The 144,179-nt window shown below is 40.9% G+C and overlaps 1 protein-coding gene across 2 annotated transcripts; it reads right to left on the bottom strand.

Annotated features, from left to right (window-relative positions):
• Nucleotides 1-3,144: 3,144 nt before the first annotated feature.
• On the bottom strand, nt 3,145-118,594 carry TMEM108 (transmembrane protein 108; the record flags this gene model as incomplete). Of its 2 annotated transcripts, XM_084231379.1 has the most annotated exons (4): nt 3,145-3,267; nt 5,734-5,888; nt 14,645-16,072; nt 118,555-118,594. In XM_084231379.1, 4 exons carry the CDS (start codon nt 118,592-118,594, stop codon nt 3,145-3,147), a joined length of 1,746 nt encoding a protein of 581 aa, XP_084087505.1. The 2 variants fall into 2 exon arrangements, with proteins under 2 accessions (XP_084087505.1, XP_084087506.1); XM_084231380.1 differs by lacking the exon at nt 14,645-16,072.
• Between the last annotated feature and the right edge of the window lie 25,585 nt (nt 118,595-144,179).

Below are 144,179 nucleotides of genomic sequence, written 5' to 3' on the forward strand. Positions count from 1 at the left end.
AGCATCTGCCATGGTATGTGGTCATGGCCAGTCACATCTCCAGGCCCAGAAAGGATCTTCCAGCCCAAGGGGTGACACAATGGACCTAAAAACCTCTGCACGCAAGTTTTACCTAGAGAAACCAAATAACTAAACCTAGAGCTGAGTTTTTAATCTCTGATTCTGAAAGGTGGGAATATACCTCGAGTGAGTGGGGAAGGGAGTCACCTTCTGTATACTTTATTTTTCCATGCTTTGTTTCGGTGAATTCTTCATTCACCCTTAAGAGCAGGTACAGGGTTGACAGGACTGCCACGAGGGCTCCACACTGCACAACTCCGGCAGTATCACCATGGGTCTTATGATTGGCTCTTATCCTTTCTGTGATAAAGACCCTGGGAGCTGCATGACTTACCCAAGTCCCCAAGAAAGGAGCAGAGCTGGGGTGAAAAGGCCTCTTTTGACTCCTAGTCCAGTGACTTATCTAGGGCTGTCTCGGTCTCACACCAGAGAGCAGGTACCTAATCGAATACACAGGCAGAGTTATAAACTGGCCAGTCACATCTCCAGGTCCAGAAAGGATCTTCCAGCCCAGGGACTGACACAATGAACCTAAAAACCTCTGCAATTAAGTTTTACCTAGAAAAACCAAATAATTAAACCTTGGGCAAATCCAGGTCTCATAAGTGGAACGTAAGTTGATTACTAGAACATTCGATGTGCTCTTCCTTCCACATAGGATACCACAGCCCCTTTCTCCTTGTCTACTTTGTCTATATGAGATGACATGGAAGATACTTTATAAATATTAAGGTAAGTTATATGATTGACAGATTAAGGAATCATCCATCAAGTAAAGGCTGGAAGATGCCTTATTTGGATGTGGCGATCTTCCTGTACCACCACTTTTGGTGCACCTTGCAGTGCCACTACACCCAGGAGACTGTGTTATGATATAACATCCTAATATAGGCCATGCTGACTGGGTTCCATGGAGAGGGAAGAATATCAGAATAGTTCAAGGCTACACGAAGGGTTCAAGCGATTGAGTTGTGTGCAGTATTACATTTAGGCAACATTATTATTCTCTCTAGAATGGTAACACTCAGTGGCCATGGTAAGTGCAAATTTCTCAGTCACAAATATATTTACAAGAAAGTCCTGACCCCAGGAGAAAAGAATGGGGGATGCACCCTAATTGATACAAATGCCTCCAAAGACCTGAAGAGAAATAATTCTTTAGAGGAATTATAAACATGTTCTCAAGGATTTGTTCTATCAAATGATAAACTCTTAATCCGATTAGCTCATCATGGTCATGAAACCCAACTTACTGTTCAAATAGATTAAGAAGCACAGATTGACATAAGGTGGTGTTGGTACGAAAGGAAGACAAAAGTTAGTTGAAAATGAAAAGAACGCAAAATGTATTAGCAACTTAATCCTCTGGCTAATAAAATAAGTTTATTTATATATACACGATAGCTGAATTCTGTGGATAAGGAAAAATAAGTCATACATCCACATATGTATATATAACATATGTATCTTTGACTACATATATTATATATAGATTTTACTTTACAGATTTCTTTCTGTATATACACACACACATTTATATATTAAATGCAATACAATAGCTAACAGAAATATTTTGTTAAGGTTAAAAGTCAGACAGCAGCACACCGGAAAGTGAATCTCAGAGCAACAGTTAACCTGCTTCTTTGTGGGTTGAAGTCTTCGAAGAGAGACAACCATGAAATGCATATTAAATAGGTTCATACAACATGGAGAACACACATTTTTGAAGGCCATCCTTTTTTTAAAGAAAATGCAGGAAGAAAGGAAAAAGTCATGATAAAAAGACTACAGCAACAACACGAACATATGAACAGACATTCAATTTCAACTCTCGATCTGACTATAAGAACATCTATATTCAAAATATACTATCAAACTATTTCTTTTAGAGAAAGGAAGTGTCAAAGCAGTCATCTTCTCTCCCAGCCACTATCTATTAGGAAAAAAATAGAGAAACAGCCATTGCTGGGAGCCCCTGCTGGTCTCTGAGGGCCTGACGCCCACTGGCGTACTGGGTACAGCAGTGAGCCGGGGGTGCAGAGGACCCTGCCAATGGAGGGAGCGATGCAGGGAGATAAGGAATCGAGGCCTGGGTGGCAAGTTCACCTGCTGACCCCCAGGCAGTTCTGAGGAGGGGCATCAAGACAACTTCTCCAGAGTGACCCCACCCTGGCACTCTGGTTGTCTGATGATGGCAGGAAAAGGACAGTTCCATACTCATGGCTTCTTAAACATGTTCCTCAGGGGCTCAATGCGATGGCCATTCGAGAACACAAAGCTGAACCCCAGTAAACACTGGATCTCCGCAGGGCAAGCATTCTAAAGCTTCAGGGCTGGGGTCGGCATCTAAACCCTCTCCAGAGAAAGGCACGGCGTGTTAATGCAGATGTGGGTGGAGAGGACGCAGGAATGTGCTCCAAGGGTAGCCTCTGTTCCACCAGGGAAGGCAGTCCTGTTAGCACAGTGGAAACTCCCTGCCCGGTGCTGTCTGGGGGACGGGGCCCTGGACGCCTGATGTCCTCTGAGGGTTCCTGAGGCGGCGAGCTCCTGCCTGTGTCCGTAACACGGGACGGCCCACGGTGCCATCGCCAGGGCCCGGGCACTCGTCCTCGAGGTGGTGAGGTGCTCCCTTCCTGCTGCCGCCACAAGTTCACTGCTCCTTTCACGGGTGTCACAGGAGAGGGGAGGAGGTGGGGCCACACAGAATCAAGAGGAACCAGTTTTAAGAAGCACTCAGAGGGCCACGCACTTGACCGTGCTAGCGTCCAGGTCTACAGGTCTGTCTCCTCCCTCACCTGCCCCTGGCTGCTGGGGCCTCCACGTGCTCATGGGCAGTTATTAAGAGACGCAATCAATGCAACTGCTTTGCTTAGAAATATCTTTATTTTATAAAGCCACGGATCGTTCTGTAAAGTTTTTTTAAACCACACTTATAAAAAAGATGTTGACAATTCTTAGGGGAAAAAAAAAGCAGAAAATGTGTCTCATTAAGTCAGGGTTACACAAAGATTACATTTATAATATCTATTTGTATAGTTATAATTTAGAGATGAAAAGTAGAGACCGACAAGGCGAGGGGTGCAGTTAGATCTCCGACACTTGATCATTCCCCACAAACAGTGTTTCTTGGCAGAAGGGGTTAACGAGGACCATCCCAGTGTCTCTGTAATCCCCATTGGCTGGGGAGCGGGGCTCTGAGAGCTGGTCCTGGGGAGAGAGGGGGACATGGCATGAGCAGGGGAGGGTTCCACTCACAGGAGGAGGGGCCTTTCATGGGGCGTTTGTGCCTGCATGAGGATTGCTGGGTAAACATTTTTTTTCCCCTTTTTTTGGGTAAACATTTTTAACCATCCTCACTGCCAGTGACTTCTCTGCTCTTCTTTTAGGTATTTTAGCAGTTTCTGAAAAGGTTTCCTGCTTCCAGAATCATCCCACCCCAGGTTGTCAGAGATGGTGTTTCCTTGTCCAAGTCTGAGGGGGTTCACCATGCTCAAAGCACTCTCATGTGCTCAGCGCCTTGTGGACAAAGGTGCCACACACTCTTTCCTGCCGCTCTCTTGCAGGCCTCTGGGAGAGTCCTCTGCTTTTTGCAGACCTCTTTCCTCTCCTGCTTCCCACCTGTCAGGTGCTCTAGGGCTAATTCCTCCCCTTCTGATCCTCCCAAAGCCCAGCTGGAACTGTTGTTCCATTTCTTGTAACACCAGGTGCTGCGTAACATGTTTAGTCTGTTTATAAGTCCCAGGAGTGGAAAAGCCTAGAAATAGGCAATCACAGCTCAGGCTACCTGAGTGGCTTCAGTCATGTCAAGGACACAGCACTTGCAGATCACTAAATGGCTGTGTTCAGGCTCAGGCCCAGTTACTAATTTAGGGGGGGAAAGTCACAGCTTGTTCCATTCTAAACAAGTCAAGTCTTGGAACCTGCAGCTCATTTCAGGGCTGAATCAGCTACAGGCCCAGGTAAAACTGGCTGAAGCCAGAAGGACTTAGAAATGTTCTCACTTTCAGAAGCCACGAGTAATTCCTTGAAGTTTCTTTTCAAACAAACCACAAAATATACATTTTTTTTTGGGGGGGGAGGGGGAAATACCCATGGCTCTATGGATAAGTGGAGAGAAAGGAAGAAAACTATTTGTTGACAAAACATCCTTTCAGAGGACAAAAACATTCCTTCAAGGCTGGAATTAGTTGAATGGGGCCTGACACCAGCTTCTAAATAAGGGAAACAGGGCGGTGTGTCAATGAGGGGTCAGAAATTCTTCCCCTAGCTTTTGGGTTGAGCTATGGGGAATTTTGGAGGCTGAGATCTGGCTTGTTTTATATAGTTCACAAACCGAGTGTACACTAAAGGCGAATTGCATGAAAGAATTATTTAGGAAATAACTGAGGCAAGAAAGAACAGAGAAAAGAGGTGGTGGGGAGGGCAGAAAGGAGAGGAGATTGGAGAGGAGGAGGAGGGAAAAAGAAGAGAAAACATGGAGCTTTTCCAAATTCTTTTAGGCTCACAGTTTACCTGTGAGGGCTGGATCTGTGTTTGGCTGCTTCCATCAAGCTGGAAGGGGAGCCATGCATGCATGCATGCATCCATGCATGCATGCATGCATGCATCCATGCATGCATCCATGCATGCATCCATCCACCCATGCATCCACCCATGCATGCATCCATCCATGCATCCATCCATGCATCCATCCATCCATGCATCCATCCATGCATCCATCTATGCATCCATCCATCCATCCATGCACCCATCCATGCATCCATCTATCTATCCATGCATCCGTCCATCCATCCATCCATCCATGCATCCACCCATCCATCCTTCTTTCCCTTCCGATCCATTCGAGGGTCACGTAGACAGAGCTGCACCAGGCCATTGGCACAAGCTTCCTAAGACTAGACCACCGAAGTCTCTACACCTTCAAGGACCCTTCCCTGCCCACAACTAACACAGAAACTCCTATTTGAGGCTGTGCCTAATGCATCTCCCTTTCCTGCCTCAGGCTGCCCTCTGCCTTGCCCTGTGAGACCGGACAGAACACAGGCTCTGTGGTCAGAAAGACCTGGGTTCAAAGGTGTCTTGGGCAAATTCTTCTTGACCCATGGGTCTTTTCTCTGGTGATAGGTCACATCCTGCACATACCCTAACTTTGCTTAGGCTACTTCCTTTGTTGGAATACCTGTCGACATCTATCCATTCTTCCTAGCACCTCCATTGTGAAGGCTTTTCTCTCCTTGGTTTCCACTCATCTTCTCTCTCCTCTAATTTGTTCATTTTGGAGTGTTGCTTGGGGTCTGTACCTTGACCACATCTCAGAATCTGGGCCCCTTGAAAGCAAGTGCTCACTTTCACACTCCCCAGAGGATGGCTGCCACAAGACAAGTCTTCAACAAATATTTATAATTTAGTTTCAGTCCCCACATGCCAAGAACAGTGTTTCCTGAACACCAGCATGTGTGGAGAGCACCTGTGGGATTCCTGCTCATACCCTGACTCAGTCAGCTGGGCCAGGCCTGCAGCTTCCCGCATGCTCCTAGTGCTGGTGTACGGACTATATTTTGAGGAAAGAGCTAAGAAATCAGCAGGTTTTCTGTGGCTCCTCTGGACCCCATGCTCTCCCTGGGGGGTAGGGGCAGCACTTCCAGGGGGACCCCTTGGTGTGGTGCTCATTACCTCAGAGGTTTCAAGGGACTGGATCTCCCTTGGTAACTCCACAGCGTGCCTGTTGAAGTAGTCCATGGTGATGGCGTTGTTCCAGTAGCTCAGGTTGTTCTCTGGGTTTGCTGTCTTCTTCTTTCTCCTCAGGCAGCACACTGTCAGCAAGACAGCTGCAGGGAGAGTCCAAGTCAGAGAGCGGGAGGGGTGGCAAGGCGGAGCCAGCATGTCCAGGTGACAGATGCCAGTCTCCCAGTAGGCTATGACAGTCATACATTTGGTACTTACACCACTCATCCATCCGTCCATCCACCCACCCATCCATCCACCCATCCATCCGCCCACCCATCCATCCACCCACCCACCCATCTGTCCATCCACCCACCCAACCATCATCCATCCACCCACCCACCCATCTGTCCATCCACCCACCCAACCATCATCCATCCACCCACCCACCCATCCATCCACCCATCCACCCACCCACCCATCCACCCATCTACCCATCCATCCATCCATCCATCCATCCATCCATCCATCCACCCACCCACCCATCCATCCATCCAACAAATATCTATACCCTGACAACAGATGGTGGTTATAACAGGAGATAGAGCGGGGAGGGAACAGGTAAAGGGGGCTGTTTGGTTAGTGATTAGACATTTGGTGGCTGAGAAACTATATACCTGAAACCTATAATATAAACTAATGTTACCTCAATAAAAATAATACAAGAAACTCAAATATCTATATATGTTGGGTGCTTCCTTTGTGCCAGGTGTCAGTGAGATAAGGAGTGAAAAAAAAAGGATAAGGAAGCCTTGCTTTCCTGAGCTTCCTCCTTGTAAGTGTAAGGGTGGGTGCAGAGGCGGCAGACAATACGTAAGTAATGAACAAAATGAATAAATACAGTAAATGTGTCAGCAGTAATTGTTTAAAGATTATAAAGCAGGGTGAAGGAAGAGACAGTGGTGGGGGGAGGGAGTTGAGACTATAGACTCATCCTCATTTAGTTTAAATTCTAGAGCTGGGTCTAGACTGTCTAGAAGGGGGGAAAGGAGTTAGCCATCTGCAGAGAGAGAACCAGTGAGAGAGAAGAGTACAGGCAGAGGGCCTGGGGTGGGGACAGCATGATGTGTGAGAAGACAAGAGCGACGAGGCTGGAGAGGCGTGCATGTAGGGCAGGGGGTAGGAGATGAGGCCGGAGTGGTGTGTACAGCATCCACAGGGCTCAGGGGCAAGAGACCGAGACGTAACTGGAGTATCTGTGGATCTGCAGAGCCATTCCTTGAGTTTCTCCAAGAAAAGGCCTGTGTGCTCTGAGCTGCACTCCCGGGCTGGTGAGGAGCGCTCCAGTGAGAGGGAAATACAATGGAGGGTGAGGCAGAACCCAGGGAACTTTATCCCACGACTTCCACAGATGCCCTTGATGGCAGAGGCGCACACAGCAAAATCACTGTGCAGGGGTTTGGACCCCAAGTAAATAACTGCTTTGACATCATAATCATAGTTTAGAAAAAAGAAGCTGCTAACAGTTACATAGCTTGGCGGGGTTCCAAGCACTTCAGAAATATTAATTCAGTTAATCCTCCACTTAACCCCACAGGGTCACTACCATTAGGGTCTCCATTTTATAGACAGGAAGACAGAGGTGTTGCCACTTGCCCAAGAGCAAACCCAGACACCTGGACTCCGAAGTCTGTGCTCTTAACTGTCCATGGTTCTGCCTCATGATGACCCGCACAGACTGACATGGAGGCCTGATAGGGCTCTACACGGCTTGACAAATGAGTCTGCTGCTCAATCTCAGAGACTTGCAGTGCCCCAGGAAAAAGGAGTGTGTCTGGGTGTTGCTGATAAGGCAGATGTTAACAGAGTGGCTTGGGCATGCAGACAGGAAAGGCTTCCTTTCTGTGTAAGGGGTGATGCAGTGTACAGGAGTGACAGGAGTCTTCTTGGGGAGAAGGCAGCAAATGAAGACTGGGTATCTCTGCCCAGACTTGCCATCAGCAGAGCCAGTGGGGTGGCTAAAACTCTGATTCCTGTCTGTGCAGGGGAGCGGGGCAGAAGCTGAGCTGTCCACAGACGCGCGCAGCATGGTGGTAATGGCCACCAGGGGGCAGAGGAGGGCCATCTCTCTACTCAGCAGCCTGAGGGTTTGGCCAGCATTAGGGGGTCTGTGGGAGCCCTGGTGTGGAGTAGCTGTAGGACCTGGCTCTCACACAAGCTGAGATCTCAGGACCCTGTAAGATGAATTCTGTATCTCTTCCAGTAGCTGGCCTTGCTGGCAGCTCAACCTGAAAAGGCCTCTGGCCAAGGTCAAGAGAGAAGACGGTTTCTACTCCATGCAATCTGCTTTCATCAAAAAGACTTCTAATTTGCCTATCATTCTTCCAGGTTCCTTAAAAAGTTTAAAAAAATATACAGATTCTGAATGTTTTAGCTACAACTATTTTTAGACTGGCAGGCACAGATTTTTTTCAAATTGTAGGTCTCCTCTCTTTCCCACTCTTTCCTTCCCAGCTGGTTGAAAGAAGAACAGAGGTGAGGAAGGAGGCTGGGTCCCTTAGCCTGAAAATGTGCTAATTTAGGGCACCTCCTTGTTCTACAGGTGAGAAAACAGTGGTCCAAAGAATCCTGACTTGCCCCAGGTCTCTGCTCCCTTTTTCTGATGTTTTCACCTGTTACTGTTACTACTTTTCACTGGAACTGGGATGGTGAGTTTAGGGGGCAACAGAGGCCATAAGGGGAGGTTCAGGTCCTCTGCTCCCTCTCAGGCCACACTGCCCCTGGCTCAGAAGCCTGCCGGCAGGAAGGGCGGGTGCTGTTGTGGCCTGGCCTGGGTTGGGGCTGGGCGTTCTGTTCCTAGCTCTCTCCTCCTCACAAGCTGACAGCATTGCCAGTGCCTCTCAAGTGTCAGTTTATTTACACACTAGCAGCCTCCTGGGTATAGAAAACGTACGGGCTTGGTGTCTGAAACACCTGGCCTCGAGTCTGGCACTGCGCCTTTGACACTAGGACAGTAACTCCATCACAGTAATTACTGTGGAACTCAGGGTTGGAATAAGAACTAAAAAGAGCATGAATGCAAAGTGCCAAGTACACTGCCTGACACATAATTGGTGCTTAATTAATGAGTGTTTTCTCCTTGTCCTCCCAGCATCTTCCATAAAGTGAGCTCTAGAAAGAAAAACTGGACTACATGACTGTTAGTGGTTCAAGGCCAAGGCTCTGTCTGTGGTTTAGAACTTTTCATTATTTCAGTAATCTGACCTTTAAGCCAAGAAGAAAAGTACAATTTAGCCTTATACATATTGGCTGAGCTGATCTATGTGCTTTACAGTCTGATGAAACCCGCAAAATAACTGTCTGAAGAAGGTAGTTACTCTTCTCATTGAGAGAAGATAGAGATGAAGTGCATGAAAATGAAAAAAAAAAATGCTCCTATCACCCAGATAACTCCTGGCACTTGAACCCAGGTTCCCTGTGACCCTCAGGTTTCATCTCACCATCCTATATTGTCCCCAGCACGAGGGAACGACAACAGGCCAGGTGGCACTCTGTACACCGCACAGTCCTGTGCAAACACAGTTTGCTACCCTCTTTCTGATTTAATTGAAATTTTGTTGCACTGTCTCTCCAAAGATAACCACAGTCAAGGCACTAGAGATCAATGGGATCCCTATTTCCTCAAGTTTTCAAACCAAAGTGAATTAAGCAAGCTCTGCCAACTTCCCAGAAATGTCAATGGGGAATCATCCAAGACCTGTCAGAAGTACGACAGGAAGCAGGAAGGTCACTGACTTTGAGATGGAATCCTGGGCCCTGTGTTGACATTTTTGGGAGGGGAATTTCAGTTTGCGACCAGCTGTGAGATGGGAAATGGAAATTCCTACAAGCCTTCGGTAGAACAAACCTTTTCAAACACTGGAGGAAGTGCTTTCTCTGTGGCCTTTCTCTGTTTGAGAATGCACAGAAAATCCTAACAATAAGAGGAATAACCACTAAATGACCACTGCCATTCATCGAGCCCCCTCCTGAAGGCAGACACCACGACAGGTCTTTGCGTGCATCAGCTCTGATTTATACAACATGCTGGGGGTGGGGGTGTGTGTGTGGCAGCCATGAGAATGCTGGACTCAAGCCTGCAGCTGCAGGGGGCAAAAGCTGAGGGGCAGCCTCAGCTGCATTCCCTTTGGATCTGCCTCTGGATCCCCCACCACACATGTGTTGAGACCAGGCTTCCTGGGAAGCCCCCAGGCAGGACCGACTATGGCATGGGGACTAGGGCAAGCGTGTTCCTGCAGGACAGGGGACCCCCATGTCTGGTAACTCCCATCTGCATAGTAGAAACTTCCTTAGCCAGCACTGGAGCCCAAGGCTCCTCCTATCCAGTCCTCCTTCTTTTGCCTTCCCCTTTCATAAGTATCAATCCTGGATTGCAATCTGAGGTTCTTCCTGCCTGCTCCAGTTTCTGCTTTTGTACTTCACAGGAGTTTCCCTCAATAAATCCCTGTATGCTTAATCCCATCACAGTATCTACCTCCTGAAGGCCCTGAACTAATACATTCAGAGCATAACACACACATGGGCATTATTCCTATTTTGTAGAAGTGAGAAAACATCAGGTCGATGATTACTTAGTCCAAAGTCTGATAGGTGATAAGTGGGAGAGCTGAGTTTGTGTCCAGGTGTTTAGCTCCACAAGGCAAGTCTCTCTAGCACACCAGGCCTCTACTCTGGGAATGCAGTGACTCTTGCAGGCTTAAACTTAGAAAAGAGAGTGGGGGTGGGGAGCTCTTACATATTTCACTTTGTAGGTGAGAGACTTGAGACCCTCCGAGGAAAAGCCTGGTCCAGTGGTGCCAGCAAGGGGTGGAGGAGGGCTGTGGACAATCATTTCCCTCCTTTAGAGATTGGGGGATCAGTCCTGGTTAGACATGAGGCCACAGCCTGCGGAAACCAGATTTGGGGCCTGCCTAGCCGACTCACCATCCTGGCAGGTGGGAATATACCTGATGAGGCCCAAGAGGGATGGGGGGGTGTCCCCAGCAGGGAGTGCAGGTTGAGAAACAGGGAGAAGAGCTGAGAGAATATGGGCATGATGTCAGGTTGAGTGAAGAGATGCCATTCCCTGGACAACCCTGCCTTGCCCTAAGGCTGCTCCCCATCCAACTCTTTCAATTGGTTCAGAAATCCCAACGAGTCAAATCACCTGGTCAGTTCTTCTGGTTCCAACTGCTTCTACTCTTTTCACTAGAAAGAGTAAGTCTGAGCCAGGTTATCTTATATAGTAATTATGAAGTCATTTTGGGCCTGATTTGACTAATATTCAGAGAACATCTAATATGGCCAAGGAGCACAAAGATACGTTATTCCTTTGGATGCCGCACTGCTACCCTTTTGGCAGTTACCATACATCTAGAAGGAAGCCAGGCTGTGCTGAGGCAAGGTGCGCACACACCACATGTATGTGGAGTCAGCTTAGAGGTGCTACTCGGTTCTGGCCAGGTTTAACTTGAGTAGGTGATGAGAAGTACCTGCAGCTGGCCTTGCTTCCTGTCCTCAGCCTCCATAAAGCCCCGTCTTTTTCTGGGGAGGCTGGGTGAAAACATGCTCAAGAATGGATGGGACTTATTCAGCACAGGCCAGGGAGCATGACCTCCGCTGATGGAAATGAAGGCGCAATTCAGGTTCGGGGTCCAGAGGCTTCTAGCAGAAGGTATGGATCCCTGTATCCTGAAGGTGGCAGTAGAGACCAGCTCAGGAGCCACCGGCTCCCTTGCCCCAGCCTTAAGTGGCTGGATCTAATCAATTTCAGGCCTCAGCATATCTGAAAATGTGTGTGGCCATCTGGCATGGCTCGGGAGACAAAGCATTTCTCAGTCCCCACACACATATATCTGCCCAGGTGTTGGTGGGGGGCTCATGATCCAGAAGGACAGGTGGACTGATCACATCCTTTGGTGGGCAGACCTGAGGTTTGCTATGGTCACCCCTTGCTTCCACTAGAAGCAGGGGACTCACCCATTCACCCAGCAGCCCTGGTCAGCTGAAGTAACAGAAAAAAGCAGAGTCAGGACTAGCGTGGGCCTGAGAAGTCAGACTGAGGAAAGCAGAGCATGCACCTTTTACCAATCGATTGTCTGAAACAGCCTGCAAACTGACATGAGGAAACCCATCTATGAGGGTGGTAGCATGAGTTTTAGGGTAAACACAGCCATGGGGAAGGCACATCCTAGACTTGGAAGAGTTCTCCTAGACTGATGACTAGAGTGGGGTTGAAAACAGCTCAGGTAGTTACTCATCTATGATTTCAAAGAGCACAGCACTCTGAAGCTGGACAATCATTCCCATATGAATGACAGCTATGGTCGCACAGGAGTCAGGGCTATCACAAGGACAGGAGCTGTATGTGGATATGCTTAGTGAGGCCTTACGGGCCCCTCCTATGCAGTGGAGATGCAAGACAGAAGCCCAAGGGAGTGGGGTCTGTAGTTCCAAAGGGCTACATGTGACCAATCTGTACAAAGGTTCATGTCAAAATATTATGTTCTATCCTTAGCACCTGCAAGCTCCTATCAGAGTGCCAGAAGCATTCTTGAGGGGCACTTCCAGCTGTGTCTGCTTCTGTCGTGGCTGACATTATGCATGGCCTACGCAGTCTATGGGTTTTCCTGCTTTGCAGTAAATCTGATCTAATTTCAAACTCATACATAGCAAACAGGCTGGGTAAGTAGTATTAGGAGTGCAAACCTAGGTGGGTGTGAAGACTAGATCTATTTGCTGTCCAGCCCAGGCAAAGCGGGAGGCCTCATTGGGGTGAGGGCTCTGGGAGTTGGGAGGGAGCCGAGTCACACCTCTCTGGTTCCCTAGAATTGCCCTGGCACATGCTGGGTGCTTGGGCAATATTGTGTTGAACCTGACAGATTCTACCAGATCTGAGCTGACTCATGCACTTGGGAATCTGGGCAAGTAGATTCACCTGGTGACTCACTCCTCGCCTGTGAGTTGTGTTCCTTGGGCAACGTGTTTGTTTTAATTTTATCCCTCTCATTAATCTGCTTTAAGGACAGTATGATAAAAAATAATGGGAACTCACTTTGTAAACTAAAGCCTCTGGAGATGTAAAGAATGGAAAATGGATAAGTTGCCCCTAATATGGTTATTTTTCAAATATGACCATTATTAACAATTTATTGACTAGCAGTGCTACCTTTTCTCACTGCAATTCTTTTGCTTCAGAAGTGGGAAGTCAGTTTCAAGAATGTATGCATGCTCCCAGAAGAGGAAGTAAAGATGCCTAATGAAAGTATGAAATATGCGACCTGCAAACCTTTTCATTTTCCTAAAATGGGTCCTTGAGCAGTAGTAGGCCACCCCCTCCCTCACCCCCCAACATGAAAAGTTTGCTTTGCATATCAACTTGAAGGAGTCAGAAAGCCGGTCTCCTGGGAAGAACTAGATTACAAAGATCTTGCTGAATACAATGCAGAGCACAAATCGTGTTCATGTTGGAGGCATCCTCTCCTGCACTGGTGTTCAAGTGGCCCAAGGGATGAGGAAAAGCTAGGAGAAAGGTTCTGTAGAAAGTTTCTGGGGCTTCATTCCTCTTGAGGTCAGGGTGAGCCCACTGACACTGTATGTGAAAGGTGGTACAGCCAACAGCTGACTCTAGCGCTGGCTGCCCGCATGCCACCTAAGAGGCCTGCACAAAGGCACTGCCATCCCTTCTCCTTTGACAGGGCCCGGTATGTGTACAATGCTGCGATCCCTTCTGGGGAGGCAGTGCCATCAAGAGGGGCCAGTGGGAGGGGCAAAGCCAGGGCCAGGGCTATGTGGCCCTATGAGGAGACTCAGAAGCAGGCAGAAGCTTGGAAAACGAGAAGACTGTATATTGAGAGTCATTTCAAAATCTCAAGGGATTGGTATGGGTTAAGTGGGCATGGTTTAGGACCAAAGAGTAGAAATTAAACGGTGGTAAATATCAGGTCCCCAAGGGGAACAACCTGAGGGTTAAGGAGAATAGACTTCCAATGACTGTGGAGCAATGGGTGCTTCTCAGGTGGAAAGGTTCATGGGAGGCTGAAAGACAATTACTTGGGGTGGGGCGGGGCTGAGCATGGTGAAGACACCTGTGAGGTTATCAGAGAAACTAAAAATCTAGGATCAAGTATATGGGGCAGAGGTGAAGAAAGCACTAAGTTCCTGAGCAATTAGGTCAGGCTCTTTATGGAGACTCTTGAGGAAAGACTGAAAGGAATGACAGGCAGGAGCAGGAGATGCCCAGGAAGAAATAAAGCTGGGGCAGGAGGGGCAGAATAATTAAATTCACATATAACCCTCAAGTCTCAATTTAGTAAAAAGAACTGTATTTTTGTCAAGCTGACAGAACTTCCAGCAAAGTCAGGGCTTCATCTTTTCTTTCTGAGGGGTGGCAGGAGGAGGGGGGCGGGGGAGAGCAAAGAGGAGGAGAACCCACGAGGGAGGAGAGGAAAACCATGAAGGCAGATGGAAGGGAAGTAGGACAGGAAGAAGGCAATGGCGTGACTACCTGCAGGTTCTAGTTTTGGAAGTAGCCCTTTCACCTATGATGTCTGTGCCTTGTTGCTGCAGGCATCGGCAGGCTGCCCAGAGGGGCGTGCGGCAGGGAGGTATCATGTCAAGAGCCTGAAGACAGGGGCTTCTCCCCAGCTCCTGGGAGCTGTGCTTGTCTGCTCAGTGGGTGTCTGAGTCACTGTCTGGCAGAGCTGAGGGTAGGGGGCAGGGATACCCTATGCTTCTTGTCCTGCTACCTTGTTTCCCGAGATTCTGGAAGCTCTCCAGCTTTTGGTGGGAACTGCCCAACTCCGGGCAAATGAATTCTACAGACAGACAAGGTTGTAGAGGGAGAAGGGGAGGAGGAGTGGAGAGAGGTCGAGGCACTTACAGCATGAGGAGATGGGCACACTGATGGCCAGAATCACCCAGATGATGTCCATCTTGCTCAGGCAGATGGTGGCTCTGTGTTGGGGTTTGTCCCCTTCAGCCACATGGGAGATGTTCCCTGCTGTTCCAGGCTTCCAGGTTCCTGCAGGGACCAGGCGGTTGAGGAAGTTTCCTGTGGCTGTGGACACTGTTGTGGAGAAAGGGCTGGGTACCCTGTCAGACATGGTGGGGGTGGCCGCAGTCTCCTCCTCAGCTTGGGAAACAGTGCTTTCTGAGACCCCGGTGGGGTGGGCTGGGACCTGTGGGGTTGTGGAAGTTCCCTGAGGAATGCCCGTGGAAGGGGCAGAGACACTGGCATCGAAGGCAGCCTGGGTGGGCCCATCGGAGGCCTTGAAGACCCCAGAGCTGGCAGATGGAGGTCTTCTGGTGACAGCAGGGGTGTCACCAGGGGTGACAGTAGGCCAGGAGTCACTGTGGCTGGGGCCATCCTGTGGGTCACCACGGTGGTGCTGAGAAGGCACTGTGGCAGCTTGTGGACTGCTAGGGGCACCTGAGGCTGCAGTGGTGTCCGGCTTCCCTCCTTGGCTGGTGAAGGTAGAACCACCCCCCTGGTCTGCTCTGCCAGGTCCTGTCTTGTCCTCTGTAGGCACCAGGGGGTTGGTGGGAGGTGCCCATGAGGTCCTACTGGGCACCATGGTTGCAGCCACTGTCTGGGGCTGTGGTGGGGAGGAGCCGCTCCGGAGCGGATTCCTGGAGGTGAGGGCAGGCGGGTCAGACTCCACAGACCCTGTGAAGTTTCCTTTGTAGATCTGAAAGATTTTGCCCAGGGGCCGCTTCTGCCCTAGGTGCGTGGAACTCTGATTTCGGCTGCGCTGGCCTTCCTTCCTCCCAGCGTGGCCAGTGGATGCAGGCTGGACAGGGCGTGATGAACTACCAGCCCCCTTTCGGGAAGAGCCTGGGGGCCTGGGGGGCCTGCGTGTGGCCCCTCGGCTAGGTGCTGAGGTGGGGTGACTGGTGGCTCCTGTTGGCTTCGTCAGCAGAATGGTGGGCACAGCCTCCCCTGGGGGGCGGCTCTCAGAGTGAGGGGGTGTGGTTGCCATGGCAGCAGGAAGGGGCCCCATGGGCAGGGAGCCTTCGGAGTAGGGAGTGGTTGCTGCCATCAGGGTGGAGATGGCATTGGTAGGAGGGTGATCGTCTGGGTGGGACGTTGTTGTTATCACGGGAGCTGCAGCCTGTGAGGGGGGTCCATCAGGGTGGCGGGTCAGTGTCAGCATGGAGGAAGGGGCAGCCGCCATGGATGAGTGTCTGCTAGAGTCGAGGGGTGCTGTCACCATGGTGCCTGAGGGGAGGACCTGAAGAGATTCCCTGGGAGACGGTTCTTGGGTGGCAAGTACTGGTGCTTCTGTCAGTGCCAAGATCAGGAGGAAGCCTTGGGAGAGAGACAGAGAGAAGAGGTGAAATATCTGGGGAGGAGTTCAGAGGGCATTCCTTACCTATGAACTGGTAAAGCTCCAAGATCCCGAGGGCAACATGAGGAGCGTTCCTGAGGCCTGCAGCGCTGCCTGACACTCACCAGACACTCCTGTGAAGTTGGGCCAGGTCTGTTAGGAAGATGCCACCCCGCATATTAGTTCTCCACCCAAGGGTGGCTTCTTTGAGCAGACTGGGACTGGGAATGTGGAAGAAGGCTTATGGGCTCTGGGTGCCTACTGCACCCCTGCAGCCAGGGAGTGACAACAGCCTGAGCACAGGGCAGCCGGCAGCTCTGTGACACATCTCAGTCCAATGAGGAAGGCAGAGCGAACCAACTCCTGTGCTTTTTCTCAATCTCCCACTTAGGAACTTGACAAAGGTCTAATCACACAGGCATCTGTTCATTCCGAGCCACTCACCAAACAATTAAGGAGGGTCTAATCTTCCACCACTTTGGGGAACACAAAAATGAACAGGGTAGTTTCTGGCCCTGGGTGAGCTCACACAAATCCATAAGCAATCCTAAAATAAGGCAAAGATGTCACAGCACCATGCATAAGAGACAGGGGTACAGAAGAGGGTGACCAGATCCAGCAGAGTCTGGAAGAGAAGATGTGTTCCAGAAAAGGTTGCTGGTTTTATAGTTGTCATCAGTGTTAAGTGTGTTTCCAAAGGCAGTCATGGCGCGGAACTCAGGAGAATCATTGGTGGTTACCAGCCTTTGCATAGAAGGAGGTGCCCTTACCTCTAAGTATTGAAAGAGCATAGACATTGCATGATGGCCAGTGCAAGCTTTCAGTTCACTGAGAAAATGCACAAGGTCAAAAATGTATAAATTTAGAAACATGTCTAAATATGAGCAGATTTTATTAACCACAGCATGTGCCTATCTTTAAAAACAATATAAATGTGAGATGGAGGGCATATTTAGATTATAGACTGTCAGACTGACTAGCCCATAAAACACTTGGCTTGGGAAGAGCTGGTCGCTGCTGCAGGGGGGCAGACTGACAGTCCCTAAGGCCTGATTCTCACTTGTGAACCTCTTTTTCTTGACATGAAGCCTTCTGGGTCACTCTCATGCTCTTCCTTCAGTCCTGCTGGCCACCCACACAGTGGGTAGAGATCTGGCACTATCTAGTAATGCTCTGGGGTTTCCCTACACCATAAGATTCCAGGAGGATGAAGAGCCAAAGGAGGGGTGCTGGTGGTGATTCCCGGGACTCCTGGACAGGCAGGGAAGCTGCTGCAGGGGAAGGGAGAAGGCTTGGTGAATTCCTGTTGGCAAGAGGGGGAGATAGTTTCCTGGCAAATTTTTGGCAAAAGGTCCAGGATCACTATCAAGGCCATCTCCAATTTAGGTGAGGACCAGTGTTCTCCGTACCCTGCAGCTCTAAATTAATGGGTGAGAGGGGATTCAGGGACTATAGAGGAACAGAGACTATAGCACTGAGATCTAGGACTAAGAATTTGCCTGAGCAACCCATTTTTTTCCTCAACTTTCATTTGTGATCTGGACCCAACATCAACAGGATGCTCTGCTTATTCAAATCAATCCTAAAAACTGTTTACTGAGCATCCACTCCTGCCCAGTCTCTCATCCTCAATTAAGCCTCACAACTACTCAGGGGGAGAAGTGATACTTCACAGTTCCTCAGAAGTATATGGAACTCGGGCAGCATTCAAAATGCTTGCTCTTCCTGGTCAACCACCAGTTTGCACAACGAGGAGGACAAGGGCAGTACATTGAGCCCACAGAAGAAGCAACAGTGCTGGTCTATGCTGGCCATTCAGGGTTCCTCCGGTCTTGCCCTGCAGCTTAACTCCCAGCACAATCTACTTGTAGAACTGGCGAGTGTGACCTCTGCTATCACAAGCCTCTGTTTGGCTCTCAAAGAACTCGGTTCAACACAAGCATTGTTACATACTGGATTCTACTCCCCCAACCTTCATCCACTGAAGTAGTAACTCCCAGCAACCTGGAATGCGACTGTAGTTGGGACAGGGTCTTTAAAATGGGGTGATTAAGGAAACAAACCAACAGGGTGGGTCCTAACCCAATGTGACCCATGTTCTTACAAGAAGAGGAGATTGGGACACAGACACATCACACACACACACACACACACACACACACCCACACACACACACCAGAATGTTTGTGAAAAAAGGCTGTGAGAGGTCTTGGTGAAGGTGGCTCTCTACAAGTCAGGGAGAAGGGTATTAACAGATACCAACCCTGTCAGCATCTTCATGTTGTCTGTACAGCTTTCAGAGCTATGAGAAAACAAATTTCTGTTGTTGAAGCTATCCGTCATGTGGTACTTCACTATGGTGGTGCCAGCAGACTGACAGAAGTGCCTTCAATTAGAGAACTCCAAGAGGAGAGGCAGAGACCTGGCTTTGTGTGCAGGTAGTTTATTTTGGGAAGTGATCTGAGAGGACAGTCATGCATGGGGTGGGGGAGGTCTTGACAGCGAAGCAAGGAAAATCAATCCCAGGACAGGTTATGAGTTGATCAAGGTGGGCAACTCAAATTCACTGGGGACCTCTGAAGAACTGAGTAGACAGAACCTCAAATTGTTGGTGTGTGAGGAGCACTATTTAGCCAGAAGCTCCCATCCCCACTGGTCAATGACTGCTCCATGGTGCTCAGTCTACTGCAAGTTCCTGCTCATGCAGGAGGCCCATGTGGCTGAGTCACAGAAGCCCTGCCAGAGGGACTGTCAGGCTATGTCTGCATCCAGCTGGTAGCTGCAGTGACAGCTGGAGTTAAAATTAAGGACCCAGAGGATTCCTGGGGTGGAGAAACAGATGTTTTGACTGGACCAGAGATGAAGGGTACAGTCCTTTGGCAGCAGCATCAAGGGTAGCACAAGCCTTTCAGAGAGACCCCATCTTACTCAAGTGATGGGCTGGGAGTGGGTGGGTGCAGGGAAAGGAGCCCCTGTGTCTCTAGAAGAATTTTTGCAGCACCTCAGAGGCAGAGGGGTAACACATCCTGGTCTTTAAAATACTCAGAGAAAGAAATTCTCTTAACTTTCCCACCATGAACACACCAGGGGCTAAACCCACCCCCTCCAAGTTGGGAAGTGTATGACTGGAATCCTTCTTGCTGTAATACTCAGTGTGAGTAGATATGTTGCTGCTGGTGGTTTTTTTTTTTTTTTTTGAAGTTGCCAACATCCTCTGAAATGATTTTTCTCTCTAGTACAACTATTAAATTACCTCTTGGCTTTTTATTTTTTTAGACTTTAATCTCTGGTGCAATGACTGGACACTGCCATCTTGGTCACAAAGGATCTTTGCCTGGAGGATGACATATAACTGTCACAGTTAAAGGGACCCTAGAAATAACTTAAGCCATTACTGTCATTTCACAGAGGGTGCAATGGAAGGAGTGACTTATCCAGGAACACGTAGCTTGTTGGGGACATAGTCTGGAACACTGCTATTTTTTCAAAGCAACTTTTCATTTCTTAGCATTAAAAACTGCTATAATATTGGACTGTCCAACACCTCCAACTGCATGTCACCCTTAATATGGAAGACAGGAAAGAATAGCTCTCCACTTCGCATCAAAGGTTAACTGCTGAATGGAACTCACACACTGTCACAATAACTGTGCAAGGCCTTCAACTCAGGGCTTCCCTAACAGATGCAAATTTTCATTCAAGGCCCTTTGTGCTGGTCTGCACACTCCCCTCCCCACAATCTGGGGCTACCGTCTCTTTGCATATCATCTGCATAGATTTGCATAATGGCCTCTGGAGGCTCTAATTCCAAATATATATAAGAGGAACTAAAACTAAAATCTAACTTGATGTGCTTTAAATGTATAACTGATCTTGAAAACTTGTAAGAATAAGGACAAGTGTAGGGAGTAAAAACTTAACAGATTGCTGGGTGCCCAGATGTGGCAGGAAGACCTCCTCCTACCTAGAATTCCAATACATACATGATGCCAGGGCCCCAGGGGAGGAAAGGCTGCCTTCCTTTTGCTGCCCAAAGTCCCTATTGGGCATCATATCTGCATCTTGCCTAGTAGGGGACTTGGTAAAGAGAAAAATGGCTAGTACACACGGAGAGTTTCTTGAACCATGGACTCAAAGCTAAACTTGTACTTACATCTTTAATCCTAATGACCAGACGAGGTAGGTGCTATTAATAGTTTATGATTATTAATTGCAAATGAGGAAACGAAGCACAAGGGGGTACAGGAACACACCTAATTTCACATAGCTTGGGGAAATGATGGGCTTCATTTTGAACCTGGCAACTTGGCTCCAGTCACTTTCACTCAGTTCTCTCTGCTCTGCCCACACCTTTCCTCTTCTAGGTTGCTCTGCACATGCAAAAGCAATGATCCATAATCTTTTGGGAACTGATTTTCTATTTATTGGTCTTTAGACTTTTCTTATCATCTGTTTTCTTCTATTTACAATTCAGGGCTCTGTATGACCCACTGGTGTTCTGTTAACAATCCAATTCACTATTATGCAAGTAACTGGGGGGGGACTTGTAGTATAGTATAATGTATAATAAAAGTGCTGGAAATCCCTGCTTTAATTCCCTCCTATTTCCCAATACTGGCAACTCAGGCACATTGCAGAAAATTTTATGATTTTTCTTTTAAAGTTGGTAGCACACACACAAGATGTATATGTTACAAGTGAATAAATGTTCCCTTACATATGCAAACATAATTCTATATAATTTTTCCTTGTAATTTTTAATATCTTCTAAGTAGAGCTTCCCTCCCCATTAAAACTAGATTTACTGCCAGATATTTCCTCTATTGCTGCTAAACCCTTATGATAGAATCACAAGAGTCTGAGAAGGCTTTTAAGCCATCCTCCCTTGTTAAGCAAGATGGCAGCTCGCCATCCCAGGTACTTGGTGTGGTAATTGAAAATTTTGTCTGCAAGTTCATTGATGCTCTTTCTGCCAAGAATTGGAGTCTGTTTCCCTCTCATAGAACATAAATGGGGCAGAAATGACATCACATGACCTCCCAAGGACAGGGTAGAGAAGGTCAGGCGACTTCCATGGGTTTCTCTTGTAGGAAACCCCGTGACCTGGAGGCCAACAGAGACCACGATGGTCAGAGAGTACAAGTTCCCGGGGACAGAGAAAGCATGAAGGACCATGTAGAAAGTGAGAGGAAGGCCTGACAAGTCCCAGCCAAGCATCAGAAGTGAGAGTGAAGGAGTAAGAAACTCCCAAACAGGAGATATTTTGAGATAAGAAAGACATTTTGCATTCAAGTTCTCCTATTATCGCCATTAGATGGGAGGGACCCATGTATTTAAGTCAGCAGTAACAGGATTTAAACTCAGGATTCTTTGATCCTAGCTGCTCAAGACCCCAGGAACTGAGAAATTTTTGATCCAGGAAATGTCCTACATGATCAGAAAATACTTTATGAAGACAGGTAAAGACATAACAATAGTAACATCTGTGATGACCAGAATTATGAAGCAAAACTTTCCCTAATGGCAGAAGATACTAGGGGCAATTATGCTGCCTTTTATCTTCATCTTTAGCTTTTTTGCATTCAGTTAAACTTGGAATAAATATTTTCTGCATAGGCCTTCTCTGGGATGGCTTCCTGGGCTTTGAAGACTTTGTTAGGAATCCCTCCTTGCTGCCTATAACCTCTCTTATTCCAGCCCCCATCTCTTTGAGTGGAAATAGCCAGTGTCTTATCTGTTTCCCTGTCTGATAACTAAACTGCCAGAGGGCAGAGACTATTTCAGATTCAATGTTAATAGCTCATATCTAAGTCTGCCCTTGGCTACAACAAATATTTGATGAAGAATAAGAAACTCTCCTAAATATTCAAAATATATAAGGAACCCATGTAACTCAATAGAGCAACAAAACAAAAAACAAATCTGACTGAAAAATGGGCAGAAGAACAGAATAGGCATTTTTTCAGAGAAGATACACAGATGGCCAAAAGGCTCCTAAAAAGATGAGCAACCTTATTAATCTGCAGGGAAATTCAAATCAAAAGCACAATGAGATATCACCTCACAACTGTTAGAATGGTTAATATAAAAAAGACAAAATAACAAATATTGGTAAGAATGTAGAGAAAATGGAACACTTGTGCACTGCTGGTAGTCATGCAAATGTACAGCCTCTAAGGAAAATAGTATTGAGATATCTCAAAAAATTAAAAATAGATCTACCATATGACCCAGCAATTTAACTCTGGGTATTTATCTGAAGTAAGTGAATTACTTGAAGAGATAGCCACATACACATGTTCATTGCAGCATTATTTGCAATAGCCAAGATACAGAATCAGTGTACCTACAGATGGATAAACCAATAAAGAAAATGTGATACACAGAGAAGAATATTATTCAGTCATAAAAAGGAAGAAAGTCTTGCATTTGTGACAATATGGATAGACTTTGCGGCCATTATGCAAAGTGAAGTAAGTTGGACAGAGAAAAATTAATACTGTATGGTCTCAATTAGAAGTGAAATCTAGAGAGGGCGGAGCAACATGGTGGCGAGGAGACGCTGCGAGTAAGATCTCCCATTAAAAAAAGTTAATAGGGAGGAAAAGCGGCAGGTCCCAGTGAGAACTGGGACACGGAAGATAAACAGGTGACGCCAGCAAACTGCCCGAAGAACAAAGTGGCCATAAAAGAGGACCAGAAGGGAGGAAAGCGCAGAACCCTGCTCCCCTCCCCCGCCCACAGAGGCGGCACTCTCCGACCCGCAGAGAGGAGGAAAACAACAAACTAAAATGACCAACAAGAACAAACGACGCAGCAAGCGGGACTGTGAGTGGAAAGGAACTATTGCAGCCACCACACCCCGTGAACGGGAGCTGTGGAGAACCCTGCAGGATTCGCCACGGCAGTGAGCGAACGGCTCCGGGCGCCATTAGAGAAGAACAAAGACCCAGGGAGACCCGCACTCAGCCCCGGGCCGGCCGGTAAGCTTGCGCGGAAAAGCGGAGCGCTTGGCGCGCTTGAAAAGCAAACGCGGATCGGGATCGCGGCTGCCCAGGTCCCCGCGCCTGTGACCTAGGCTTGCGGGGAGACACGCGGAGGCCCTCACTGGGGTGAAAGTCCCTCACTGAGTAAGCAGGAACCAGGCGCCCAGGCACGGGAGTGGGGTGCAAAAGGCGCCATTCCCGCGCCACTGAACTGGGCTACAGCCCGCATCCTGGACCTGAGGCCTTTGGAACTGAGACCTGGGGCATGAAATTCAGGGCGTGGGTTCTCCACGAAGGTGGGGCACAAGGCAGACAGGGCACCCCAAAGCCGTTGAGGTTTACCCTACCATTCCTGGTCTGTTCCCTGTCCCACGGGGTGGGGGGAGGCGAAATCCAGCCCCCCCAAGGACAATAGGCGAGATCTCTGGCGCCACCTAGCGACCAGGAAAAAAAAAAGTCACTAACACCCCATAGAACAGGGAAATTTCTTAAGACTGCTTGAAAAGGGCAGAAGGCTCCCGGAGGAGACAGTGGCCAGCTGGGAAGTTAGCCCACGCCAGGCCCCTTCCGACCAGCAGTCTGAGCCCACAGAGGGAACAGGCACCCACGGCCGGGGCAGACCGGGCGCGCAGAAGAGTGTACCTGAGACCGGAAGCGCAGGGACTGAGTCCCGCGTCGCCATTTTAGAACAGAGACATTTCTTCAGTAAAGACTGCCTGAAACCAGCAGAAAGCTCCCTCAGAAGCCAGAGATGGCTCCTGGAGGAGCCAGAGGGGAGCGGAGAAGTTCTCCCAAGATGCCGGCCAGTCCGAGCAACACAGTGTCCCAATGCATACGACAAATTAGAAAACAGACAGTAGGGAGTAGAAGAACCACACACAACCTAACAACTCCTCAGGAAAAAAGCACACCACAAAAAGAAAACCACCCACCAGATTACAACGACAGTAACTTGGAAGAACTTCTGAGACTTCCAGAAAGAGAATTTAAAATTGCTGTGATTAAAAAACTGACAGAAGTTATCAAGGAAAACAATGAAATGAGAAAAATAATCAACGATCAGAAGAATGAAATTGAGTCCGTAAAGAGGGAAGCAAAAGAAATGCAGGAGATCAAAGAATTAATGGAGGAACTAAAGAACTCTGGGAAAAGCAATGAAAGCAGAATAGATGAAATGGAAGAACGAATAAGTACTCTTGAAGACACAGAAATAAAAAGAACCAAAACAGAAAAGGAAAGAGAAGTATGAAGGAAAAAGAACGAAGAAAGACTTCGGGAACTATCTGACTCCATGAGGAAAGGAAATATAAGAGCTATAGGAATTCCAGAAGGAGAGGAGAGAGATGTAGGAACAGAGAAAATATTCCAGGAGATAATTGAAGAGAACTTCCCAAATGTGAAGAAGGAGCTGAAAATTGATATACAAGAAGCAAGAAGAACACCAAACTTCCACGACGAAAGGAAAAATACAGCAAGACACATAATAGTAAAGCTCCCAAGAATCCAGGACAAGGAAAAAAATAATGAAGCTAACAAGAGGGAAGAAACAGATAACATTCAAAGGAAAACCAATCAGGCTGAGATCGGACTTCTCTGAAGAAACACTATGGGCAAGGACAGAGTGGAGGGACATAGTCAACACACTCCAAGAAAACAGATGCCAACCAAGAATACTCTATCCAGCAAAGCTCTCCTTCCTCTATGAAGAAAGAATAAGGACCTTCCCAGACAAACAGAAACTCTGGAATTTCATTACGACAAAACCCCCACTCCAAAACATACTACAAGGAATCCTAAAGCCAGAACCTCAGAGGGACGAATAACAACGAAAGAAGGCCAAAAAAAAAAAAGTTATTAAAAGAATAAATCAAAGGAAAGACAAACACAATGGCAAATACAGATGCTAACATATCAATATTAACTCTAAATGTAAATGGACTAAACTCTTCAATAAAAAGACACAGAGTTGCAGCCTGGATTAAGAAACAAAACCCAACCGTTTGCTGTCTCCAGGAAACACATTTAGCTACAAAAGATAAAAATAGGCTCAAAGTTAAAGGATGGAAAACAATCCTACAAGCAAATGGACCCAAAAAGAAAGCAGGAACAGCTATACTTATATCAGATAAAATAGACTTCAAACTCAAAAAAATAAAAAGAGACCCCAATATCATTACATTATGATCAAGGGGACAATACTTCAAGAAGAAATAACACTCATTAACATACACTCACCAAACGAAGGAGCACCAAAATATATCAGACAACTGTTGTCCTCTCTGAAAACAGACATCAGAGAAAACACATACGTAGTGGGAGACTTCAACACACCACTATCAACAATGGATAGATCAACAAGACAAAAAATAAGTAAAGAAACTAAAGCTCTAAATAAGGACCTAGAGCATTTGGGCTTAACAGACATCTATAGAACACTAAACCCCCAAAAAACGGAGTACACATTTTTCTCAAGTGCACACGGATCATTCTCCAGGATCGATCACATACTGGGGCACAAGACAAACATCAACAGATACACAAAGATTGAAATCATACCAACCATCTTTTCTGACCATGAAGGCATCAAACTAGAAATAAACCATAAAAGGAAGGAAAGGAACTTTCCTACCTCATGGAGATTAAAAACCACACTACTGGAAGACCACTGGACTAATGAGGAGATCAAAGAAGAAATTAAAAAATTCTTTGAATTGAATGACAAGGAGGACACCAATATCCTAAATGTATAGGATGCAGCAAAAGCAATATACAGATTCAATGCTATTCCAATCAAAATTTCAATGTCATTCTTCAAAGAAATAGAACAATTATTGATGAAATTCATATGGAATCACAAAAAACCCCGAATAGCCAAAGCTCTCCTGAAAAAAAAAAGTTTGTTCAATAAATGGTGCTGGGAAAACTGGGTCACTACATGCAAAAGAATGAAGCTTGACCACTACCTCACACCATACACAAAAATCAACTCAAAATGGATTAAAGAACTAGACATAAGACCTGGCACCATAAAATATATAGAAGGAAATATAGGCGAAACACTACGTGATTTGCACATCAAAGACATCTTTACAGACACTTCACCCAAAGCAGTGATAGTGAAGGCAAAGATAAACAGCTGGGACTACATCAAATTAAAGAGCTTCTGCACAGCAAAAGAGACAATAACAAAAACAAAGAGAAACCCCACCAACTGGGAGAACATTTTTGCACCCAACACTAATGATAAAGGACTGATCACAAAAATCTGCAAAGAGCTGATGAGACTCAACAACAACAAAGAAAATTATCCAGTCAAAAAATGGGCAGAAGAGCTAAAAAGAGACTTCTCTGAAGAGGAAATGCAAATGGCCAACAGGCATATGAAAAAATGTTCAACATCACTTGTCATCAGGGAAATGCAAATCAAAACTACCATGAGATACCATCTTACACCAGTGAGAATGGCACATATTAAAAAAACTAGCAACAACAAATGTTGGCGAGGGTGTGGAGAAAAAGGAACTCTTCTGCACTGCTGGTGGGAGTGCAAACTGGTCCAACCACTGTGGAGAGCTGTGTGGAGATTTCTGGACCTACTAAACATAGAGCTTCCATATGATCCAGCAATTCCACTCCTAGGTATTTACCCAAAGGACACAGAAACATCAATTCCAAAGAACACCTGCACCCCTATGTTTATAGCAGCACTGTTTACAATAGCTAAGCTTTGGAAACAACCCAAATGCCCAAAAATAGATGACTGGATCAAGAAGATGTGGTACATATACACCATGGAATATTACTCAGCATTCCAAAAAGATAAACACATGCAATTTGCAGCAACATGGATGGCGCTGGAAGGGATCATGCTCAGTGAAATAAGCCAGAAAGAAAAAGAAAAATACCGGATGGTCTCACTCATAGCAGGAATCTAGAAAACTTAAATAAGGGACCAGGGAAATGAATAACTATAAGAAAGTGAAAATCAAAATCAACAAAAAACTATGAACCAGAGACACTTTTAGGAGTGCGGGGGCGGGAGTGGAGGGATTGGGGTCAGAATGGGGGGGGATGCAATTGTATGGGGAATATAAATATAAAATTTATTATTTAAAAAATAAATAAATAAATAAATGTACTGAAAAAAAAAAAACAAAGAAAACTATAAAACACTGTTAAAAGAAATAGAAGAAGACACAAAGAAATGGAAAGACATCCCCTGCTCATGGATGGGAAGAATAAACATTATTAAAATGGCCATCCTACCAAAAGCAATATACCGATTCAATGCTATTCCAATCAAAATTTCAATGTCATTCTTCAAAGAAATAGAACAATTATTGATGAAATTCATATGGAATCACAAAAAACCCCGAATAGCCAAAGCTCTCCTGAAAAAAAAAGAAGGGAATGGAGGCATCACACTCCCAGACTTCAAACTATACTACAAAGCCATAATCATCAAAACTGCCTGGTATTGGAACAAGAACAGACATACAGACCAATGGAATCGAGTAGAAAATCCAGAAATAAACCCACAGATTTATGGTCAGCTAATCTTTGACAAAGGAGCAAAGACTATGCATTGGAGCAAAGAAAGTTTGTTCAATAAATGGTGCTGGGAAAACTGGGTCACTACATGCAAAAGTATGAAGCTTGACCACTACCTCACACCATACACAAAAATCAACTCAAAATGGATTAAAGAACTAGACATAAGACCTGACACCATAAAATATATAGAAGGGAATATAGGTGAAACACTACGTGATTTGCACATCAAAGACATCTTTACAGACACTTCACCCAAAGCAGTGATAGTGAAGGCAAAGATAAACAGCTGGGACTACATCAAATTAAAAGAGCTTCTGCACAGCAAAAGAGACAATAACAAAAACAAAGAGAAACCCCACCAACTGGGAGAACATTTTTGCACCCAACACTAATGATAAAGGACTGATCACAAAAATCTGCAAAGAGCTGATGAGACTCAACAACAACAAAGAAAATTATCCAGTCAAAAAATGGGCAGAAGAGCTAAAAAGAAACTTCTCTGAAGAGGAAATGCAAATGGCCAACAGGCATATGAAAAAATGTTCATCATCACTTGTCATCAGGGAAATGCAAATCAAAACTACCATGCGATACCATCTCACACCAGTGAGAATGGCACATATTAAAAAAACTAGCAACAACAAATGTTGGCGAGGGTGTGGAGAAAAAGGAACTCTTCTGCACTGTTGGTGGGAGTGCAAACTGGTCCAACCACTATGGAGAGCTGTGTGGAGATTTCTGGACCTACAAAACATAGAGCTTCATATGATCCAGCAATTCCACTCCTAGGTATTTACCCAAAGGACACAGAAACATCAATTCCAAAGAACACCTGCACCCCTATGTTTATAGCAGCACTGTTTACAATAGCTAAGCTTTGGAAACAACCCAAATGCCCAAAAATAAATGACTGGATCAAGAAGATGTGGTACATATACACCATGGAATATTACTCAGCATTCAAAAAAGATAAACACATGCAATTTGCAGCAACATGGATGGCGCTGGAAGGGATCATGCTCAGCGAAATAAGCCAGAAAGAAAAAGAAAAATACCGGATGGTCTCACTCATAGCAGGAATCTAGAGAACTTAAATAAGGGACCAGGAAAATGAATAACTATAAGAAAGTGAAAATCAGAATCAACAAAAAACTATGAAACAGAGACACTTTTGGGGGGCGTGGGGGGCGGGAGGGGAGGGTGGGATCAGAATGGGGGGGTTGCAATTGTATGGGGAATATAAAAATAAAATTTATTATTTAAAAAAAAAAAGAAGTGAAATCTAAAAAAAAAAAAAAGAACTTATAGAAACAGAACACATTGGTGTTTGCCCGAGATGGGGTGTGGAGTGGTGGAGAAAACGGGTGAAGTTGGCTAAAAGGTAGAAACTTCCTGTTATAAATAAAATAAGTCTCGGGATTAATGTACAGCATGGTGCCTGTAGTTCACAAAACTATATTGTAAATTTGGGCCTCCCCGGTGGCGCAGTGGTTAAGTGCCGGGCCACGAACTGCCAACCCGCCCCTGCAGCGCCGGTTCGATCCCCAGCTGCTGGCGAGGGTCCCACATGGCATGCAGACCTCTCCTGCCGCCCAGACCTCTCCTGCCGCCCAGACCTCTCCTGCCGCCCAGACCTCTCCTGCCTCCCGCTGCTCCCCTCAGCAGTGTACTTCATCAGTCTGCCTGTTCTGTTCCCTGCTTTGGCTCTGGTGAATCCTCTCGCCCTCCCGTGCTTCTAACTGTACCCAGTATAAATAAATAAATAAAATCTTAAAAACAAAACAAAAACAACTATATTGTAAATTTAAAAGTTGCTAAAAAAAGGAGATCTTAAAATTTCTTATCAGGAGAAAAAACTTCCTAACTATGGGAGGTGACTGATGTTAACTAAACTTAATCATGGTGATCATTTCACAAGGTATAGAGGTCTCATATCATTATGTTAAATATCTTAAACTAATAGTATATGTCAATTGTATCTCAATAGAAACTGGGGAAAAAAAGAGGAAACACTTCCAAATTACTGGTTAGCTGAGGCACCTTGTATTTTCCATTGTGAGCTATCCCAACCCACTTTCTCTTCCTAAATGTGACTGTCACTTCTTTTGAGAGGTAAGGTCTGAATGCCTTTTCCTCAGATCTGGGTGTGTGTGTGCTGTGGGTGAAGTGATGTTATGTGACTTCTGAGGCCAGGCCCAGCTTCTTCTGAGTACTTGGGTGCCAGCCCCCTGCCATGAGGAAGTTTTGGCAGTCCCATCCACATGGAAGGAAATGAGGCTCCTGTCTTTCAGTCTAAGCTGGACTTCTAGATGACAGCCAGAATTCGCGAGCCATGGGAATGAGTCATCTTGACCTCCCCTGCCAGTGATGGGGTGGAGCAGAGACAAGTGATCCCGCCAAACAAAGGTTTTATGAGCAATGTGAATGATTATTGTTTTAAGCCACTAACTTTTGGGATTGCTTCTCAGGCAGCAATAGTAACTTGGATACCACCTGTGTAGAAGTAAAATTACAGCTCTTTCAGTGACCATTCTAGATTTAAAGATCAGGGTTTTTTTTTTTTTTTGGTGCTGGAACTGAACAGACTGATTTTGACCTGAGTTGCCTTACTGTCCTCATTTCCTGCCCAGACTCAAGGAAAGGGAAACATTCCAATTCTGGGCTCTTTGTATAGCATCATGATTTCTCATCTACAGCTACAAGTTCACCCAAGAGAAAAAGGAATAAATGCATAAGAGGAGTGTCATAAAGCATTCTGGCATCCTGGTATAAATGTGCTTTGTGGGCTGGGAGGATGCTTGGAATAAAGCTGGGGGCTGGTGTATAGTACCCACATATTGAAGGCCACCATCTCCTTACAGGAGCTGCTATTCTATCAATAAAAGGGAAGGTCATCACATATGACAGGAAACAAACTCACATCAAAGATTTCTCTCAGACTTTCCAACAACAACAACAACAACAACAAGAAAATGAGAATCAAAATTAGATGGATAAAAAGGTCAACTCAGACTCAAATAAAATATCAGGATCATTAATATTCGGAGAACAGCACACTGACATCATGAGAAAGAACAAAACACACCAGTCCAGACTGCTTTGTATTCTCCTAAAAGGAGAAGGCTCATAAAAAATGTCCCATGCTTTATATTGTTAGGACCTAGTAAACACTACCTCAGCCAGGTAGTCAAGGTCAACAAGAATGGAAGTCATGGAAATAGTATGTACTCTTGTTAGATACCATATCTTGGTAGTTTTTGTTTCTTAGACCCATAACCCCAGTCTAATCATAAGAAAAACATCTAAAAATGCTACTTAAGAGATATTCTACAAAATATTTGACCAATATTGCCTGAAAACTGTCAAGGACAACAAAAACTAGGGAAGTCTGAGAAATGTCACTGCCAAAAGGTATCTAAGGAGACTTGACTATTTAATGTAATGTGGTAACTTGGATGAGATCCTGGGACAGAAAAAGACAGTAGGGGAAAATGAAGGAGCTTGGAATTAAAGTATGGACATTATGAGCAATCTATCAATATTGGCTTATTAATTGTGACAATGTATATAGTAACACAAGGTGCTAATAACAGGAAACTGGGTACAGGGTGTACAGGAACTCTGGTCTATCCTTGTAACTTTTCTGTAAGCTTAAAGCTATTCTAACTTTTAAAAAAGTGTTCCCTAGAGGTCAGAGAGCAGGAACAGTGTGAGGACGGTCCCAGGGGTGGGTTCCAGAAAGGGACATGGCTGCAGGGAGGTGTGCAGGCAACTTTCTCAGCAACCTGGTGTGGGATCATGTGTCACATAAAGATGGGGGTGGGGGAGATACTTAGCCCCTCCTCTCCTAATGTCAGCTTCTGGCTCCTCAAATCTTCCAAAATTTAGTGACTAAATTATGATCTAACTTATCTACTAATATGTATTGGAGTCTGCTCTTAGAAAGAGAAAGGGGAAAATATTCCATAACTGTCGCTTCTGTCTTAAGACTATTGCCTACCTGAATTCCCTTTGATTCTCATCTTTTAAAATGTTGTCATCCAGGGTCAAAGAGCAGTTTGGAGGTAAGAGTCTCAGGGAGATGAACATACAGTTTCTTAACCTGTTCAAATTCCAACTGAGGGGTCAGGGTAAATGCCACCGTCATAATACAAACAGTCAGAGCTTTTTTTTTTACCGAGGAAGCAGGCTGCACAAAATTGAAAGCTGATTTATCATCACCATGGAGTTAGAGTGCCCTGTTGTTTAAACATGGCAGCTGTGTAAAGTGTTGGACATGGATATATTTACCTTCATTCAAAATTCTGCCCATATCCCTTTCCTGCTAGGTGATGATGCATCCATCTTCAAAAGCCCAACTTGACTGTCACCTTTTCTTGATAAGGTCAAGGGCCCTTCACTGTCCTGGGAAGAAATAGTGGCTCCCTACCTAGTCATTCCAGGGCATTCCATTCCCTTCATTTTGTGGCTCTTCTCCCCACAGAGCCTTTCAGTTGAGGGCATAGTAGGAAGGCAAGGGTCTAGGGTCAGAAGGATTTAGGTTCAATTCTGACTCAAATTTCCTAGTGGGGGGACCTCAGGTGAATTAGCCATTTTATTTTTCTCAGCTATACAATAAAGATGACAATATCTAACTTTAGGGTGCTTTCAGGAGTGGGGCCTCAGAGGCCCACACAGTGCCTGGCATTCAACAGGTCATAACTGTGATTAGGGTCGTGAGCTTTTTGGGCATCTGGAGCCCAGGAACTAAGTTTATGGCCAGATTTGCACTAGGCATGCCATTATGATTTCTTTAAAAATAAGTGAGAATAAAGGAATACTCAATTCCATACATTTGAGTTATATACAGCTGTTGGCCACAAATTTAGAGATGCTTCTATCTTTGAAAACAATGTCAACAAAAAGAAAGCAGTAAGTAAAGTGGGTCCTGTGATGTGACAGGCTGGGGTATGGGTGCATGTGTATTAATTCATTTTTACGTTGCTTGTTTTGGTGATTAACATTGACCCATTCAAATGAACACACACATCCCATGGCAGAGTGAGGCATCCAATCTCACACATCAGTAGGCTGAGATTGGAACCCACTTCCAGCAGATCTATTTCCAAGACCCTCTCTCTCAAATGCACTTACTACTGCAAGTTCCAGTCCTAATTACATAACCAAACAAACATTCATTTCTTTCTAAATTCTAAAGAGAGTATTTGCTAGAATTTAGATTTTACAAAGAGAAAGTCCCAGCTTTAGCTTCCAGATTCTAATACCCTCAGAGGTTTTGATGAGAGTTGCAAGGAAGTAGAACAAAAGGGAAGACTTACTTTTGGTGGGGGGAAGGGCAGCTGACAGGGCAGACCCACAAGAGCCTTCTCTAGGGATGGAGACTCCAAAATTTTGGAGACTCCAAAATTCTTGGCTCCATTAAACCCAATAAAATGATCCCCCCAGAGCCTGCATAGCTTGGGTCTGGTTCAGCAGGCACCTCAGCAGCATGATAGAATCTTTGGGACTTCTGAGAAAACCCTTGGACACCTGGGACATGCCCAAAGAGACTGATGCAGACCTGACCTGTGCATCTATCTACCCTTAGCTTCAAATGTACAAAAGTTAGAAGAAAAGGTAGTTTGATATGATCGTGCCTAAGAGTCCCTTACCTAAAAAGAACATTGGGGTTTTTAGCCTGACACCCTCTTGGGCTGGCTGACAGTATGAAGCAGCATCTTCCAGCGCCCCTCCTCAAAAAAGAGCTTGCGAAGGGGAGATGGGGGGAGAGGAGTGGCAAGGAGTGGAGAGGAGAGGAGAGGAAAGAAAGCTAGCAGGGAGTGTGACTAAGTGTCTGGGAAGAGGGGATTAGGCAAGGTGGAGGCTGACTGTAGAGAGGCTGATGTCAAAGGTGTCTGCTCTCTCTGGCATGCTGGCTTGCCTGCTCCAGAGTCTCCTGAAGCTTCTCCCTGACTGTCGTTCAAAGCTGCTTGATATTCCCGCTCAGTTCCCCAGTGGTGCTGGCTGCAAGGCTGTCTGCTTCTGTTCTGCTCAGTTGCCAAAGGTTCACTGCCTGCTTCAGTTTGCCGGGAACAAAACGGAGCAGGCAGCACAGCTGTGAATGCTTATGAAATTGCCTGATTTCCCATTTCAAGGCAGGATGCCCATACTCCAAGATATAATTTAGGTTTTGGGCATGAATTTGATTTCACAATTGAATTCTGACACTTAGTTCTCTAGGCCGTGCATGCTTGGGGATTAAAACTTTCCTCCTTCATACCAATACTGGACCTCTCACAAATTCTTAATTTCCAGTTATTGAGTACCTCAAGACTGGTTTCTACTGAAGAACTATACAGGAAAGATGAAAAAACTAAACAAGAAAGTCGACATAACAAAACCATTACATAAAGGATATCATACGTTTTATAATCACTTAACAAACAGGATAAATTTGGAAAATTTGAATAAAATTGGCTGTTTCATTTTAAAAAATGTTTGGTTAGCCTGGCACTCTACCAAGAAATTTTTATATACCATTTAACTCAATCTTCACAAAATTCAATGAGGTAGAAAAGAACAAATTTTAAGCCATGTTCTGTAAGATTATAAGGGTATCCACTCTCCACCTCTTTATTACCCTCTTTTGGGAAATAAATCTGTGGACTCAGTTATCAGAATAATTCAATATGGACTTAGAGTTGACTTTCTGGAGGAAATACTAATATTATCTTATCCATATCATGCCTGGGAGATAAGAACAAAACGTACAGAACAGGGCGCGAACAATGGATATGCTCTGCAGTTCAGGTCTATGTTGGATGTAGCAGATTTATAGGCAGCTGTTTGCTAGACAACCCATGAAAGCATGAACTCAGAAAGACTTCTTGGAAGAGGAGAAACCTGAGACCTCATGTTCATTTCCTCATTCACACACTCAAGAAATATTTATTGAGGGCTAAGCTGAGAGTGGCTTTGTGATTCCCATATAAACTGGCATCTTGATCTCAGCTGTTTTGTTCCAGGCAAGATGCATGCTATTACCATAGTCCCTGTCCAGGGGTAATAAAATGCATATTGTATTGGGAAAGAAAAGGAGAAAATTCTGAAAAGGTGAGTTTATCCATTGGTGGAAAATACTTTGAACTTTGTAACGTTCAGAATGAGGACACACATTTAATAAGCATCAGTGATTTTGCAAGCATTTTATTCCTGCAAACTGTTTTGGTACTCATAAAAACTTGTGGGTTTCATTTCCTAAAACTGAGGTTAAAAGATTTATTCAAGGTCACACATTCAAGGGGGAACCAAGATGCACATAGAAGTAGAGTCCTGCTTTTCTCTATCTCCCCTTCTCTCTTTCTATTTCCAGATATGAACACTGCCAGCCACAAAGCCCTTTTTGAGGTAATGCTTGAAAACTTCTGCTTCCAGTGAGCTCATCACCTGCTCAAGAAATTCCTAGCTTCAGCAGGCCTGGGAGAAGACCAGTGAATAACCACATGCCCAGGCTTCCAAGGGCTGTTCCACTCTGAATGGCCTCTGCTCCAAGTATACATACTCTTCAAACCCTGCCACTGACCGGAAATCAGGAAAGTAAGATCAGGATCAAAACTGAAGCACATCCCTGAAAGTCTCTAACTCCCAGAACAAGCCTGGGGGTGGTATGGGGATTATGACAATAGCCAACTTGGGAATGTTGTCTTCTGTAGACACCCTCCTCAGCAGTAGAAAAGCAGCTGCTCTTACCTCCTGGAGGAGGGAGGTGTCTCCTTGCCACTGAGATCTGCCTGACTATTCTCCCCTTACCCCAACCACAGCTCCCAACAATGCAGGTACCCACGGCACATAGGAAGATATGTCCCCTAAATGTAGCCTGGATTTCCTTAAGAATTTAGAAAACACAGTGTTTGAATCCTACTATCTAGGGATCTGACACTTTGTAATCAAGAGTGCTTAAGTTCTACACCCCTTTTCATTCTTACAGAGGTGTGGGGAGAAAAAAGATACAGAAGCAGACAAAACTGAGGATTAACTCATTCACTAGTTGTATGACTTTTCATGAATTTCTCAGACAAGTTGTTTTCTATGTCGGATTTCTCTTTGGTGTTTTCCATTCATCATGAAGTTCTCTAGATGGTTCTTTAGATTTTGCACTGAGTTTGTGGAATGGACACTTGCTTACTACCTAGATTCCTTCTTTTACCCCATGAGGCTCTCATGCCATAGCTGCTAAAGTGTTGTTAGCTGATGGCACACAGCTGAGTTTCTCTGGAACTGATCCCAGCTGCCCTGCTCAAAGCTACACCTTGTTCCTGGGAAACCCCGGAAACACAGCACCTAAGTCTGCACACCCCAGCATGGTAACCACCAACCACATGCGGCTATTACACACTTCAAATGTGGTTAGTTCATGAAGATCTTCCTTAAGTGTAAAAAACACACCTAATTTTAAAGATTTAGTAGAAAAAAATGTAGATTACCCCAGGAATAAATTTTTGTATTGATTGCATGTTGAAATAATATTCTGCATATATTTGATTAAACAAAAAATTAACGTTGATTTCACTTTTCTAATTAATGTGAATGCTCTATAATTTAAATTTATATATGGCTCATATATATCTACCAGACAGTACTGATCTAAGTCTTGCTATAAAATAATGAAACTATAATAACTACTATAATAGAGGTGCCAGAGGATCTACTCTAAGTGTGGAACACCAACGGCATCAGAATTATCTGGGAACCTGTTAAAAATAAAGACTCCTTACTCCTTAGTTCCTATTCCAGACGTACTGAATCAGAAACTCAGAACAGACTACGTTGTTTTTTTTTAATCCACACCTCTAGATGATTCCAATCTCACCAAAGTTTGAAAGATCCTGTTCTGAGGGAGCGTAGAGGAAGCAGTAGTGGTTCTGTTAGAAGATGATCTTAACAGGTTGGTAATGGAGAAGTGGTAGGACAGGGGAGACCATACAGAAAATGCTCCTTCCCATGCTGCTTGGCTCCTTCTGATGCTACTTTTTCTGGAAATGATGGCCTCTGGCCTACCTGGCTCCCCTGTTCACTATCTCACTTTAGTTAAAGTGAACCAAGAAAAGGAATCGAAACTGTCACCATTAATTTAATGGTCAAGTTAATTTACATTTGCAAAGCACTACCTCAACATGAGTGTCTGTTATTTCCTATGTTATGCGCATTACCAGGTGGATGTGGTGCCCTCTGGGCAGCCTGGAAGTGGAGTACAAGAGATGAACCACAATAGCTGGAGTCAGCCCATGCATGATAATTGAGTTGGCTTCTAAACAGAGTCCCTGCCTGTGAGCACCATAGCCTAGTGGAGGATTAGGGTGGCTGTGGAGATCCTTTTTTTTTTTTTTTAAGATTTATTTATACAAGAACTGGGGTACAGGTCAGATGTGCAGGAGGTGAGAGGATTCACCAGAGTCAGAGTAGGGAACAGAACAGGCAGACTGACTGAAATACACTGCTGAGGGGAGCAGTGGGTGAGTCAGGAGAGGTCTGCTGTGCCATGTGGGTAGCTCCCTGGCCAGCCAGGATCGAACCCGCACTGCAGAGGCTGCGGACAGCTTCACAGTGCTGCACTCAACCACCTGCGCCACCAGGGAGGCCCGGCCGTGGAGATCCTTTCCAGTTACGGACCCATTATGTACTAACTCCATAATTTTGCATTTTGGAATTATGGCCTTTATTTTCTTCTGGGGTCTTACCAAATGGATGCCTTTCAACTGATGAAGTCTAGTTTCAGCCCTCGTTCTTCAGTGGGGTCAGAGAGTGGGACTCATCCTGAGAAGCTCATTATTGAGGTGTGAGTTATGACCAATTGTGAATCAAAGGACTTAGTAACAAGCTCATGCCGCAGTTCCAGTCTGGAACTGGAAAGGGACTCCCTGGGACATCATCACTGTCGGGGGAGACTGCAGGTGAATAACAAACTCATTTTTGTATAGCAGCATGTGTTTGCTCTCTGTCCTCTAGGTTTTATTTTATTTACAGTTTGTGCAGTGCCAGTCATCTCTGCTCACGAGGATGAGGGCATCATCACTTTGCAATGAATTATGCTACAGAAGGTTTAGGCCAGCAGCAGGGTCTCACGAAACCATTTCCTGGAAGTAGCTTTGGGTCCGTGGCTCTCACTCACCACAGGTAGGGCAAACACAGAACACTTGCAGTGACAGCCGCTGCAGGTTTACTGCAATAACGCTAATGAGATTAATAGAAGTGATAGCAGTGACAGTGGTGGTAGTAGCGATGGTCAAATAGGTATCATTTATTTGGTTCTACCATGTTCCAAGTACTGTGCTGCATACTTTACTACTATGCTAGATTATACTTTCCAGACATGACTACGCTAAGATATCTCACAGGGTCTTGTAAAAGTCATGTTGATATTTGAGACATGGGTTCTGTGTTCCCTCACCTTGCAGCTGGACAGGGATGTAACTACAGTAGCAGGGACACCATGAGTTCCAAGGCGAGGTCATAAAAGGTGATATGTAATGAATCTGGCTATCCAGAAGCTTCATGCTGGACAGAGCACACAGAGAGGCCTAAGAAGTCCTAGTTCTTCAAGCTTCCAGTTGTAGGAGTCTTCCAGCACCAGCTGCCATTTTGTGTGAGTGAATGAACCTTTAGATGACTTCAGCCAAGTTGACACTGAGTAAAGCAGAAACAAACTGTCCCCATTAAGTCCTGTCTGGAAGGCAGGCTTGTGAACAAAATAAACAGTGGTAATGTTTTAAGCTGCCAAGTTTTGTTGTGGTTTGTTACACAGGAATAAATGGAACTCTTATTTTATGACATATATCATTATATATTATTAAACCCACATAATAACCTCTCAATATAAGCAATAGTATTTTAGCTACCTTACAGATGAGGAAACATGCAAAGAGGTTAATTTGCCTGGATCTCACAGCTTGTATGTGGTAGTCTAGCCGCATGGCCTGGTCTGGCTTGCTCTGCATGGAGGCTCTGAATCATATCCCACCCAGCCTTGGCCATATGTCTCATGCCTGTACTAGAACCAGGGGGTCTGTACCCCTGCCTACTCATGTCTGTTAGATTACACGTGGGTATCTGTAAGCAAAGATGACCACAGTGCTTTAATTATGTCATAGGAGAAGAGACTTGCTTTCAAAGAGCTGCAGATAAGATTGACTCCTCTCAATCCCAAGTATGAAAAGACACTTGGGTCTCAAAGTAAGAATGGGAGTAAAAAACTCTGGCTGCCTTGGTGTCTCAGTTCTTTCTAATGGTGGACTTTTAGAGACTGGTTTGTTTGTTTACTTATTTAGTCCATCCATAATATTATTTCAGTTAGGAAACATATTCTAAGAGTGAAATAACTTCCTTACGGTATGTTACTTTGAGTCCAAACAGTTTGTGAACAGGAGACAGACCATTTGGGGTAAAATCCCAGGGCTGTAGCTAAATCAGTTGTGCTGCTTATGATTTTTACCTGTCATTATACCCAAAATGACACTGAAATGACCCTTAGAATAGAGAAGACCCCAAAGCAGAGGAAACACCACAGGAACAGCAGAAAGCAGAATCTGACCCAGTGCATGGCAAGTGGGAAACAGTGTCACTAGCCTTAACGGGGATCTTCAACTAGGTGGAATAACTCTGCTTCTGTAGAGCTGGTTTCCAGACAAAAATCCCCTACTGGCAATTAAAGAGCCAATACAAGCACAATGTGCTCACTTTCTATTTCTCTGGGATTCCCACAGTATAAGGTAGAGACTTAACCTGGTTATAGTCATACCGGAAGGCTAACTTGACTCCCTCTTCTCATTATTGAATATCCCTCCTCTTGCACTGCTCCCTTTTGAGTGGTTCAGGAAAATACTGTTTCTTTCTTTTCAAAATTAACTTTAGTATTTAGTAAAGTATTATAAAGTGTAATAAAGTCCACATATTTTAAGTGTATAGACTGATGTATTTTCTCAAATGTACACACTGGTGTAGCCATCACCATACTCAAGAGATCAAATATCTCCATCTTCCTAGAATGTCCCCTTGTGTCCTTTTGCAGGCAAATCTACTCTCCTATACCCACTCCAAGCAACCAATGATCTGACTGCCTTCATTATAGGTTTGTTTTATCTGGATTTTTCACATACATGGATTTAGAAGGATTTTTTTGTGTCTGGCTTTAATTCAGCCTAACACTGGTGAAATTTATGCAAACATAATGAAATTCATTTGGTGTGTTTATCAGTGGTTTGTTCTTTTTATTGCTGAGTAGTATTTTATTTCATGGATATGCTCTAATTTGTGTATTTTTTCATTTGATGATAAACATTTGATTTGTTTATGGCTTCGAACTATTATGAATAAAGGTGCTATGAACATTTGTTTATAAGTCTTTGTATAGGCATATGTCTTCATGGGTAAATACCTAGGAGAACTGCTAGGACATATGGTAAGTGTATATTTAACTTTTTTAAAAAAAGATTTATTTTTTAATTTACTTACGCATACAAGAATTGGTGTTATGCCAGAGGTGCAGGGAGGTGAGAGCATTAAGCAGAGACAGAGTGGGGAACAGAACAGGTGGATCTACTGAAATACACTGCTGAGGGGAGCAGTGGGTGAGACAGGAGAGGTCTGCTATGCCATGTGGGTTGGTTCCCTGGCCGGGGATCAAAGCATGTCACAGTGGCTGGCAATAGCTTGACAGTGCTGCGATTTTTAACCCCTGTGCCACCAGGGAGTCCCAATATATTTAACTTTGCTAAAAATCACCAAACGGTTTTCCAAAGTGGTTTACTTTTAAACATTTTTGTTTGAAAATTTAATTATATTGATTGACAGATTGATTGTTTAGATAACTGTTTAGGTAAATATATTTACATTATCCAAGTCAAAATGCAGAAAATAAATACAGTGAATAGTCTGTCTTCCAGCATCAATTCACTTGAAGGAAAGTGATATTACCAATATATTTATGAATCTTTTAAGAGACACCTGAAACATTCACAAGCAAACATTTAACTATTACAGAGGAGTGTGTACTGGACACATCTTGCTTTTCTCACTTAATAACAGATCTTGGATATTGTTGAAGAGTCATTTCCCAAAGTGTGTTATAAGGAAGTCTTTACCCATTAGATACTCTGTAGAAGGGTTCTCAAATAAACTTGAGAAAATATTGCATACTCAGCTACCTTTACAAAATTCACGACACATGCCAGCTTATTAAAGGCTCTAAGAAATTCTATGATTAAAAAACAAAATTTTCAAAATTATTTCACCTGAGAATCTCTTTCTGTCCAGTGCTACCTATTCAACATTTTACAGAACTATAATTCTGCGGAATACTCTTGGGGAAGCATTTATCTAGACAAGACTAGCAAGTATTTTAGGCTTTGAGAATACAGTCTTTGTCTTAATTACTCAAATCTTGTCACTGTAGTGTGACTGCAGGTATAGACTAGAGATAAATGAATGTGTGTCTGTGTTTTAACAAAGCTTAATTTATACAAAGAGGCAGAGGCCAAAGTTTGCCAACTCCTGAACTAGAGTATGGTAAGATTTGAGATGGGAAAGCCTCCCATTAAGTTTTTAAAGTGTTTTATTAAGACCTACCATTTGGGATGCTTTTTCCCTACCTCACCTCATGCCCCTCCCCACCGCAGCTAATCTGCCACCTTAAGGTTTTAGAAGAAGGGAGGGAAGGGAGGAAAGGATTGGAGAGAAGCAAAGGAAGAAGACAGTGGTGGAGAGAATTATGAGAGCAAATTATGAAGAAAGTATCCTGCAGCAGAGCAGAAGAAAATAAACACTGCTAAGGGCTGAGGTAACAGCTGTCCAATTAGAAACCTCCCCCCTTACCTGCTTCATCCTCTCCTTTCCCTCTAAGTCCAAAGTGTCCCCTTGGAACATTGGAAAAAGGGCATTCACACTTAACATACTCATGGTCTATTTGAGGGAATGAATGTCTAGTAACAGAATGGAGGCTTTTGGATTCTGTGAGTTAGTATCTCCATCTGTAAGACAACAGAATCTCCAAGACTCCTTTACATCTTCATTCTAGGATTTCATAAAGTCTCTCTTGTTCATGTCAAAACCATCTGAAGATGAGTGAGCTTGTGTCTAGACACTATGTGATTTTGGGAGTGAATTTTACCAGTTTTCTCAAGCTAACAACTGGGTAGTAGATAGACGAGTTATCTAAGGAAGTTCTACCCCTTCTGTTATATGTATCATAATTCATCAAATATAAGAAACAAATATGGTTGTTTTATATACTAATAAGAAAGAAAAAAATACACCAATTATGATACAATGTCTTCTTATATTTACACTGCTCATTCTATAGTTATTGAAAGAGCTCCTATAGACTTTTCCAGAAACTTTTATCACAAATTCTTCAATTATATGATATGGTGCGAAATTACCAATCTTTTGACAAATACTTAGCAACCAAACATAGCACAGTTTGGACTGCTGGGTGAGCATCTTCTTTAGTTCCATTTAGAATTTGGTCATTGCTTTGAAATGCGGACAGGGGACCATTTTTTACAACGATGAACATTTGTTCTACAAATATCAAATTTCTGCTCTGCTGCTCTGCTTTGAAGCCCTCTGCATGCAAAATAACTTTTTGTGTCAATGCTGAGTCACAGTGAATCTTTGTGAAGACTTTTAAAACAGCAGTTAAATATTCATAGTACCAATGATGCATTTGCCTTAAATGGAGAGATGATAAGATGAACAGCTACAACTGACATTTGGCATACACAATGAAAACTGTCATGACTGCTATCTGGCTGACAGTGACCATAAGATGCATCCTGGTCTAAGAGATATCAAAATTAACAGATGCTTTTTTGAACAACATAAACTGAGATGAGGATGTATGTTTAAACAAAGACCTAACTTTTAGCTTTATAAGGTAAATTAAAAACAAACTGCCTTGAAGAAGGATATTATAGTGTTTTTCTTTTTTTACAACCATTTCCAATTGCTGCAGTGATAACTCAGATACTTGCAGCCAAATGTCTGTGCACTGGAAATCACTTGAATGGAAATAAGTTTAACTATGGAATTCTTGCATTCTTGCAGGTGCTAACTTGGTATGATCCACAAAACTGTATCTTCACACGGCCCTTCCTCCTGTGAACTAAAAAGGATCTTATGGTTTACACAATGAATTATGATAAGAGTATGAAATGCTGATCATTTTAAAGAAAACTAGAACTGAACCATAGCTAGTTTCTTTTTTTTTTTTTTTAAAAAACATGTGCTTAGCACATATGCCAAAGAAATGTGTAAATGAAAAAGCAAAATTAGAAATTTATATCTCTGTAAAAAATGGTTACATGACATTTAAAGTAAGATCTGACAAGCTATTGCTATAGTTAAGGATGTTGCTTGGCTCCTTAGACTCTTTTCTGAGCTGAGTTTGCCAGGCCTGTTTGGGGTGGGGCACAGGGATCTAGTGCAGCGTGAGTGTATGTTGGCATGGCAGGGGGAGCATGTTATACTGTGGGTTTCTTCTCTGGGTCATGAATCTTGTGTCTCCAACCTAAGGGTCTGGCCCAGGTCAGTCTAATCCTAAATCCCTGTCCTTTCCATCCTATGCGCTTTCTCAAATGTGCTGCTATCCAATATAAAAACCCAAATAATTCTCTTCTGGACAAATGATTGTAGTAAGTGAGCTTCCTGGCAAAGTTCCTCTGGAGATGGAGCTGAGTGATGGGATGTTCCAGATGCCAGTTCATCCTTCTGCACCCCTCTAGCACGGCAGCAGTCTGTCAGATACCTGACCAGATTTATTGGGGATGCTCCATGAGTAAATGGACCAGATGTGTATCCCAGCTCACTGGAACACACCTGATGTGGTATATGCCATGCACCATCACAGATAAGGAGGTCCACAGAGATATTTGTTTCTGATGTCTGCCTTTCATGCTATCAAAAAGGCTTCGGCGGGGGGAGGGGGGGAGGGTGTGTGCAATTGTATGGGGAATATAACCAAAATGAAAATGCATACATTGTACAAAGATGAAAAATGATGTAAGAATTATATAAAATAAAATATTAAATAAAAAAAGGCTTCAAGAAGGCTCACAATAGAGTGGGGACAAACATAAATCTTATAACAAAAAAAACTGAGATAAAAACTTTACAGAGGGAGAAGTTGACTAAAATGAATGAAAACAGAGGGTGAAAACAATAGCAACAGGGAGAGTAAGGGTTACCCATCAAATTCCATGCTCTTCACCCTGCCTCCTGTGGTTTCATTTCTAAGCAGCCTTAAAGGGCATAAGCAAATCAGTGCTTCTCCAGAATGTTAAGGGGCCAAATGAAATGAAGTAGAAACAAACAAACAAAAAAGATACTAAAGATCAATGAAACCAAAAGCTGGTTTTTGGAAAGGATAAACAAAATTGAAAAACCCGTAACTACCGCATCTCTTAGTTGTGGTAAGAATACTCAATGGATACTACTCAACTATCAAAAATGATGAAATCATGACTTTGTGACAACATGGATGGAACCTGAGGGGACTGTGTTAAATGAAATAAGTCAGGAATTGAAAGACAATTACCAAATGATTTCACTTTGTTTGTGGAATACAAAATAAGCAAAGTAAACAAACTGATAAGATGCAACCAAAGTGACTCTAGACCTTTTGAAAAATATGGTTGTAACAGGGGTGGGGAGAGACAGAAGTGGGGATGGAGTTATGTGGCAGTGTAGTGGCGTGTAAGCTTCAGTGGTGGGTGAGTGAATCATGCACATGTCGAAGTATAAATTTATATTCCTGAAATTATATAGTTAGGTAAATGAATGGAAAATCATAAAATTGGATAAAAAAGGAAATCTAAGAATATAAAAATAAATGGAAAGAGATTCCATATTCATGGACAAAGAATTCAATAATGTTAAGATGTCAGTTATTGCCAACTTGATTTATCGATTTGGCCAAAGGACAAGTTATTTTGTAGGTATTGACAAATTGATTCTACAGTTCATATGATAAACCAATGTAATACTGAAGGACAAATAAAGGCAAAGAACTGGGCCTCCCCTGGTGGTGCAGTTAGTTGAGCGCAGTGCTGTGAAGCTGTCCGCAGCCTCTGCAGTGCCAATTTGATCCCGGCCAGCCGGTGAGAATCCCACATGGCACAGCAGACCTCTCCAGTCTCGCCTGCTGCTCCCTTCGGCAGTGTATTTCTGTCAGTCTGCCTGTTCTGTTCCCAGCTCTCTTTCTGGTGAATCCTCTCACCCTCCTTTGCATCTGGCCTGTACCCTGGTTCTTGTATGCATGAATAAATAAATCTTAAAAAAAAAATGAGTAAGTCTAAAGACTTCCATTGAAATTAAAAAAAAAAATCAAAGAACTGATATTACCCAACTTAAAGATCTAATATAAAACTACAGTAGTCAAGACAGTGTGGTATCAGTGAAGGAAAAGACAAATGGAGCAATGAAACAGAATGGAGTCCAGAAATTGACCCAGATAAATAGAGTCAACTGATCTTTGACAAAAATATAAAGGCAATTCAAAGGAAAAAGAAATACTTTTCTTCAATAAATGGTGCTGGAGCAACTGGATATCCAAATACAAAAAATGAATTTAGATACAGATCTCAAACCTTTCACAAAAATTAACTCAAAGTGGGTTAAAGTTTTAAATGTAAAACACAAAACGATAACATAACATAGGAGGAACTAATAGGAAATCTAGGCAATCTTGGGTGTGGTAATGAGTTTTTAGATACATTAGAAATAAAACAATACTCATGAAAGAAAAAAAGAACCTGAATTTCATTAAGGTTTAAAACTTCTACTCTGAGGGGAAAAAAACACTGTTAAGAGAATGGAAAACTACAGACTGGAAGAAAATATTTACACATATCTGATAAAGGACTTGTATTTAAAATATGCAAATGATTCTTAAATCTCAAAATAAGAAAATAAAAAAACAAATAATAAATTAACAAAAGATCTGAACAGTCACCATATTAAATAATAAATGCTTTCAAGGCTGTGGATTTGTCTGAGTCTTAAGGATTTTTATCTTTTTTTGCTTTTGCTTTTGTATTCAGAATGTATAATCAGTTTTCTTTCCTTCAATTTTTACCTATTTCTCAACTGTTTCTATATATTCTCATTACCTTTTGGCCATAAACTTTGACATATAGTCTTTGCACTGCTATTATTTTCTATATAATTTAACTTTATAAATTATTTAATATTAATTTAATATTATTATTAAATTAGGTTTGTTCAATAGCAGAGATATTTTGGTTTATATTTTTATTTTTTTAAATTTTCTGACCCTAGTTTTTATTGCAATAAACAGAAAATTCACTATTTTGAATTTATTGAGGTTTTTGTTTTATACTTTTAGTCCAGTAAAATTTTTAATAAATGATCCATGACTATTTGAAAAGATTAAACCATGAGTGGGGTACAAAATTTGATACACAACTATCAAATTAAACTTGTTAAGCATATTTAAATCCTATTTTTGACCCCATGATTTACTGAAGACTAAATAAGATATGTCAAGTTTTCACAGTTGTTTCTTTTCAACTTTTCTTTTGTAATAGTTTTTGTTCTCTATATTTCTTTGCTATTATACAGTGCACTATACATTCACTGTGGATCACGCTGTTTATAAAACAATCCTTTTTAATCAAAATTTCTTCCTTTGAGTTTTATTCTAATCAATATTAATATGCCAATCCTGTGTTATTTTGCTTCACTTACTTTAAAAATGCATTTCTGCTTTACTTCTGTCCACTATTTCTCTATCTTTTTATTTGTAAATATTTTGTATCATTATGTTTTAGGTGAGTAGAACACAGACCCATATTTTGCTTTAGAGGAAAGCTTTTGTTACATGATAGGAGACTTTATTTACATTCATTGACATAAATGCTGTTAAATCTTATTTCTCTCATCTTTTTTTTTTAATATTTATTTATTTATACAAGAACTGGGATACAGGCCAGAGGTGTGGGAGGGTAAAGGGATTCACCAGAGACAGCGGGAAGCAGAACAGGCAGACAGACCGAAAACACTGTTGAGGGGTGCAGCGGGCGAGACAGGAGAGGTCTGCTGTGCCATGTGGGTAGCTCCCTGGCCAGCTGGGAATCAACCCTGTGCTGCAGAGGCTGCGGACAGCTTCACAGCGCTGCACTCAACCCGCCGCGCCACTGGGGAGGCCCTACTTCTCTGATCTTGCTTTATGATTTATATTTTATTTTGTTGCTTTCTTACTTGTTTCAAAAGTGTACGTATTATTATTCTGACATAATTACATTTCTCTAATTATCCCTGCCAAACATGAAACTTTGAACTTCTCTCTCATCTTTTCATCAATCCCATTTAAAGCAGAAAATTAATCAAGCCAAGTGGGCCTCATCCATTTCTATTTCTAAACAATACTTAAACAAACTGTTCCAAACATATCAACCAGCAAAAATGTCAATTGTTTTCATTATTCTACTAATTGAATTTTCTAACTAGCCCTGCTGCCAGGGATACAGTGATTCAGTTTATCTTAAAATGCCATTTAAAAATAAAATTGCTTAGGAAAAATCAGAAATTAGCAGATTTAACTCTTTATTAATTACTACAAGGGGTTTTGGTCAATTTCCCTATTCTCCTTCCCTCTGTATAGGCTAAAATAAGGAGTCAGATCCCCTCATTAAATCTTCAGATTGGCTCCAGATTATTAAGAATTCAGAGCAGTCCCCCGGAGGAAGAAGGGTGGCACCAAACGCTCCTTCGCTCCAATCCATTCACCCATCCACTCCTACTGGACACATCTAGTCACTGTCCTGGCTGGCCCCATGTCATGACTTTGCTCTGGTTATTTTTCTACATATTGAGATTTTCTATCCATTCATTTTTTTTAAAGCTCAACTGAAATTTTACCAACTTTCCTGTCAACTTCTCTAAAGAACCAAAGAACTGGGGGTTGTTGTTCTACTTACTGGATCTCATTCATTGTCTCATAACAATTATTTATGTGTGACAAATGTCTTTTCAATTTGGTTATGGGAACTCTTAGGGCAGAAATTCTATCTTATATTTTGATCATGGAATTTTACTAGATTTCATGGTTGGGAAGAATCTCAAAGCTCATTCAGAGATTGCGGATGAGGAAGACCAGGGTTATAACTCAGATGTGATTCTAACTCAATGACCTTTACAAGCTCATTTCATTTATTTGTATCTGCAATAGGAGGGTGAACCCTAAATCCACTTCAAAAGTTAACATCCTATGACTTGAAGACTAATAGAAGGAACAGACTTACAGACCAGAGAGAAAAAATGATTCACTCAAGTTCACAGATCAATTAATGGCCAAAACATAATTAGAAATTCAATCTCCTGATCTCCAGACTGCTAGGAGCTATTTCAGCACAACCTTTGACTTTCCCATTGCTCTAGTAGGAAACGGTCAGATGGATACTCAATGAAAATACATGGATTGGCACAACCCTAAACTCTATAATGGTATTAGTTTTTAAGATTCTTTTAATTTGTTGAAATTATTAATCTAGTATTTGTGGATGTAATATTGAATTGGCATCTGAAGACTCTAGAAAAATGGAACTAGAAAGAAGTTTGTTATTAGAGCTTGGCTTACATGGATGGATGTAAGTGTGTTTATTTCCTAAAATAGTGTATAAAATTTTGTATGTACCATACACATCTTTCTGAGAAGATGGTAGAGTATTTTCTGTAAAGGTCCAAATACTAAATAGTTAGAACTTTGTGAGTCAGATGACTGTGTTGCAAACTCTTCAACCCTGCCCATATACTGTGACTGTACCTGCGGGTAATACATAAAGGGGTGGGTGGGGAGTGCTTTCTACAGTAGCAGGAAGCTTTATCTGCAGTAGCAGGAAGTGGGTTAAATTTGGCTCCCCAAGTCACACATTGCTGCCATGTGGTATAGAGTAGTGCTATACACAAGAATTCTCTGTAGTAATGAAAATGTTTGATATTTGTGTTGTCTGCAATGGCAGACATTAGCCCCATGTGGCTGTTGATCACTCAAAATGTGAAGTGTTACTGGGAAGCTCAGATTTTAACTAACTGAATTTTAAATTAAATAGCCACTTGTGGCGACTGGCTGCCATAATGGATAGTCCAGGTCTAGAACTTTCATCACAGAATTAGAGACATGGCAAAAAACCACAGCACCCAGAGAAGTTCTCTCTGCAAGGAAAGGGGCACCCATGGAGGGGCCTCTGACCTTGCCATCACAGCACCTGCAGGCATTCAGACTTTGCCTCGGATAGCTCTTGACTGACTGGTTCTAGGGGTTAGGGAGCTGGTTTGATGCTATGACAGATGCATGGGGACTTGTTACGAGGAGCACTAGCAGGGATGGGCTCACTTCTCTCAATTTATCCTCCTGAAATAGTTTCAAAAGTGACACTAATGGCAACTCACTTTCCTTATGGTTCCCTGATTACAGGAACATGCTGTGAGGTATGACGAATAAGCTTAAGAGACAGAAAGAAAACTAAATTTAGGTCACTGATAATGGTTAAAAAAGAAGGCCTGTATGGTGTATAGTGTTTTTCAATCTTCAGAAAGTTTTGAAATACACTAAAACCTGGCTCTGGATCTAAGTTAGGTGTTATAAGCATTTCCTAATAAGGCTGATTACCACAGCATCTTGTTCTAACACTACCTCATCTACCTGTCCTAGTGGGTGTCCAGGTTGAGATGGAGATCCCTGGTCCCTGTGCTTTACTGTTGTCTCCTGCCACCTGTTCTATCTTTTTTAACTTGCCTGCTTGGTGAGCATATTAACCATCCTTTAGAGCTGGTGAAAATAGATGTGTTAATTCCTTTTTGGTGCCTGAATTCCAAGAAGTTTTTTCATCATTTCTTTCATGGTTATAGAGTTACAGAGACTTTTCCAGATACTCAGCATCCCCCGACAAAGAATTACTCCCAGTGGGTTCTTCAGCTTAGGTTGAAACTGCACATTGCAGTTACCCAAGTCTCCAAGAGATGAGATGATTCAGTGGAAAAAACATTTCATCTCTCACACACACCGCCTTTCCCACTATAAAGAGTGGTTTTTCTGTGGCAAATTACCGATAGCTTGGATACTTTTAAGGAACTTCCTTAACTCTAACAGGCAAATCATGATTCAAAACCCCTAGCCAGCATACTGAATTAAAAGTTTCAATAAGTATTTTTGACACAAATTGGCTTTTGGTCTGGCCTCCTGGTCCTTAAGACTTCTCCATGCTCTATCACTAGAATTCCCCTGACAAATATTAATAAGGATGCTTCTTTTGATTCTTGGGATTTAATTAGGTTTGTCCCCAGGGAAGTATGTGCATCATGAAACAGAAGGGACCACACTTCTTGGGAAATCAGCAGAGAAGAAATAATAATATGAGTCCTTGGGGGGCCCTATGGATATGTAGCTTATAGTCTATAAATGGCACTGATCAGCTAAGGGCAGATTCCGAAAACCTTATTATCCCCAAAGGGTTCTGACAAGGAAAGACAATATTTTGACTGTTCAATTCACACTGCAGCCTGCATTGGATGTTTTATTGTTGGTTTTAGGAAATAGAGCAATTTGTCTAGTTTCTCTGCTTCTATTAGAATGTTCCATCAGAGGAATGTTTCATTAGAATGGTAAATTACCCCATAAAATAGCAAGGAAGAGACCAATTAAGAGTGGATCTAGTCATAACCAAGAGTTTATTCCAGTATTTTTTTATTTCATTGCCAATGAACATTTGATGATGGTGAGAATCCCAAGTAAAGCAACCACCCACATAAAATGTCAATATCTTCCTTTTAGTAAAATGTCTTAGTAACCTGCATCCTGATTTTTTTTAGATTCACTGTGATTTCTTCATGTGTTTCTGTTACTTTTTTATTACAAATATAAACCTGCATGAAGTAGGAAGAATGGTATTATACACCTTCTATGCACAAACAATGGCAATTCTTGGCCAATATTGCTTCATCTAAACCACCTACTCTTTTCCTCTCCCTCATGGCTTTGAGGTAAGTTCCAGAAATGATATAATTATTATTATTATTCTAAAGAAATGCCTCTTATCTCCTTTCCTTGATATGTTATCTACTTCTCACTTCAAATGTTTTACTTTGAAGCAAATCCCAAATATCATATTTTTTAGTAATATGATATTACTTTCAGCCTGATATGTTTTGTTATAAATTTAGTTTTTTATTAGTTTTAATAGATGTGACCACAATAAACTCACAGGTGTGACCTGGCCAGCATAGAACGCATGACTTAAAATCCAGCAATTTCCATTCTCTAGAAAGGCCTGAATGTGATTAGAAGACAGTATTTTATTTTAGCAAAAGCAAAAAAAAACATAGCAAATGGAATCTCTGGCCAGAGCTTCTCTCCATAGCAACACAGAAGTCTCTCATACACAGGACCACTGCACTGCAAGCTTCCATATGGGAAGCAGAATGGGCACAGAGAAAGCTATCTAAAGGCAACTTATTTTGAAAACTGTATCTTCATGAAGGAAATTGCGTGTACTTTAGCACATTTTGGGGTAAACAGCAGGAGGTATTCATGACATTCTTAATGCTCCTCTTCCTCCCTCATATGACTGTAGTTCCACCCTCCCCCCCCCCCCCAAAGCAAAACTGTCAGATGCAAAGGGTGAAAAGGCAGGGAGACTGGCTCCTCAGAGAACCTGCTTTGCATCTTCTACAGCTTCCTTTCCTCCACATGGGGTATTTTAGTCTCAATCTTCTACACCTATAATCCTTCACAGAGGGAACTGTGATCACATGGGATCATGTTTAATTAGAAATTATGCATTAATTCCCAGGATAGATCTGGAAGGATGCCCCTGTGAGCACAGTGTAGGCACAGCTTAATGAGAGCGGTCCTTGGGCCTTCATGTGGTGTGCATGTGAATTGTGATAATTATTTAAGCTTTTCTATTGCCTTAAAAGAAAACAATAAATAAAAATATTTTGTTTGAAGCTAACCAAACAAAGGAAAGGATAAGTAAAATTTCTCCAGAGAGATGTGCCTATATGATTAGCAAAGCTGCTCAGAGTGGAGGCTCCAGGGTGAAGGAGCAATTGGAAGCCGAGTTAATGCACTTTCAGGGTTTTCCTCCTCCCATTTTTTGCTAGCACTTGTTTCTAAGGCCTTGAGATGCTGCCTGCAGAGTCAGGACCCCAAAGCTCTGCCAGTCAAGGCTTGGCTGTCATGGGCCCTAGGCATCAATAAACTCATGCTGCAGTGCAACACCTGTGTAGAGAATATTTATCTTTCTTGGCAAAAAGCCCAAACCTCATTTCCCAGACTCCTTCTCTGATTTTAGTGATACAGACCTGGAGATCATTCCAAGACATTAGACAATAATGGGGATGTTACTATTTTAAAAGTAGACACTGCCCTTCCCCTTGCACCCAACACATACACAGTGTGGCTGAACTGAACATAGGAATGCAGGTTTTCACAAAATACTATTGAGACTTCTTCACTTAAGAATTTCTCAAATAGGGCCTCCCAGTGGCGCAGCGGTTGAGCGCTGGGTTGCGAAGCTGCCTTCAGCCTCTGCAGCACCGGTTCGATCCCTGGCTGCTCCCCGGCCACCGGAGGAGGGTCCCACATGGCGCGCAGACCTCTCCTGCCGACCGCTGCTCCTCTCAGCAGTGTACTTCGGTCCTTCTGCCTGCTCTGCTCCCCGCTCTGGCTCTGGTGAATTTTCTCACCCTCCCGCGCTTCTGACTGTACCCAGAGCTTGTATAAATCAATCAATCTTAAAAAAAAAAAAAAAGAATTTCTCAAATATGTATTTCCTACCCCCCATATTCCAGAGGTCATACTAGGTTATGAAAATGGTTAAAACAATCCTGATATTCTTAGGCAGCTCTTGGGGGGAAGGGGAGACAGAAAAAAATAAACACTACCACAATGTGATCTAGGTTAGAACTGAGTTACGGGTTTAACACAATGAGATCAAAAAGAGATGAGTGAATAATGACCTCTAACCATTTTTCTCCTTATTTCCTCCTATTCCCAATTCTGTGGGGGAGCCTGTGGCATGGAAGATTTATGAGGTGTCACTCAGGGCTCAGTCCCACATTATGTCTACTTTGCTACAAACTTGAACACTATAGACATTGTTCTCTAGGAGCATGATAGCTGCAGGTGTATGACAGTCTGACAGCAGGTGATGAGCGAGGGTAGAACGAGGCTAGGAAAAGCCAACCTCTGCTATCTGCCTGGAAATATCTGATTATACTGTTCTCACGCTGATTGGGTAAAAACAGCCAAAGTCCCTCTGCTTCTTAGAGACTGAGAGAGAGGGAAGACACCCTGTTGAACCAGGCTGAGGACTGCAGGCAGTAGCAGGTCACTGAAAAGCTCCCATGGTTGTATTAATTGTAAAAACAGTGAGCAAACTGTGCAACTTTACCTGGTGACTTTGCTTTTGAGGCACTCACATTCCAGAGATACACCTGGTTATACTCATTCATTTATCAAGCATTAAGATAGCACCTGAACGCCAATTATGAACTGAGCATGTGCATGTCTTCTTTCATTAAATCCTTCTAGTGGGCTTTATTATTGCTATTTCACAGAGAAGAAGGTTAAAACATTTGCCAAAGGCTCCAGAGGTAAGTGACAGGTACAAAATTTGAACCTAGGACACTCTATCTCCAGTCATGTTCTTCCTACGTCACTATTGTGGGAATACAAAGAAGCACAAGGTGTAGTTTCTGTTCTGAGGAGGGGGCATAGCCCAGTAAGAGAGATAAATGATCTAGAAAAATGTCACGCTCTCTCTCTATAGAGATCACAACTACCACTTATTCAGCAGTGGGTCTTAGTTGACTGGGCATTTGAGAGCCAGGTTTCCTTAGGAGCGATCTTTAGGGTTTGTTAATTCTGTTTATACTATGCCATTGGATCACCCCAACTCTTTAAGGTTCAGAAAGGTGAAGGGCTTTGCTAAAGATGATGCAGGCACTAACAGGTGAGGCCAGACTGCCAAGGAAGTTCCAAAGACCACCTTCTTTCCATTATATCACATTGCCTCTGGTGTTCCTTGGGTGAGATGGTCTGTGAACTGGTTGCATAAAAGCTGCAGACTCAGGACTGTCTACCATGGGCAGGGAGTTTAATGTCTAGGCAAGCTCTACAAACCAAGGCAGACATGGGCTTTGACCATTAGACTCTGTTTTTGCTTCCCATCTAGCAGAAGAGACTGGGGCAACTAAGAAAGTGGCAGGTGGTAGTGCAATCAATTCCACATTCACCTTGGCAGGGCTACTTTTTTGAGTTTGGTTTTATTTTTTTATTGTGGATAATTGTAAGCATATACAAAGCTGGAGAGGACAGTATAACAATCTCTGTGACCCAGCTACAATGGTGACCAACACATGATTGTTTAGACTCTCTTCAATGCATGATTCTAATCCCAGACATTATAGAATTCCCTCTGGAAATATGTATGTACCCTTTGTAAAAACAAAACCACATTATTACCACACCTAAAATAATAGTTCTTTCATATTATCAATTCTGTTAGTGTTCAACTCTTGAATGTATTTCATATATTGATTCTAAATAGTTTTCTCAAATCAGCTTCCAAATAAGGTTCAAATATTGAAAATGGTTGTCTCAAGCCACATTTAACCTATAAATTATTTCCCTCCTTCTTTTTCTTGCAATTTATTTGCTGAAGAAACCAGTAACTTGTCACTCAGGCTGGATTTCGTTGCATGCATCCATATCTGGGAAAGACTTTTAGGATAGAAGATACGGAGTTCATAAGAACCTGATCAGGTACAGCATGGATTATCGATTCTAGAATTAGAGAGATACAGGCTTAGATCCTTGAATTGCAATTAACTGTATGAGTGTGAACAAGTTACTTATTCTCTTAATCTAGAAAATGGGCTTGAAAAATGACAGAGTTTAAGAGTTCTAAGAATTCTAAGAAAAACATGTTAAAGAGGCAATTTTAAAAGTCTGTAATAGTCTGAAGAACCCAGCCAGTTATCCCTGTTTTTTTATTCTCTTCTCTATGTTGTCATTGGAGCAGTAAGCACCAGTGAGGGTGACTTCAGGGAGTGTTCACTCCATTGAAGAGCCTCCCCTGTACAATCTGTGGCTTTGTTTTACTGGCACAAAAGAACACTATGTGGATCACTTTCTAAGTTTGAAATCCAATCTGTTTCTTAATTTCCCTTGTGTCATATTTCAAAGCACCACCATCGGCCAGAGCTGTGAGAGCTTCTTGGTGACCAACGTCACACTGTTGAAGTGCTTCAATTGATAGAAGGGGAAATGGAGATCTAGAAAGTGGAATGGCTAGCCAGAGTCTCTGGACTCCCACTCCAGACACCACTGCTATTTTGGAATTAGGGCCACTATCTGTGTTTTTTCTCTTTGCAAGCTAAGGCACCATTCCTCAATATATCTATTCTCCTTTCTGGCTTTAGACTTCTTCACTGCATGTATTCCCAACTGATAGACCACATAATTTGTATATTTATTCATACTTGTTAGTCTGTCCCTTCTAGAAATTCAGGTCCACAAGGGCAGGGACTTGGTCTGTTTTATTTGTGGCTGTGTCCCCAACTCCTACAATGATGTCTGGCACAGAGAAAGCATTCAGTTCATATCTGCTAGGTTGAGCCATGTTCAAAACAGCCCCTTTAGTTGCTATTTGGGGCATCCACTCCCCAGATAACATTTTTATCCAAGATGACACAAAGGTTACAAGCAATTACTATTTGCTAATGATCTTCAGATTTCTATTATGCTTATTTTCAAAATTTGGTTTGGTGTTTATGTTCCTGCCTATAATTTATGTTCTGTTTCCAATCTGTTATTCACTAAGCCATCTGGGCAATCTGCAAGTCCATTACCCATGATTTGGAGTATCTCATTTCTTATAATAATCATATTGATGATATCTGCCAAGATCTTCAAGATTTGGCAAAAATCTATTACCTCCCTTTCAGATAATGATTATTGCTTCCTTAGCAAAGGTGATCAAAGCTCAGCATTTTTACGGAGCGCTAGTTCAAGAATCTTGTATCAAGGGATAGTATACATTTTTTTTTAAAAAGTCACTAGAGGGGTTGGGGTCAAAATAAGGGGGTTGCAATTGTATGGGGAATATAAAAATAAAATTAAAATTAAAAAAATAAAATTCTCATAGCAAGAAAAAATATTTTTGTTAACTATATAGGATGACAGATACTGACTAGACTTGTTTTAGTGATCATTTTGCAATATATATATATATATATATAGATAGATGTCGAATAATGTGCACCTGAAATTAATGTAATATCCTATGTCATTTGTACCTCAAATAAATTTGTCACAAAAGATTGTTCTCAAAAAAAAAGTCACTATAGTAATATGGTAACAGCAATGTATGTGTTCCTTGGCGATGCAAATCCATTTTAATTTCCCTATTGTCAGATTAAGATGGGCAATAATAGGCCTACAGAATCAGAGTCTTTGTCCAGGAATCTGGAATGCTTATCGGTCACTCACAATAACATAGCTGTAGCTGACATTTGAATAAACCTGCACTCTCACAAGCTCTAAGAGGTTAACAAACTGCACAATCTAGACCACACTAGTATTTTCACTGGCATTCCTCTCCCCATCTATGCTGAAAGAGGCTGCTGAAGATCCGTCATACAGAGAAATTTATCCCACCTACAACTTCAATTTGGGGGTGGGGGGGGGCTCAGCTTTCTGTGCTCTGTCTTCTGGCTTGGTATCCAGCTTTTATTGCTCTGTCTACCACAGTCACTGGGAGAGTCTTCTTTCTTTTTGATTTGGCATTTCTCCAAGACCCAATTCATCGGCCTTTCCCTTGGTCTTCCATACAGTAAACTGACGGCCAAGTCTACACACCCAGGTCTGACCCAGGTCCCGAGGACCTAGCCAACTGGACCCTGTTTGGGTAAAAGCAAACTGTCTCATTTTCAAAATATTCCAGAGGCATCTGTAAGGTCCAGAGTATGGTCACATCTCTTTACCACAAAGAAAAGATGTTCATGTTTGTTTTTAAGTCCTACCACCTGCTTCCTCTTGGAATGGCAAGGTCCTCTGTTTCTAAGACTCAGACCTCTGCAGTTAAGTACCAACACAGTGATGTGCAACTGATAGTTCAGCACATTCCACTGCATGGAAATAAACCTAGTGGTCACACAGCCCCCTAAGTGATGATGCGAAAGATGTAGGTGCTGCAGCGTACACCCTCACAGCTGGTAGGTACCTAGTTTCTCTTAAAAAATATTTCCTCACTTGCCTTTGTAAAACATATCCTTCTAAATATGGAGGATACCTACAGAGAGAGGGAGAACCAAGTAAACACCCACAATCTCACATTCAAAGGGAATCACTCAACCCTTTATGGTACATTTCTTCCAGTCCATTTTTTTTTTTTAAGTATGTGAAGAGCAGATTTATTTTCTTTTTAAAGTCCTTTTCTCTCTCCCCATATGTGTGCTTCCCTTTATTTATTATTGTTTTGCATGACTAATGAAACACCTAATAGAACACAGACTTCAGAACAGTTGATTATTGAAAGCAGTGTTTGCCTTTTTATTAGTCTCTCCTTTCTTCTTGCATTTTTCAGTGTTTTATAGGAAAGACTATAAGTTGTCCTTGGATCACAGTAATAGTGATTATGAACAGGGACCAGCTAAAGTTGCAGAGTATGTGTGTATGCTTTTCTCTGTATGACTGGATGATACCATTTTTCAATTATGTATTTTTTATTTTAATGTTAATGTGTAATGTGAAAATTAAAGTGATACTTTAAACAGTGCTTCTGTGGTGTCCTTTGTCAAAGTTAGGTTAAATTTTTACTCCCTAAAAATCTGAGGTTACAAAAACCACTTTTCAGATCTCCCTCTTCTCTTTGTTTCTGAGGGGGGCTAAACTCACTGCAGTGCTACATATTGCCAATGTGGTTGTTGGGACCAGTACATCAGTAAGATTTCCTGCTGGGGTAGTTGTCAGCCAAGAAGGGGTAGGGCTCTGGGGGTTGTGTCTTCCCTGCCCTTCCCTTGACTAGTCCCTCACTGAACCACCAGATCTAAATTCTGGTGAGCCTGGGAGCTGGGGTGAGGGGCCAAGTCTTTTTGCTGTGACATAATCTGATCTAGGTCCTGTTCCACATATCCAGGTAAGGTCCTCAAGGCTTTTTATGTTTCAAAACCACTGAGTGTGGGAATGTGCTCAAAGGCTGCAGGGAGGAGGGCTCCACCCCAGGACCTAATGCAGAACTCAAACACTCGTATTAACTTGTCTCTGTGTTAGGGCTGTTGTCAGTGAACTGTTAGTTACTATCTCTTAATTCATCAAAATAGGATATTAATCCATGACTCTACCCTCTTCAGGAGAGTGACCACTGTACTTTGTATTAAGCATCTTCTGTGTGCCAGGCATTGTGCTAATAAGCACTTGACCAGGAGTACCTCATTTAGTTCTAAAAACCTATAAGCAGGGAATCACTATTCATAATCACGCGAGGACACTTAGATGCAGCAAGAAACAACAATTTCAAGATTATACAGTCAGGAGATGGTGATGCCAACATTCTACCAAGGCATTTTGACTATATTGTTTCAAAGGAGATTTTCCATGGCAATTTTTAGGACTGAGCTATTTCAAATCCTACACAGATGCTACCTGTTCTTATCCCACAAGCTTTTAGGTAACATCAAATCTATCCACTCATCACCAAGATAGATTCTGCACCACAAAACACATTAAAATCCCCCCAGACTTGACTCTGTGACACGAAGTGGAGAAATGGGTTTCGTGTACAGGGTATGGCTCTCGGGTCACACTGGTTGTAATACATTAACTGGAAAAACAACTTCAGATGAAAAAGTGACTTTGAAAACGAAGGTTCTCTGTGAAGACCAGTTGTGCAACTATTCCTTCCCAAAGCACTTATGTTCCCAGGAGAAACATCTGCCTCAGAATTTAAAATGGTAGGTCTAGAAATTGTGTTCCATTACTGAAATGACAACTAATAATCTGAAAGTGTCTTTGAAGGCAACTGATCATCCTATTTGGTTGTGCCTTCAATTAGTATCTACATAATTTAATAACAAAGCTGTCATCATCTCGTATTAAGTGGATACCGAATACTGATGAGGTAGCACATGTGTTGGATTTGTCATCATCCTTTCTATTTTCCCAAACTATTAAAAACATTTTCTTTCCAAGTATTACTCTTTCCAATAAAACCTGAGCCATTTCATTTTTTTTTTGAGCTGTTCTTTATCTTAATTTGATAGAAAGGAAAAAAAAATCCTTAAAAATTACTAAAGGAAAGCAGTTCCATCCACTTATTTATGAACAAGCATGGCAAGGTTCAAATCAGAAAAGTCTTTGACTGAAGATATTAATAGAACAGTGGAAAGGAGGTAATCTTGTATTAGATTATAGTGGATAAGAAAACTGTCATCTAATTGGTAGCAGCTTTCTTTAATTCCAGTCATGCATGCATTAGGGTAAAACCTTAAATACACATTAAAAAGGTCTTCAGGCTTTAATGCCATTATCGATGCTCTCTTCACAGGGGCTAGCAATTACTAGTAGTGTTGCAGTAGAGGGAAGGGGTTCCTCTCTCTTCCAGGGAAATTGAGAAAAAAATCTGAAATGCTGGTTCTAAAAGAGTCAGAGGACTCACTAACTGCAAGGGGGAAATGTAATTACACAATGGAGAAAGTGAAAACCACCTTGATTGAGAGATGGAAAAACTAACATGTACCTTCAGACGTATTGCCCTAAGAATACACAATCACTTAAGTGAAATTCTAGTTTGGAAGCACAACATGAATGAGATTAGGATGAAATATTAGACCTAAACCCCCCTCCCCCAAAACAACAAACCTTAAATTGTATTTTAAAATAATTTAAAAATCATTGTCAAAACTGTAAATATATGTATCCTTTGAAGACTGTTTTTTCAAAATGTGTTTTTTTTTTTTTTAAAGATTATTTATTTATTTATACAAGCACTGGGTACAGTCAGAAGCGCGGGAGGGTGAGAGAATTCACCAGAGCCAGAGCGGGGAGCAGAGCAGGCAGAAGGACTGAAGTACACTGCTGAGGGGAGCAGCGGGCGGCAGGAGAGGTCTGCGCGCCATGTGGGACCTTCCTCTGGTGGCCGGGGAGCAGCCGGTGATCGAACCGGCGCCGCAGAGGCTGCGGGCAGCTTCGCAACCCAGCGCTCAACCGCTGCGCCACTGGGGAGGCCCTCAAAATGTGTTTTTAAAACTTTTAATGTTATAAAGGGAAAAGAAAGATTGAGGATATGTCCCACATTAAAGACACATGACAACTATATTAATTATGCCATTCTAGACTGGATCCTATACAGGATCCATATCTAGAAAAATATGCTATGAAGTATATTCCAACAGATAAAATCAGAACATGGATAACTGATCAGATGAAAGCACTGTAACAATGTTAAATAATGCAGAGGCTGGTAACTCTACTGCAGTTTTGTAAGAAAATTGTACACATAAGTATGTACGGATAAAGGACATGGCATGTGCAACTTATTCCCAAATGGTTTAGATATAATCACATAGTTACAGAGAGACAATGATATAGCAAATGGTTAAAAAAATGCTAATATTCAGTGAACATGAATGAGAATGTGTTCTTCAAATTATACTTATTTTTCTATATGCTTGAAATTATCTTAAATAAAACGCTTTTAAAAAGTCACTTATGTCAATTCCCCCCAAATTGCCCTATAAATCTGGTAAAATTCCTATCACCATCATAGCAAGTTTGTTAGTAGAAACTGTAAATGATGCTAAAATTTTTAGGGAAATGCAAAAGATAGAGTAGTCAAAATATTTCTGAAATGTTGGAGGACTTCAAAAGACTTATACACAATTACTTCAAAACTTACTAGGGCCTCCCTGGTGGCCTAGGGGTTAATCTCAGTATTATCACTGTGATAGCCTACCACAATGACCTAAATTTCATCCCTGACCAGGGAGCTAATCCATATTGTGCAGCAGACCTCTCTTGTTTTGCCTGCTGCTTAGCAGTGTATGTCAGTAGATCAGCCTGTTCTGCTCCCCACCACTCTATCTCTGGTGAATCCTTTCACCCCCTCTGCACCTCCAGCCTGCACCCCAGTTATAAAAATAAATAAATAAAATCTTTAAACTAAAACAAACAAAAAATCTACTATAAAGGCCATGGTAATCCTGAAAGTATGACATCAGCACAAGAATAGCCATAAAGATCAATGTAGCAGAATTGAGGGTGTAGAAATAAATATTGGTGGTCAATTGAGTTTTAGTAAAAGTATCGGGGCAATTAAAGGGTGAGGGGAAACAGTATTTTCAATAAATGATGCTGGGATAAATGAATAGGCACATGCAAAAACAATGTACTTAGATCCTTACTTATCTCACAGTATACACAAAAAATTAACTCAATTTGATATAAATGTATACATAAGCTAAAACTAAGATTTCTAAAAGAAAAAATGAGAAAATCTCCCTGGCTTTTAGTTGGACAGAGAACTCAAAAATGACACCAAATGTGTAATCCATCAAAATGAAAAACATGTATGCTTCAAAAGATACCATTAAGAAAATGAAAATATAAGCCAGCAACAAATATAAGCAACAGGTGAAATTATTTGAATAATATAGATTTGATAAAGAATATATAAAGAATTCTTGCAATTCAGTAAGAAAACACTACAATTTATTTTTATTTATTTTTTTTTATAGAGGCATGTTTTTATTTATTTATTTATTTTATTTGTTTGTTTTTTGTTTATACATGCACTGGGTACAGTCAGAAGCGCGGGAGGGTGAGAGAATTCACCAGAGCCAGAGCGGGGAGCAGAGCAGGCAGAAGGACCAAAGTACACTGCTGAGGGGAGCAGCGGGCGGCAGGAGAGGTCTGCGTGCCATGTGGGACCCTCCTGCGGTGGCCGGGGAGCAGCCGGGGATCGAACCGGCGCTGCAGAGGCTGCGGGCAGCTTCGCAACCCAGCGCTCAACCGCTGCGCCACTGGGGAGGCCCAGAAAACACTACAATTTAAAGATAGGAAAAAGATCTGAATATACATTTCCTCAGAGAAAACATTTCATTTGCTTATGGCAAATAAATGAAAAGCTCAAAATTATTAATCACTAGGGAAATGCAAATTAAAGCCAGAATAATACCTTGATATCCACTAGAATGGCTATAATGAAAAAACAATGCAGGCACTGGTGATGATGTGGAGAAACTAGAATATTTTTCACACATTACTAGTGGGGATGTAAATGTTTGTGCTACCTTGGAAAACAATTTGGAAATTTTAAGAGTTATACATAAACTTACAATACAACCCTGCAATTTTATTGCTATTAATCTAGCCAAGAAAAAAAAATCCACTCAAAGACATGTGCATAAATGTTCATAACATTATCCTTAATAGTCCAAAACTTGACCCAACCCAATCAATTACCTGGTGAATGCATAAAAAAATGGTGGTACATCCAGACAATGGACTACTCTTCAGCAACTGAAAACAATGAAATATTAGTACATTCTTGTGATGGTTACTTTTATGTGTCAGTTTGGGCTAAGGGATGCCCAGATAGCTGGTAAAGCATTATTTCTCTCTCTCTCTCTCTCTGTGTGTGTGTTTCCTGAAGAGATTAGCATTTGAATTAGTAGACTGAATACAGAAGACCCCACTTCACCAATCCAGGTGGGTATCACCTAACGCTTTGCGCGTCTGAAGAGAACAAAAAGGCACATCCAGGCAAATTTGTTCTGATGGAGCTGGAGATGCATCTTCTCCTACCCTCGGATATGGGCTTTCCTGGTTCTCAGGCCTTTGGACTTGGACTGGAACTAAAATCACTGGTTTTCCTGGGTATCCAGTTTGTTTACTGTCTCAGCCTTCGCAATCACATGAACCAATTCTTTATATAATAAACCTCTTTATAATTTTCTACATAGCCTATTTGTTCTATCTCTGGAAAGTCCTAATACAAAGCTACAACTTGGATGAGCTTCAAAAGCCAGATAAAAAGATTGTATACACTGTACTATTCCATTTATATGAATGTCTAGAAAAGGTAAATTTATAGAGAAAGAAAGCAGATCAGTGATTGCTTAGGGTTGGAGGTAGCAGTGAGGCATTAGGAAACTTTCTGGGGTGGCAGAAATGGTCTATAACTATACTGGATGATGGTTGCACAACTCAATACATTTTATGAAAACTATGAAACTATATTCCAACAGTGGGTAGATTTTATGGCATATAATTTATACCCCAAAAAAGCTACTTAAAAATCAGTATAGCCCAAGTTCAAAGGGAAATGTAATATGTAAGGTTTCCATTTTATCAGATCATTCTTGTGTGATCATGGCTGAATCAGGATGTCAAACCACTGTTTCAGAGTGAGATGACCACAACTCCTTTTATGACACATGCAGGAAAGGTAAAGACTTGAGCCAGGCAGTGTGTACCAAACATTACGGTTGTTTCTTTTTGTTATATTATTCTATTTAACCATCATGATGACTAATGAAGTCGGTAATTATTCTTGTTTTGCAGGTTTGTGCTCAGCAGTTGCTAGGATTGCAAAGCCATATATTAGTATGGTTTGATGAAGCTGGGCCTTATATCATGAGACTTATTGGAAGTAATAGCTACCACATGTCGACGTTAGCTTATGTAGTAAGGCATGAGAAAAATAAAGCCCTGAGCTAGGAATAGTTATAAAGTCAGAAACTACATTAACAGAAAGAGATTCCAATTTCTTGCTTAGGCAGAAAGGAAACAGTAACGACATTACTGTACAACTATTTGTTTTTCCAATAGGTTTTGTTTTTTTAAAGCTACAACAAAGTAATCAATTAAAACTGGATTTCCTTGCTATTTCATTATAACAACAAAATTTTTCAAAGTAAACTGTTACATAGTAACATGTGATGTCATCTTCACAAACCAACTTTGGGTCAGTAAATTAACAGTATTCGTTTTAAGGGTGTACATGGTTTTTTAATGACTAAGGCAGGCTTTCACGTTTCATGGAGATTGTACAATAAGTAAATAATGTATAAGCAATGACCAGATGTAGGGTAAGGTAAAAGTATCAGGCTTTTCTGCCCTCCCGCCATTAGGATAGATGACGGATCTGTGGTCCTGAATGCATGTCTGATGGCGGGCACCTGGAATAGGGTGTGGGCATATGTAGATGGGATTCACCTGGGCTAAGACTGGGCTTTTAAGGGCAGCGTCAAGGGGACACCAGCAGAAGCAGGAGAGCAGAGAAGCAGAGAAAACCACAAGAGAACCACGAGAGAAGCAGAGAACTACAAGAGAACACCGGAGAGCCCAGACAGAGTGAAGGCTTGCTGGGGGCTGGGAGGCCTGCCAGCTTTACGGCCCCCCCAGCACCCCTGCCTGTTGTGTACCTGGTAAATCCCAATAAAAGCCTGAAAAGCCACTGAGGGCTCCAGGACTCTCTTCTCCTTTACCCCGTTGCATAGAATCATAGAAAACCTGCACTGTGGCCCTCCTGCCCCCTTACACCAGATTACTTCAGTACTTAAATTTTTGATTTTAGGAGAGGGACTTGATTTTAGGAGACTTTTTTTTATTTTAGGAGAGGGACACTAGGAAGTTATTTGCAGAAGTATACTGACTCAGCAACTTGTTAAATTATGATAATTGATAATTGGGTGCTTATGAAGGCACCCAAAAAAGACTTGTTTTAGCAAACCTTGATAAAGTTCATCATCCATGAGATTTGTTACTATTATGAAACATTTCCTTGGAAAGGTTCAAAACTTGCCCACTTAAGCTCTGTGAGTGCCATCTATTCCCTGTGGGCACCCCGATTGACAGGGCTGGCATAAGACAGAGCATGTAGCATGTACACCTAAAATTTATGGTGACCATTAGAATGTTATGCAGAAGTGTTTCCAAAATGACAACTTTCAATATATAAATGCAAACAGCAATTATTCTTGAGATATTTGCCACCACTGTTGGCTTTAAAGACCATCTCTTCGACGATTAGAAAACTTGGAGAACTGAAGATCAATGTTATGGAAAAATTATCCCTAGAGTAGCTGTATTATCAAAAAGATCAGGTCTTCCTGGTGGTGCAGGGGGTTAAGCACAGTGCTGTGAAGCTGTCCATAGCCTCTGCAGCACAAGTTCGATCCCTGGCTGGCCGGGGGGCTGCCCAAATGGCACGGCAGACCTCTCCTGTCTCACCCGCTGCTCCCCTCAGCAGTGTACTTCGGTCTATCGGCCTATTCTTTTCCCCACTCTGTCTCTGGTGGGTCCACCCTCTCACCTCCTGCGCCTCTGGCCTGTACCCCAGTTCTTGTGTGCATAAATAAAAATCTTACAAAAAAAAAAAAAGGATCTCTGATTCTGTTCTATTTCCTGGACCGGTTGATCTTCTACCAGAATAAATCATCAAGAGATAGTCAAAACACAGGACACAGGTGTAGGGGGTTCACTGTTGCACCTACAACCTCATTTTCAGACCTGAGATTCCACCAAGGAGTGAGATGCGAGGATTAAGGCTTAATACTACTCTTCTCATATTTATAGGATAACAGTGACCCAGAGGGTCAACATTACTTAAAAAGATAATAATATTAAATGTAGATTAGAATAGAAAATTCATATTAATGAAATATTATATTTTTAACGGGTGACTTTGGAATATGTCTTTAATCCACCAAGGGTGTAAATTCCTTGATAGGTAAGGTTTGGTAAGCAGTGTGTGTGCATGCATGCACGCTTGCCTGTGTGGTCCCCTTGATCTGTCAGTTTCAGTTTTAGTGAGTTCATGAGCAGAGGGAGGGCTGAAATCACACATTTGAGGTTCAGACAATGAAAGTGGCAAGATCATGCATTCATTGATGGCAGAAGCCCAGTCCTTACAGATTCGGGCAGTTCCCTCTGCACCACCCAACTCCCCCTTCTTTCTCAATCATTTTAAGCTGTGAACACCGAGACACAGTGATGTGGTGACATTCTCTGGGTCGCCTATCCTGTTAGAGACAGAGGCAGGGCATGCAGCCAGGTGTCCTGCCCCACAGTGTGTGGGTGAGTGCACTCAGAGAGTGCTTTCTGAATTGCACCCATATTATGAAGAAATCAAGACACCAAAAGGCAATGAAAAAAGTGGATAATCTTAAACTTAAAACATGGTTTAACGCAATGAAATGTATTTATGTTGGTCTTTGAATATTAGGAATGTGAAACCAAAGGCAATCAAAATGATGGTTAGTCAGTACAGGCTTGCAGAGACAATAGAACTGAAAATGACTGTGTTAAATGCTTTTCTACTACTTGTCTTTTCCCCTAATCCCATCCGAATCATCACTTTTATCTCCTAAACATGCACTGTTAAGAATCCCCCAAAGTCATTACTAATAAGTGAGCCAGCCGGTGCTTGTAAACCATTTTACAAACACAAAAGGCTCTGCAAATGTTATTCTTATTACTGAAACTCATTCAACAATGGCATAATGTAGTATTCCCAGACAATGCTTTTTAGTAATGCTCACTGAGCATGATAGAAAATGACACAGTTCATGCCTGAACTCTGGTTAAACCTGTGAGGTGAGCTGAGGGAGATGCATTTTCCACATTTCCTTGTTGAGAGAATCAAAATGACCAGATGGGTGTCCAGTAGTCCCAGCCTTGCAGACTACATGTTGCAGCTACATACATGTTTTGAGGTTTTTTAGAATTTAAAAACACAGCTTGAGGAAGTATGACTTTTCTTGAGGCCCTTTGCTTGGAATTAAAACCGAATGTAGGCTTACTGACCATGTACTTGGGCATCAAAGGGTCACAGAACCGGAGATCTTTCTAACATTGCTCTTTACGGTTCCTTACAAATATTGATGTCTCACACATGAGAAGACAGACAGTAGAAACTTTGCTTGTGTATGTGTGTGTATCAGGGTCTGTATTAACTATATTTTCTTTTTAAAAATGAATGATCAATTGATTTATCACTGATTTACAAACCTATCTACATTTCTGGTGTTCATCTTCACCTCTCTGTGAATATAAGTCTCATCTCACCTACCATCAATCTTCTAGTGCTCGTCCCACCATCAGGTTGATGTTTTCTATCCACCTTATATCCCCTTCCCCTCCCGCCTTGGGTAAACTTGTATTTTAGACTTTATTTTCTCTATTCCTAAACTCTGGCATCTGGGGCCTTGCCGACCTGGTGAGGGACAGCCCTTCCAGGGCTAGCTAATTCCCAGGGATAGTAAATTTATTAGTGATTCTGCTTTTAATATGCAGACTAATCCTGAGTCCACACCCTAATTGATTGCTTTTTATCAGGCACTATCTGCCTGTTTCCAGTCTTCCCGGGGCCAGGTACAGTATAAGCAGGGGCCACTGCATAGGCCAGGCCTACTGTCTACCCTCATTAATTCCTCCCTATGAAAACTACAATAAAGATTCTTGCCCTGCTTCCCTTTTTCCCCTCTGTCTCCTGATTGCTTCCCTGTGTGGCCTGTTGTGCCTCCTGTTCCCAGAGATCGTGAGTAGGGATGTCTTCCTTCATGACAGTCATCTGTGTCTGTGTCTTATCATAACCATTAAACAAATCCTGGGTACATTTTAAAGAGACCCTTACCCAGTTACATTCATAATCAGCAAACAGGGGTAGGGGTGGTAAATTTGCTCTTCTGAACACATTCAAAATTTATCTTTTTGTCTGAGACTCTGTTGTTCCAAGATGGACTACAGGTTGCCAGGCAACACAATTAGGTATACCACAAAAAGTCTGGACACTAATCACTCTCTTTCAGGTCTTATTTACTAAGGTGTTTATGTTCTTAAAATGTGGTCAGGATCAATGTCCCCTCTCCCACAGAAAAGCATTCTTCATCTTTTGCATAACCATATTTTGACGCTTTGAATGACTTGATAGATGGTACACCTTCACTCCACTTCTTCGGACTTCCTTTACCTCTCGCAAAATCTTTTCCACTTTTTCTGAGCAGGGGCTGGCATTTTAAGTACAAAAATGAAAAATCCCAGTTGGAAGATGGGAGGATGACGATCTATTGTCACTAATAGATACACTGGCATTGTTCCAAGCATGGTCTGATATCCTAACATCTGTCTCAGGAAGTGAGAAGTATGCCTGAGCCATGCACACATCTGTCCTGGCAACTATGCAGGGACACAAATGAAACACTCTAAATTAAATTCGAGTGAGCCACATGCCTAATGAACATTATTAGTGTGTCTACATGAATTTAAGAAAAAACTGTTTGCCTGATGTTATTTTGACCTCCTTCAGAGACCAAGAGAATCTAAGAGTTTCATCTCAGACCTGATTATTGCTCTATTGTCTTGATAAAAAATCTGAGGACTCCCCCCACAGCCCTGAGAGTGGATGACTAGGGTTCCATCATTCTCACTGGTTCACTTTCTCTTTTCCTCCCACCTAATGGGAAGCCTCTTTTCTTACATTCTACAATCACCTTTTTTAAAAAAAATATTTATTTGTTTATTTATATAAGCACTGGGTACAGTAAGAAGCGCGGGAGGGTGAGAGAATTCACCAGAGCTAGAGCGGGGAGCAGAACAGGCAGACGGACGAAATACATTGCTGAGGGGAGCAGCGGGCGACAGGAGAGGTCTGCGCGCCATGTGGGACCCTTGCCAGGGGCTGGGGATTGAACCGGTGCTGCAGAGGCTGCGGGCAGCTTCGCAGCCCAGCGCTCAACCACTGCGCCACCAGGGGAGGCCCTCTACAATTACCTTTGGGTTTTTTTTTTTAATTTAATTTTTATTTTTTAAAGAGTAAACTCTTTATTTATTTATTTATTTTTTTATGTATACCAGCACTGGGTACAGTCAGAAGTATGGAAGGGTGATAGAATTCACCAGAGCCAGAGCGGGGAGCAGAACAGGGAGAAAGACTGGAGGACACTGCTGAGGGGAGCAGCGGGCGGCAGGAGAGGTCTGCGTGCCATGCGGGACCCTCCTCCGGTGGCTGGGGAGCAGCCAGGGATTGAACCAGCGCGCGGAGGCTGCTGGCAGCTTCGCAACCCAGCGCTCAACTGTTGCGCCCCCAGGGGAGGCCCTACAATTACCTTTGAATTAGCTAGACACACTTTCTTTCAAACATTATTTCTGGCTTTCATTCTGACACTCACTCCACATTTGGCCCTCACCTTCCTGGGCCAGCCCTCAGCCTCACTGTCCACCAATGGACCAAACCACCTCCTGTCCTGCTACCCAGACCCTTGCCTCATCAGTGGCTTTGGTTTAGGCAGGTCCCTCCTTGAACTTATTCTTGCTCCATGAGGAGTGGGAGAGAGATCTGGACAAACATAAGGCTCAGTGGTAATGTCAGACTGTTGCATTTTATTAGTGCTTTTAGGTAGTCATGCACCTGACATTAATAGTTTAATACATGATACTTCTTAGTTAGCTGTTTATTTGATATTTTGAGTTCTGGATAGGGAGTAATGTGATTTCTTTGTGCATCACATTTTTCATTCACTGTGTGTAAATACAAATCCTCACAAGAGTTCTAATCACTGCTTCCTATGTATAATTCCTGCTTTAATGATGTAAATGGTTATTTTACATTTAATGAACTCAAAAAAGCAAGGGCTTTGGGGGCAGATTTAAATCTCTACTTCACTGCTTTGATAGCTTTAATGTTTCTTTGATTACTCTGGCTCAGTTTGTTTAGCCCACATTTAATATTTAGTAAATTATTTTGAAAATTTAAGCAGAACTTGAGAAAGCCAAGAAAGAAAGGGACTTTTTTTAATGTCAGAATCAGAACATTAAGGGTAGACACACATTTGGGCATTAGACATGCTAAGAGCAACAGGACCGAAAATAAGACGAAGCAGAATTTTGAAGAAACATTCAGTTTGGACAAGAGGCCTTTTGTCTTAAAATGCTCAGTGTTTTTTCATTTTAATAAGGTTGTTCTCCTACAGACAATCTCATTATCCTTTATTGGCTATGGAATTTTTTCATTCAGGGGGTCTTGGTGAACCATACACCATTTGGTTTTCTCGCTTTGTTTTTTGTTTTTTAGTGGATTCATTTGCAAATGAATGGTGCAAATAGTGGTGGTATTGCTTATCCAACACCATCACCTCTGGTTTATTTATCCCCTTGCAAGGATGAGGTAAAGAACAATAACCAAGTTGCTCAGCAGTCAGTCAGTGGCAGCCCTAACATTGCCCATTATCTTCCTCCTGGCTTTTCAGTGTGCAAGTTCAGGAAGAACCCGAACTGGATGTTGAACATCCTAGATTTCACACCTGGTTTTGCCAAAGAATGCTCCTGGGCAAGCCACTTTATATTTCTATTCTTCATTGGGAAAGGGAGGGAGTTTTCTAGGTAATGGTTAACAATATGTGACCCTGACAATGGGATATACTTCACATAATGCTTTAAGGATATTTCATTTCATGTTCACAACTTTCTAGGCAGGCATATGTGCTAGCACCAGCTCTACTTGTGGACAAGGAAATATGGGTAGGAGGGTTACCTAATGGCCTCAAGGTCACATGGCTGGACAATAGCAAGTAAGTATGGAAGTAGAGCTCCAGGAGCTCTGCTCTGTCTGCTTCTCCACCCCTCTTTCTAGAGGAATTGCTCTCAAAGGCTTCTTCTAGAACTCAAATATTTTCATTCTTATGGTTCCAGGAAAACTGTCCAGATTCTGTAGCAAAAATTTTGGACAACTTACACCAATCTCCAAGTTTGTTCTTTATATCAAACATGAAAAAAGTGCTTATGACCTATATATTAATATGTAACCTGACCATCCCAAGTTTTTAAATTAATTCTTTCCCCATAACTTGTTGCCAAAGTCAGTAGGGGGTAGCTTTAATTTACTCAATAGAGCAAGCCCCCAGTAACACTCCTAGCACCGGTGAAAGTTGATTTTAGACAAGTAATATACATTATTTAATTGGTGGTTCTGCTCTCATTAGATTGAAATGACACGTACTTCAATTCTTCATATTTTTTTTCCAGGAAATGCTAAGTGCTTGAAATCACACAAATCTGAAATTACCTCAATTGTGAATCAGCCAATATTATTAAAGGGAATAGACTTTTCTATTCCATCTCCTCTACTCCATTATTTCAGTGGCAGCTATTTAATAAAAGTTGCTGTGCATTTAGTTTTAGTTTCCATTAGTAGTGAGAGAAGTTTAAAAAATAATCAAGCAAACCAATAAAAACACATCTCCATACTGCTACTTGTGAATTAAATTGATTTCATCTTCTGCAGATAGGAGAATTATCCCAAGAGGCATATTTTCTATCCCTACAAATAATCCTAACACCAGGATTAAAATTAAATTACCCCAAAATCATATTTGAAGGAAGTAGAGAAATATTCTGAGATGAGTCATTATGGGTTGATGGTTCTGTGACATAACACTGTATTAAATTATTTTACAATTTTCTTTGACTTCTCAACTCTAATTTGGATTTGAAAAGAAGCAAAACAAATAACACAAAATTGTGGCTTCCCTTTTTATTACTACAGTCTTCTGTAAAATTCAGAGATTTTAGAGCCATGTTGTTATCAGCTCAAAGCAGTTCTAGGGCTGGAAAATTTTTACTGGACAATAAAAGTTTCTTCCTTACATTTAATGTTATCACTTTCCTTTTGCCTGAGGATGTCTTGTATTTTACAAAGAAGAGAACTACAAATGTTCATTATCCATAAAAGCACTTTTAGTAAATTATATTCACTTAAATCACATGAAAGAAGGCACAGAGGACAAAGACTTCAGAGAGTAGAAAATTAATATTCAGACACAATAATTTTAAGATCTTCTGTATACTGATCTGATCTAGCTTAGAAAAAAAGATGGCAGTGTTCCAATCTGCAGCCTCTCCTCTCGGTACTAAAGCTGATTTCCATGTTATTAGCAACAACTGGGAACAATACTAAAATTCAAACTGACAATTTCTTAGCTCTTTTATGGTACTGAGATGATGGTCCCTGCTTTCAACTTGAATTACCCAGACTCTGTGACATGAAAGTGTCTTCAGGTCATGTGCACAAGACGTGGGTATGTTCCCATTACATTTAACTGGAGAAAGAGGGTGGGGACTTCAGCTGCACATGAGCACGCTTCAGTCCGTGAAACCACTCAATATCCTTTTCAGAAAGAAACTAAAAATAAAGGGTCCTAATTTGCTAGGTGCTTGAAAGTTGGCATTGGTTAAAGGCAGGAAGTTGGTAAAGTGAATTCTTAAGATGTATTCCAACTCATGAATGTGTATTATGTCAGTTTTTGGCCTTAAGTGCATCTAATCCAAATGCTGGATGGTATCCAAGTTCATTCACTTCATAGGCAACATTTGTCAAGAGCTCACTATGTGCCAGGCCCTGTGTTAGACTTGGGGATAGAAATAAAGAAGGTTTCTGCCCTTGAGGAATGTGATAAAGGCTTTCATGGAGAGAAATGATAATTCAGTCAGTTGAAATCCCAAGGAAGGTATGACTGACTCCACCTGCAGATTCAGGTTTGAAGAAAAGTAGAATGGCAGATAACCCAGATGTCAACTCTATCAATGAGAGTGAATACTCTGGGCCTCCCTGGTGGCCTAGGGGTTAAGTCTCAGTCCTATCACTGCCATTGCTTGATGTCAATCCCCAACCATGTATGGCGCAGCAGACTTCTCCAGTCTTGCCTGCTGTTCTCCTCAGTAGTGTATTTCAGTAGATCCGCCTGTTCTGCTCCTCACTTTGTCTCTGGTGAATCCTCTCACTCCTCCTTCCCCTCCCCTGTCTTCCCTCCCCCCCCCACCTCTGGCCTATACCTCAGTTCTTCTACACAAATATAAATAAATCTTTTTTTTAAAAAAAGTGTGCACTTCCTGAAAGTTACTCACTGGAAAATTGATTTATGTGTATCTCAGAAAAAGTACTTACTTATCTAACAAGGTTAAATTACACAAGGTTCTGTTTTCTATTTTTTCTTAAGAAATAGCATCACATTTATGGTATATATATTCCTTTTCTCAAAGCTTTATTTCTCTAAGATCTCATCCACTATTCTTGGTCGACAAAGTAAAGTATGCTACTGGACCAATTTTATAGAAGGAAAAACAGACCTAGAGAATATCTCATTGGATAGGTTATTTGACTTAAATGAAGTAGCACATGAAACAACAGGATGCCAAGTGTCACCTATCACAAGTCTAAAGTTTCTCACAAAGCTTTGATCAAACTGATAATAAATTCAGAAATTTACATAGGGGAATTGTGGCTATCTGTTTGTATCTGTTTGTCTGAAAAGAGGAGAGGACTATGGTGCTTGAGAATACAGGACAGATACATGGGGGGAAAAGAAATGAAACCCCCCACCTCCAAAAACAACTTGATGGAAATTGTTCCCAGGGTTCCGAGAATGGGCAACCTAAAACTGCTACTGCAGAGCTCTCTGGTTCTGCCTGATCCCTTTAAAAGCAAATTCCAAATTCCAGCCAGGTGGTTTCTCTGTCTTATGATGAGAATTGGCGCCAATGTAAAAGAACTAAAAGACAAGAGACAGCCAAGGCAGGGTCAAAGGAAAGCTTGACATGAACCTAGACCCTGGAGCTGGACCAAACAAAGACGGGGCAAGAAACCCACTACCCTGTAAGGCTGAAAGAGCAGAACTGGGAGGAGAGTTTAGCAGCAAAACCTTTATTAAAAGAAATCTTAAGAATCTTGGTAAAGTATCTTCCTTGCCACCTGAGCAACTGGAACAGTTTGAAAACATGCACTTCCTTGAACTTGCCACACATACTTCCTCATCCATGCTTGTACACATGGCATTTTATGTCTGTGTGTGAAAGAATTCTCTTCTTCCCTTTGTCAATCTGGTAAAATTCTACTCACCCTTTGAGATTCCCAGTAAGTGTTCTCTAACAGCATCATTTGAAGCACTTATTAAACATCCAAATTTATGGGCCTCATCCCAATGTATTAAATCCAGATTTCTGCTGGATTCCTAGGGGGAATTGGAACAACTTTAGGAATGGGAACCATTGCAGATCCTGTTCTGCAATGTGGTTTTAATAAGAAATGATTTACAGTGGGACTAACTCCAAACTTTCTGGGAAGGGAAAGGAGGGTGGTTGAAAGGTAATGTAGGTCTGCACTTTGCCATCGGTCAGGTGCTGAGAAAGGCCAAGAAGGAAAGGAAAGGAACTGAAATGACTGCATCCCTTCAGTTACCATCCCTGAGCTTAATGACTTCATGGAGGACAAGACAAGAAGCAAACTGGGTGCAAAGGATATTCAGGGGTCTTGTAACTGATAAATCCTACAATTGTCTCTTAAACAAGGTTTAGAGAAATTCCACAGCTCCATGAAGATTGCAGGTGTCTGATGTAAAAACTGAGCGCTGGTAAGAATGGCACAAATCAAAAAAACTAGCAACAACAAATGTTGGCGAGGATGTGGTGAAAAAGGAACTCTCCTACATTGCTGGTGGGAGTGCAAACTGGTCCAACCACTTTGGAAAGCTGTGTGGAGGTTCCTCAGTCTATTAAAAATGGAGCTACCATATGACCCAGCAATTCCACTCCTAGCTATCTACCCAAAGGACACAAAAACATTGATTCAAAAGAACACCTGTACCCCTATGTTTACTATAGCACTATTTATAGTAGGTAAAACCTGGAAACAACCCAAATGCCCAAAAATAGACGAATGGATCAAGAAGATGTGGTATACATACACAATGGAATATTACTCAGCAATCAAAAAAGATAAACTCATGCCATTCACAGCAACGTGGGTGGAGCTAGAAGGAATTATGCTCAGTGAAATAAGTCAGAAGGTAAAAAAGAAAAATATTAGATGGTTTCATTCATAGCAGGAATACAGGAGAACCAAATAAGGCCATCAGTGTAAAAAAATAATAACAGTACAAAATATAACAAAGCAGAAATGGACAATTATAAATCAGAGACATACTGCAGGGGAGGAGGTGGGAGAGGGATCAGAGGGAGGGAGGGAGGCGCACAGGGGACTGAGGTGATGGTGCACAGGTGCATTGGGGAAGGAAATTCTATGGGACTACACCTGGGGGGGGGGAAGCAAATATTGTTTAAAAATGAACAGTGATGTAAATAATTAAAAAGAAAACAAGAAAAAAACAGTGCTGGTAATTTTATTTTTTTCCCCCCTGATATTTCCATTTACAAGTATTTTAAAGGGTTCCAGAAAGAGAACAACCCACTATTTGTATTTTGACTGATGGTTCTATGTAATTTCTACTTTCAGGTACTGACTTTTTTTAAAAAATCAAATCTCATTAATTTGACATTCATTTATACACCTCACCATGTGCACATACTTTACTTGCTCTCCACCAAAACTCCAGTACCATCACATTATCCCACAACTCCTTCATCTCCTCTTTTCCTTACTCCCCACTTCTCATAATCACCATTATTTTTCATAGAGTCTAGAGTTATTTTTGGTATGTTTTGCTAGTTTTTTTCCCTTTGGTTATTTATATTCCACAAATGAATGAAACCATACAGTGATTATCTTTCATTTTCTGACTTACTTCACCAAGCATAATCACTTCAAAATCGATCCATGTTGTCTTAAACATGAGGCATCCCCAGTGGTACATTCCCGAAAGATGTACTACTTCATAATTTGCTTTATTAACTGAGTAGTATTCCATTGATTACCTACACAACAACTTCTTTATACAATCATCTGTCAGTGAGTATTTAGGTTGATTTAGTGAGTACTACAATTAATTCTAGCACAGGGGTGTAAGGATCTTTCTGTATTAGTGTTTTCATATTCATTGGATAAATACCTAGAAGTGGTATTGCTGGATCATACTATTTTCTGTATGTTACTCTTGAGTCAATTAAAAATAAAATTCCCTTATGGCCCTCCACTTCCATTTTCATAAAATATCTCCATACAAAGGTAAAATATTGTTTAATTGTTATTATATGAGCAGCTGGGTTAGTATGTAGTATAAATTACATATCTAAATAGTTTATTAATATTTAACATCTAAAATTATATGAGTGACTTCTAATTTGTATGGAATCTCCAGGTTCTTCTTCATTCCCATGGCAATTGAGGTATAATACTGAGCTGGTACAATTATTTATTACTTTTGTTCCCTCATCCTCAGAGTTCAGGTTCTATTGAAAAAAGTGAAGTTAGAAAATTACTCTATCTGATGGAGTGCAGTTCTTAAGAATTTTCTTTTTGTGGTATAACTTAACTGCAACTTCTGTTTCTGAGTTGGTTTGTTGGTTTAGCTAAGCAATAACTAAGGCAGTTCTCTACCTCTTTCAGGTCTTTACCAAACTGTCATCTAAATGAGGCCTTCCCGACTACCTTGTCTGAAGTCTCACCTCCTTCCCTGTCTTACTATACATCTTATCCTCCTGGTCAGCCTATGTTTCCTTATCACTGCTCACCACAACTTAATATAATGCATGTTTATTGTTTATTCTGATTATGATCTGCTTTCCCCACTAGCATGTGAGACTAAGATGGCAGGGTTTTTTGTCTGTCTTATTTACTGCTGCATCCCCTGTGTCTAGCGCAGTTCGTGGTACATAATAGGTGTTTAAATGTTGGTTGTATAGATAAGTGAATGAACCAGTCTAGTTTTTCATGATGAAGCTGAGCTAAATTAGGGGACATTCAGACGTTCCATGTTTTAGCTTCTACATTTTAGGCAGTACAGTGGAGTATTCCCCAGAATTTTGGATCAGAGGGCACTTCGTAAGTGCCAAAAAACTTAAAAAGTATTTATGCTGCCACAGCTTAGTAATTAAAAATAAATGCATGAAAATGGAAAGAAAAATATTTTAATTTTATTATGTAATATCACAATTACTTGCTAATGGGACATGTGTACCTTTCAGGCACTGCACAACATTTTCAAATCTCAGAACCAGACTGGCTATCAAATCTACTTTGATTTCATTTGGCATTTGCTTTTTATCAGAACAACTGCTGGAAAGTCAGTTTCACAAAGATATGAGTGGAATGTGACCTAACTTGGAAACTGAACTGCTGCTAGCAATTCAGATGGTATCTCACTGAGATCCAGTATTGCCGTTTCCCTCTACAGTTAAAAACGTTGTGCAAATGAGATACCACCTCACTTCAGTAAGAATGGTCCATACTATGGGGGGGGGGGAAGAAGGGATTGGGGTCCAAATAAGGGGGTTGCAATTGTATGGGGAATATAAAAATAAAATTAAAAAAAAAAAAGAATGGCCCATATTACAAAAAATGGAAACAAATGCTGGAAAAGATGTGGAGATAAAAGAACGCTCTTACACTTCTGGTGGGAATGTAAAGTGGTCCAGACACTATGGAAAGTTGTGTGGAGGATCCTCAGAACACTAAAAATGGATCAACCATGTGATCCAGAGATTCTACTCTGAGGAATCTATCCAAAGAATACAAATAAAAACTGATTCGAAAGGAAATCTGCTGGGCCTCCCCTAGTGGCGCAGCAGTTGAGCGCTGGGCTGTGAAGCTGCCCGCAGCCTCTGCAGCACCAGTTCAATCTCCGGACATGGTGAGGGTCCCACATGGCACGCAGATCTCTCCTGCCGTGCCCGCTGCTCCCCTCAGCAGTGTACTTCGGTCCTTCTGCCTGCTCTGCTCCCCGCTCTGGCTCTGGTGAATTCTCTCACCCTCCCACACTTCTTACTGTACCCAGTGCTTGTATAAACAAACAAACAAACAAACAAACAAACAAATAAATAAATCATTAAAAAAAATTTAAAAATCAATTAAAAAAAAAAGAAAGGAAACTTGCCTGCACAATGTTTACTGCAGCATTATTTACACTAGCCAAGATATGGAACCAACCCAAATGCCCCAAAATAGATAAATGGATAAAAAAAGTTGTGGCATATTTATACAATGGAATATTACTCTGTGATCAAAAAAGACAAACTCATGCCATTTGTGGCAACGTGGATGGAGCTGTAAGGGATTATGCTAGCCGAAATTAGTCAGAAGGAAACAGATAAATACCTCATGGTCTCATTTGTATGTGAAATATAGAGAAGTCAAACAAAAGGCCAAGAAAAAGTCAAAACTAACAAGTTGACCACAGAATTTTGAGGTACACAGCAAAGGAAGAGGCAGGGGCGGTGGTGGTAGTGTGCAAAAAAGGCGAGAGATGAATACAAGGGGATATAGTTATGGCTAATGGGTGATATGGAAGTGGTAGAACTATGGAGTCTACAATGATGTAAGAAAAAAAAATAATAAAATGTCATGCAACATCCCAGTGAGTTCACTAGGTATCATGAGGGGCCTTGATGCAGTTAAGAAACACATGTGAACTTGGGCAAGTTTTCCCATTATAAGAAAGAGGAAATAGTAATGTCTACTTCACAGGTTTTGCTTTGCTTTTTGGAGAAATTTCAAATCTACTTAAAAGCACACAGACTAAAACAATGAACCCCATATCCCATCACTCAGCCCCAAGAACCATTCAATCCTAGTCAATCCTGGTCCAGCCACACTCTGTTACTTCATTCCCTATCATTGGGTCTGTGAATAATCAGCACCTCTTAGCTTTTTGATGAGAATTAAATGAGTTATTTATGTAATGTATTTAGCATAGAGCTGAACATCCTGAGGTATTAAGTATTATTATTACTGTCATCACTTCTATATGTAACCACTAAATGCTTCCCCCCTAGGGATATGTCATTATATTGGTAGAAAGTGGTAATCATTGCTGATTTTACCTAATATAAAAGAATACCCATGGCCACAGCGAACAGGGCTGCTACAAATGAACTCACCACCAGTGGATTTTAGCAAAACTTTCTCTCCACAAGGAACTTCCATTTACTCATCCCCGAGAACACACGGCATTTGAATGGCATCAAATGTCATGCCACATCAAATTTACTCTGATTTCTTGGTTCTGGCTAGAAATGTTTTCTGGGTAGAGGTAAAGCTTAGGTTTTTTCTTACCTCCTGGCATTTCAGGTGCAGTGGGGTTTTGCCAAATTAAGTGCATCAGAATGTTGCTTATTTATCATAGCACAATTTTTTTAGGTTTTTTTATTTTTTTATTTATATATTTTATATACTTGCTCATTCTTATACAATGTTTGCTTCCCCCCACCCCTCAGGTGTAGTCCCCATAGAAGTTCCCTCACCACCGCACCCGTGAAGGCATTATGCTAGTGAAATAAGCCAGAGGAAAAAGAAAAATATCAGATGGTTTCACTTGTGGAAGGAATATAGAGGAGCCAAATATGACATCAGGGAAAGAAATAATAACAACACAAAAAAGCACAATTTTTGAAGAACTAGGAATAATACATTTAAGGCAGGAGGGTAAACCTTCACGGTACTATCCCATATACACATTTGATTGTGATGTGCTCAGGTGCTAATTTATCCAGTTGTTCAGGTATCAGACATACAAATGGTTATCAGGGCGAGAAACAGTTGCTACTTTCTTTTAACAATTTCACATAATTCTTCCTTCCGCCTAGGGCTTGATTAAAATGTAACTTAAATTGTTATCTCAAGGTTTCCCAGAATATCATCCTGAACCCAGCCTAAGGCTTCCTAGTGAAAAAGGACCACAATGGGAACTCATTCTGACTTTTATGCCACAGCAGCAAGTCTCCTGAATTTGTTTGCTGTGGAACCTAAGTGATTATCTTTGTTCAATAAAGTTGAACAAATTATTGATCTATACTCTTTGAATTATAGACTGTTTGATATTGATCTGAGAGAAGCCCTAAGTAAAATTCTTTGGGTTTCATTTAGCCCAAGAGCAAAATTTACAATTAAACCATGTATATTCAGCATCTCATTGAAATAAAAAAAATTAATACATGGAATACATGTTATCCAGTGATTCGAGTTCAGTCAATGATAAGACAAAACTGAGGAATTAACCCAAGTGAAATATTCTTGCAAAAACAAGTAGAAAAGGAGAGTTGTAGATAACTTTTGGCTTGAGTGAGTCAAGGTTTTGGTATTAATCTGGGATGATAGAATTGCAAAGGCAGCAACTCAGAAAAATAATATGCAAAAAAGAGGCAAGAGTCATTTTTTTTGTAAAATGTGAACTCAAATACCTGACCAACAGGCAGTCACTGGTCTCAGAAGCTATTGGTCGTGGAAGGTATTAGTCTGAGTAGTCAGTGGTCTCAAAGACCATTGGTTTCAGTGACCACTGGTCTTCAGTGGCCTCTGAAGCTGGGACTCGGCATTTCAGTCTGTGCATGCTGTGACCTTCCAGGCTGTGGCAAAGCCTGTCACATAAGAGGGTGAAGTAGACACATCAGCCATCACCTAGTAGAAGCAGCCATTTGAGGGTAGACTGAAGGAACAAAGGGGAAGTTGTTGTTAGTGCTAAGAAACCAGTCTGAGGAAAGAAAGTGATACGGAGGCAGAAGGCTAAAGTCATGTCAGTCCTTTGAACAGTATCTTCTGCGCATACACTGACAGGACTCTGGGAAGTGTTGGGAAGGAGATCTGCAAGTGGGGGAAGGTGGAGAAATGGCTACCCCTACAGAGTGGAGTATTATTCCAACCTGCTGATAGAAACTTGAGGTGCCACCAGAAGAAGTGGGCACTAGAGGTGGGAGGGACATGGTGTGCTCTGCAGGGGACTAGAGGCTATCTCTTCTGGTTTTGTGGGAGTTGAGGAGGAGACAAATAAGAGGATGAGAATGACACAGCTGACCGAAGGCAAGTGAGCCCTCCTCTAATCCTTGAACACCAAGCAATCCCTAAGAGCCCACGGGCCAGGGAAACTACTTGTCGGAATGTTCTAAAATTGTGTTGTCTGGTATGGCAGCCATCAGGCACATGTGACTAGTCCATATTCAGTATCTGGAAACATTCTGATCTTTCCTTCCACATCTCTCATTTGAAGATGCTACTGCTTAGTTTTCTGGGCACCTCAGTGGCACCAAATGTATGACATATAGATTATAATTTTCTAAAAACAAAGAAAGCAACACTAGACATCATCCAAAGTATCAACTTTCTTTGAAATCACATTAGGAACTTACAATATTTCACTGCCATTGTTACAGACATTAGTTATAAACATATGGAACCATAATTGCTCAAGGTGTAAGAAATTAAGCATCACCTGGACTGACCCTATGACAGAATCTGAGCTGTGTTTTGGGAAGAGTTCCCTGATTGCAGTGTCTTATTTGTCTCATTTTCAAAATGAAGCGTAGAGAGGAAAGCTGCTGATTATGTGAGCTTTCGGGTTGCCCAGATTCTGAAGAAAGAGTACTCTCCTGTAATTAAATTGTAAGGAGTTAATTGTAATTAAATTGCACAGTATTTGAGAAAATCTGTCACTTCTTGGAATTAGCTCTGAGAACAAAACGAAATGACAGGGTAATTAAAATCTGAAATGCAGACATTTTCAGATGGTTTTTGTCCAGGTTGGTATATAAAGCTTAAATTTCCAGAAACCTTTATTGTGTTATTTTTGCTCTCACTGGTGAGTCAGAAAGATTATGACACCTCCATGCAGAGTGTGCTAATTTATTAATCTGAGAATTTTTTCCCCACCATTTGTTTAATTTCTTGCACTTGGAAATTGATATACACCATCACCTCCTAACTCTTTATGAAAATATTGTTTAAAAAATTTTTAGTTGTGGGCCTCCTTGCTGGCACAAGGGGTTAAGTCTCAGAACTATGAAGTTATCCACAGCCACTGCAGCATGAGTTCAATCCTGGGCCAGGGAGCTAACCCATATGGCACGGCAGACTTCTGCTGTCTTGCCTCCTGTTCCCCTCAGCAATGTATTTCAGTCAGTCTACCTGTTCTGCTCTCCACTTTGTCTCTGATAAATTCTCTCACCCACCACACCTGTGGTCTACACCCCAGCTCTTGTATGCATAAATAAAATAAATCTTTAAAAAAATTTTAGTTGTACAAATAAATACAATTATATTCTTTACGCTAAAATCTAAGTAATATAGATAAGGCTAAGATTCTCTTTTTTTTACTTCATCTTTTACTATATCCTCTCCCTTATTTATTCTGCTGTCTTGAGAAAACCACTGGAATCTATTCATTTGTCCTTCCTAAGAGCTCTCACCTTGTTCACACACATCTACCACTTCCTTGAAATACACAGCTTATGTTAACCTTTCCATAAAAAATACCATACTTTTATATATTCTATTTTTCCTTTATCCATATCTTTTGGAAAATGTTCAATTTAATACCAGTGACCCTTGTTTCTGTTAACTGCTGCATTGTATTCTCTCAGGTAGTTGTGCCCTGCTTTATTAAACTATTTCTTCCTTTATGGGCACTTAAGTTAGTCCCAGTTTTCACTAATACAAATAATGCTGCAATAAACTTCATAATTTATATTAAAAAAAGTCAAATAGAGATGGAGACAGTAAACACATTCTTAATTTTACAACCAGTAAAGAAAGAGAAATGAAGTAACAGTGGCAAATGGAAATGTACAATTGCAAAACAAGGGTTATGTTGTCTAATTGGTGCTGGGCACAGGATATACTTCTTTTGGTACCATCTGGAGACTTCTTGATGATCCGATTCATCAGTGAATTAAAATGCCAGTCGAAGAAAAGTTTTCTAAGCTGTTAGATATGAAAGGTTCATGCAAAGATGTAAGCAATAAGATGACTGTGTTAAATGTGATGCTTTTGGGGATGGGGGCAGAACATAAATGGGACTGTGATCTTGACTCTGGATTCCAACAGAGAGCCCTGGGTAGCCAAAAGTATGTCTAGGAAAACTGCAGGGGAGTTGGGGGAGAGAGCCTTCTAAATATCTACAGATCCCTTCCTGAATCTTATTTACATAACGACGCCCTTATCTCAAAGAAAAGGAGCAAAATTCGTTTTGGCAGAGAGATCAGTGGCCAGAAAATCTCAGCTAGAGCCCAGGATTAAAATGGTCTAAAAATATCTTCTCCTGTATGGCTTCTGGGATAAACCATATGTGTGGAGATATTTGGCACATGAATCTGACACCTACTATTGGAAAGAACCATAGAGGTAATTAAAACCACTCTCCTATTTGGCAGAGGAAGTAACCTGAGCACAGAGAGGGAAACAGAGGGACTTGAGCAATATCACAGGTCTGGTTAGTGGCAGAGCCAGGGCCAGAAGCAATTATTTGGAACCAGCTCTCTGCTGCTCACCAAAGTATCCTCTTTGTCAACACTGCAGGTGTAACTGTCCTTGTGATTCTGCCTAGAAGCTACCTCTGCTCACCATTTTCTTAGCCATGTGACAATAACATTTTTTTTTTTCATTTAAACTAAACTTTCTGTCCTTAGTTACAGTACACAGAGAAAGATGTTCTGTCCATGGTTGCTCCAGCTGAATGTGGTGCCTCCTGCAAGGTTCATTTTTATCTGATGAATGCCTCTGCACATCCTCAAAGCCTAGCTGTCTGGCTACATCTGTCCTCCCCTTGTTTCCTAAGTGGAATGACTAGGCTTTTCCATCATTCCACTCCCCCTGCCCGCCTTGATCTGGCTATATTTAAATATGTGAATCCTCTGACCCTCCCATGTTCTCTTCTTTTGTCCTAGCAGTTTAAACCTTATTTAATGATTTTATTCAGGACTATATTTTTCTCATGACTCTGGCAGATTGCAAAATGGTTGCGGTTCTTCCTGTCACAATATTTATGCCCACTGCAGTGTGACTTTGGAACTCTTCCTATCAGCAGGTGATGTTTATTTCCACACCTTTTGAATCTGTAGTAGCAGTGACAGTGCGCCAGCTCTGAGGCTGGACTTCAAGAGGTCTTGTATGTTTCTGTTTGTTCTTTTGGACACTTGCTCAGCCTCCATGTGAACAAACCTGACTGAGGTAGTCTACTGGAACATGCAAGACCATGTGGAGCAGAGAAGAGCAGCTTCAGACCAGTCAACCCACCAACTCACTTGGCAGTTGAGCACAAAGGCATGTATGAATCTGGCCAAAACAACACGTCCAGCCCACATAATTGACTAATAGAATTATGAACTAAATAAGGGTTGTTTTAAGTCACTCATTTTTTTGGGGGGGCTGTTTAGCAGCAAAATCTAACTGATAGAGGTTCCTTTAATCTTATCTGCAGTAATGCTTATTAAACTGGGTCTCTCAGAGCAAAGGAACAATGTTTCCTGCTTAGTTCTGTACATTGCTTAAATGAATAACTTAATGGAAATTCAGAACAAAAATTACTTTCCTGAGAGGAATAGAGATACGGGAAATACTGATGAAAATTTGATTTCCACTTTCTCTTACACTCAGCCCATCCCAACCTCTGTAGTATGTTATTAAGGAAATAAATAGGAATCCACGGGATGTAGGGCATGCCATTAATCAATACTAGGATTGTGAGACAAGAAGCAGAAAATTCTCTCCTTACAAAAGAATGTACAAAAATATACTACGGAAATTATCTAGGAACAGGGTGAAAACCCTATAATTTATCAAACATTTTGGCTTCCCTGATTTTTGCTGGGCCATTTATTTGCCAGTATCTAAGGGTCTTACTTTGGAGCCTCAGTTTCTTCAGAAAGACAGCAGTCCTTTGGTAGGGAAGAGGAGGGGGCCTATGCCACTTACTTGCTATGATGAAAAAGTTAGGCACCTGGCCTAGTCAATCAACCAATAGGTATTTATTGAGCAGCTGTACTTGGGTGAAGATGGATAATGATGGACATGGTGGTTTCCAGGCTTTAGGCAGAACTTGGCAGTAAAAGGTGTTTATAAACTCACAGTTGACACTAATTTACAGATGTGATGGTGGAGGTGACACAGGTCTTCCTCCATGAGCTTAGACCTTCTAAGTGCCGAGGCAAAAGCTGTGTTAGAGTGGTTAGTGTGATTTTAATGTTATTACAGACTGCTGGCTTGTCAGACCCGTAGTGGATATATTTTGTAGTCTGAATAGGAAACACTAGTCAAATGTTTGGCTCTTGTGGGTCTTCAGGCCTATCAGAAGGTCTAGAAGCCTTCTCAGGCCTCTTTAAAGATAGCATCCTAATGGTCAACTCAAGGGTCGTATTTTATCTTAGTGCCTCAAATATACCTGTGCATATGAATCCCTGGAACATTGTTAAATGTAAACTATGATTCAGTAGGTTTGGGGTGGAGCCAGGAAGTCTGCATTTCTGTCTCCTTGCGATATCAAAGCTGAACATTATACTTTGAGTAGTGAGGTGTTATATTACATAGCCCTTTACAATTTACCAAGAGCCTCCTCAATTTTGTCTATATTAACCTGCCAACATTAGTGTCTCCATCTCACAAACAAAGCCATAGGTTCAGAGTGACTTCCTTTAAAACCACCAGCTAGTGGGCCTCCCTGGTGGCACAAGAGGTTAAGATACAACCTATGAAGCTATCCGCAGCCACTGGAGCACGAGTTTGATCCCTGGCCACGGAGCAACCCCCATGGTGCAGCAGACCTCTCCTGACTCTCCCACTGTACCCCTCAGCAGTGTATTTCACTCAATCTGCCTGTTCTGCTCCCTACTCTGTCTCTGGTGAATCCTCTCACCCCCCACACCTCTGGCCTGTACCCCAGTTCTTGTATGAATAAATAAATAAATCTTTAAAAAAAACACAGCTACTTTAGAAAAACAAACAAACAAACAAACAAACAAACAACAACAACAACAAAACCCCACCAGCTAGTAAGTGGTACAGTCAGCATTCTAATCCAAGTCTTTTGATTTCCAGTTTGATGTCATTGCCATTCATTCACGGTCCCAGACATTTTTCTTTTTAAACTCCCATGTCTCATGCAGTCATTTGTCTCAAGGTTAAAATCCAGAGTTAATTTCATTCTTTTCACACCTTTGAACTGATAATCTGATCTCTCTTCTCATACTGGGTAGCAGCTAGGGAAGAAAATGATTTTCAAAAGTGGTCTAGCTAGAGCTTGCAGTGGTTTTGTTCACAGTGATTATGTCCCCTAGAAACTGATCTTGCTAGGAAACACTACTCAAAGCAGTTAAATGAATAGGCTTTCCAATTCAGATTTGCAATTAGAGGGTTTAAAACGGGGCAAAGCTTGAGTCTCAGGTCCACAGACATGGTGACAGACTGCTGCTGTCTGTTCTTGTGGAGCCAGCATGCCAAGGCCTTTCATGGGAACAAAGATATATTTAATTTGGGCGGAACACCTACTACATGCCATATCTTAGCCAGATGCTTTGTAAATATCACCTCCAATCCTAACAGCAGGGCTGAGGTAAATTACAGTGCTCCCTCTTTACAGATTAGGAAATAGAAGCTAAGAAAGGTTAAACAGCTAGGCTACTGCAGCAACCTGTTGGCTGAACACCAGGGTTGATTTTGACTGATGTGTGGGCTCTTACCACTGTGCCACACTGCCTACGCAATGGAAAGTCAATAAAGTTAAAGGGCAGAGACACCTAAAGCTACTCTATAATTTGGAAGCTTATTCAGGGAGTCAGAGACCTTCACCCACTCCCAGGTTACCCTTTTAGATACATGTGTTTTTGGATTGTGTTAGGCTGACATATTTTCCTCTTTTTTTTTTAAAAAAAAACTTCTTACTGAAAATTTATAAGAATTGCACACTGATCCTTTAAACAGATTTATCTACAACGTTGCCATATTATTATATGCACACATGTGACAGTACTTTCTTCCCGAGCCATTTGGAACCATATAAATAATCTTCACCCTTAAAAAACAAGGAACAAAGGCATTCTCTTACTCACAGTATAATTATTGAGCATTTTAACAATGAAAAAACTTCTGTCTAATAAATGAATTATATTCAAATTTCTCCAATTGCCTCAATAATGTCCTTTATAGCATTTTTTCCCCTCTGATCTAGGGTTCAATTCAAAATCAGGTAGTGCATTTGCCTGTCATGTCCCTTTAGTTTCTTTAATCTGGAACTGTCATGCTGTCACTATTGATCAGCACTTTCACAAGTCATTGGAAAGAACGCTCCTAAAGTTCTAGGAATCCTAAGTGCACACCTTCCCCCTTCTTTCCCAACCCCCGGCCCCTAAATGAGTGGATATCATGCTGATCTCTCCTTACTCTGTCAAATTTGCCACCTGCTTCTGCTGATTCTCTCTGGGGGACATAAAGCCCCCAACTCACAGGGTACATTGTGAATGATGCCATTTACAGGAGCTAAAGCCCACTTTTGATGTGGGCTTAGAGTCTTCCCATTGCTGCACCTGGGTGAGCCAGATGGTTCTTAAATCAGCCCTTCTTGAACACTATTAATTTCTGAGGTATTTAGAGAGGGAGTTAGACGATTAACAAATGGTCCCACTTTCCAATCTCATTTTAAAAAATTAGAGATTGTTCCTATTTTACCTCTCTGGGTTTTCTTTCTGGAATCATTCGTGCACATGACGAAGTCCCCAAATCAGAGGAAGTAAGATTGGTTTGTGGCTTATGAGCTGACAAGGTTCTCAAGAGCTTTAAAGAAAATCATTAAAAATGTCTGTAAGATTAGTTTTTGGCTCATCAAAATTCCCCTGCAATGACCTATGCCAGGAGGATTGCAACATCATGCTTGTAACTGTATCCTTTGTCATTCTTAATTTTTTTGATTCCAAATTAAAATACCCAGATACATACTTTCTGTAACCATTCACTCTGATTTGTGATGCAAGACGAGAAAGTCAGTCCTCCCTTATACTTCCTTAGCAGGCTCCCCAAGAAGCAGCTGTCTACTTGCAGAAGCAGCTTTTAACCTGCCAGAATTAGTACATAAAAAGACAGGATGCCCAGTTAAATTTGAAATTCAGATAAAGTTTATCTGAAATTCAAATACCGTGTGAGACACTATACTATAGAAATTGACGTTTACCAGAAATTCAAATTTAACTGAGTGTCCTGTATTTTATCTGGCAAGCTTAAACCTAGGCCCCATGGATCACCTTTTAAGCTTACTGCAGACAGTTGTCAGTGCTGAGATTCAAAATAAGGGAGAAGACTTAACTGTCATGCCATATCTGTAGCTAGCAAATGGGCAACTGCATTGCCATATTAGTGCTGGTCTAATTTTGATAAATAAAACTAACACTGAATCTAAAAGTTCATGCAGTTTTCATGGTACAGATCCATGTCCTCTATAATTTTAAAAGGTAAAACTCCCTGGAAACGGAAAGTTTTTTTAAATTCACTTGGTAGCAACATCCAACCTACATGATGCTATTTATTATTTTTATTCATCTCACTTACTGTGAGTTATCATACTTTTTTGCTACAGAAATAGGTGGAGTACTGCTCAAGATACCCTATGGATACTACATAATATATGAATAAATATTTTTATTACCTTTTAAATATGAAAAATTCTAAATTATGCCTCAGACATCAAGGATTTCAAATAGTTACAGAAAAAAAATTAATAGAAAACTTTAGAAGTACACTGTATGAAAGAATAACCATTCACTGCGTGTGGCCAAATAGAAACTAAAATGCTTTGTCTGAACTGAGATACAAGGATAAAGTGTACATTGAATTTTAAAAATTTACTAAAAAGAATGTGAAATATCTGATTACATGTTGAAATAATATCATTTTGGATATATGAAAGATACAATTAATTATATGTTTCTTCCCTATTTGTAGTGTGATTTTTAGAAAAACTAAAATTACATATGTGGCCCCTATTATATTTCTAGTGGACAGCACTGCTTTGGAGAATATCTAAGTTTAAAACTTTTCTACAGTTGGGGAAACTGGATGAGAAAGTGCCTTGGGTCATATGCACAATTAGTTGTTTATTGATGCTGAACTTTGGGTCTTCTGAGTCCTCTTTCCATTTCCCCTTTAAAAGACCTAACTCCAGCATGAAAATCCTCAAATGATGAGGCTATCATCGGTCTATTCCTGGCACTGGAATTCTAACACCATGTTTAGTGTCTAATTGAGTATTTGTGGTTCTTGCTGACGGAAGTAGGAAAATCAAACACCAACTTGGAACCAACAGTTGAAGGCAAAAACAGATGACTTAGAGAAGCAAGTAAAAAAGATTTTTAGCTCATTAGTTCCATTTGATGAGATATTTCTCAACAGGCCTTGAAAAGGAGATGCTACGAGTGCCCTGACTGAGAGGCAGTGGAATTTCACCCAGTCTCCAATCTGAGGCAAGATCCTTCATCAACTCAGCTGGAAATGGGTCAGGGGTGAAAAATCACAGCCAGCAGAAGGTGGGGAATGTGTCTTACTGTCTGGTTGACAAATTGTAGCAACAAAGGTCTACTGCATTTGGAAACAGCACCTCCTAGACATAAGGTATTTAATTAACAATTCCCTCATCACCTGAGGGAATGTGAAGAATTGCCTCACTGGGAAGGGAGTCATTTTTTCAGCAATAATTACAGCACCCCAACAGGAGGGAGTGGGAAAGGACTTCTTGCCCATGAGCACACAGCACAATGAGTTCAGCAAGGGAGAAATAAGTCTCCATGGGGAGGGGAACAAAGTACTTTGGTGGGCAAAACAAAGCCATCAGCTGAGTGGAAGTCACCCTGTGAAAGCAGATGCAAACCCCTTCAATGAGTGCAAGTCAGGTCTGGGAAGATCTTAGGGGCTGCCATTTCTAGATGCTGTGCAATCAGTAGTGGTTTTGGTCTCTCTCATCAGTCTAGAAGGAAATGGTCAAAGACAAGAGAAAGAGAAAAGGAAGGCCATGAGATGCTGTCTACCAGGATTCCATATGACCTTGATGGAGCTACAGACCATCAAACAAGCTATATGAAAGCCTTGTTTTGAGCATCCTCGAATGATGCAGAGCAACTTGAAAAGGGTCCTGTAGCTGGGAAGGCTGCTGTAATTGAAGCTACAGAGGCACCTGCTACACAGATAATAGTGACTGTTTCAAAGTATTACTATCTGAGTCCACTCATTTACACCAACTAACTGGTGTCAGGGAAGCATTGGGATGGGCAGAACTTGGCCTAGGAGACACATAGGACTGGTTCTGAATTTTGACTTGATTGTGGGAAAAATTGCTCTCCAAGTCACACATTCTTCATTAGTGAAAACAGACAAGAAAATATGTCCTGGAGGGTGCTGTTAATTGCAAATGAGAGGTGGGAAGAGTTCTTAAAGAGCAACCGTTCAAAATGTCCATTTGACTATGGGTGCTTGGGTGGGGAGGTGAGGTTGTGTTAACAGCACCTACTGAGGGAGATCCTATACTTCTAAAACACAAACAGCATTGTAAGCTAATGTTACCTCCACTAATAACAATAATAATAATAATAATAATAATAATAATAAAAAACTACAAAGTGTTCATTTGGCTATACTTTTACATCTGACAATAAGCCCTTTCGCACAGAATGGTAATGTGTTGTTCAGCTTTTATCTTCTCTCCTTACTCCTCCCCTTTTTTCCCTTCCCCTCCCCTCCCCTCTCTTTCAAGCCCCCTCTCTCCCCTCCCATCAGCATCACAAAGGCTGGATAATCTGCCACCTGTTGCAAATAGAAGGAATAGAGCATCCAGAAATGGGGCGTTTTGCCATTTAACTGATTTAATGAGTCAGGAATTGCCTACTTAACATGTTTTAAAAACAGTGTATGATTTACAGCTTGACTAGTATTTAAAACCTGCAGTCCTAACACTCAGCCAAGATACACACTACTGCAGAAGAGACTCTGGAGATATAAGAGAGAGGGATCCTTTGAAGCATGTACCCACTCCCACCTCCATCCTGTTCCTAGTGCTTCTTAATGTGGGGACAAGAAAGGAATGTACTGGGGCCTCCCCGGTGGCGCAGCGGTTGAGCGCTGGGTTGCGAGGCTGCCCGCGGTCTCTGCGGCGCCGGTTCGATCCCCGGCTGCTCCCCGGCCACCGGAGGAGGGTCCCACATGGCGCGCAGACCTCTCCTGCCGCCCGCTGCTCCCCTCAGCAGTGTACTTCGGTCCTTCTGCCTGCTCTGCTCCCCGCTCTGGCTCTGGTGAATTCTCTCACCCTCCCGCGCTTCTGACTGTACCCAGTGCATGTATAAACAAAACAAACAAACAAACCAGCAAACAAATAAATAAAGCATGCCTCTATAAAAAAAAAAAAAAAAAAAAAAAAAAAAAGAAAGGAATGTACTGGAAGCAGTTTTGGTATTCAACTGGCTCTCACTAGGAAATATTAGTTATACTTTTCAAGTGATGAATAAAATCCAGGGTTTCTGATGGATGAACAAAATGAAGACAGTCTAATAATCTGGAAAGCTCTGTGGCCACCTGATAAGGGAAAAAGACACATTTATTATTCATTCCATTAGGCAGACTCTCTTTTGTCCATATGAAAATACATGTATATTTAATTTCTTCCACCTTTAAGTCTCTTTTTAGACTGGAGTTATTAACCTGGGACTCATGGATGGGCTTAAAGGGACTCATAAACTCATTAAAAATAACTACAGGGTTTGAGTATAGATCTCCATATAGAGGTTTTACAAAACAATTCTTCAAGGGGCTTGTGATCCACCCCCAAATACAAGGTGCAATATTGCTCTGTAAACTACCACAAAGTCTAATCCTCTCTTTGCTCCTAACAAGTTCTTGTGCTTTAAGTAAAGACACTTTAATCCCATGGTTCTGAGTGAGGGTATCAATGACATCCGGGGCTGGGTGAGTTCTTACTAAGTAGGATTTTCCACACATACCAGAATGTTTAGCACCCCTGACATATGCCCATTAAATGACAGTATCATGCCCTTGTCATTGTGACAATGAAAAATGACCACATACATTTCCAAATTCCCCTTAGAGGGCTGTGCCTCTCCTGGTTGAGAAGATTAAGTTCATCTTTTCTAGTTTTTCTTTCCTCTGCAGGAAATTGAGGCAGGTGGCTGAGAGGACCTCTAGTAACTTCTGATTCATTAACATCTCACACACAACCCCTCCTTTGAGTGTAATGATTGCTCCTATTCAAATCTCTCTGTGCTGACTGATGCATATTCCTTGGAGGGACTTGCACGGTCCCATAAAAAGTGCAAAACTGTGGCCCAGTCCTAGACTTGGCTGCCTGTGGTTAGTGGTATCATTTCAGGTAGTTCTTAGGCCTCTGAGTTTTATGGCCACTAACTGTACATAGGATGAGTTGATTTGGAAGGTCAGTTCAGCTCTACAGTTGCATGACTCTGGAGTAATGAGAATAGGTCTATGGGATTTCCTGTGCCTCAAGGAAGTTCCCAGAAATGTCCTTTCAGATATTACAATAAACCCCCTGATATTTCTACAAGTCTGAGTTAGAGGCAGAGGACACAGCAAGTCCCTTCAGTGTCCAAAGAATTTTAGTCCAAACAAATCAGTTTGCTAATAAAGAGAGAAGATCGAAAAGTCCAAGATGGGGAAACCTCCTGACCGGACTTTTGATGAAAACATAAGGATCTGAATGGCCTTAATGGAAACCGGGAAGCATCAAGATCAGATGGTAACTTCTCTCAGGAGCATCCCTTTAGCTCTGAGCAGAGCTAAGAGCTCACAATCTAAAGTCAATGTATTTTTATTATGATGATTCAATTTTGCCAAAAAGTTTTCGTTGATTGTTTGCTTACCTATTTACATCTTTACTAAGCAATCTGGGCTCTGAGAAGAAGGAAACCACACAGGACTCACTTTTGCCTCCATGGCATACTTAGCACAAGCCTGACATATGACAGGGATTCAGATGAGCGCAAGCAAGTAGGAATTAAGTTTGTTCAGGGATTGGAGAGGGAGGAAATGATGAAAACAAGCTCGGCTTCCTTCCAGGAGGGGCTGGCTCATCATAGTCTTTAAATGCTGCCTTCAAGCTTTGTCTCCTGAAACCCCAAGGAAAGTCTGGAGTGTTAATCACTCTCTCCCTGAAAATGAGACATGTTCTCAACTCACACTAGCTGGGAGGTCCTGCAAAGCCAATTGAACCATACTGCTAACTCCTATTTTCTTTTCTCTAGTGAGCAGCTTCTAATGGGCAGAAAGACCTACACTTCTCTTGAGAGATTTAACACCATGTAAGAAATTATTTCCAAGCAATCACTTTGAAACAATGAATTTGATTATTCCTATTAAAAAATGACAGCTTAAGAAATAGGGAAGGTTGTGGGTCATGTGAGAGAGGTTTTGAACACATTATTCAGTGGGTAGGAAAATTAATCTTTTTAAATGACAATATGATGTAGTTGATTCAACTCCTAGAAAATTGGTCTCTGCAGGATTATCAAGTTCTCTTTATCTCTGTGTCCTCTTTCTGTTTCCAATTTTTCCCTTTCTACAGTAGAACATTTAACCCTCTCCCTCAATCAGTGAGCTCAGTCTTGCCTGGGTTTCTACAGTTCTCCTTTGTAGACCCTTGGGGATGGGATAAGGCAAGAATAGTCAGACACTGGAGTATGGTGTTGGGGTCCAGAGCTCTGTTGTATGAGCATCTAAGTATCATGAGGAGTGGTAAGAACCAAAGACTTATAGAAAGTAGTATCCTTTATGATACCTGCTGATTTCTGACCAGAACTTAGAAATTCCTTCTTATATGTTAGGGCTAATATCCTATAGTTCCAACTCAGTTCCACCAGTCAAATCAGCAAGGCATGGTAGAAAGAAAACAAGCTTGAATGGAAGAGAAAGGATCAAGTTCCATATGTGCCTCTGCAAACTAGCTGTGTGATTTGGGCAAGTCATAAACTTTCAAGGTCTTAATTTCATTAACTCTAAGTAAATAGATTTTAAGGTCCTCTAGGATCCTAAATTTCAAATCATATTTTCTGAGTACCTACTATGTATCATGTAGTTGTGTGGTCTGGAGAAAGTCAGCATGACAGACTGTTACCTGTGCTTTGCCCAACTGCATTCTGTAAACTTTAGTTGCGTAGTCTATGTCTTGTTGCTGTTTGCACAACTTTATTGTTTAAAGATCCATCCTTCCAGAGGATAGCATGAATGACAGAATTCAAACTGGAATCAGTAAGCTGAGTATTTTCAGTTTTCATTAGGATTTTCAAAGTATTACCACTTCAAAAGCATCTTTTGCCCTTTCCATGAGTCAAACAAACAGCAAGGTGTTCAGGGATATGGGAACGGAAAAATTTATGAATTTCTAACACCCTATTTTTGATTGACATTTTCTTTTTTTTAAAGACTTATTTATTTTTATACAAGAACTGGGGTACAGGTCAGAGGTGCGGGAGGGTGAGAGGATTCACCAGAGACAGAGTGGGGAGAACAGGCAGATGGACCAAAATACACTGCTGAGGGGAGCAGCGGGTGAAATAGGAGAGGTCTGCCACACCTTGTGGGTATCTCCCTGGCCAGCCAGGAATTGAACCTGTGCTGCAGAGGCTGTGGACAGCTTCACAATGCTGCACTCAACCCATTGTGCCACCGGGGAGGCCCTATTGATTGACATTTTCTTATTCATCATCGAAATACTATATTGAATTAAGTAAGTTTCAAATCTAAGTGAAGGATACTATTACCTAGAAATCCTTTGAGGGAGGTAGGCATGAGATTATAACCTACTTATCCAAATTAATAAGTCAGATATCTGTTGTTTTTAATCAGTGAATGTGCCTAAAAGTCTTTCTTTCAACAACTCAGAAACATACGAGCTCATCTATGAGTAATACACTTTCAGATTCATGAAGAAATTTTACTGCTATACTTATAAGTGATATTCTCTAAGCACTGAAATGATTTACTTTACTCTAATTCTAATTAGGACAGAGTAATAATATAATAAACAGTGCTACTTATAGCATGCCAGAAGAAATGATACAGCTTTAAAAGGCAGCAAACATTTAAGCAATAGCTTCAGATGATATAAATATTCCTTGTTATTTACTTGCTTATCCGGAAAATAGAATGCAGCATCATTCTCACTTGTTACTCCAATTCATTCTACCATAGTATGTTCATCATTTTTTATCCAAGAATTTCCAGTTCACTACATCTGTTGTTCTTATAACACCTGTCCTCTTCACCTGGTTTCAGTGTCTTCAATAAGCCAGGATCTTTGCTACAGGCCAGAAACAAAGCACTTGGCTTGCAACCCTTTATAATCACCTCACATCTATAACAGCAGAGAGCTTCCAAATCCACGGAAAATTTGTTTGAGAATTTCAAATGAAGGTTTTCATTTTTATCACATCAGTAGGACCAAATTTTGTTTTAAAATAACAATCCAAGAGCTCATTCTCAACAGATTTGGAAAAAAGAGTATAAAAAAGTTATAAAAGAGATGTTAATAAAATTTTTTGTCCATACTGTTGCAAAAACAACCCTTCTCTACAAAATGGGTATGATTATGAGATATCACTCATATTTTTCCACTAGCATCCTCAGCAGTCAGTGGGGCATGACACACAGTGGGTGCTTATTACTAAATGTTTGATGAATTGAATTTTCAGAATCCACAGTTAACTATAATACTCTCATCTCTAGTGGTAGTCAATAACCTTGGGGAGTGGACTCTTTGCTTTCTCCAAACTGTCTTAGCTGGTAGGCACACAGAAACCTTAAGCAGTGAAGATGAAAGCTCAGTGCTCTCTCTCTTTCTCCCACTTTTGTTTGAACAATCTTTCTATGTTACTATGGTAATGCCTGGTACTAGGATGCTCTGTAAATGAAAGTGGGAAGGAGGAGGAGATCATGAGTGATGCAGTTCATAGAAAAATCTGCCCAGAGGGCAACCTCTTTGGCAGTCTGCAAAGCTTGTGTGTGTCCCATTTTATAATAAATGCATTTAAATAATACATGACACTACGTAGAACAGATACAATATGTTGAAACAGACATCCACTGAGCCCAGGAAAATTGCATTAAGTATGAGATTTTAAGTAAGTGAATACTTTAAGATGTTTGAAAAAAATACCAGAGGGAATTTAGTTCATAGATAAAGACACTTTCTCATTGTAACACATAAAGGTAATAGGTACAGAATTCCAAAGATAAGTACATGCGATTCTGCTACGTGGAGGTTGGCTATTAATCCAGGCCCTGATCCGAATGGTGGGTAACTAGTTACTGCAGTTACAAAGAACAGGGATAAACTAATGAAACATGGACATCTGTTAGTGATACTTGTTCTCTGAAATAGATGCCTCTCGGGCCAAGTATGGCCAAAGCTAGAATCTGACAGGGCAGGAGGTAAGAGCATGTTGGTAACTGACACTTGACCCACAATGTCAAGTTAATCCACACCATTTTTACACTATGCTGACTGTAGTTTATTAAACCCAAATTTGGATTAAAAAAAACAATAACCCACGTTTGGAATGCTTTTGCTTGACCAAAGCAGGTTATATAACATGGTAGGAAACCTTTCCTGCAGATAATTTTGTGTGAAGATATTTGAAGAAAGCTGTTATGGCATCTTGATTTATATTGTTATTAAAATGTTGGGGCTTCAAGCCTCCATCAACATTTATTGGAATTAATAGCTTCTTAAAATGGAAATATTCAATGATAAATTAATGCAGCTAGAATCCTGTGAGAGGGAAAAGTAGAACTCTCTAGGCACCCTTAATATTTCTCCAGGAAAAGAGTGATACTGTCTGCTATTGTAGACCAGTAAGTCTTAGGAGTGTGAGGTGAGAAGAGATAAGCGAGATCATGAAGAGAACAGTCACTGATTCTCAGTAGGAAGAACAGAGATGCCAGCATTCTTTACAGTGATACATTAAAGGTCTAAATTGTTCTTTCTATAGAAAGGCCACAACCAACTCAAAGATCAAAGGGCTGCTGAATCCATTACAGACATTAACTTGGTGTCTATAGAGCTCAATCCAAAGTACAACTTTCAGGTGGTCTGTTAAGAAGATTCCCATAATGGGCCTCCCTGGTGGCGCAACGGGTTAAGCACCGCACTATGAAGCAATCCACAGCCTCTGCAGCATGAGTTTGATCCCCAGCCGGCCAGGGAGCAACCCACATGGCACAGTAGACCTCTCCTGTCTTGCCCGTTGCTCCCCTTAGCAGTGTATTTCGGTCAGTCTGCCTGTTCGGTTCCCCACTCTGTCTCTGGTGAGTCCTCTTGCCCCCCCCCCCCACATCTCTGGCCTGTACCCCAGCTCTTGTATGCCTAAATAAATAAATCTTTTTTTTAAAAAAAGAAGATTTCCATAAGGACATAAAATGTGAACTTCCTCATCCTCATCTTTTTACATACATATTACTTAGCTGTGTCCAGCAGATATTAAATATCTGATGAATAACTGAATGAATGACATAGCTATGGTTTTTAAATAGAACCCAGTTTTTTCTTATGGTTTCTGACTATACATTTATATAAACTATCCCAGGATCTTGAGAGAATACAGATATTGTCATCAGTACCAAGCTCAACAAAGGCTCCCTTATCCTTTCTTAAAAAACTCAAGTGTGGACAAGCAGCTGGAATAATTACTGGGAAAATTCAGATGTAAAACCTACCTACTTAGGGCATTGTTTACCCCCTTGCCTGGTAGGATGCCTCCATCACTCTGTATATTGAATCCATGAGCAAGTCCTGTTGAATTATTTCCAAGATGCTTCCCGAATCTTTATGCTTCCTTCCTCATACTCCAGACTACCGCCCTAGTCCAGACTGTCACTGTCTTTTGCCTGACTACTGCAATCACCTCCTTACTGGTCACAGTCTCCAGAGCTAAACCCCTACAATCAATTCTCCACACAGCAACCATTACCTTTTCAAAACATGAAACATATCATGCTGTTTCTCTGCCTGGAATTCTCCTGTGGCTCCCCATCACACAGAAATGAGACCCAGACTTCATGTTCTTGCCCACCTCTATATATCTTACCTTACCCCTGCTCACTTATTAAACTCCCATCACAACTGGCCCTCTTTCTGCTCCTCAATAATCTCGAACATGTCCCCACCTCAGGGCCTATGCCCCCTTTGTTCTTCTAGCTGGAATGCTCTCTTTTAATTCACCTTGCTGGTGCATTCTTCTTGTCATTTAGATTTCAGCTTAATGTCACCTGTTCTGAAATGTCTTTCTTGGTCACTCAATCAAACTAGCTACCCAGTTATATCACATCACAATAACCTTGTCATATCTCTGCAGAGTAGAGTTCTCTTTCTGATGCTTCATTAAACTTTCTTATTGTCTGGATCCCCCAACTAGCTTGTAAGCTCCAAAAGTGAAGGCATCTTATTTATCTCATTTACTGTCAAGAATGTTGCCTGGCACATAGTAGATGGTTAACATTAGCAATTTTTTTTTAAAGTACAAAGCAGTCACAGATTCATAGCTTTGAATGTGTAGATCATTTTATTTTTCTCAAAGTTCTAAGAGTGGTGACTGGCAGAAGGGAGGTCTGAAGGGGATGGTGAAGAGCAGCAGATGGCAATAATGATGCTAGTGAGAGCTGAGTGCTGATGGGGATGCTCTTCTGGCCTGAGCTGCAGTGACTCAGGTGAGATGGCTGAAGCTACATCAGAGACAAGGTTGTGATACATGAACACCTGAGGAATGTCTGTGTATTTCTATCACTCTGGTTCATTTGCTTTTGTGGAGAGGGCCTAGCAGCCAGTTCATTTTGCCTTGGACCCAACACATGGCCTTCCAAGTCAGCTTCTGAAAAACTGTCTAGTGTGCTTTCTTTGTGTTCACAAAATACCCTTCTCCTGGTTTGATGGGAAAATGGTGTGGATATGTTGGCATTTTCAATATGGCACTCAGGAGCATCTGAATTCTGTTCTACTCTTCCCATAAGAACTCCGAGGGAAATACATGATGCAACTCCTCCTAGGCCCTTCAAATTGGTGGATTATTAAATCTACTTTTACTTCTTCCTCACAGACATAAGTCAGTGGAATGCATTCAATAAGCAGACCATTGCCTGGAATAAAAACCTCCCGACTAGACTCCTTTATCACTGGGTATGTCACAGTTTACAGCCAGCAGCATCTATCCTGCAAAGTTCAGAAACACAATGTAATCCTTTGAGGGATTTTAATCCCATTTCATTTGCCCTTTTACTCAATAAAACAGAGAGGGAAAGGGAGAGAGACTTTAACTTAATTCAACAACCCAAGCTTTAAAATACCACTGAATAGATGACAGGTAGGTTCTTTGGATTCAATGGGAGAAACATAGTATTGCTTTGGTGCTTTTTTTTTTTTTTTACTTTCTGGGGTGTCAAATTTTAAGAGACAGTAATATATGAAGTCAGGATCCACTGTTGTAAATTTCTGGACACAAGCAATGCTTAAACCATACAACATTGTATTGGTTTTCTAAGGATTATTAATAATACATTTGTAACTACTCAGAGATGGGCTATATAAACTTTCAAAGACAGAATGAGAATGTAATCTGTCCACAGAAACAGGGACAAATCACTTTGATAAATTCTTTATAATGGCACCTCTTCTTCTGCAGTTCTTGGACTGGTTAAGAGGCTATATTTAATCCTTCAATAACTACCACAAGCACCTCATTACTCAGAGACTGTGACATTTTGGGTCATAAAAGAGGTGTTGTTATATAACAGAGACGGTGCAGCAGCCTCGGCTCATGAATATTAAGAGACAGCCTCAAATAAGCTGACATCTATAAAGATCTCCTGCCAGCATCTACCCAAGAAATACCCTTGCAGGCAATCTGAAAGCAGGGGTGATGGATATAGGCACTTTGTCTTTTGTAGTCTTCATCATTGCCACCCCTTCCACCCAGCCATGACTTTCCATTTATGTTCATTGGTTAGACTTACCAGTGATTTTCATCTCTCATGTTATCTTTTCTGGCTTTTGCATTAAGCTTAGAGTAATCTCATAAAAAGTGTGCTCCAAAATACTTAACTGGTTAGTTTGATTCATTGACATTTATTGTGCATAGTGATATTTAGATTTATTTCTATCTTGTTCTACTTACTCAACTTTATCTGTGCCCACTTCCCCCTTTTTATTGCCTCCCTTTAGAATACACACACACACACACACACACACACACACACTTTTTTTGGCTCTACTTGTTTGGAAGTTATTTTTATTCTTTCAGTGGTGCTCTTAAAATTTTGCCATTCTCTTCTTAACCTGCCAACGTGCTTGTTGATGTATTTTCTATACTTTCAAACATTATAAAGAACTTGAAAAATTCTAATTTTGTTCAACCCCTCCCAACTTAAGTAATACCATTTTTCTTTGTCCTACAAACATTATTATATTGTCTAATGCAGAAAATTATTTACCAATTTCTTTGATGACTATTTCTTCATACATTTAAAACCTTTCTTCTGAGAAAAAGTTTTTTCTTGAAGACATCTTTTAGGAGTTCTATAAATGAGGTCCATCTGTGATACACACTATTTAAAAAAATTGAAAATTTATTTTGTCTTCAAGCTCTAAAGATAGTTTCATTGGATTCTAATTCTAAGTTGATAGTTATCAGCTACCAGCATTTAAAAAAACAGTAAAGTAAGATTTCAGTTTCAGTGGCTGCTGAGAAGTCAACTGTCAGTTTAAATAGTTTTTCCTTTCTAAGTAACTTTTCTTTCTGGCTATTTTTTTTTTTTTAATGTACAAACTCTGAAGATTTATTTAAACATACTCTATGTGACATGAGCAAAACATGCAAGCTGCTATCTAAGAAATTTACAAATGATACTATACATTAAACAATTGGTTCTCCTTTTCTACTCTTTTTGATCCCTCTAGTTACTTTTTTTTTTTTTAAAGATTTATTTTTATTTATTTATTTAATTTATTTATACAAGCACTGGGTACAGTCAGAAACACGGGAGTGTGAGAGAATTCACCAGAGCCAGAGCGGGGAGCAGAGCAGGCAGAAGGCCCGAAGTACACTGCTGAGGGGAGCAGCGGACGGCAGGAGAGGTCTGCGCGCCATGTGGGACCCTCCTCCGGTGGCCAGGGAGCAGCCGGGGATCAAACCCGCGCTGCAGAGGCTGAAGGCAGCTTCGCAACCCAGCGCTCAACTGCTGTGCCACGGGGGAAGCCCCCTCTAGTTACTTTTAAGAGTATCTCTTTTCTCTGTAATATCACGCTTGCACATTCAGGAGTGGAGTTGTATTTTTTTCTTGAGACTCAGTACTTCCATAATCTGAGTAGTCTTATCTTTCATAGATTCTAGAAAATTTTCTGAACTATTATGTCTTCAAATATTTCTATTCTTTCATTTTCTCTGTTTTCTCCAACCTGAACTCCCAATCATACCTATCTTAGGCCTTCTCATCTTGCACATCTCAATCACTTTTTCAAGTTTTTTTTTTTAACTTTCTTACTTCTTCATGATATATTCCAGGCAATTTCTTAAGCTCTGTTACACCACATTAATTATTTTAAAAAGACATTGAAACTACATAATCCATCAACTGAGTTTCAAATTCTAATGATTAGATATTTCTAATTCTGTGAGTTGTAGTTTGTCATAAAAAAAATAACCAGTCAATTTTAATAGGCTATTATCATATGATACCTGGCCGGTCCTCATTTCTGTCTTTTATTTGTTCAAGTATTTTTCCATATTGCAACATATTATCTCTTTCTAAAATGACTGCAACAATATTTCTAGTTCCAAATTCCCTTTCAGAACTTCCCAACCCTCATAAAGAGATGAACTCTATTTTCCTTTTCCTACAACATGGATAGGTCTTTGTGATTTTCTTTTTTTTTTTTTTTTTAAGGTTTTTTATTTTTTTATACAAGAGCCAGGATACAGGCCAGATGCACAGGAGGGTGAGAGGATTCACTAGAGACAGAGTGGGGAACAGAACAGGTAGACTGACGAAATACACTGCTGAGGTAAGCAGCAGGCGAGATAGGAGAGTTCTGCTCACCATGTGGGTTCTTCCAAGGCCAGCTGAGATTGAACTGGCACTGCAGAGGCTGCGGACAGCTTCACAGCGCTGTGTTCAACCACCTGCGCCACCAGGGAGGCCCCATTTGTGATTTTCTTGACAAACAGAATGCTGTGGAAATCAATTTGAATGACCCTGAGGTTAGAGATGGCTATAAAGCTTCTGCCTAGTTTTCTCTGAAGATGGCCAGTGAACCAATCACCATGTTGTGAGGAAGCCCAGGCCACACAGAGAAGGCACATTTTAATGTTCAAATGGCTGATACTTGGACTAAGCTGAGATCTCACTCAGTCAGCTTGAACCCAGAAATAGGTGAGCAAGTCTTCAGAGGATTTCAGTCCCCCATATATAATGTTGCAAAACAATTACCTCAATAAAAATAATTTGATTTAAAAATGATATATACTAGTTAATTATATATGTGTATATTTTGATGTGTAATACACTATTTGACAATGTATTGTGAAATGATTAACACAATCAATGCCAAATAAACATGTATCACATCCGGTAGTCATGGTTTTTTGTGTGTGGCAGGAATTTTAAAATTTATGTCTTTAGTGAATTCCAAGTACATAAAACACATCTTTGAAGAGTACTGGAAGTCTGGTAAACAATGAATGCAGATAAAATTAAACTGATCACCAGCAAAAGAAATCTTCCTATAGCTTTAGAGTTCAAAAAGCCTATCAGAAGGGGTTGGTTGTATTTCAGTTATCTGCATAAATCTGATCACATCTAAAGGTAAAACAGTTTAATACATGGTTAACTAACTAGCAACACTTGGGATGGACTAATTTAAGAGATTATGTACTCTTCTTATTCATGTTTCCCCATCAGTGAACTTTTCCCATTCTATCTTACTGCAATGTGCAGTTTCAATGATACTTAGGACATTTTTGTTGATTTTAGGGTAAAACATTCACCTATTTTTAAATTCTAGAAGTAGAGAAATTGAGAATAGGAACAACATAGATGATTTGATGTTCTTTTTCTTACTATTCTTTTTATAGGTGGATAAAATGAAACTTCTTAGTAATGGGTAAATCAAGGCTCAAAAAGATAAAATTATTGATAGCAAGTTAGCAACAGAGCTAGTATTAAAATCCAGCTTTTCTGACTCTTAGACGAATGTTTCTGCCACAGAACTATTCTTCTTGAGTGGACAGAAATCTCCTGCAATAGAATCTATATTCTATTTTTCTTTGGACACTGCAGATGGGGACAGATGTCAGAGACTTCCTGGTCTAGGCCTCCCATTTTACAGAGAAATGATCAAAGAGGTCTCCCCATCAATGCAAAATGTCCTTATTTCTTCCATCTTCAGATTTTTTACCTTTCAGTATAGTCTCAACTCATTCTCTTCAATTTCCATCTCCACAGAAACAAGAAATATCTGCTTATGAAACAAGACTTAAATACTGTTTCAGGAAACCTTGATCTAAACTTTTTTTCTAAAAAGGAACGTAATCTCCTGGTTCCCAGTGTGAACTTAGTTGCTGCACCACATATGCATTTAAAAAACTCATTTTTCTTAACTATTGAGTTTTTAAAATTTTTACTTAGGTCCACTACAGAATAGACACCTACCTCCAGGAGGACACCACTGCATCCCTACAGTTGTGCAATGCACAGCCTGAATAACCTTAGATGATGGCCTTGTTTTCATTCATCTCACATACCCAGACATTTCGGTCTTTTAAAATACCACCATAGTGGTATCTTTTAATACCATTCATAGCTGAAAAGAATCATGCTTTACTTTCAATCTTTTCAACCTGTGAACAGCACTGTCTACCTCTCTGAGTCTATCAAAACTTGAAGTCAATGTGGTTCTGGTCATTCACTCATTTATTTCAAGGGCACTCACACCAACAGATGTAGTAATGATGGCAGAAGTGATACCAGAATTCAAAAATAGAAAATTAGTGAAACAATGCTGTATTAGTTCCACAGCAACACTAGCTTGAATAGTTATTTCTCAGAAACATGCTGATTACCTTTATTTTACTGTATATTACAGGCTGTTCGAAGAATCAAATGTGTGACAGATTATCTTGTTTCATGAGTTACTCTTTCACCTGTGCTTTAAACTAAGAGTGAAGCACAAGCAATGAACATAGTGCTGACTAGTTAACTATGCAAGGTTCATGCTTCCCTTCCACAGTACAGATTTGTTCCTAGGAAGTATTTATTCAGCCACGGACATTTCCCAGCCCCTGTGTATTTGCATGGGGTCATACAGGTAGATGTAGCTAATGGGAGGGGAACAAAATCTCGTGTTCATTGCTCCTCTTCCTTCTGTGATATGATCTTGGAGGACAACAGGATCATATGACGGAGGAAGCCTGGGTTCCAAATCAGATTTAGAGGGAAGTCAACTTAGCAGAAACATCTACTTGGGAACTTTGGATCTGGGAGGAACAAATTTTTGTTAGACATTGTGATCTTGGGTTGTTTTCATAGCAGATTGCCTATACCAACTATCTGCTGACTGGTTGTATGAAATTCTTCTCAAGAGAAAAAAACCTTATCTTTATACATTTTATCATCTGCTGTGCCTTTATAGAAAGTACTTAAAAAATGCCAAAGAAAATTTGCTTTGGAAAAGAATACTTTTTAAAAGCTATCTTTTTCTAGGAGTTTGAGATTTTTAAGAATGTTTGTTTTTTAAGGGCTTTACCCAGTACCTGTCACATAGTAGACAATCAAATGTTTGTGTTGAATGAGTCAAATTAATGTATATATTTATCTTTTAATCTCATTCAATGCCCATTTGGGTTACAGAATGGCTGGTTATCAGCTGGGATAACCAGGGAATCTCACCAAACATGCCAGCAGGACTAATTATATATATATATCTATATATATCTATATCTATCTATATATATATATATATATATACACACACACATCAAAGATCAGGCTTCAAATGAAATAAAATGAACCAACCAACAAAATCCAAAAGATTGTTGTTTCAGTGAAAAACTAAATGATTTTTTGGCAAGTGGGTTCATAACTAAGTATTATGCTTGGAAATATGAGAGAGAAAAGAGGAAGAAAAGCAGGGAGACACACTAAGAGTTGAAAGAAAGGAGTTTTTTTTTTTAAGTCACCCCACCCCTGCACTTGGGAGATCATAAAGACACTTTAAGTTGCTATATTTGCTATTCATTAGAACTTCTATAATAGAGTAAAAGTGTCCAAAAACATGTGGCTCTAGAGATATTTGGTATTTGATGACTTCCAAATATTCTGCAAAAATTCTGTTAACTACTGAGAGAGATTCTGCTCACTGCACAAGTAGACAAACTAATATTGAGATTAGAATGCTTTAGAAGTCTTTCATGTAGCATAATCCTGTCTAGAAATAACCCACAGTAATATATTTCTAGATTATGTGATGCTACTTTACTGAAACCCCAAGAAAGCATAACTTTTTGAAGTTTAAAAAATATGTAAAATAATACCGGATGGTCTCACTCATAGCAGGAATCTAGTAAAAACTTAAATAAGGGACCAGGAAAATGAATAACTGTAAGAAAGTGAAAATCAAAATCAACAAAAAACTATGAACCAGAGACACTTTTTGGGGATGGGGGGTAGGAGGGGAGGGACTGGGGTCAGAATGGGGGGGGGTTGAAATTGTATGGGGAATATAAAAATAAAATTTATAAATAAAAAAATAAAAAATATATAAAATACACATTACTGTATTTTTTATTAAATGAAATGTGCTTTTTATTAAATGAAATGTGCTTTTTATTAAATTTTTCTACACCATACTTGGGTTATTTCTGTAACCCAAATGGGCACTGAATGAGATTGAAAGATAAATATATACATTAATTTGACTCATTCAACACAAAATGTTTTATTTTCTATGTGACAGGTGCTGGGCATAGCCCTTAAAAAACAAACATTCTTGGGCCTTCTCTGGCGGTGCAGTGGTTGAGCGCTGGGCTGTGAAGCTGCCAGCAGCCTCTGCAGAGCAGGTTCAATCCCCACCTGCCGGCGAGGGTCCCACATGGCGCAGCAGACCTCTCCTGTCTCTCCCACCACTCCCCTCAACAGTGTATTTCGTCAGTCTGCCTGTTCTGTTCCCCGCTCTGGCTCTGGTGAATTGTCTCACCCTCTTGCGCTTCTGACTGTACCCAATGCTTGTATAAATAAATAAATATTTTAAATATTTTTTAAAAAATTCTTAAATTACCATATTGTTAAAATAATTTACAAGTTCTTCATTCATTAAGATTATTTAATTACTATAAAAGTTAAATGGGACCTCCCTGGTGGCGCAAGGGGTTAAGTCTCAGCACTGTGAAGTTATTGGCAGCCATTACAGCATGAGTTTGATCCCCGGCCATAGAGGTGACCCACATGGCACAGCAGACCTCTCCTGTCTTGCCCACTGCTTCCCTCAGCAGTGTATTTCAGTAGATCTGTCTGTTCTGTTCCCCACTCTGCCTCTAGTCAATCTTCTCATCCCCTATACCTCTAGCCTACACCCCAGTTCTTCTATGCATAAATAAAAATAAATCTTTTTTAAAAAAGTTAAGTTAAATGATGGTGCATCCTATAGTTGGGTTCTAAAAGAGAGGAATACATTTGAATTGTCATCACTTACAGGATAAAGATGATGAGGATTATCCTAATGGCATTCAGTAGCCATGGCAACAACTGAGACTACAGTTGATGTCACACTGTAGGAGTCCCTGAATAACTGAAAAACTCATCACTAAGGTTGGTTTCCTTGATCCTGTTTTTTTTCTGATATAAATAATACAATAAAATGGGCAGATCCATTGTAGTGTAGTGTTTTGACTTGCAGTCTCAGCAAACATAATAAACTTTGTTATTCAACCAGTGTTTCCCAGCCTATTTGATTCGCTTTAGACTTGATCTTCCTCTTCCTTTTCTTAGGACATTTTTGGCTCTTTATATACTCACTTCTCCAAACCCTAGCCAAAATTCACCCTAAGAGTCTGTTTGTGCAGTTAGCGGAGATAGTCTTGGTGGCTAAACAACAAGATTTTGCAAGATATTTGCAAATCTGCAAATGCCAAGCTGTTGGGATTGTCAGATTACTATTGATATATGCTGTACTTTTGGGAACATATATTTTGATTGATTACTAACTATAAGATTAGGGTGGCTTAAAAAAAATCCCTATCCTTGGAATACTACTAAACAGTAAGAAAAAGATGAACTCTTGCCATTTGTGACAACAGAGATGCAGCTGGAAGGGATAATGCTAAGTGTAATAAATCAGAAGGAAAAGGACCGGTATCAATGATTTCATTCACATGTGGAACATAAAAAGCAAAATAATGAAAGAGAAAAACAAACCCTTAAAATCTGACCTAGAACCAAGGCTACTGAAGCGGGGTGGGGAGCACAGGGAGGAGGGGCCCAAGGGACCATGGTGGAGGTTTATTGACCTTTTGGTGGTGTATGTTGTTATTATGTACATTCCTAGAGCTGTGAATCCATATTCCTAAAACATACAGTATTGTAACCCTAGGTTACCTAACAGACATAATTGAAAAAATTTCTCCATTCTCTCTAATTCCACCTCATTTTTCTTCCCTTTTCTCATCTCTTTCCCTGGCCTTGTACCACCCTGACCTCATTTCCTCATATCTTGGTAATAACTCTGAACTCAAACATTGCCCCTCTCTGATTTCTTGTATGCTGGTATCTGTATTTCTAAATTCTATGTTACTCTGGGATTCTAAGCTTCATTCAAAATATTTTTATCATTTCCATTCCTGACTTCCTCACTGGATGATATCACTCTTCTGAGGAAACAAACATTTTTTTCCACTCGCCCTGTGATCAGATTTTGCATTTTTTCCCCCTCTCTTGAAATACTATAAATACTGAGGGAAAATGAGTTATGTTGAATGGGTTGACAGTAAGGCATGGTAGCCCCTCAGCAGTGAACCAGTGATGATGCAGAAGAAAGGCCAAGACCGGGCAGGAAAGGGAGCTGGAGAAAACAAGCCAGCTACACACCAATGCTGACAATTTGGGAAGTTCAATCAGATACGTATTAGCTGGACAGTGATGAGAGTTTAGTTGTGGGGCTCAGGCAATACCCAAAGACTTGAGGCTAAGTCAGCTTCCCTGTCACAACTCTGAATGGCCAGTCTGTTCAGTGCAGTTTCTCAGTGCTAAGAACTTACGGAAAATAGAATCCAGCTTCCTAGGATAAGATGCTGACAAGAGCTTAGTAGGCAAGCCTGAGATGAATTTACAGCATGGTTCTAGTGTCCACAGGAAACTGGAGTGTCATTTTGAGAAGCCAAGGCAGAAGTCTGAGGCAGGTGTGGGGGAAGGTGGGGACTCATCACTGGCAGAGCTGGGGGGAGACCTCAAACACAGCAGTGGGGTATGTAAGGGTGGGATGGCTGTTGTAGGATCTAGAAAGTGGCAGTGATATGTCAGTTAACATCCTTCATGCTCAGAAAATTTCCTACTCTAATTTTCCCTGTACAACTTCTTCAAAACTTTTTCTCTAATTAACCACAGCATGAGAGGAGCAGTATAAGGGCTGACATTCTCTGCCCTTTGCTGATCTGATGCAGCCTAATAAGCCGTATTTATTTACTTCCTGCATTTCTTGTCACTTTCTGATGCACAGTGGGGCTGTTCCTCTACTATTTCTTCCTCTCGTCATATCAAATTGAATGAGGTTTAAGTGCCATGACAAGAATATCTGATTCAACACAAATTTTTAATGTTTCACTTGGCACTGTGAAGTTGTCACGGTGATCCATGCTTCCTAACTGACTTTTTCCGCCTCTACTCTCTCATGTCCAGCTGGTACCCAGAATGGATGAATGGATCAAGGAAGCTCTCCAGCATCCTGAATCATCTCTTAGCCTCTGATAACCCTGTCAGCAACCACACAAGGGCAGCAGCTTTCAGTCGGCAGCAGGGGTGGGTGCAGCATCCTCTGAGGGCTAGATGAAGACAAATTTAATTCAAGAAACAATTAAGCAGGATGTATATTGGGAGCCAGATTTCTTTTCCTATCCCTTTTCACAGTTGCTATAATAATCTAAGACTTCTAAAAATAAAGCCATAAGGATGGCATAACCAGAGCTTGTTAACTAAAAAATAATGAGGCTAAATGAACTACAGATTCATTGGTTTATAAAAGGAATGATAAAATGTCTCAATGGGTTGCAACATTTCTTTTACCAAATATTACCCAGCCAATATCTGACTTGAGAGCCAGTATCTCTATCCAGCTATTGTTTTAATTCTTTAAACAGAGCCTAGGGGTAGGGTAGGGAGTCAAAACGTCAACCACTAAAGCTGTTAAAACCACCAAAGCTGCTAAAACAAGATGAGGCATATTGCAAGGCAATGGGTAGAGGAGTTAACTGACTGTCGTGAGAAACACTGAAAAGAAATATATAATCAGGTGGCACAATTATCTTCAGAGGTCACTCAGCTTTTCTGAAAATGACACTGGACTTAGAGTAAGAAGATCTGGGTTCAGGCTCCCTGTACAATAGTGGGCACAACATTTTGGCTTCTTTGGGTTGCCATCAACAAACAGGATCGTTAGGATGACTAAACAGAAAACATATTTGGGAAAACACTTTATGAAGTATAAAAGACTTGTTTTCATCAGTCTCCTTTGATTATTGTGTTGGTTTGGGGGACTAATCACTGTTCCTCTCCAAGTTTGTTATCAATTAAACATACTTAGAGGAACTAGAAGTAGAATCAAAATGTCATCACGTTTATTACTAGTTAAGTTGGATTTAAGAACATGATTTGATCTATGGTTTCTTACTATATTCCGTAAGATATTTTCTTTTCATATTTTGTACCTGTCCACTTGACTCTAGGTAACTTTGGGGAACAGAGATCACAATTAACCATGTTTGTACTCTTTCAGGGGATTAAGAGCTTGTTTTTTTCCTTTCCAGCATAATGCGTGACATATACCAATACTAGATTCTCTATAAAAGTGAGTTGAAAGATAATGAAAAGAGGGTACCCAATGATTTAGAACCACCCAGGGGTTGCAGAGAGGGATTTAAAGGGAGGTCTCATAAGAGTTCCATTCTTGATTGATTGTTCATTAGCAAAGAGTTCTACCTGTAAATCATTCATGACAAGGATTTATTTGAAACAGCTTTCACCACGACAAACTTTAGCTATTATATACTCATCAGGCACTTTGCTATCTGGGTATCTGCACCATGGATATCTCAATTAGCATTACTCTGCTAATAACATTAGAAGAAATGTCACTTGGTAATTAACTCAGAGTCATGGCAGAAGCCTGTGACATCCAATGTTTCAGTACTGAAACACTGAAATATAGTACCGAAACTCCATGAGATAGCTTTCTTTGCTGCTATTGCAATGGTCTGAGTTCGATCCCCAGCCAGGGAGCTAACCCACATGGCGCAGCAGACCTCTCCTGTCTCATCTGCTATTCCCCTCAGCAGTGTATTTCAGTAGATCCACTTGTTCTGCTCCCCACTCTGTCTCTGGTGAATCCTCTCAACCCCCACACCTCTGGCCTACACCCCAGTTCTACATAAAATAAATAAAATAAAAATCTTAAAAAAAATCAACTATCCCAGAAACCTGCCCATTGTCCTTCTGTTCAGTTCATCTCATTTTAATGTCATGTTTGCTGGGGGTCTTAGCTGACATTCCAAAGGGAGATATGGGCAATAAAAAATGAGCAGAGAAAAATATTAGATAACTTCATGTGTTCTTCAGAATTTAAACTAGGATAATGTGATTGATGGAGACTGGGTGGTGAGGGAGCTACTGCGGGGTGGTCATGGACATGCTCTGGACAGCAGGGATCCAGTTGTGCCAGGTCAGGAAGAAGAATTGGTCAAAGGCCCCAAGAAAGGAATAAGTTGGAATATCTGAGTAAGGAAAAGAGATAGAGTACGAAGGTGTGTGTGATAGGACAGGAGATCTGAGAATGAACAACATGCCACAGATCCACATACCCACGTGTAAGTCTCTGCCCTCAAACCAAACAAACTTGGATCTCAGACAAGTTACTTATCTTCTCAGGAAGGCATTGGTTTCTACATGTATTAAATGTGGTGGAAATTATTAAAAAGGAGGTACCTTTCAGCTCTGAGAGTATATGATTTGTTTTCTCTTGCAAATAGCCTAAGGAATAAAAATCCTACCCTGGGAAATAAAAGAAAGCAAATGGAAACAAACATCCTGACCTCAATCTTTTTCGAGACTTAGCATTTGCTTTTCTGAAGCCTCTGATTTCTTTCCCACGCTCTTCTTTTTTAAAGAAAATGAAAACTAGTTGATATCTATTCAACTAATTATTCTATAGCATCAAATGGTAAAATTCTCAATTCCCTGGTGCACACACAGAATGTTTTTCTCTGAAATCTAGAGCAGCTTTTTCAAAGCACCCAATAGCTGTCCTGCCCAGAGACTGCTCTCCCTCTTTATAATTATACCACAAGTCTACAAGTAATTTCCTGGTGTTCAGAACTTTATATTCTTCAAAATAGTCATTGACTAGGGAAACACGTATCTTCAGATTGGCAATGATGCTGCAAAAATTTTACCCATCCCAGGAAACCACATCTCCTGGGGCAGGATGAAATACTTGGTCACACTTATTTATCATCATAATTTAATAACTGTGTACAAGAGACACCCATGGGTCATACCCAGGAAGAAATGCAGTATCTCTAACCAAGGGCCCACATAACTGACAGCTTCATCCTCATTCCCCCACTGGCCATCTCCAGCTGTCAGATGGAATTCCAGTCTCAGAGAATGAGCCTAAGGTGGAGGACTTATAAGAGATAGATATCTTCAATATGATGGAGATGTAACAGTTTGCACTTACAATATGATGCATGACAATGAAAACAGGTCCTAGGAATAGTAGAAAGATGAAGTTTTACTTCTAGTCCAGAGAAATGGGAAATGGAGAAGCGATGATGTGGGTAGTAAGAATAACAACTCAACATTCAAGGCACTGCTCCAAATGCTTTGCAAGTGATAGATATATTAAACATCTTAAGAGTTGAGAGACAAATACTGGGTGGTTTTGCTCGTGGGTGGACTATATAAAAACAAAGAGTTAGACACCAACATCAAGCTCTAGAAAAGTCTGATTGTAAAATTGAGAATACCAGAGGGGGGAGGGGAAAGTGGGAAACAAAAGGGGAGGGAGCCCAAAAGACTATGATGTGGACTATGAGTACCTTGGTGGTGGATGTGGTATAACACACATCTGCAGAGGTGTGAGCCTACACCTCTGAATCATATACAGTTTTATAAACTCCCTCCCCAAATGTTTAAATTGTATCTGGCATATCCAATGACCCACAGATCCACAAATAAAAAACCAGAATTCCAGTTCTGTCACCCATGATGGGGACAATTCTGTGCTCTTGTAAGAGCTCTCAAGAGAGACTAAGTCCAAGTCAGCCTCTGTGGGGCATTGCTTGATACCACATTCTTGTTGAGCCTCCTGGTTCCAGGCACTCCCAATGCCCTGTCCCATTCCTGGGAGTGTCTAACAAGTTACTTCTCAGGACTCTGTGTTTCAGGACTCAAGGTCCGCTTCCTGGGAGCATACTGAAGACTACTGCCAAAAGAGAAATTGAGGTCATGACAGACCAAATTTCAGGTGAAATATGGGATATTTTCCCCCTATGGTCTTTCTATAGCTAAGCTATTTAAATCAATATGATGCTTTATTTTTTTAAGCTCAATCATTTTACATTTATATAGGTCAAAATAAGAATTACACACCAAGAAGATAATGTGACTGCATTTGTCTGAACCTCTTTTTCCATCTTCAGGACTTCTTCTATGTGGTGGTGAGAGCTATCAAGATGTGACCACCAGATAAGAAACTGCTTCCCAAGCTTCCTTTCATGCTGATGTCCCAGACCTCAATGGGGCTGTCCATGACTGCCAGGCCAGCAGGAGGACTCAAAATTGTCACCCCTATTCAAGTGACCCAGTCTTTAACTTCTAGCCGTCTCCTTTCATTCATCTCCTGCTACAGCCAGGGAATGCCATGGCATGGTCTAACAGGTACTTAGGGCAAGATATTGGTGCCCTATCTAGGAGACCTCTGAACTATTGCTTCTCTTCTCTTGGGGACAAGTGGGAACACTTATTTCTACATCCAATTAAGGAATTTCAAAGTAAACGGTGGTGTCTTTTCATCTCAGAGGGCTCCAGGGCTCTCTCCCTGAGCCACCTTATAATTTGCAGACCCCAAAGCTGTGAGCAGAGCCTGTGTTCTGCCCTGTGGGGAAACAGTTGTCTGACTTTGAAAGAATATCTCAGGGAACTCATTAAAGCACTGACGCTCAGTGTTAACCAGACTCGCTGATCACAGGACAGGACCCTCATTCTTGCCTCTTCTCATTAAACACAGCAAAATTATGTGCCCAACACGAGTATTCACTGGCAAGGTCAGGAAACATATCCTATGCACCAACTACGTATGGGCACAGGAACCGCATCTAGAGTTGCTTGTGCCCTGGGGGCTCAGCATCAGTGTGCATTGCACATCCTCTGAAGCTCACCGCCTTACAGCAATCCCTGTAGCCCCCTCCTGGGAGCTCTAATAACAGCTCAAATCACTGTTTTTAAAGAACACTAAGCCTCCACAGTTACAGTCACTTACTGCCCTATTTATGAATAAAGGGCGTAAAACTGTCCCCAAAAGCTGTATAAACTCACTGATTCCATTTCCTCAGACCCAACACACTGACCCAGACCTACCACTTGCTGAGTACCTATTCTGAATTGAGCACTGTGTTAAGCTTGATTAACTTGATAAAACATAATTAAGGATCTTGAGGTCATGCTGGACTATGTGGGTAGACCTTAAATCCAATGACAAGCATCCCTGTAAGAGGCACACATAGAAGAGACACTGGAAAAAAGGCACTGTGAGGACAGAGGCAGTATTTGGAGTGATGCAGACATAAACCAAGGAGCATTCTTAGAGCCACTACAATGCAAGGGTCAAGGGAGGAGCCTGCCTTGGAGCCTTCCATAGGAATGGGGCTCTGTTACACCTGGGTTTCAGGTTTCTGGCCTTTAGCACTGTTGCTTTCAGCCACCAAGTTTGTGTTAATTTGTTAAGGCAGTCACAGGAAGCTAATACTCATGCCCATTATACAGATGAGGAAACTGATGGAACTGATGACTGGGAGAAAATGGTCATAGCTCACAGGGTAATCTGAATGATAGTCTGGTCTAGTCAGAGTGAAGGCAAGGAATTAACTTGTGAGGAGCCGTTAGGACACCTGCCAACAGATAAAGGATTTATATCCTGGAGGGAAAGGTTGAAAAAAATTCTGAGTAGGAAGAGCTAAGAGGAGAGAGGCTGGTGATGGAAATGAGGTAAGGAAAAGGAAAGGGAATGGGTCAAAGAAGTGGAAGATATGAAAGATGATGCTGTAAAGGCAACACATCTCAAAACTTGACATCTTGCCTGAAGAATCACCAGTGTCATTAGTTTTGTCAAAGCAATAATTAAATGTTTCCAAAAAAAGGATTTATTATAGACAATGGTAAGCTGTTTGGGAAAGTTGTTTTCTTCATTTGAAAAATTATGCTCAAACTTCTATTTAGAAAAACCTTTAAGAATTTTAGCAGATTTTGATAATCAAGGCAACCCCCTGTTAAAGGAGCTCCCCATTGATGGGGTTTATGTGCATTATTGAGGGTTCTATGAAAATGGAATCTTGGTGAGGACATGCTAGATTATCTTTCAAAATTCTTTTAAATTTTAAAACAAAATTTGCCAAACAACAGCACTATGTAACAACAAAAGAAGTAAGTTATCTAAGAACAGTAGTAAAATAACACACCCTGTTTGGAAAGCATTTTACAACTTATATAATATTTATATCATAGCAATTTGACTCTCACAATAATCTTTAAGGTAGATGTTATACTCATCTGTGTATTGTACTTAAGGTAAACAAGGCAGCTCTGGGAGGATGAGTAACCCTCTGTGTAGTCATAGAACTATCAAGAGAAGAGTGAGAGCTCAAGGCACATTCTTTAAATCCAAATTCTATGATTTCACCATATGTTTGAGCAAAAGTACTTTCATATAAGCAATTGAATTTATTCATTAAGAGTCAACATTTAAATCTGCATAAGTCAACACCTCTCCTAAGTGTGAGCATGACTTCCCTCACCCATATTCCTGCCAACCCTCTAATGGAATGTACTCAAAAGTCATAAAATTGAGTTTCGTTAAAATGTTTTATTACTCAGTCTTCACTGGCATTGCTTACAATGAGAATGTCTTATTAAGGTTTTGTTTAATCTGCAGAGGAGAATTGTTGACTTATGCAAATTTAAAATTACAACTTAAAATGTAAAAGACACTAAATCAACACGACACCTTTAAGGATCCAATATGCCTAAACTTCTTGGGTTAATGTCACATTTGAAAGTGTTACTTCCTTAAATTTTCTGTGTGAATGACTTATTCAGAACCAAAGAGACTTATTCCCTCTATCGAAAACATTTGCAAATCTTTTCATAATAATATTAAAAAAATACCTCCCTGAACTACTGATTTGTAAAAGAGTTATCCAGCATCAAGTTAGGAAGAAACAGACTTTAAGTCAGGTTCTAATATGGGCTTGCTGCAGTGTGCAGTCATAGCCAGGGGCCATGCTGCTTTTTTCTCTTTGTTTTATAAACCTAGCAAGCTAATGCCTGTGTCGTCATTCTTACAACGGAGTAAAAACTTCCAGTATATCCCGAAGAATAATTTGAAACTTCAAGTTCTAAGAGTTCCTAACCCTACAACATAGTGATTGTGCTCCACCCTCCTGATGTTTTCTTTCCTCTATTTCTAACTCAGCCTGGTTTTGTTCCCAGATCCACTTCACCATCACACAACTGGAGCAATTCAGGGGACTGGAAAGCATCTTCCACTCTAGGATAGCCGTTCAGGTCTATGACAATGATCTCAAAGTGTGATCTCTGCAGCAAAGTTTCAGGATCACTGAAAATTTAGAAATAAAAAATTATTGGCTCCATTCCAGATCTGCTGAATCAGAAACTGATGGTAAGACGCAGTAATCTATGTTTAAACAAGCCCTCCAGGTGATTCTGTTGAAAGATTAAGCTTAAAATCACTGCTCTAAGCCAGTGAGACAGTGATTCTCACCTCTGCTTGAGAATCACTTTATGTCCAGGTCCCACCAAGATTCTGATTTCATTGATCTGGGAGTCGGAGCTGGGCAAGGGGTTTTGTTAAAAGTTCCCAAGTGATTCTCATATATAGCCAGGTTTGAGAAGCACTGATGCAAGCCAACCAGAGCACTTCCCTTTAAAATACTGAACTGCAGCTTTGATAAAATAGGATGCTTCCCACATTTCCATAATGTCAAGCTTTAGATCAAAGGTGTTATTACCATTTTTATAGCCACTGGTGGTACCACAAGAGAGCTGCAGCTTGAGGAACTGATTCATTCTATGAATGTTGCAGTTATGTTGTTCTGAGACTTCCAAGCCTAATCCTTTTTTTTAAGATTTATTTTTACTTTTATTATTTATTTATTTTTTTCAGAGCTTTAGGGGCCCCAGGTCAGTTTATTTTTTTCCTTTTTTTAAAATTTATTTTTTACATCATTCATTTTTAAACAAGAGTTGCTTCCCCCCCCACCTCCCTCAGTTGTATTCCCCATAGAATTTCCTTCACCAATGTATACGTGCACCATCACCACAGTCCCCTGTGCTCCTCCTTCCCTCCCTCCTATTTCTGGATGAGTCTTGCAGGTTTTGCCCTGGCCTCATAGGTGTGAACTGTCAGTAGGAAGTCTGACTACCCTGTCAGTAGGAAGCCACTACACCTGGAGGAAGTCCCACCTTGTCATTTGAAAAGACTGGGAAAAAAAGGATGTTGGGCCAGCCCCAGCTGTCCCAGTCTCCAGACACATAAAAAAAGGAACAGTAGTCTCTGTCAACCCCTGCCCAATTTACAGATTTATGAGCAAAATAAATGATTGTTGTTGCTTTAAACCACAAAGTTTTGTGGTGCTTTTTTATGAGACAGAAGAAAACCAGAATATTCTCTTTATCTAGTTTCTCCCCACCAAAGGTAAAAATACATTTGCTGAGTTACATAAAGAAACATGTTAAGTGTATGTTGACTCTTTTTCAAGTTTATTTTAGAAATTTTGTTTGTGGACAGTCAGTATAACCATAATTTAATAATTGGCTGATCAATCACATATATGAGCTGGTTGTGTGTGTGTGTGTGTGTGTGTGTAGAGGCACATTCCAAAGTTAAAATTATTTAGAATTCAAACATTTTACTAAATAACCAATTCCCTTCATGAGAAAAAAATGCTACAAGTCCTTCATTTTATGAAAAACCCATTCTCTGAAGTCAGACTGATAAGAGTTCAATGCCCAAGTGCTTGACCCCTCCCAGCTTGTATAAGCTGAGCTCCAGCCCACAATCACCTATCTAGGGAGGTTAAACAGGGCCAGTGCCTACCTCCTAACCAGCAGGAAACTACTCCAGATTGTTTGTATTTCCAGGTAAGCTTATAAACAATGAAAGTGTTAAGAAAAAATTGATTTCTGCAGCTATCCAGATGTTTGAGGAAAACCCTTCAGTTGTTTATATGCTCCTTCTGGAGCACTGGCCTTGTTACAAGACTTGATTGTGAGCAACAGAATACTTTACCTGAAGCCTTTCAAATAATATATGACTATAATATTATGCAAATTATGGGTACACAATCAACATTGGTGAATTCAACAAACATTTTGATGCCTTCTAAATCTATGCTCTTTTGTATTTCCTGTTTCCTTTGCCTGCAAAGTCTACCTCCCCTTCTTGAGGGTGTGTTTGGTGTATGCCCTTTTATCCTTCAAATGTCCCCTCTTTCATCAAAGCGGAATTAATCATTCCTTGATGACATTGTTTCTTTAATCTCTAACAAGCAGGCTTACCATTATTAAACAAAAAAAGGCAACAAACCCACAGTACTATAGAATACATGGAGAAAGACCATGTATGAGTCCCTGTAACTCTTGACAACATTCCAACCAAGCTGAAAACATTGCCATGATCAGAATTTGAGGAATCAGAATTCAGTAGGAGAAAGCAGAAGAAATGAGTCTGTTGAATCATCCAACCAGAATGGTGTCTGAAGATAAAGTGCTTTACATTGGAGGTGCTACGTAAACTGAATAGCAAAATTTTAATTGATGATTTTCCCATGTTATTTTCTCAGCAAAAGATAGCAAGTTATTCAGCCTCGATAATAAAGGTCCTTCACTTACCTCAGCAAGACCCAGACAGGCACAATGAACTACAAGTTTTCCAACTCAATGGCTTCAGTTTGCCCTGGACAGGGCAATGCCTGCAGCTGCAAGTGGGTCAATCTGAATGTCAAACCCACCAACTGGTCTTGATTTTTACATTCTTTCAGTAACATTTGAATCTCAAAGTTGGGCAGTCAGTAAATGGCATCTGGTGCTTTGCAAATGCAGAAAATCATAATTGAACACTTCATTCTACCACCCAAACTAAAGAAATCACATTTCCGTCACTCATTGTTTGAGAATGTGTGTAACTATGCAAGACATTCCAAGTCAGAGGTACCCATTGGTAACAGGTTCTATGTGACAAAATTCACCAAATACAACTTACCATTCCTTCCCCATGAGAAACCTACAGAAAGGAGATCATACTGGAATAACCTTTTATTCTACCACAAAACCAAGGGTCATACTGTTTTCCACACTCACTCTTGAATTAACTGTGCTCACCATATCAATTTAGACATAGTATAATAGAGAAGACCATATTACAATTGATGCCCAAGCAATGGAATGACTTAATGCTTGATACTTTAAGTACCTAGATGAAGTAGAGGGAAATCTACTGTTCTCCCTCATTGAACGAACCCTGGTCTTTCTCCAGAAAGTGTATAAGGTTCTGACACTGAACAAGCAGTAACAAAGATTTTTTTTTTTTTTTTTTAGGAAAGAGAAAATGCGATATCTACTTACTTAACAGTTGGCAATAGAGGGCCTGTAAACTTCTCTTCATGGTATCATCTGGTCCTGCTTGTCCTCCAGTTTATTCATGATTCTGTCTAGGAATTTGGGAGAATAAGATTGTTACAGCTGGGAAACAATTCAAACTAATAATCAGAATCCATTCATGATCCTAGTTGTAAAATCTAAAATATCCGACTCTGAAAAGGAACATTTTTGAAGTGGTCACACAGCAGTTTATTTATAATTTATGTTATAAAACTACCAATTAATCAATTAGTGAAAATCTGAAACTAGACCTCACTGAAGGAAACTTGTATGGGTAACTAGAAAGTAAGAATTCACATTTTATTGACATTCTATAGTAAGGCTTCTAAATCTTCTCCAAAGTCCATCTATGTACTTCCTTGTAAAAATCTAGTTTTAGCAAGAACCTACTAAATTCATTTACCCAGAACCTTCCATTCTTGCTATCCAATTACCCACAATATCTGACCAAATTCTTCATCCTTCACTGTCCAAGTGAAGACTACCTTGGTCGATCTTCAACAAGAATCCTATTAGGTCAATTTAACCAGAACTCCCTTACCCCTGATGTTTACTCTCAGTAATTCCCTCAACTCCCATCTCCACACCAATGCTGTATGAGGATTTGAGCCCAATCTCTTTCACCAGATTGTAAATTCCATTGTAGTGTTCTTTACATCTATCTTAATGGTCCTGAAGAAAGTCTGCTTTATCATCTTAAGCAACTGTCATTAAATATTTTATTCTTTGATAAATTCCTTAATTATTCCCTCCTGGCATGCTTTTTTTTCATGGTATCCCCCCCAATAATTGATTTTATCTTAAAAACTTTAAAAATTGACATAATTCTTGCATCACAAAATTCCTTTAAAACATACAATTTAGGGGTTGTCAGTATATTTTAATGTTATGCAGTGACTGCCAGTACCTAAATCCAGAATATTTTCATTAGTCGAAAAAGAAACTCCAAAGTTCATTTTCATTTCCCATTCTCCCCTTTCCTCATTCCCTGCAGCACTAATATACTATGGGTTCTGTACATTTCACATAGACAGAATCACACAATGTGTGGCTTTATGTGTTTGACTCCTTAATCCAGTGGTTCACTTAACAAGGTTCATCTATACTGCAAAGCATGCTGTTTTTCCTTTTGTAAGGCACACATATATTATCATCATTAGAAAGATCTTCCTTAATCCAGAATTACATAAATATTGCTTGTATTTTCTTCTGATATTTTTTATTTCCGTTAGATCGGTTTCTGGACTTTGTGTTATGTTTCATTTTGCTGTTTTCTCATTTTCTTTCTAAACAGTAAGTGTTGTTTAAATTAAACTTGGTAGAATTAGACCCATTTTATTACTCCCTGCTTTTTAAGATGTGTCTCATTGTCCTTTGAGCTTGTTTTCCCCCCAAACTCACTTTAAGATAATTTTATTAAATCCTAGGGAAAAAAAAAAATCATTGGGATTATGGTAGGAATTATCTTCTACTTGCTTTATTTATTTGGGAGAGACTTGATCTCTTCAAAATTCAGTGTGAGGAGAAAAATAAATGATATTTTAAATATTGTAGCTCTGGAGATCAGAATTCAGAGGGTGAGAAACGCTCTTTGTTGGGGGGGGTGAGGGTGCAGTAGCTGAATGACTTCTTTGATTAGGCAAATTAAAGCCCCTTTGCTTGTGATCTTGCTGAGTAAAATGGAGAGAAAGAGTCGGTTAAATTGTTCTTCATCATAAAATAGCAGGGGATTGAGTTCCCAATGGCTAGAAAAGAGGGTTTCATTGGTCTGGAAATTAGAGAGGTTGAGGAGATGATAAACAAGAAATGATGTGACAGAAAGAGGTAATTCTAAAAGACAGCAGTAGATGGAACCTAAGAATAAAGGATTAAGTGAGAAATTCCTCACAAGGGGTGACCCATGAATTTTAAGATGTGTGATAGTTAAACTTATTGTTTCTTGTTTTAAACCTCCAAATCCCAGCAAAAGGCTTGTGCAAAATAGCCTTGTATTAGTTGTCAATGAAAGAGACAATGTATCAAGATAAAGGTGATCAGAAATAGAGATAGAAGCAATGGTTAGTGGATTTCTATGGAGTATTTAGGACATGGGGAGCACTCAAGAAATGTCCAGTGGATAAATGATCAAGTAACAGGAGGAGAGAGAAATAGTCATATATCATTGATTTAGGGGAACATAAGTCAGTCAACCTTGGTGGCCTATTGGTTAAGGGGAATCTATACAAACAACAGGAGGAATAAAACTTGAACTCAGCAAAAAGAAGATAATGGTACCAGAGGGAATAGGAGAAAGGGTATAGGCATGGATGATTTGGTGGAGGGAAAATAAATAAAACAATGGATACTGAAACAAGAATAGACACAATTATTAAGAATCAGCTATATTTGTGTTAAGCTTTAAAATATTTTGAGAGACAGAGAATGAAATATGAGTAACAATCCAGATCAACAGCAGAGCCTGAACAGGACAGAACAATGGCTCTCTGTCTCGTTAGGACAGGGATGACCTGATTAAGCTGGAGACCAACATACGATGGAGTGCTCTCTGGGAAAATAACATGAGGGAGAGAAATACGAGACCTAACATAACAACTATCATCACAGGCCTGTGAAGAAATTTGGAAAGGCCCATACTTAATGTTTTACAGTTGAGGATAGAGACACCAAGAAGTTAAGCTCAAAAGCCCCATCTATAAGACCTTGAGTTAGTTTCTTGAATTGTCTGAACCCCAGCTTTTAAACATATAAATGGGGCTGACACTTAAATTAGAAGATTGTTGAAAGAATGTAAATGAAGTAAAGCACCTACTGTGTGCCCAGCACATGATATGTTTCTTCATCTTTCTCCTAAGCTAATGGTATACAGACATGTTCCTTTTGGTTGTTTGGGAACCAAGATAACTAGGAAAAGATGGAATCGATATTTAGCAAGTTACCCCAGAACCTGAGCATCATAAACACTGGATTATTTCAGGGTGGTAAATATGAAAACCTCTTAGGCTCACTTACACAATAAGTCACAAATGGCTGCATGTACTAACAGGCTAGGTCTAGGTTATAATGGCATTTTTAGTCAAATTCTATTGACACAGGTGCTCTGCATATTGAATGCATGGATATACTTCACTTCTACAAAGAAATGGATGGTCTTTCCCATTTTTCTTGAAACTTATGACTCTTCTAGTCCACTTTCAAATTTTCTCACTTTCATGCAAAGAAATATTTCACTCTCCTCTGAATCTACGATCATAGTGTGAAAGCATGATTACAGTGACTGACACTCCCCAGGAGTTTACTGAGTAGTGGGGATGACGATGAAGTAGAAAGCATAGGCAAATTTTTTTTTTTGGCTCCAGCTAATTGTCAGCTGGAAAACAGGTCTTTTTTCCTCAAACTTGAAAATCTAAAAAAATTTTTCCCCTAATTTTTCAAGAGAAGCCAGACATCTAGGTGAAATCTCCTATTTTAAAACACTAGCATTAACTCACATGGGCCAAGACTACAAGACAAAAGGAACAGGACTAAGTGAGTTCTGATTTATAAAGGTTTGCCAGAACCAGCACGAACACTTTCCTAGCAAACTGAAGAGCGTGGAGAGAACCGTATTGATGGAGGTGACAGGGCTGATCTATCCTCTACCCAGGCTTCATTTCCTAGTTCTCTAGCAGCCCTGGAGTCCAGAACTCAGTAAGATTTAAAGAATAAAAGTATTTATAGAACTTCCAACAGAGCTCCTTTCTTCTCTTCTTCATATTTCCTTCTCTGAAAAATAAAGGAAAATATTGGAAGTTGTCAGAGTCACTGAGAGGCCGAATTCCAAATAAAAGGGCAAAAAATGTTCATCTGCTTTTCCTTAGATCCGACTACAAAAGGGAATTAACTACTATGAATTCTGCTTAGAGGACTGAGAATTGCTTGCATGCTCCTCAAAATCAGCTGCAGTTGATTTGCATTTGTGTGCGCCTGGCAAAGGGTGTTATGCTGTCCAAGACACTGATGTCAGCAACAGGGTAAAAATAGGATCATGAGCTTGATGCTTTTTAGAATGACACAAAGCTCCTTTTTCTGCATTAAAGTATATTAAGACTTTCTATACATTTATATCATTTGAGGAGATAGAAAGGTGCTTGTGCAAAATGAAGTATACCACACTTCCCCTTTCATGAATTTGGTATTAAAGACTCAACACTGAGGTCAGGGAATTAAATGATAGTGCAGCAATGCCAAATACCAAAGGAACATGTTCTATTACTTTGACTACATTGCTTATGAAAAAGAGTATTTCTTGTCCCTAGCAAACTCATTCATTTTTTTCTTTTGTAGTATCTGAAAAACATCTTTGGGAACTGAATCCTGGACCTAAAAATTATGTGTATTTCTTTTGGGCAGCAGGCAATCTTCCTGAAAGATGTATCAAGTTTCTACCACAGAAAGGAGGTAAGGCCATAGGAAAAACTTTTATCAGAATGTTTTATATGTGGAAAGAACATTTAAACCCATGATGCTGTGGGGGGCAGAAAGGAATTCTTTGCTCCTCTGGGTTCTTCTAGACTGCTAAATAATCAAAGAAGCATCAGCCAGACTGATAAGAGGAAAGCCATTTAGAAGTTTAACAATAACATGTATAGCTCCTGTATACACGGGAGAGGCCAAGCACTACTGGCTTTAAAGGCCATCTTAAACAGCATAGGTAGCACAGGGGAGTATGAGGGAAGGGTACTTACTAAGGAAAACAAAGGTACTTTTGCTTTCTTAATTGAAAAGAAGGGATTAGGTAGGTTCTTTTGGGATAGACCCTTACAAAGAGAAGTTTAGCAATAAACATCGAAAGCAATATCCATGCAGTCTTCTGAGCCCCTCAATAAAGCTTTGGCTAAGACATATTTTGGGGCAAAAGATTTTTGCTTTTTACAATGCATGCTTTAAACAGGCAATAGGTTTCAGTATGTGAGAGTATTTACATCATATTCATGGCTAAGTTTTAATTTTGACCTCCAACTCTCTTTTTTCCATAGCCCTGCTACTGGAGTGACCCAGTGCATCTGAGCCCTACGCTCTCAGGTCCTTGGAGTGGCTGGTTCTGTCAGGATGAAGGGACAAACTCTGCCTCCTGAACTCTGGGCACCATCCAAGCCAGAGGGGATGCTGCCTGTGCAGTGCTATTTAAGATGGCATCTAAAGCCAATCATACCTGGCCTCTCTTGAGTCAGGGGGTACGGGGGAGGGCTCATTTTAGGAGGTAGGTAGGAGGTGACTCTTTACCTCTGAGGTACCTGTGGGAGGTGACTCAGACCTCAGCAGACCTCTGGCACACCCTGCCAGCTCCTGTATCTACAGCTCCACTTCTCACCATCAGTTAGTAACCAGACTTTAACTGGAGTTTTTCCTTCTGCCTCTAACCACCTTTTTTTCTTGCACTAAAGGTCCATTTTTTTTTTTTTTTTTGGATTTGTGGCAGTGCGTGGGTGAACCCAGAACCAGGGAGAGAGGTTCTATGACTGCTTTTAGACACTTGGCCCAGTAACCCTTCTTTAGCCCCTTCCATTCCACTTCAACCCACATAAAAGCTAATATGAAGGCAGTTTTGTGGTTCTGATTTAATCTTTAAAAATAATTTATGTCAAATGAGTCCACATAAGGGGTAGTCTGTTGAGTAAAAGGCTGGAATAAAACTTAGAAATTTTGAAAAATATGGGCATGACTGGGGTGGTCTGATATAAAATGGATGCAGCCATCATCTGAAGAGTATTGATTAAGGTCACCAGGAAGACCAGCGCAGGCCTGCTTGATCTCAAAGTGAAATTATGATATTCTAAGCATTTCGGATGATTCTTAAGTTTCTGTGTTGGTCTGGGAAGCATAATAAAGAGACATATTTGAACTAGGATGGTCTTAAATAGTTCATTTAACTATGTTGATCTTTCTTATCTTCCTTTGAGGATTGGAAGGGCTAGAAGAAACATCAAGAAGTATCAAAAGTGGAGTTTCCCAAACCAGCTGATGGTCAGAATCTATTTTTAAAACAGATTCCTAGGGCTTTCCCTCAGGAATTTTATTTTTATTTTTTATTATTATTATTTTTTTATAGAGGCATGTTTTATTTATTTATTTATTTGTTTGTTTTGTTTATACATGCACTGGGTATAGTCAGAGCGTGGGAGGGTGCGAGAATTCACCAGAGCCAGAGCAGGGAGCAGAGCAGGCAGCAGAGCAGGCAGAAGGACCGAAGTACACTGCTGAGGGGAGCAGCGGGCGGCAGGTGAGGTCTGCGCGCCATGTGGGACCCTCCTCTGGTGGCAGGGGAGCAGCCAGGGATCGAACCAGCGCCGCAGAGGCCGCGGGAAGCTTCGCAACCCAACGCTCAACCGCTGAGCCACCGGGGAGGCCCTCCCTCAGGAATTTTAATTGGGGCAAGTTAAAAAGGTTTCCAAATGGCCCTCATGATAAGGTAGGGTTGGAAACCAAGAACCTAATTAGCAATTCTTAACCCTGACTACACATTAGAACCCTACCTACCAGATCAATTAAATAAGGAACATACCAGGCCAATTAAATAAGACTGCCCAAGAGACTGAGGGAAGTCCTCAGGGAATTCGGATGTGCAGTGGGTATAGAACCAGGGACCCCTGCCCCTGACTAAAGAGTATTGGAGCCACTTGTTCTCATTCCTGAAAATGGCAGAGACAGGAGGTGAGGATAAAAGGAACCATACTGAGTGATTCAGTAATACAAAATGAGTGATTCAGTATTTTTTAAATATTTAGACACACAACAGCCACTCATGCAATTCAAGTTTTAAGCAATGTGAACTCTTTTTGATCTTTTACCCAATCTCTTTTTGATAAACCTCTCCCTTATCCCTGCTACTTGCTTCATAGGAATGTCTGGAGAGTAAGGAGATAATGACTGAAAGGGAGAGGGACCAAGGTTCACTGAAGTGAAGAGGTATGTGAAACCACATGAAGACTAAGAGCTGAAACCACCCTAATCTAATCTCCACATTACTGTTCCCAAAGAGAAATGGTGTACCCTTTCCTGAAGACTGTTTTTACAGGGGAAGGAAAGAGAGAGGAGCCAAGGCTACAAAGTCTGAGTGGTAGTAGGGGGGAGCGGCCACACTGAAGGCACCCCCTTCTCTGCCAGGACCACAGGCAACTACACAGAGAGCAGCAGGGCAGGAAGACACAGAGTAAGCACAGTGAGCTGGTGACCTACTTCTCTAGGAGATACTGAGTGCCAGAAAGTACAAGCACTGGTTAGCAGGAGGGGTCTGAAATAGGGCAAATGAAATACAATGCCTGCCCAAAAGGAGCTTGTAGTTTAGCAGGGGGACAGAGTATCATGTCAAAGTCACCTTACGGAGAGCTTTGCTTCACCCGGCTGTATCAGACAAACTATATTATATACTGTACCACATTATAATAAATCAGAAGATGCTTTTCCCTTCTTGACTCTCAGTCTCCTTTTCTGTAGGGTTGTTTTGAGAATGAAATGACAAACATCCATTGAGTCTGGAGCATGGCAGAAGTATAAGAAAAATGTCCTGTCTCTTCAGAGGAAGGATCTTCTAGCAGGACAAAATTTTTGAAGGAGATGGAATTGGAGCTAAATTTGAAGGTTAAGGATTTTGACTGGTAAATGTGGAAAAGTGAGAAGGTTCCCAGTGTTTGAGGGTGAGAACATTAAGAAACAAGAACTAATATTTGCTGCTTTAAATTCTTTTTCTTAAAATTTATTTATGCATATAAGAACTGGGGTGTAGGCCAGAGGTGTGGAGGGGGAGAGGATGCACCAGAGACAGAGTGGGGAACAGAATAGGCAGACTGACTGAAATACACTGCTGAGGGGAGCAGCAGGTAAGAGAGAAGAGGTCTGCTGTGACATGTGGGCTGCTCCCTGGCTGCCAGGCATGGAAGTAGTGCTGCAGAGGCTACAGATAGCTTCACAGTGCTGTGCTTAACCTCTTGTGCCACCAGGGAGGACCTGCTTTAAAATCTTAAACAATGTAATATTGGCTATAATGTAACTGGCTCTCCAACTTCTCAAATACAGGTGGACCAAAGTTTTCATCTTTTGTGAGGGGATGGGAAGGACACATAAAGGAAGAGGACAAAACAGGGAAGCAAGCAGTACTTGGGAAGCAGAGACATAGAGTTCAAATGGAGTTCAGTGGAGTTCAAGGTTCAATATACCTGGATGTCAACAACAAAATAAACACCTCCTATCTACGAGAGAGCTGAAATCTCACTGGAAGTCCCATGACCCAGAATCCTCCCTACAGATATTTACATAGCATTAGATGACCACTCAAACCCAAGTTTACCTCTGGATAGATTTGGATCAAGCTTGGAGACCCTCAGATCTGCAGGCTAGCTAGCTAGGGAGGCACGCTCATTATTTTGTTAACTTCACAATAATGCAACCAAATGGTTTACACCAATGGTTCTCAAAATGTGGTTCTTGGTTCATCAGCACACTCAGGTACTTGTTAAAAATGCAAATTATCAGGTTCCACCCTAGACCTTACTTTGAGGGCCTACAACAACCCTCCAGGATGCGTGCTAACATTTGAGAACCCATGCTTTGCAAAAGCAAATATCTGGTTTTCATTTAATGTTATGGCAGGATTTACCTTTCAACTGCTACCTTGCAAAGATCATTTCTATCATTAGGAAACCAGTAAGTGGGGAAATCTGTGGTTGGAGCAGAAAGACCCATTTCCAAGGTCTTGTTCAATCATAACACTGTAATTCATCAGCTTACCAATGATGAAAATGAACAGCTCATTAGTTCACATTAGTTGAATTTTATGGCACTCATTCATTGCTCCTGTTGAGAGCAATAGCATGGTGTGTCTGAACTCTAATTGCTAATTTAGAAATCCCATCCACCCACATTTTTTAAAATCTTAGACTAGTAATATTAATTCTGTAGGAGTGACTCCCATAATGGGGCACATACTGAAACATGGACTTTTGTGGTAAGAAATCCAACAAAATGATTGCAATGTATTTGGCTCTGTTTTGGTTATACACAACCAACCAGTAAGAACTAGACCTTTCACTGAATTAAAATTCTAAACACAGGGAGCCAGAATTGATTTAAATGATTAAATCCCACAATTACTTTCAAATAAACCTCTCACCCAGAACCTAAGAGATTTAATGACAACCAATACTTAATGATAAATCAAATGTATAAGCCATTTGCACCTTGAAAATCAGCCCAAATCAGAAGTCTACAATTGAGAGGTCTGAAAAATCAGAGTGGGAATAAGCCAGGATATTTAAAAACAATTAGCCATTTATTTCCAGTGCTGTCTCTCTTCAAGCTATTGATACACATTTGAATTGACATTTGAATGTAGGCTTTCTAAATTAAAATGTAAATTCTGGGAAGGCAGAAATTTTGTCTGTCTTATCTCTGCTGTGTCCTCAGTGCTCAGAATAGGGTCAGGCACATAAGTATTCAGCACAGTGATTACATAAATGCATGAATGATCCTACAAATGTGATGCAGGTGCCTCTGTCAAGCAGAATTTTCTGTGACATAGAACATTTCTATGTTCTGTAAGATGTATTGCCCAAATCAGTAGCCAAGAGCTACAGGTGGCTATTGAGCACTTAAAATGTGGATAATGTAACTGGTGAACAGAGTTATACAGTGCTTGCCATATTGAACAGCACAATTATAGAGACTAGGGAAATACGTGTGGGAAAAAAAAAAGAAGAGGAAAACAACAAACATGCAATGCAGAAAACACAACTTCTGACCGCGGGAAACAGTTCAGGTAAGAGTGGCTGAGTGGGTTAACAGCTCCCGGGCTCCAGTCTTTCCACTTTCCTTTCAACCCACTAAAGGCCATGGCAACAGCTGCTGAGGCAGGGAGGATTTAAGGGTTTCAGATTTAAGGAAGAGAATCTATATTCCTCTCTCACAGGAGACAAGGTGGTGTTAAACCTAGGGACATACCAGCTGGTGGAAGAGTGAATTCTGGATGGTCAGACATCAAGTGTCTGCAGGAGCAAAGTAATGAAAGGCTGGGAGCTTCTACCTTGGCTGGGTTTGCTTTCTGGTTCATGTCTTTATTTAGTATTTTATTGACTCAAATATTTCCCAATGCTCACTATGTGTCTAGCTCTGTCCTTCCCCTTTTACCCTTAGAGAATACTACCAACACTGCACCCTGGGATTGAATTGAATATTGAGGTCCTCAGTCTTTCTACAAAATAGAAATCAGCAACAGAGGGCTGCTCTGAAAAGTGAGATGATTAAATGACACCCATTTAGTCTTTATTAAAAAAAATATGTCTTTTTATCTCTCTGCAAATCAGTGAAGATTTGTAGTCATTTATGTGATATAAGACCTAAAATTAAGGCTTATTATCATATGTTGTCTTGGTATCTGGTGAAATCGGGAAGGCAGGTCTCAAATGGCCTAACTGCAAGTTCTTCTGCCTACTCTACTCCCATGGATAAGCGTCTCTAGCTAAGCAATTCTTATCAAAGGAGTCACACACAGTTCCTACTTATCCCTCAGTAACAAGTTTCAGTTCCCTGTCAGTAAGTGGAATTACTCAGTTATTCAAACAAGGCAGTCACATCATTCAGCAGGAACCAGGGGGCACTCCCATCCTGTGGACACTACAAAGTCTGCCTCACACAGCTCCTGGGTTCACTGTGCCTTAGTGCTGCTCCTTTGTGGAGCATCCTCATCCCCCAGCTATGAGTGTGTGACAAATCAACTGCTGTTCTCCTATCCAGTGTCTGGTATTGTGTGAGCAGCCATCCCCCAAACCCTAGGGTGGGATCACTCTCTCACCAGTGATATTTACAACAAGTTCTAGATTTTTTTTTTTTAAATAAACTTTTCATAAATAATTCATCAGTTGTTGCTGGGTCAGATATCATTTATGATATTCAGGACAATCCTTCCCATTTGAACTCTTTTTTGTGCCTCAGGGGCATGAAGCCTGGAAACCACATTTCTGAGGCCCTTTCTATCAGGAATCCCTTTAGATTCTCACCAAGTGGGGGAACTTTCATGCCACATGAAGGGAGAAAGAGAAGCCATTATTGCCCAATAGCACTGTGAGGCAATGGTAGAAGGAGATGGAAAATTTTGTCAGAGGCATATAAAGGAACAAGGTTGGGTGTTGCAGGCAGCTAAGTAAGTGAATTATTTTGTGGCTGCTCTCTTCTGCCTCCTTTGTGTTCAATTTCCTGTAATTTGCTGTAACAGCTGCCTCTGCACCTTGGTTCATAACCTTTTGACTTCACCTCTCATTTCAGTCATGGTTGCAAAGTTCCATACAGGCTTCAACTCATTTCAAGCTGGCAGCATCCCACCTCAAGTGTGAATAATACATATCTCTATTGCTCTGGAGTTCCTCCCAAACTCATGGGAGTTAGTTGGGGCACATACATGAGTGTAGCTCAGAAATATGGGCAGTTACTATTCCTGGTGGCAATTCTTAGGAGTCAATAAATCCTCCAACCTTTCAATCTTTGAGCAGAAAATTCTGGAAGGTCCCCTGGATATTTCTCGGTAGGCTCTGATAGACTCAAGCTCCCACTTCCCAAAATGCCCCCTCTACAATTCAGCTCTATATTGGCCACTGTTGTTTCACTTATCACCCATTTCTGATCCCTGGGAAAACCTCCCAAGTAAACTATCTGCTCATAAATCTGTGCCTCAGGCTCTGCCGGGGAAGAATTCAAAGTAAGTACACTTCCTGATCCTGGTCTTGGAGACCTGGAGTGGCCTCCAGCCCTCCAAAGACTGTATAAACTTCCAATTCTTTGAATTGAAATGTTTCTTATTCCTCTTAGAGTGGCTTCTGTTTTCCAGAACAAAGTATAGTAATAGTTGCAAAATATTCCATCATGGGTGTGTGTGCGCGTGTGGGGTGTCATTTTATTTATGTTATTTTGTAAATGAATATATTAAGAATGCCTCCATTATTTTACCTTTGCCTTCAATGCATTGATTACTATGGAAGAAATCTAGTTATTTTACCAGTACCTGTTCTCCCAGGTTTCCTTACTAGCAAAACCAATTTTGGGTAACTTGACACTACCTGACTCACATCTTAATTTCCTGGTTTTCCTTGAGTTCTGGTTAATGAGAAATAAATACAGGTGCATCAGAGATTTTTAGGGAAGTTTTACCTATCCTCCTTGTGTTGTTCTCTTCCCTCGTGGAATAATGACATGAGATAAACGTGCCTTCTGGTGGCAAAAGGGACAGTGAAGATAAAAGCCACTTAAAAATACCTGGATGCTGGTATTATGGGGCTTATTCTCCTCACTTCTTGTTATGCAAGAAAGATAAATATTTTGTTAAGCTGCTGTAATGGTTTCTCTGACACTGCTGAGTGCAATCTCTTAAATAGTATGATGTGAAAACAAACCAGTAGCTGACAACTAGTAACAATCTATTATAATAATCATGTATGAACTTAACTTTGGAAAGAACGTACATGTGTTAGTTTTTTGAGGATAGACGCTGAATTTTTCTATGTTGGGAGCTCATGGTAACTGTTATGCTATAAACAAAAAAGTCTCTGTAACAAAACTTTTTACATCCTTATAATTTTATATATGTTAAACAGAATTAATGGTGTTCATGAGATTAAATTCATAACCAGAAATCTAAAGCCTTTGTTAAAGAAAGCAACACCATATCAGAAAGGAAGTTGGCACCCAACCCATGTTTTATTTCACAGCACCTAGGGAGGTTTGTGGTCAGTAAGAATGAGGGATCTTGGAGAAAATGAACTAGCTTCCCAGATGAATGGAAAAGAAAATTATGGAAATTCACATGGGCAAAGTATTAAATGAAGATTTTGATTCCTCTTTTTTGATGGTAGTAAGTCTGAACATTCATGAAGCTAATTTAAAATACACAGCAAAAGGCAACTTATTTCTTTCTCTTGGTCCAGTTTGGAATAGTGAGGCTAGTGACTAGGGAAATGATGTAATTTGAAACAATATTACTAATAAATGCAGAAAACTGCCTACAGCAAAATTGGTATAAATGTGTCCTGGGAAAGTTGGGACTTCAGGAAAGTGTCCAGTGAAATTACTTACATTACTAATTCATGGCAAAAGAGGTGAGGTTTAATTAAGTAAACCTAACTTTACTGAAGAGATTGAAAGGATTTAAAAATTAATGTTCCTATGCAAATGGCCAACAGGCATATGAAAAAATGTTCAACATCTCTTATCAACAGGGAAATGCAAATCAAAACCACACCGAGATACCACCTTATACCAGTAAGAATGGCACATAATCAAAAAACAAGCAACAACAATGTTGGTGAGGATGTGGTGAAAAAGGAAATCTCCTACATTGCTGGTGGGAGTGCAAACTGGTCCAACCACTATGGAAAGCTGTCTGGAGGTTCCTCAGTCTACTAAAAACGGAGATACCATATGACCCTGCAATTCCACTCCTAGGGATCTACCCAAAGGACTCAAAAACATTGATTTAAAAGAACACCTGTACCCCTATGCTTATTGCAGCACTATTTGCCATAGGTAAAACCTGGAAACAACCCAGATGCCAAAAAAATAGATGACTGGATCAAGAAGATGTGGCATATATACACAATAGAATATTATTCAGCAATCAAAAAGATTAAATCATGCCATTTGCAGCAACGTGGATGGAGCTAGAAGGAATTATGCTTGGTGAAATAAGCCAGAAGGAAAAAGAAAAATATCGGATGATTTCACTTATAGCAAGAATATAGAGGAACCAAATAAGACATCAGAGTAAAAAAATAATAACAGTACAAAACACAATAAAGCAAAAACAGACAATTATAAATCAGAGACATCCAGCAGGGGAAGAGGCGGAGGGGGATCAGAGGGAGGGAGGGAGGAGCACAGGAGACTGAGGTGATGGCGCACAGGTGCATTGGTGCAAGGAAACTCTATGGGGACTACACCTGAGGAGGCGGGGGAAGCAAATATTGTTTAAAAATGAACAATGATGTAAAAAATAATTAAAATGTTCCTAATATTTCTAAGCATTTTTATTTAATTGAAACTTATTTTTATAAATGTGGGTGATTAGAGTTAATATTTTATTTAATCAGTAAATAATAAACTCAATTTTTATGCAAAAACTTAAATTATGTGAAAAAAATGCCATCTCTTTAATCCAGTTGAGCAGTAATCTACTAAATGGTATTTCTAAATCTCCCCTACTCATTTGAGCATTGTAGGTTAAAACTATAGGTAACAGTACAGGAAATAAACAATTATTTTATAATGTGTGCACAGCAACATGCTAGATAGGATGGTTTTATTGGTGGCTTCACATCATTAAGTAGGCACTGCAGACCTGTTTTATTTTTGGAGTACTCAGAAAGTTTAGGTCATTCAAAGTTATAAAGCTTGGTGGTAACAGACCTATAATTCTAACTCAGGAATGCTAAACCATCAAATCATGGTATCTGTCTTCTAGATTAAAACGATACGAAATTCTTAAAATTTAGCTTAAAAGCCCAAACCTACCAAATGCCTACATCATCTTTCCTCACCACAGGCTCCTAACAAATGTTCCTTCATTCACTGAATTATCTGTGAAGATTTATTTCTCTTGGGCCTCTATAAAGTGGTTGAAAGGAATGTCTTTTCTCTTTGATTTTTATTTTTTTAAGTTGTGGGGCAAGAATAATTGTTCAAAAAAATCTTTTTACCTTTAAGGACAAAATTATACCTTTTTAACCTTTCACACTGGAGATTAGATCCACATATTTTTTGCTTCCTTTGTTTTATGAAATGTGACTTTGCAAAGCAATGCTCAAGCCCTTACGAGAGCCCTGTCTCCTAGGTCAGGGATGCACTATGTCCTAGACCAAGTAACACTTCAGGTATGGATTCCAGGGAAAGCCTGGGAGATTTTTTGTTTTTCCTAAAGCTCATGATTTCCTTCCCAGGAATCACATAGGCATACAGGCAAACTTCAAAAATCAGTAAGGCTTCTTTTTGCCTGATACATCAAATTTTCTCAGCATGTTTCCATTATCAGCTTTTATTGGTTTCTAATACATTCTTTTTCCTCATCTAGCTGGCATTCATTCCTACTTCCTGCCATGCCCACACACATAAGCCTCATGCTGCCTATTTCTACTTCAACATTAATTTCCTACAGGACATTCCCTGTAAAGAATTAATGTACTCTTTTCATTCCATGAGGCAACTCAAACATATTTGCCTCAAGACTTACTTTCTCCCAAACCCTTTCCTGCTGTAAATCCTCCTTCATCTATATCCTTCAGCAATCATACATATCTTCACAGACTAAAAAAAAAATCTCAGAGTTGTAAGGGGTCTTAAATATGGTCAACTATTTAAACTCTCACCACAATCAGAAGTCTTCTTTGCAACAGTGAAAACTAGCCCCCCCCAAAGTAGAAGCGTATGTGGGGGAAAGAATTTTTAAGTGAAATCAAAGAAAAACATTCATGCTAGGAAAGAGGGACGATCAAATGCAGTTGTGAAGTATACATGTATTCTTCCTTCAATCCCAAACTTTTCTGAGACTCTAAAGAGAATTTGACTCTGAGAAAGATAAAATGAGTGACCATTACTAATTTCTTAATTAGGCAATCATAGAAGATATAAAAGGATTCATAAAACTTGTGTTATTTGCTCTAAATTGAGGGTGCTGCTTATTGCATAATGCCAATACTAATAAACGATAGATTTCATTTTTAATCAAGGCTTCTATTTTGGTCAGAGCACTAGAAGAAACATTAACTTTGTCACAATGGATATCATGCATCAAGAGCTCAATTCTAGCTGTAGATATGAAAACAGACTGGCTTCTGTGGCACCCTTTTCCTGATTCACTTCCCCTTTCTTCATATTCTTTTTAGTTTGTCACCCTGTCTCCTCCCACTTTACTACTTATTAAACTTCCTGCCTATCCTGGTCTCCCCTTTTTATTTTCTTGCTCTAATTTTTTTTTTATTTTTGCATAGAACTGGGCTGCAAACAAGAGGTACGGGGGGGGGGGTAGGGACAGGATTCATCAGAGACAGTGGGGCGCAGAACAGGTGGACGTACTGAAATAAACTGCTGAGGGGAGCAGTGGGCGAGAGAGGAGTGGATCTGCTGTGCCATATGTTGGTCAGCTCCTTGGCCAGGGAGGGAACTCAGGTCTTAGCGGTGACAGTGCTGAGACTTAACCCTAGGCTACCAGGAAGGACCCCTTGCTCTAAATTTTCTCCCTAGACAGTCCCTTTAAACTCTACCATTTTAGTTCCAATGCATTTATCAATTCCTCCAGCTGTGGGCACTTCCCTGAGCTTCTCACTTGCCTGCCTGACAATTCCTCAGAGAAGTCCTACTCAGACATCAAACTCAATGTGTCCAAAATAGTACTAATAAGCAATTACATCTATTAATACATATTTCAGCCATCTCTGAGTTATTTATCTTGGTAATTGAATTATTATCTCAATGACCCAAGCTGAAACTCTCACTCTTTATACCTTACCAGGTTACAAACTACAATGTACACTTCCTCTGCCATCATAGTAACTTCCTAATTCCTCCTCCTGTGTTTGCATCGGTTCTTCAATCTGTTAGAGCCTGAGCATCTTTGGCCAAGGCATAATTTCAGCAAAATAATCAATTGGAAAGAAGATGGCAGGGCAGGATGGGTCTGAGGAATCTAATTTGACTGGAAAGGTTGGACTCCAGATGTTTTTCTACTGGCACATCAGCCCGACACAGACACATTCCAGTAGTCTCAGCACATTAATTGTAACATTTTAAGTAACAGAGTGGTTTCACCCCACTGGTTCACTCACATCAAGATCCAAATTCTGCTAGATGGTTAATATAATCTCCTACCTCTTAGTTTCTAAAATTCAAATTTGATCTCATATACTGTACTTAAAATTCTTCAGTGACTCCCTCCCCACTGGATAATGGCAAAAGGTATGAACTTTGACCAGCTAGAATCAGAAAGTTGGAAGGATAGATATTTAGGAAGTTCCTACTTCTTGAAACACATCAAAGATGATAATAGTCTTTTTGAGATAAAAAACAGAAACCCAAGATCCTTCAGGGCATAATCCTTCCTTTTTAATTTAATGATTCCAGAGATTATCCAGCGCTCTCCATGTTCAGCTGCAGGGACTATTCCCTGAGCTAAGCGCTTACATTTTTCTAACTCCATTCCTCTCCAGTCCTTCTCCCTAGAAAGCTGTTCTCTTCTTTGCCCTTTCTTTGCCTACCCTCACTTGTCAAGGACATCATCTCTTCTATGGACCTGGATCAAGAAAACTCCATGAGGTAGAAGGAGAAGGAAAGTGGAAATGTCCAGAAAGATGGACTGATTTGATAGCTGGGCTCTTGCTGGTCTAATTCACAATTTTCCAGGGCTCAAGAACAGATACTAGTACATAGTAGGTAAACAATAAATATCTGTTCACTGCATTAGACAGTAGAAGTATATAAGGATCAAATCTTATGAGCTAACATTTTGATCAATCATTATAGTTAATTGTTATTAAAAAAAAATTACAGCCCCTTCTTGGAGGAGTAAAGATACAGATGATGTGTGATCATCAGTATGACTGAACAATAAACCTTTGTTGCTTGAAGTTACTCAGATCTAAAGTTCTTTTGTTGCTGCAGTATAAGCTAGTACATCCTCAGGGTGCAATGGACAACAAAAAGTCCTAAAATATAAGGCATTAGCTTGGGGCCAGGCAGTAGTTCCATGTAGAAACTCTGAGTGGAACCTGGAAGAATTAAAATCCATTTTGCAATAGGAAAACATTTATTAAAACTGTCACCTGCAACAATTTAGAATACATATGATGTACCTAGTGAGCTTTTTACATTAGGCAAAGAGGGTGAAAAACTGAACGTTAATAACATTCTTTGATTGTGATTGGCTGCATGTGAAAAGGTACCATGAAGAAGAAGTCACGTAAACACTTTTTAAGCAGAAATGAAAGAGACTAAGAATACAGACATTTCAAGTTTTGTAGGATTAGAGGAGAAACCTTCTTTACAACCCAAATTGTAACAGAAAAAACTGAGAGGAGCTTTGAATGAAATATCTCAGGGCAATGACCAAATTAAATGTGGTCTACAGACAGACAAAGTGAGCCAGGAAGAAGAGACTAAGGGTATTATTCTCCCTCAAGAAGTTCAAGATTTTTAAGATTAAGTCTAGAAAGACAAAAAGAATTTCTTTCCCAGTCATGCTTAGTGATGTGACTTGTTGGCTAATGCAATGGGAGTAGGAATGATGCCTATAAGTCCTGGAGTGAAGCTTCGCTAGCCAGTGCTCCATTAACAGTAGGGAATTCTTTTTTTCCCTCTGGAACCCACCCTTCTTGCCTCTTTATTGATCACACTGTCATTTCAAGGTTTTGTAATAGAGATGGCAGGTGATTTCTCCACAGCACGACTTTTAGAGAAGATCAGTTTTCCAGACAGGTGGTCAGGTGTCCTTACAGGACTTGCTCCACTGTCTTAAGAGGTTTAAAAACAGCAGGAAAACTTATCAGGGAAAGAAGATAGAAATACCCTACAGAGATACATTTACTTATCTACCCCCTTCCACCCCATTTTGGGACATTTGGCAATATTCAGGTAAGTTCAACAAATACAATGTCTTATTCTTTTACCTTATCCTTGAGATATCTCTGGGATTAAAAAAAAAGGTCATTGTTTTTAGTTAGGAAAATTATATCTTAATCATTTTAAGTTTAAGTATTGCTTAATAGTTTAAGTATTGCTTTTTGTTCTGATGAAAATAAAATCAGGTTGACATATTAAAAGTCCTAAAAGACTTCACCCTGGACATTAATTCTTTGACCCAGATGCTCTAACAAAACCTTTTTTTTTTTTCCAAATGTGCTGTCTTTTTTTTTTTTAATTTATTTATTTTATTTATACCAGCACTGGGTACAGTCAGAAGTGCGGAAGGGTGAGAGAATTCACTAGAGCCAGAGCAGGGAACAGAACAGGCAGACTGACAAAATACACTGCTAAGGGGAGGAGTGGGCACAGGAGGAGAGGTCTGCGCGCCATGTGGGACCCTCGCCGGTGGTTGGGGATTGAACCAGTGCTGCAGAGGCTGCGGGCAGCTTCGCAGCCCAGTGCTCAACTGCTGCACCACCAGGGGAGGCCCTAACAAAAACTTTTTGCCAAAGGTTACTACCATAGTCACAAAATTGCAATCTTTGAGGACAGAGGAAAAAATAATTTATTTTTTATGTGATATCAAGTTAAAAGCTGAGATCTCTGTTGCCATAGAGATGGCTTTTTCTTTTTCAGTGCTGGACTTTGCTGGCAGATGAAGTCAGCACTATAATCAACAAGAAAGCAGTATTTTATTTTCCATATCCCTTTTGGGGATAGGATGCCAAGTAGAAGTGTATAGAACCAAGACTGATGGGCCCTAAATGTCCATGGGTAGAAACTGCCCCTATGAAATAAAGGCATGCCCAATATGCCAATAAATACCTTCACCATGCTCTGCTGAAGTAGTCACTAACCCTTGACTATCAGTTCTTTATCAATATATTTTTCTACTTATTTTGACTCCATCTAATAAGACCTTTTATATTTGAATTGCTTTGTAATCAAGAACCAACTTAAGTTGAGAGTAGGCCCTAAATTTTGGAATAAGGCTAAAGGACATAAATAATCTCTCTAGAACACTGTGCCTCAAATTTGTGTAAAGTCATTTTCTATTACTTGGCATGTTGATGACATTTTATTCCATTATAATTAAGGTGAAATCTTTCTGGCTTTGCTTTTCTTTTAATAATTTGATCATCTTGAAGCCATAAAATTTTCTCTTCTTTCCCACAGAGGAAAATTTTGGTAGAGAGGAACAATCTTAAAGCAACATAATAGATGAATGGGTAATAGCCCCTCTTACTTTCTATGTGTATCCACTGAATACTCAGCATCCATTCCTTATAGAATTCTACTTTAAAAATATGTCGATTGAGGGAGGGGGCGGAGCAACATGGCGGCGAGGAGACACTGCAAGTAAGATCTCCCATTAAAAAAAGTTAATAGGGAGGAAAAGCGGCAGGTCCCAGTGAGAACTGGGACACGGAAGATAAACGGGTGACGCCAGCAAACTACCCGAAGAAGAAAGTGGCCATAAAAGAGGACTAGAAGGGAGGGAAGCGCAGAACCCTGCTCCCCTCCCCCGCCCACAGAGGCGGCACTCTCCGACCGGCAGAGAGGAGGGAAACAACAAACCAAAACGGCCACCAAGAACAAAGGACACAGCAAGCGGGACTGTGAGTGGAAAGGAACTATTGCAGCCACCACACCCCTTGAACGGGAACTGAGGCGAACCCTGCAGGATTCGCCGCGGCGGTGAGCGAACGGCTCCGGGCGCCATTAGAGAAGAACAAAGACCCCGGGAGACGCTCACACAGCCTGGGCTGCCGGTAAGCTTGCGCAGATAGTGGCGCGCTTGGCACGCTTGAAAAGCAAGTGCAGACCAGGATCGCGGCTGCCCAGGTTCCCGCGCCTGCGACCTAGGCTTGGGAGACGACCTAGGCTTGCGGGGAGACACGCGGAGGTCCTCACTGAGGTGAAGATCCCTCCCTGAGTAAGCAGGAACCAGGCGCCCAGGCACGGGAGCGGTGCAAAAGGCGCCATTCCCGCGCCACTGAACTGGGCTACAGCCCGCGTCCTGGAACTGAGGGCTTTGGAACTGAGACCCGGGGCACGAAATTAGGGGCGTGGGTTCCCCACGACGGTGGGGCACAAGGCAGACACAGCACCCCAAAGCCGTTGAGGTGTACCCTACCATCCCCGCTTTGCTCCCTGTCCCACGGGGTGGAAAATCAGCTCCCCAAGGGCTCTAGGAGAGATCTTTGGCGCCACCTAGCGACTTCTAGCCAGCACAGGCTCCTGAAGGAGCTAGTGGCCAGCTGGGGAGTTAGCCCACACCCGGCCCCTTCCGAACAAGTAGTCTGAGCCCACAGGGAGAGCGAACACCCACAGCCAGGGCAGACCAGGCACGCAGAAGAGTGTGCCTGACACCGGACGCGCAGGGAGTGTGTCCCACATCACCATTTTAGAACAGGGACATTTCTTCAGTAAAGACTACCTGCAGAAGGCTTCCTCAGGAGCCAGAGGTGAGCGGGGGAAGTTCGCCCACGCCAGACCCCCTCTGGCCTGCAGTCCAAGCCCAGAGGGGGAGCAGGAACCCACCGCCGGGGCAGACCAGGCGCACAGGGGAGTGTGTCCCCACATCGACATTTTAGGACAGGGACCTTTCTCCAATAAAGACTGCTTGAAACTGACAGATGACTCCTGGAGGAACCAGAGGGGAACAGAGAAGCCCACCCAAGATGCCAGCCAGTCCCAACAACACAGTGTCCCAACGCATATGGCAAATTAGAAAACAGACAGTAGGGAGGAGGAGAACCACACGCAACCTAGCAACTCTCCAGAGAAAAAGCACACCACAAAAAGAAAACCAGCCCCCAGATTGCAACGACAGTAACTTGGAAGAACTTCTGAGCCTTCCAGAAAGAGAATTTAAAATTGCCGTGATTAAAAAACTGACAGAAGTCATAAAGGAAAACAATGATAAGGGAAAAATAATCAACGATCAGAAGAATGAAATTGAGTCCCTAAAGAGGGAAGTAAAAGAAATGCAGGAGATCAAAGAATTAGTGGAAGAACTAAAGAATTCTGGGAAAAGCAATGAAAGCAGAATTGATGAAATGGAAGAACGAATAAGTGCTCTTGAAGACACAGAAATAAAAAGAACCAAAACAGAAAAGGAAAGAGAAGTACGAAGGAAAAGAATGAAGAAAGACTTCGGGAACTATCTGACTCCACGAGGAAGGGAAATATAAGAGTTATAGGAATACCTGAAGGAGAGGAGAGAGAAGTAGGAACAGAGAAAATATTCAAAGAGATAATTGAACTTCCCAAATGTGAAGAAGGAGCTGAAAATTGATATACAAGAAGCAAGAAGAACACCAAACTTCCACGATGAAAGAAAAAATACAGCAAGACACATAATAGTAAAACTCCCAAGAATCCAGGACAAGGAAAAAATAATGAAGCTGGCAAGAGGGAAGAAACAGATAACATTCAAAGGAAAGCCAATCAGGCTGACATCAGACTTCTCCGAAGAAACACTACGGGCAAGGAGAGAGAGGAGGGACATAGTCAACAGACTCCAAGAAAACAGATGCCAACCAAGAATACTCTATCCTGCAAAGCTCTCCTTCCTCTTTGAAGAAAGAATATGGACCTTCCCAGACAAACAGAAACTCCGGAATTTCATTGCAACTAAACCCCCACTCCAAAAAATACTACAAGGAGTCCTAAAGCCAGAACCTCAGAGGGACGAATAACAATGAAAGAAGGCCAAAAAAAAAAAAAGTTATTAAAAGAATAAATAAATAAAATCAAAGGAAAGACAAACACAATGGCAAATACAGATGTTAACATATCAATATTAACTCTAAATGTAAATGGACTAAACTCTTCAATAAAAAGACACAGAGTTGCAGCCTGGATTAAGAAACAAAACCCAACCTTTTGCTGTCTCCAGGAAACACATTTAGCTACAAAAGATAAAAAATAGGCTCAAAGTTAAAGGATGGAAAACAATCCTACAAGCAAATGGACCAAAAAAGAAAGCAGGAACAGCTATACTTATATCAGATAAAACAGATTTCAAACTCAAAAAGATAAAAAGAGACCCCAATGGTCACTACATTATGATCAAGGGGACAATACTTCAAGAAGAAATAACACTCATTAACATATACTCACCAAACGAAGGAGCACCAAAATATATCAGACAACTGTTGTCCTCTCTGAAAACAGACATCAGAGAAAACACATACGTAGTTGGAGACTTCAACACACCACTATCAACAATGGATAGATCAACAAGACAAAAAATAAGTAAAGAAACCAAAGCTCTAAATAAGGACCTAGAGCAATTGGGCTTAACAGACATCTATAGAACACTAAACCCCAAAAAAACAGAGTACACATTTTTCTCAAGCGCACATGGATCATTTTCCAGGATCGATCACATACTGGGGCACAAGACAAACATCAACAGATACACCAAGATTGAAATCATATCAACCATCTTTTCTGACCATGAAGGCATCAAACTAGAAATAAACCATAAAAAGAAGGCAAGGAACTTTCCTACCTCATGGAGATTAAAAACCACACTACTGGAAGACCACTGGACTAATGAGGAGATCAAAGAAGAAATTAAAAAATTTTTTGAATTGAACGACAAGGAGGACACCAATATCCTAAATGTATGGGATGCAGCAAAAGCAGTAATAAGAGGAAAATATATAGCAATAGAAGCTCACATCAAGAAACAAGAAAGAACTCAAAGAAACAACCTAATCTCGAAGCTCAAAGATCTAGAAAAAGAACAACAAAAAAACCCCAAAACCAGTAGAAGAAAAGAAATAATAAAAACCAAAGCAGAAATAAATGAAATTGAAACTAAAAAAACAATCCAAAAGATCAATGAAACCAAGAGCTGGTTCTTTGAAAAAATCAATAAAATAGACAAACCCCGAGCCAGGCTCACAAAGGAAAAAAGGGAGAAAGCACAAATAAACAGGATCATCAATGAAAGAGGAGAAATCACAACGGACACAGCAGAAATCAAAAGAATAATCAGTAACTACTATGAACAGTTATATGGAAACAAGTTTAACAATCTAGAGGAGATGGACAAATTCCTACAACTCTACAATCACCCAAAGCTAGATAAAGAAGAAACAGAACACCTAAACAGACCAATTACAAGCAGCGAAATTGAAATGGTAATCAAAAACCTCCCCAAAAACAAAAGCCCAGGACCTGATGGATTTACAAATGAATTCTACCAAACATTCAGAGACGAATTAGTGCCTATCCTTCACAAACTCTTCCAAAAAATTGAGAAGGAAGGGACAATACCAAACACGTTCTATGAAGCCAACATTACACTAATACCAAAACCGAACAAGGACAACACAAAAAAGGAAAACTACAGGCCAATCTCCCTAATGAACACTGATGCAAAAATCCTCAATAAAATTTTAGCCATCAGAATCCAACAATGTATCCATAAGATAATTCACCACGACCAAGTAGGATTCATTCCAGGGGCACAAGGATGGTTTAACATCCGAAAATCAATCAACGTTATCCAACACATCAACAAAAAGAAATATAAAAACCATATGATAATATCAATAGATGCTGAGAAAGCTTTTGACAAAGTGCAACACCCATTCATGATAAAAGCCCTTGAAATTCTTGGGATACAAGGAACATACCTCAACATCATAAAGGCCATCTATGACAAGCCAACAGCCAGTATCATTCTCAATGGTGAAAAGCTGAAAGCAATTCCTTTAAGATCTGGAACAAGACAAGGATGTCCACTCTCACCACTGCTTTTCAACATAATACTGGATGTCCTAGCCAGAGCAATAAGACAAGAGAAAGACATCCAAGGAATCCAAATAGGAAAAGAAGAAGTCAAACTATCACTATTTGCAGACGATATGATATTATACATAGAGAACCCCAAAAACTCCACAGAAAAGCTAATTCAACTCATCAATCAGTTCAGTAAAGTGGCAGGATACAAAATCAACATGCAAAAGTCAGTAGCCTTCCTATACACAAACAATAAATCTGAAGAAGAAGAAATCAAAAAAACCATCCCTTTTGTTATTGAAACAAAAAAAATCAAATATTTGGGAATAAATCTAACAAAAGAGGTAAAGGACCTATACAAAGAAAACTATAAAACACTGTTAAAAGAAATAGAAGAAGACACAAAGAAATGGAGAGACATCCCCTGCTCGTGGATTGGAAGAATAAACATTATTAAAATGGCCATCCTTCCAAAAGCAATATACAGATTCAATGCTATTCCAATCAAAATTTCAATGTCATTCTTCAAAGAAATAAACAATTATTGATGAAATTCATATGGAATCACAAAAAACCCCGAATAGCCAAAGCTCTCCTGAAAAAAAAAGAAGGGAATGGAGGCATTACACTCCCAGACTTCAAACTATACTACAAAGCCATAATCATCAAAACTGCATGGTATTGGAACAAGAACAGACATACAGACCAATGGAATCGAATAGAAAATCCAGAAATAAACCCACAGATTTATGGTCAACTAATCTTTGACAAAGGAGCAAAGACTATGCATTGGAGCAAAGAAAGTTTGTTCAATAAATGGTGCTGGGAAAACTGGGTCGCTACATGCAAAAGAATGAAGCTTGACCACTACCTCACACCATACACAAAAATCAACTCAAAATGGATTAAAGAACTAGACATAAGACCTGAAACCATAAAATATATAGAAGGAAATATAGGCGAAACACTACGTGATCTGCACATCAAAGACATCTTTACAGACACATCACCCAAAGCAGTGATAGTGAAGGCAAAGATAAAGAGCTGGGACTACATCAAATTAAAGAGCTTCTGCACAGCAAAAGAGACAATAACAAAAACAAAGAGAAACCCCACCAACTGGGAGAACATTTTTGCACCCA

Source organism: Talpa europaea (genome assembly GCF_964194135.1).
Source record: "Talpa europaea genome assembly, chromosome: 4".
In the NCBI taxonomy this organism is placed as follows: domain Eukaryota; kingdom Metazoa; phylum Chordata; class Mammalia; order Eulipotyphla; family Talpidae; genus Talpa; species Talpa europaea.